Consider the following 103939-nt stretch of genomic DNA (forward strand, 5'->3'; position numbering starts at 1 on the left):
AGACAGTAAAATTAAACTTATTTTTCTCCTCAGTAACGTAATTTTATTCATAATCATAGTTTGCATAAGCAAATATAATGTTTGAAATCAAACTGATGTTTAGCAACCTGTCTAGAAAACTTGAACATGAATGTCCGATTGTAAAATGTCACTTATCAATGATAAGTTATCATTGAGGCTGAGATTCGAAGGTTAGCTCGGATATTTAGCCTATGTTTTTACGTGACTTGTCACCGGTGTTTAGTCAAATGCTAACCGTTTCGGGTCATCTGTATATTTTGTTATTGGTCGTGGGTAGCTAGCTAGCCAGATAACGTTAGCTGATAACCTTGCGCCCCTTGTTAATGGCTGCAAATGCCGTTTGACGGTTGAATTGCGATGGGCTAATTTCAATCACAAAGGTGGTTAACTTGGAAACTAACTGACGTTAACTGAGAAAAGAGTGAATAGTGTTAGTGGGCTAATTTTGAATGTTGATGAAAGGGAATTGATAATCTGTCGTAAAAGTGTGGTAACGTTAGCTAATTGTATAATGCTAGGCAACTTTGTTTTTCGGCAGCAAAAATGTTCCCCTGTCAAGTCTGTGGTCATAACTGTGCCAGAATATTGTATGTAATATGTAAGGCAAATGATAATTCACAAAAATACACCTAATTTAACTTTTAAGTGTGTTTTGCCAGATTGCGGTCGGCTTTTTCAAAACTTTTCAACTTTTAAGTGTCACTATTACAGACGTAAAGACAAATGTGTGGTTAAGGAAACCATGAAGAAACTATGCCTACTTCTTTTACTTCGAGGATACACAAACTATCTTACTATGTCTTTTTTGTTCCCTACAGGTGTCTGCTACTGCGGCTGATATTGAGACAACCCTCAATCTACCTGCAAGTCCTCGCCTGATACTGCCTGGTATGCATTTTATTGATAGAGCTTATATATCAGATCAACCATTGTTCTTTAGTTTACAGATGTTACGCAAGTGAGATGCATTCTGATATTGCTATTACTTGAAGTTTCAGGTGGAACAGGGCAAGTCATGACTGGAAGCAATAGGATTACCCTTGAGGGCATCACGCCAAACTTTTTGACAGGACTTGCTGCTGGGTTTGCGATGCACTATATATTCAACCTTCAGTAGCAAGAAGAGGCGGCCTCCACTCTGGAATTCATTCAGAGGAAAGACTCCATTTTCCTTGCGTTATTATAGATTTTTATTTTTGGACAATTGCAATTCTTGAAACCTGATAACCACAAATCATCACTTTTCAAAGATATATTTTTGATTTTTTTTAACATAAAGATGGTATTAGTTACTATATACAATACTTACTGGTATTGACACGGACATTAACTCAGGCAGGCAGTTTATGAGGGAAGAGCCTACCTCAACATACAAGCCTCAAAGCCTATAGTTGATTCCCAAATGTTTTGACATGGTAAATGCCATTAATGCATATTTTCAAAAGGTTCTTACTGGTGTATATTTTCAAAAGGTTCTTACTGGTGTATGTTCTTAAAATGGGCTTAATACACAGTTTCAAAATGTTCTTACTAGGGCTGGGACGATATGCTTTTGTCCGGATTCGATTGTCTCGGAAAAACGGTTGCCGATTGGATTTGTATTGCGATTTTCATTTATTGCGATTCTAGAAGTATTGTGATTCAATAGTATTGAGTATTGGAAACAGATGTGATGTAGTCGCCGTCGGTGGTACCGTAGAAAACAGAAAATATTTTGGTCAATCATTGGTAAAAAATGTTGCTAAGTTGTAGAGTCCACTGTGAGTTTGGTAAAATAAATGATATAATAATATAATAACAACTTGTGTATCAGTTTCTTTTCTCTCGTTTGGTCAGAGGCAGCCTGACATTTGGCTACTCAAAAGTCTCTTTTGGTTAGTTTCTCTGGGTCATCCAAGTTTTCAGTTGTTTTTTACAGAAGCAGTATTTATTTTTGACACTTCCCTTTTAAATAAAAGTGTTTGATTTATAGTCTTTCTAAGTTGTTTATTGCCTATGTTGTATAATTAATCACAATAATGCAGATTTCTGCAGCCTACAAAACACTAAGGTTCTAATCTTAATTGCATTAAAGACTGATATTGCTGACTGATACGACTGCTAAATTTGCTTATTTTATCATCAATTATGCCTGCCTACAGTGAAAAGTGGGAATTTAAAGTAATCTACTGGCAACCCCTAACCAGAATGTTACTGTAAATTCAAATAATCACACAAATATACTGGATTTTCATTATTTTTTATTAGCAAATCATATAGTATGTAGAAATACAGTGTATTGCAGGCGTCTCTGCTGCCAGTATTTTATTGTAAATTGTAAAAAGATACATAATTTGTTGTGTTTTATTTTTACACGAACAGGCTGTAAAGTAATTTAACAGTATGAATCTGTTTAATAACAGTAAAATGCTGGCATCTCCTGCCAGAACCTTACTGTTAATTTACATGAAAATTCTTTACAGGGCAGTAATTACAGTTGAAGTGTGCTCATTGTTCACTGAGCCGTGTATAGGACTAATACAGACATAACAAATCTTGCACTTACTACTTGTCTGGAGTTTGCACCTTCAAAGTTGAAAGCACTTAAAGGTGCAGTAGGTAAATCTTATAAAACTAACTTTCTGTCATATTTGCTGAAACCTATGTTCCAGTAGAACTACATGAAGCAGGTAATTAAAAAAGAAAATATTTGGCACCACCTACAGCCTGTAGAGCAATTTGCAAAAATCAACAGCTTCCTGTTCAGATGCACCAATCATGGCCGGGGGGAGGGGGGTGCAACTGTGTGTCAATCACTGCTCATGCACACGCATTAATTCTCCCTTGTTGGGGGAGGGGCTTAGGAGACCGTTTTGGTACTTTAGCAGAAAGGGGGAGGGACTGAGAAGTTGACGATGTTCAATTTTTTTGGCTAAGTCCTGGATCTTCCCAATCCTACCTACAGCACCTTTAATTGGAAGTCGCTTTGGATAAACGCGTCTGCTAAATAACATGTAACGTAATGTAAAAATCTTCCATCTAAACACATTAAAGGGGTGATAGAATGCAAAACCGATTTTACCCTGTCATAGTTGAATAACGACAGTTCGGTGGGTAAATAGGACATACATAGAAGCTCAAAATCCCATTGACACCCCTTTACTATGAAAATCTCATTTTTTGAAACTGCCGCTGAAAACGGGCGAATCTCAACAAAGCTGGAAGTTGACGTCAACCTCCCAAAAACCGGAACCTTTGTCAGCCAATGGGTGTATTAAGAGAACGGTCACGCCCCAACATTTACATAGGCTACACAACTGACCTGAGATCAGGTAGTCTTCTGAATCTAGCTAGGTCACGCAGATCTCTGCTATTCCATTACAAAATCTACTTCTGAAACTTTTTTATGCGAGAAATCAACCATATAAAGCTCAAATATGGGCCGCTTTACGAAAATGGATGGCTAATTGCAAATTTTCTCCGACTGTGTGTCGGAGTTTAGTGCCGGTGTTGGTGCTGCCTGGGTTGCTACATCGCCGCCCTGACCGCAGTGTCAGCGAGCTTGTTACGCCCGCAATCTTTTACCGCTGCCCGCAGGTTCCAGTAAATCTTATAATGGGTATGTGTGTTGACTTATTTAAACAAACAATCGGGGAAATAAACGCCTCTTGTCCGCGAGTCTCATTGATAGAGCCGCGGTGAGATGGAGTCCATCAATGAGAGCTAGCTAGCCTCCTCCTAACTCTGACATTCACAAAAATACATTCAATTGAAATATATATATATATATAGCAAGCAGCTGCTCGTCCTACAAAGATGCCTCGCGTTCATAAAAATGCCTTAAAATCAAATCGGACACAATGGTTAGCTTTATAAGACATTGGGGAATGATGCTATATAAGTGGCGTGACGAAATTCAAACTGTAAATATAATTTAGTTATGGCGACAGTGTAGCTAGCTAGCTGCGGTATTTCCCCATTGTAATGAATGGGACATATAGCAAGCAGCTGCTCGTCCTACAAAGACGCCTCGCGTTCATAAAAATGCCTTAAAATCAAATCGGACACAACGGTTAGCTTTATAAGACATTGGGGAATGATGTTATATAAGTGGCGTGACGAAATTCAAACCGTAAATATATTAGAGTTATGCCGGCAGCTGGCCGCGGAGCCCCGTGGTGCAGTAATCCACAAAGGGTGACTTTGCCCTGGGTATGGAGCCCAGCAGGCTGCCGCTTTCTCGTCAGACTGTGTGGAGCTCCTAAAGTCCGACACGTCTTACCAAATTTGCAATTAGCCATCAATTTTTTTAAAACGGCCCATATTTCAGCTTTATATAGTTGATTTCTCGCTTAAAAAAGTCTCAGAAGTGAATTTGGTAATGAAACATTGCAGTGTCTGGAATATGAGATTCTGTCGCTTCTCTAATGTATGTGTATTGGGGATTCGCTCAACCAATCAGCACACGTCTCTAATGTGTGCGTATGGCAAGTCGCTCAACCAATCAGCGCGCAGCTCATGTAAATATTCATGACCATACCATATTTGGATAAAAAGCTCTTGTTACAAATAGGGCCAAAACACAGGGATGCATAAGGGCCAGTAAAATATCAACCAGGCCATTTTCAGCCCAACCAATGTTACATACCCCATTAGGAGACCATAAGGAACAGTGTGAAATACCCTATATAATCATTCTATCACCCCTTTAACTATGCTCAGGACACATTAGGACCTGTTTGATGGTACTATCTGGCAATGCCTCTGTTTATTCTGACCTGTACTGTTATATTACTGTTTTATCCTAACTGGTCCACACAGGAGGAACAGGGAGAAAAAGCAACTCTTTATTCTCATTTACAGAGAAATCTATCTACACAGTAACAAACTGTATTCAGATCTTTTACTCAAGTAAAGTACCAATACCACACTGTACAAATACTCTGTTAGAAGTAAAAGTCCTGCATTGAAAATGTTACTTCAGTAGAAGTCTGTAAGTATCATCAGGAATATGTAGTTAAAGTATTAAAGGTAAAGAAAAATCCTCCCATTGTAGAAACTGGAAACGACCCAAACAGTTGTGTCTCTTTTTTCTTTTCTGTCTTTCTTTCCATCTCTTTCTTTACTTTCTGTCTCTCATTTCTTTCTTTCAGTCTCCTTTCTTTCCACCTTTCTTTGTTTCTCTATCTGTCTCCCCTCCCATTGTAGAAAGTGTAAAGGATCCAACCAGTTGTGTGTTTAATGGTCTAATCATTTCAGATGGATTTGTAGGCCGTTATATTGTCGGCTAGTTTACTTCATAATAAAACATCAGATTTTATAAACTACATGTGTTTTGTGTGCAGAAATCTTAATGTGTAAAGTAACTAGTAACTAAAGCTGTAACAGATGAATGTAGTGGAGTAAAAAGTACAATATTTCTCTCTGAAATGTAGCGGAGTAGAAGTAGAAAGTGGCATGAAAAGAAAAAAAGACTCAAGTACAAGTACCTCAACATTTGGACTGACGTACAGTAGTGGAGTAGATTTACTTAGTACAGCTGCCTGTGTTTATCGTTACTTTTGTACTTTTGTACTTTTGTTGGGTCAAAAGTCAAACCTGGTAATGAAATTGGACTAAATAGTGCTATAAAGAAACAAAGCCAGATTTGAAAAGCCTGCGTGGTGCATGGGACAATAATATCACATATGACATGTAATATCACATCTGTACTGTGAATACAATTGTGCTATATGTTTCATAACTCTCCTTGCAGAGAAATATCCAAACTTTGAAAAGGAGTGTACCTGTTTGACTACATTAAATACATTACATTACATACAGAGCTCCATGGGGTTAGACAAATAAAGATGTGATTTCATGTCTTCATAGATTTGGACTTCTGGCTTTAACAATGTCTCATTCTCTAACAGATTAGTTGTTGAGATGTAGCCTACGTGATTCCTAAAAAGAAACATGCCGAACAAGATAACGTGATGTTTTCACTATGCAGAAAGTTTGAAACAACACAGGAGAATAACAAGTTCCTTTTAGCCTACATAATAAAGATATTTGCAACATAAATAAAAAAATTTGTAAGACCATTATGAAAGAAATTTAAGACCTTTATCATAACCTTTATCACAAGTATCGCTAAACTTGCACTTCCCCATAGCTGACGAATTAAATCTGTTTTTATGTCTGTGGAACAATCTGAAAGAGACTCGTGCCAATAACAATAAAAGGTGATTGGCTGCAATATAAGTAGCATGATGGTCTCATTTGTAGTGGTAAGCGAAATGATATTAGGACTAGAGAAAGAACTACAACACCACAGAATAAAAAAGAAGAGCATTAGAGGTAGAGTTGCATGGACGTGGGAAAATAAAGACCTGTTTCAAGTTATTTAAGACCTAGAACACACCCCCCACCTACGCCCTTGTGTTGAATTGTATTGAACTAGTCTCTGATCTACAGCAGCAGTTAGGTGTAAAGTCTGTAGATAAGCTACTAAATGTCTACTGATTCCGGTTCTAGTTTATGGCCTGCAGTAAGTTTATGACTGACTAACAATAACTCATTCACTCCAGGTCTTTGGACATTTACGCCAGAAACAGCCCACCTGCATGACTCAGATTACAGGCAACAAGTCAAAACCTGTGCATAGAGCACCAGAAATCCCTTCTGAGTGGTAGTGTGGGCATGCCTCAGGTCTGCAGCGCGGGGTAAGTCACTCACCTCCGCCGTGCATTTGACACAGGTATGGAAACCGCCACACGTTCCCCAGTCCCACTGCATACGACACACACGCCAGGACGAACTGTAAGGGGTTGTCCCAGCTGGGTCTGGCTTCTTTCTCCATGTCAGCGTCCGGTCAACGTCTCCAGGCTCGCGCTCCGATCCGATCCGCAGCCGAGCCTCAAACAGAACAACAAGTGGATGAGCGCGCGGTGCGTTCAGCGCGCGCCCTCCGACGCTTTTTATAAGCTGTGTGTGCGGTCCCTCTGAGGAGGAGGGCTTTCTCACAGGACAATTCTCATTTTGTGTTATTATATAACTAGCGTTTGACTTCAGAGCGCTTGAATTAATATGTTATCCTTGAAAGATAAAACTAAAATCTGATAAAACATCACTTCTCTGCTTATGATGCTTATGATTTCTGTATTTTGTGTTGTCTTTGTAAAGCTGCGGAAGGGACAGAGTCCAAAACTAATTTCCGTTGGGGGGACAATAAACTTTATTGTCCCCGAAGATATACTTTATTGAATGAAGTATATCTTATCTTATCTTATCTAATTTTCGAGTCAGAAATAAAAGCTTTCCTATTTGTATTCAACATTTATTTGAATTAAGAGAATTAAGTTATAATTTAAGAGTATTTTTAAATATGTAAAGTTAGAACCAATGTTAAATACATATGTGTTTTAGTTTGGGGAGTTATATTATGGGATGGCCTCAGTGATGAGGTGAAATTGTGCAGCACTCTGAGGATTTGTTTCTTCTGTGGTATTGCTGATGTTCTGGGTTGTTTCATGGATTGTTTAGGACAGCCTTGGGCTTGTTCCTTTTCCGTGTGGGTTTTTTCTTGTGTGAGTTATATTGTGTGAAATGGACTGGTGTAAACATGTAGGCTATAATGTTTCTGCCAATTGCATATTCACACAAATGGTCATGCTGTGTTTATGATAATGTAATCCGAAATAAACTACCCTACTGATTCATAATGTCTCAGCCAGTTTACTTTTCTAAGTGGTATGTCCCGCATTGTGAGCAGCAGGCTGTCTACAGTCAAACTAACCCAGTTGAATGATTAGCCAAAATTCTGTATATTAACCCAACAGTCGTCAGGCAACTCTTGTTTATAGCGAACCTAAAACTGACCGAAAAAGACTATTTTCATGAACTCATAATAATTAGGAGCCTGGAGTGTGCCACTGGAATAATTATACACTTTTCTAGTATTCAATTAGAGTTAAGTCATTAATCAATACAAAAGCAATCATATATTGGTGGAATGAAGCTGTATTTAAATGTTTTATAAAGCTTAAAGTAAAATAAAACTAATAATTGTATGATTACATTTCCATAATTAACAAACCCCCCTGCGGCAGCAGCAGGAGCTCTGATTGCATGCTGGCAGAAGTGATGGCGGGCATCATTGGCACATTAGTCTATATTCAGTAGGTTTGTTGACATCCAGACTTTGATGTCATGCAGACAGTTGACCAGGGAGAGGGGGGGGGAGCTGAGAGGATGGTTTGGTGCTGATATAGAGCTGTGTATCATCGGCGTAGGAGTGGAAACTGAGACCATGTTGCCGGATAATCTGACCAAGGGGGGGGGCATGTAGATGGTAAAGAGCATGGCTCCAAGCACAGAGCCTTGAGGCACGCCTTGGTTGACCGGAGCTGGATGGGAGCGGGAGTTGCTAATAGTTACAAATTGCTTCCTGTGTGAGAGGTAAGACTGAAACCAGGAGAGAGCTGTGCCAGTGATACCAAAGTGATGGGATAGGCGGTTGAGGAGAATGGTATGGGAGATTGTGTCAAAGGCTGCGGAGAGGTTGAGGAGAATGAGTATGCTGATGTGTCCAGAGTCAGCAGTGGTGAGTAGATCATTTGTGATTTGATGAGGGCGGTCTCTTTACTATGACACGGTCTGAATCCTGACTGAAGGGGCTCATAGAGCTCATGGTAGGACATATGCTGATGGACTTGGGCGGCAACTTCTTTTTCCAGGATTTTACTTAGGAATGGAAGGTTGGAGATTGGCCGGTAGTTGTTTGCATTACACAGAACTATCTGAGAGGGCTTCATGGGAAACAGTTTGGGAAAGGGCCAGGCACTTTCTGTGGTAGAATTCCCATCTTTAGGATCTCATGCTGCGAAATTGAGATAAAAGGTCACATTCAGGTCATAGGTTAAAGTCCAACATGTCCAATTTGGCAACACTTCATCACAGCGTTTCTTGGGCTCAATTAATAGTTCACCTTTGTGTCTCCGGAGGTGAGGTAGCGAGAGCAGCTGCAAGATAACAGAAGGCTGGTGTTTGTGTCTCTCTCAGAATTAGATCACACAGCATCAGACACACTTTAACAGACAAACACACCTAAAGACAGGATGAACTCAACCGACATTGACATTGACATTGACATTGACAGACTGTGCAGAGGTATTTCAACAAAACAAGGTTTAGGTAAGCATATGTGTTTACAGCGCCAGTAATATCTATCAGCAGACATTAAAGGGTAGAATGCCTTTATTTGGTAAAGAGCTAAACTTAACACCTCCAGCATGAGTTCAATCCCTCCTACAACAGAATCCTCAGAGTTGGCACTGGGGCAATTCCAGGATTTTTAAAATGGGATGGCACAGGGGAGACCAATAGTCAGTCAGGATTAGGTTTATTGAGTTCAATATGTTTCTACTAAATTGGCCTCAAAATTTCAATACATTACAAAGTTGCCATAAAACAGGTGTTTTAAGTATATATCCATTTACTGAATGGAAAGGCAGCGATGTGACAGACTCTGATCCAATGGAAATCAAATCTGTCAGATTGACAGCACTTAATGGATTGGGGTCCGCACGGGGGGGGGGCAATCATATTTCCCCACCCCACGTCCCCCTCTAGACCTGCCCCTGAGTTGGCATGCAGTTTTGTAATGTAACGAAGTACAAATACTTCGTTACTGTACTTAAGTAGAATTTTTACGTATCTGTACTTTACTTCGTTATTTGTATTTCCGGAGACTTTTACTTTTACTCCACTACATTTCCTAAATAAAATGTATACTTTTACCCCATTACATTTCCCCTGAGCATCTTAGTTACTCGTTACTACAAAATAAAATCAGAAGAAATTTGTTGAAAAAAGGTTTGGTGAATCTTTGCTCCTAGATTGCAAGTTAATGCATGCTCCATTCTAGTTGGTGACCTTATGCCTGTTTGTTGCCAAGCAAAAATACAAAAAATAAAAACATCTGGCCAAAACTAAAGAAGAAGAGGAGGAAGCATAATAACTGATAGCGCCATGGAAGCACCTGGTGCAGGCTCTACCGCCAACGTAACAGACGATGACCACCCCAATGACAGTGGTGATGAAGATAACGTTACACACCTTTGGTGATAATCAAATGTTTCTTTTTACTTTTACTTCTAATACTTAAGTACGTTTAATATCAGAAAATTACTTTTGATACTTAAGTACAGTAAATATCAGATAATTCAAGTAATATTCTAGAAAGTGACTTTCTGGTAAGATACTACTCAGTTAGACTGATCTCATGGAATGTTAAATCAATGAATGGTCCAATCAAACGTTCTAGGCTCTTTACTCATCAAAAAAACTTGAAGGCAGATACTGTGTTTCTGCAGGAAACCCATTTAAAAAAGTCAGATCACATTAGGCTACACCAACCTTGGATCAGCCAGGTGTTTCATTCTAACTTTAATATAAAGACAAGAGGTGTGATACTGATGAATAAAAAACTCAACCATCACACCATCTTATGCTATTTCTGACCCAAATGGCAGGTATGTAATTGTTACAGGCACTTTATTCTAAACCCCAGTTCTCCTAGTCAACGTTTACGCTCCTAACTGGGACGATGTTGATTTCATGAACAGGATCTTATCCTTTTTACCAAACTTGAATACACATAATCTTATTTTTGGCGGAGATGTCAATTGTGTTGTAGACACAGTTTTAGACTGCTGTGCCCCGAGACCCTCACCTTTCTCCAAGACGTCCAGGTCTTTAACAAACTTTATGGAAGAAAACGGGTGTGTGGACCCATGGAGCTATAGGAACACCGTATTGAAATCATTCTCTTTCTTTTCACATGTACATCACTCTTTCTCCAGAATAGATTTTTTTTTATTGATAGAACCCTTTTAGACTCTGTCCAATCTGTTGACTATTTGGCCATTGTGATCTCGGCTCATGCGCCACTACAGATGGATATTTGCTTTACTTTGAACAGAAAGGACCTCCCTGTCTGGAAATTTGACACCTTGCTACTTTCCAACAAGAGTTTCTGTGACAAAATCTCAAATTCTATCGATACCTTCGTACTTACTAACAAATCAGATTCAATATCTCATTCTCTGCTCTGGGAGACTTTAAAGGTTGTTGTGCGTGGTGAAATTATCTCCCACTGTTTTGTTGATTGGAAAGGACTGTATATATTTTGGCTGATCTTTTAAAGGTTGTGGCCACCAGGGGGCATCGATCAGAATGCAGACAAGATGTTCCTTTTAGGTGTTTTATTGGAATAAATGTTCAAGTGTGTGTGGTTCTGAAACAGAGAAACAGGCATAAATCAGTAAAATGTAGACTCTATATAGATGTCAAATAAGGATTACATGCCTAGCAGGTATATAACAAAACAAACACAATCAAGAAGTTAAATTATAATTTTGTTAAATATGACTTAAATGCAGTGTCATAATAAATGCTTATTACTAAGCAAATACAAAACTTAAACATGCATTGGTACACTATATCTCTTCAAAGATTAATTTGCTGCACATTAACTGCAACGATACACCACATGCTAAATTAAGCTGTATATAATAATAATAATTATGAATTGCAGAATTCTTCCTTAACATAAACAACGTTACACATTGTGCAAGAACAACATACAATGTTTTCCAATTGAGACACGTAAGGCTTGCAAAGCAACACCTCCGTTAATATGCAGCGTTCTAAACAAACACACGTGCAGTGCGAGGCTCCGCCATTATACAATAACGAGCAGCAACTTGCCACAACATTATTGCAGCGCAATAAACACAGTGTAACATTATTATGAGATAAAAACGAATAACAAACATCAGTATTACTTACTGGTAGTTGCACGCACACAATGCTAGGAACTTAGAAATAAGTACAGCAACACTATCTTCTTTTATCTATATATAACTGCTCAGTCTTTCGACGCCAGCTCTCTTGTCCAAACTTTCCCGAAACTGAAACTTAAGCAGTCTTCTTCAGCGAACAGCAGAGCGCAGCGCCGCTCCTGATTGGCTGATTCTCAAGCAGCCAGTTTTACCTGCCTGAAGAGGCCGTCCTTCGTCACACTTACGTACAGCATGTGAACAGAATTCGGAAAAAAAACGGTTACAAGACCTTACAGATTCTATTCTTTAACTTGACACTGATTATGCTACAGACCCTTCTTCTGAGCTGTATAAAAGGAGACTAGATTTATAGTCCGAATTCAATCTATTATCCACAAAAGAAGCAGAAGGCTTATTGTTGCACTCCCATGGCCTGTTATATGAGTATGGGGACAAGAATAGTCGGCTACTTGCACACCAGTTTAAGCCGCAAGTAGCCTCTCGGCTAATTCCTCAGATAAGAGATGGCTCTAACAATATTGTCTCCAAGCTTCAGGACGTTAATAAGGTCTTTGAGTCTTTTTACTCGTATCTCTACAAGTCTGAGCTTCCTCCCGACAGAAGGTGTATGGAAGACTTTTTAATGGCTTGGAATTCCCATCTATTGACCCGGAAATTGGCTAATGATTTAGACAGGCCATTAGAGTTAACGAGATCACAGAGGCTATCAAATCTATGCAAAGTGGAAAGGCGCCAGGTCCACATGGTCATGGGGCAGCGTTTTATAAAAAAGTTTTGTGGTAAGCTTGCTCCACTTCTCGTGGAAATGTTTAATGAGTCCTTGGACACTCGCCCAAGCAACCATTTCTCTTTTACTTAAAAAAGACAAAGACCCCTTGGACTGTGGGTCATTTCGTCCGATCTCATTCATTAATTAATTAAAGCCAAAATTATTGCTGAAGTGATGGCCAGATTTCTTGAAAACATCCTGCCTCAGATTATTTCTGATGACCAAACTGGCTTCATTAAAGGGTGCCACTCTTCTGCCAATTTTAGAAGACTCTCAAATGTTATTCACACTTCGGGTCCCTCTCTCCCTCCTGAGGTCATTGTTTCTCTGGATGCGGAGAAAGCTTTTGACTGTATAGAGTTGGAATACTTGTTTACAGCTCTGCGAAAATTTGGGTTTGGTAACACATTTATCTCATGGGTCAGACTCCTCTACTCTGCCCCCGTTGCTTGTGTTACTACCAAATCAATGCAGTCTCCTTTCTTTCCATTAACTAGAGCAGGGGCGTCAAACTCAATTTCACTAAGGGCCACACTGGAAAATAAGAATCACGTCAAGGGCCAGACATGTATTTAGACATGCTTTTATTTAGGAGAAAAGTCAAATATATTTGACTGTATTATTGCAGTTTCTTAGCCATCATTACAAAAAAAATGCCGAAAAAGGTCGAAAAAAATAAAAATAACATCGAAAGAAGCGGCAAAAACGTCATAAAAAATGTGGCAAACACGTCAAAAATAACCAACGTGGGCAAAAGTGACAAAAAGCGGCAAAATTTTGAAAAAGCGATCCTATATTGATATGCGGGTCGGATCAAAGTCTTCGAGGGGCCGAATTTTGCCCGCGGGCCTTGATTTTGACACATGCGAACTAGAGGGACACGCCAGGGTTGTCCCCTGTCCCCATTGCTGTTTGCCATTGCGGTCGAACTTCTCACAATTGCACTGCAGTCCTCAACTAATTTTCACGGTATCACCCGCTATGGAGTGGAGCACAGGGTATCCCTTTAAGCTGACGATCATTTCGTGGGGATTGACTCCCTCTTGGATCAAGCCTCAAGTGGCATCTCAATGAACTGCAGCTTTTGGTAAGTTGTTATTGCTCATCACCGGAGGTTGCTGCTTTGTCATGATCCAGATGCCAGGGTTGGCCAAATCCTTCAATGTAAAGATCAACGCCAGAGTCGTGGTCTTTAAGCCAGGTTCCGTCCTAGTAGTGTTGGCCTCTCTCCAAAATTGCCGATGGAATAACAATTTCAGGCTCCAGTGCTGCTACATTACTGTTATAGTGTTTAGCCTATGATTGGGCTCACGCAGGGCTCACACAGCCACAAGAAATGTCAGAAACACCAGGAAACCATGCGCCACGTCTACGATCGACAGATGACAGTGAGATCAAACAGATCACCATTCATTGATTACCCAGCAGTCCAGTATCCACAATTAACAATACAACAAACTAGAGCTGGGCAATGTATCGATATTATATCGATATCGTGATATGAGACTTGATATCGTCTTAGATTTTGAAAATCGTAATATCGTGATATGGCATAAGTGTTGTCTTTTCCTGGTGTTAAAGGCTGCATTACAGTAAAGTGATGTCATTTTCTGAACTTACCAGACTGATGTAACTGTTCTATTATTTGCCTTTACCCACTTAGTCATTATATCCATATTACTGATGATTATTTATCAAAAATCTCATTGTGTAAATATTTAGTGAAAGCACCAATTGTCAACACTACAATATCGTTGCGGTATCGATATCGAGGTATTTGGTCAAAAATATCGTGATATTTGATTTTCTCCATATCACCCAGCTCTACAACAAACAACAAGAAGATTTGTGTGGTTGAATAACAGCTGGTTTGAAAAAAGCGAGAGAAGAATGTTTGACTGGAGAGAGCACACACAGATCAATAGAGCGAATGACATTTTTTAAACAGAGACGTAGGTCACATGCAGGTCACCATCACTCTCAGACGGTGATGCAGCTGCTTGTGCAATGGCCCATGTGTGGTTTCTTGCTGTGTCCCACTTAACTATTGTTGAGTCCACAGTGCCTGTGGGGGGGCCACTAGGCTCAGCAGTTAGGACTGTGGGCTGTATGGCATGACAGGATACCGGTTTCCTGTTTCTTGAAGTGTGGGAACAAACTGAATGAATAAGCATGTATGTGTTGTTGTTGTTGCTATACAGTGTTAAAACATACTTGAACACAACTTTAAATATGGGAGGGAATTCAGGGTTCAAGGCTGCACTGCAGCCCTGACTCTCCTCCGCTGAATAAGAATGAACGCAAGCTGCAGCTGCACAGAACAGTCTGTTTTGCCTTGTTCCCCACAGACAGGACAATATCTGTCCTAGATACATCCCTCTGTCTCAGATGATATGTTTATTTGGAATTACGTCACAGCTCTGCTTGGGTGGTTAAGAGGCCTTGAAAACAAAATGTGTGAAGTGAAGAGAGGGATGCTGTAGAGCAGCCTGGCTGGCAGAGGTGGGCTGAGTTTTACAAGGCCCAACTCTAAAGGAGGCCAATACTGTGTCCTGTTTCCAAAAATAAACAAAAGGATAGTGGCCTTTCAGACACTCAACTCCAAAGAGAGGGACAGCTGGGGCAGGCCAAACACCAAAATCATGTGGAACATCCTCTCTTTCCAGCAACAGGCTCTGACATCCTGTCACCTTCTTCACTGTCTGCAATGCTGCGGCAAACAGTGTGTCTGCCTGGCCTTCTTGGGTTATCTGATGGCTTTTTGACCTGACAAAGATCTGACTGGGACTGAAATGTTGTCCATTTAAACACATTTGTTACTCGCTACTCTTTTCCTAATCTGATGGTTTGCCTGAACCTTTTTAAGGCCAATCGAAAGTCTTCCCCCAAACTCTCCCACATAGAGGCTCCTCTGGCCACACAACTCACCGATATTAAATCGGAATATATTAGAGACGTCCACACTGTAGCACGTCTGCTTACTTTGCCATGGCCAATATACAGTATACTATCTGCGAAGAAGAGGCATGAAGGATTCTAGTAAAATAACCTAGTTCAACTTTAGGATCAAAAGTAAAAAGGGCTCACCAGCATGTAATTTGTGTGGCACATTAGGTGTAAGTGAACACACACATGCTAAAGATATATAGGTAAACATGGAGGTGAGTGGTGCTGAGTTTATTTTCTGTCCTGTGTTGCTTTGCTAGCGTCTTTGGTAAACCAAATCTAGCGTTAGGAACAGCAACATGTCATCGTCGGTAGAACTGACTGCTAGTTTGGGTGCTGTCAGTTTCTGTAGTCAGTGGTCCAACAGGTAAATTAGCTTTCCAAGCTAACGTTTGTCAAAGTGTTGAGATGTGAAGGCATCAAACATGCATTTTAGATAAAGACGAGATATACTGGATATATATACAGTACAGGCCAAAAGTTTGGACACACCTTCTCATTCAATGTGTTTCTTTATTTTCATGACTATTTACATTGTAGATTCTCACTGAAGGCATCAAAACTATGAATGAACACATATGGAATTATGTACTTAACAAAAAAGTGTGAAATAACTGAAAACATGTCTTATATTTTAGATTCTTCAAAGTAGCTACCCTTTGCTTTTTTTGATAACTCTGCAAACCCTTGGTGTTCTCTCAATGAGCTTCATGAGGTAGTCACCTGAAATGGTTTTACCTTCACAGGTGTGCCTTGTCAGGGTTAATTAGTGGAAGTTTTTCCCTTATTAATAAAAAGCAAAGGGTGGCTACTTTGAAGAATCTAAAATATCGAACATGTTTTCAGTTATTTCACACTTTTTGTTGTTGTACATAATTCCATATGTGTTCATTCATAGTTTTGATGCCTCCCGTCGAGAATCTACAATGTCAAATAATCATGAAAATAAAAAAAAACGCATGAATGAGAAGGTAGTGATCCAAACTTTTGGCCTATTACTATATATATATATATATATATATATATATATATATATATATATATATATATATAGTTGTTCCTCGTCCTGTTTGCTCTGAAACGTTAAATTGTATGTACGGGACGCAGGAGGTTTCTAACCGGAAGTTATTGTAAACAAACATTGTGATTGGGTCTATTAAGTTAGTCTTCCATTTAACGTTTGCATCCACTCTAGAGGTGATTGCCTGAAAGTAAGAATACACCAAACCAACAACGTCTGTCTCTCACCTGAGAGAGAAAACAATGTTATTGAACATTGAAAATGTCAAGGGTCATAAAGGAGGTTTTCAGGTAGCAGAGTCAAGCATTTCAACTATGAAATGTCAGAGAGCAGTTTGTGACGAGCTCCTAAATACACAGTGACTGCAGAGAGAATTCATTTCAGTTTCATTTTATTTAGTCAAGTGAAAGTAGCATCACAAATATTACATTTCATAGAGCATTAAAGGAATGTCTTGCATGTTTCCTTCACGTCAAATTAAAGCCACAGATTTAGAATGTAATTTCTTAAAGGAATGAAAATAATTCTGCAGTGACTTGCTCGCTATATTTAAGCCTGCTTTTATCGTAGGAAATTATGGCATTGTAGATTGGTACTGTGGAGCACAGTGACAAATCATTCTCATACTGTACCTGCAGTACCATGTATGATATGGTATGGGCCATACCATATCATGGCCATTTAAGGAATATTTTAGTTGCCCATTACTCAAAGTGGTGCTACAAGCAAGACATTAGCATATTAAAATACATTTTAATCATAAAAACATAAAGGCACGATAATGAAGCCCAAAAGAAACTCTGTTTTTAGTCAAAGAGTGCTCCTCAGGTCTGTAGAGCGTGTCTCTCCGGTGCTCTTCAGTTTGGGGATCCAAGTGTAAAAGGGTTGAAAGAAACTGAGCCACTCAAAAGGGTAAAGTTTAAATAGCCTTTAATATATTCTTGGCTAAATCTTGTTTTATTGTTCCTTATGGTAATATGTATACAGTAAATGTTCCTGGTGGATCTTCAACCTCTATACTGTCAAAATGTGGCCGGTATTTTCATGTGAACAGGCCGCTCAGGTCAGACAACAGACCCATCCATCAGTGGTTGACTCATGCACCAGCAAGGTTAGCCAGGTTAGCCATTCAGCAGTTAGCTAAGGTGCACTTGTTAAGAAGCTACAGTATTAGGGGTGCATCTTTTAAATAATGGTACAGTTGCTTATGTGCTAAATGACAAGTAGCATCACAAATATTACATTACATAGACCATTGAAGGAACATATAGTGTCACATCACACCTCGATACTGTCAAAATGTGACCATTATTTTCATCTGAACAGGCCTGTTCAGGTCAGACCTCAGACCCATCACTGCTGTGTTCTAAGTTAAAAGTCCCATGACATGGTGCTCTTTGGATGCTTTTATATAGACCTTAGTGGTCCCCTAATACTGTATCTGAAGTCTCTTTTATATAGACCTTAGTGGTCCCCTAATACTGTATCTGAAGTCTCTTTTATATAGGCCTTAGTGGTCCCCTAATACTGTATCTGAAGTCTCTTTTATATAGACCTTAGTGGTCCCCTAATACTGTATCTGAAGTCTCTTTTATATAGACCTTAGTGGTCCCCTAATACTGTATCTGAAGTCTCTTTCCCTTATTTCAGCCTTGGTGCAGAATTACAGTTACACAGTCCCACAATGAGCTTTCCTTAGTATGTGATCTCTCTTTCTCATGGGTGGGCCAAATTCTCTGGGCGGGCAAAGCAGAGAAAGGGGAGGTAACCTTTCAGCTTGTGACCTCATAAGGAGAAGATTCCAGATCGGCCCATCTGAGCTTTCATTTTCTCAAAGGCAGAGCAGGATACCCAGGGCTCGGTTTACACCTATCGCCATTTCTAGCCACTGGGGGGACCATAGGCAGGCTGGGGGAACTCATATTAATGTTAAAAAACCTCATAAAGTGACATTTTCATGCCATGGGACCTTTAAGGTTAAGCAGCCATTAAGCAGCTACCTAAGGTGCACTTGTTAAAGGTGCTCTAAGCGATGTTGGTGACATCACTTCTTGTTGACGTTTGAAGTATTTTCAATACTCCCTCCTCCTCATCCCGTCCCCTCTCCCTCCCTTCTGTGCTTACGCGCACTAACCCCCCACCCCCACCCCCAAATCCTTCTTGTCAGTTTGTTATGTTTGGTGGTGCAGGTTGTTACAGATTACTTTTGTTGCCATTTGTGGAGCCTGGGCTGTCTACAGAGACCGTGTTTTTTTTACAGTGTGTTCAGGGGACAGGCAGGTGGCGGATAGTGATGAGATGTTTGCTGTATGTGACAAAAAATGTTGTAGCCTAAAAAAACGCGTGACATCGCTTAGAGCACCTTTAAGAAGCTCCAGTATAAAGGGTGGCATACAGTGTTACGAGGACTTTCCTTTGGTAAAAAGTGGAGCTGGACTCTGCTGGATTATCAGGCATCGGAACAGTGGTTATCCCTCTCTTTGGCTCTCCTTCTGGCTCGCTCCAGTTCAGCCATCATGGGCAGAGGGCCCTCGTACATGTTGGTCTTGATGGCTCTCAGCCTCTCCTGGTAGTCCTTTGGCAAACCGTTCTGCTCCGCTCCCATTACAATCACCTGCAGTGAGCCATGAAGCTCAAAATGTTATATGGTCCCTGATTTACTCATGACCCACATCCCTGAAAGTTCTGAAAGATCGGAAGACAACGTATTATTTGAAAAAAGTAAAGGCCATCAGACTGAATGAATCATACATCACACAACTTACTTTGACGTGAGCACTGTATCAATAAACCACAGCACCTCGTTCTCCCCCCAAGGAGATTAGAGTCTTTCCACCTCTGTACTGCACTGTACTGTTCCGTTCTGCATTGTCCGTTACTGTACTGTACAGTACTGTACTGCACTTTACTGTACTGTACTGTTCTTTACTGTGGTGTACTGTACTGTACTGCACTGTATTGTACTGTACTTTACTGCACTGCACTGCACAGTAGGCTATTGTTCTGTACTGTACTGTTCTGTACTTCACTGTACTGTAATGTACTGTACTGTAGTGCACTGTACTGCACTGTACCATACTGTACTGTACTGCACTGCACTGCACTGCACTGTACTGAACTGTATCGTACTGTACTGTACTGTACTGTACACTATTGTTCTGTATGTAAGCTGTGTGGGCTACTCACAGTAATTATCCAAAGATCACAGTAAATGTATGTGCTCACACAGAGAGACGAGGTCCTGAACAACAGAGGGAACAGTACAGTGGACTCGTGCATACACACCATAGAGACAAAGCTGAGCCCACAAAGCCCTGCTGCCTTTCTCTCAGGCATGTTTGCAGCTCTCACATGTGCAAACGAACAGTCTGGTATTTCAGCTTACAAACTGTCGGAGCTGTGAAACGTGGCGAGTGTCCTCACTGTTTGGACGTGTTGATCACACAGTCAGGTGAGCAGACTCACTCCTGTTCCAGATGCTTTACACAGACACATGGGTTGGCCTGACACACACACACACACACACACACACACGCACGCAAACACACACACACACACACACACACAACACACACACACACACACACACACACACACACACACACACACACACACACACACACCGTCCTGCTGACACTACTCAGAGCACCACACGTGCATTCATCCGCCACTGAATACTAGATTTACTAATGAACTACTACTTACCTACTCATACAACTAACATTTTAAAGTACTTATTTGAGTATATCCATCTTATATTATTTTTAAAGTTGTACTCCACTACATTTCAGAGGGAAAAAAAAAATTCACCTCTAACTTCTCCAGTGGTTTTATTTTATTGTTTGAGGCCCAAAGAGTCCAAATGATGTGTCACTGCTGGAGTATGGTCTGGATAAACCGCTTATCTATTCTGGGATAGGGAGAAACACTCTTGTTTGTTTTGTATTTATTGTATTTCTTTAAAGAGCCCCTATTATGCTTTTGGGGATTCCCCCCCCCCCCATCTTTTAGTGTGTAATATAAGTTTTTGTGTACGTAATAGCTGCGCAAGGTACAAAAGAACACATTTCACTCAGCACTTTTTCTCAACTGTCTGAAACGTCTCACCCACATACCTGTTTAAAATTCCTCAATCAATGATGTCATTAGTTGAGAAAGCCAGCCCAGTTTTGCAGATGCCCTGCCCATAGGTGCTGCCTGAGCAAGCACAGCCCGCCCAGTGGCTTGTTTGAAGTTGGTTGACCAATCACAACCGAGTGGGCCAGTTGACCAATCAGAGCAGACTGGGCTTTTCAGGCAGAGGAGCAGCAGCAATGGGCAGTATGAGAAACTTAATATGTTTTTGAACATCAAACCATGTAAACCTATTCTAGTAGACCCCAAGAGTGCAAATATGACACTGAAAAGGAGTATAATAGGGGCTCTTTAAACCAATCACAATCATCCTGAGCGGCGCTAACCCGCGATGGTGCCCTTGCAAAGAAGAAGACAGAGTTAGTGGAAAGGCCGACTGGAAACTAGCTAGCTAACTGTATCTAAAGCTAAACTAGCTCCTCCTCAAGCAGCTCCAACAGTGGAACACTGATCAGTGTTAAAACTCTTATTATGTTAGATATGATAAAATATCAGTCACACATTGTGACTTTTACTATTAGGATTGTAAATACAGGACTTTTACTTTTATTAAATTATGTATGTCTTTTTTTTCATATATACTTTTAACTTAAGTAAAGGATCTGTGTTCTTCTTCCACCACTAAAATAATCCACAACAAATAGGCTACACTATTTCCTTCTAATTCAGTAATGTTGGCCAACAACTACAGTGACAAACTGTTTTTGGAAATGAGCCTTTTTAAAACATGAAACTATATATTTGTGAGCCATTTTTAAAAGATGCATCTTCAATAGATGGTTGAAGAACCTGCTTGGCATTCACAACTGGCTGTAAAGAATCCCTCCCCCAGCATGACCTGTAGCGTGGATGCAGCATTCTTACCTGCAGGTACTGGGGCGAGGGTGGGGCGTACACACAGCTGTTCATTATGTACGTACGACAGTTGAGCTCCTGGCCTTTTGTCTTCACTGAGAGCTCCACAGGACTGTACGCACCTAACGTCACATTCTCCTGACTGAGTGTGTCACCCATGCAAGCACATTGAAACACAAACAACATACACACACACACACGGTAGATGTCAGTTTCATGGGCAAAAATGAAAAGAAATCCAGCAGAGGCCATAAAAGACGTCACCTGTCCAGAGACTCCAGGTCAGACATGCTCATCCTCCACACCACGCCCCACACCTCGTCCCCTGGGCTGTGCTCGATGGTGGCCACACCTCCATGCCACCGGTCACTGGCCAGGCCTTTATAGTTCCCAAACACCAATCTATAGTCCTGAAAAAGAGAGAAAAAAGCCGTAAGTGTGTACGGCTTATGGGACGGCTCACTGACCCTCCTGATATTAGACTGTACCATGAGCCGGGCCACACAGTGCACCATGGCGGAGGGATTCTTCAGCTGCAGCCGCTCCTTCAGCAGGTTGCTGCCGTATGCAAAGTACAGGAAGGTGTGCCTATTCTCCATGCCGTCAGCAGCTTCTGCCAGGAGGAAGTTAGAGAACAAGAGGGGCTGAGAGGAAGGCAACAATGACGGAGGTGGAGAGTGGAGTGTTTGGAGGTGAGGGAGCATGAGCTGCAGTGACCGAATGAAGTCCTGGCCTTCCAGCACTCACACACCATTGTCATGCTAATCCGCCGAGCTCTATTCACACTCACAATACTGGTTTGCCTCATGTGTTAAGCCAACAGCTCTGAGCTCACACACACACAAACACACACACAAACACATGCAGGCACGCACGCACGCACACACACACAAACACACACACACTCACACACAAATACACACACACACACACACAAATCAATAAAGTTGCATCATGGTAACTCAGACAGAGAGCTGTTTGACAGCTGTCTGTGTGTGTGTTTGTGTGTGTGTGTGTGCGTGTGCGTGTGTGTTCAATCAATAGTGAGCACTGTCTTTTCCCATCTCTTGACTGACGAACATCATTATCTCATACGCTCCATCCGTCATCGTCCACCTGTAGGACCTCTGACAGCAACAACAGCGACAACAATTTATTTACGTCCACTTGAGGGGAGCAATTTACATTTTTTAGATATTATAGATGCAGTTAAATACATTTACAAAATCATGGGCCATCGGCATACAGCAGGTCGTTAAAATATTAAGCATATCCCTCCGTTCTCATGGGTAGAAGTAACAGCGTCTTCGCCATATATGGCGGCTGCCTATGATAGCAGACAGAGCACAGTACTTTGCTAGCCGTTATTTAGCCCTCTTTTTGGGCGATTGATATTGTACATTTTAAATTGCTTTATGTTTTTTATGTACTCAGGTATCTCTTGAAAATTAGATCACGATCTCATTAGGACACACACACACACACACACACAAAATAACACACATAATATATGCATAATAATGCGACTATAGCGTGGTATTTACAGAGGCTATACCCTGGTAAATATCTTGGTGGTGACAACATATAATTATTATATGTCATGGTAACATTAGGCTTTACAGGAAACCTGAGGGTAATAGGAAGAAGGGCAGAAAACCTCAGCAATGACTTGTTACAGTAACAACAGCATAACAGCCTCATGCCATTACCATAATGATTAGAGGATACAGAGGTTTTAATTTCCCAGCCTTGGTTCATGGTTATTACACAAAAACTACCATCTGTGTCTCCAGGTGAGGCGTCACAGCATGGGAAGGTATTACTTGGTTTTTAACCCCAGTATTATTGAGAAAATATTTCCCTAATATAACCTGGTTATCGTACACAATGTTTACAGTGCTATCACTGAGATGTCTTTACCCATCATAATCCACCTCTTTGTGCCTCATCTGTATCCGATTACAGGAATTAAACCCCAATATTATTAATCTGTCATTGACTAAGTGTAATGTGATGGCTGCTGTTTGACCCTTGAGTCACCTTTCAGGGCACTTCCTATGCTTTGTCATAAAAGTATGCAGAGGACAACAGACCTGTTATAGTAGCTGTGTCATGGCTTTATTTTTTCCATCACAATCAACTAGTACCACAGCAACAACAAGCATGCAGTACAAACATGACACATACCGTAAAGCCTACTTCCTCGTCGTATCTGCTGTGTGTAAAAGCAGAACTCTCTGGCAGCCGAGCTTATCAGGACCTTTATCTGTTTCTCTCTCCCTCTCTCTCCCTCTCTCTCACTCTGTGTGTGTGTGTGTGTGTGTGTGTGTGTGTGTGTGTCAGCGAGCAGGAGGCTTTACCTGCTTCCACACATAACTCATGTTTTAATATTCGTCTCCGCTTGTTGGCTCAGCTTCAGGAATTATGGGATTGGTTGAATTTCTTGTGGCTGACAGTAAAACAATTCATTGAATACCAGCTGAATATCTGGTGAGTCATTGTCACCTGATCTAATGTATTGATTTATTGACAGTCTGTTGATGTTCATCAACAGACCGTCAACTCATACCTTAACGCACAACCTAGTGTCCCCCCCTCATATTCAATGTATATGTACATAACACATTACACAATGACACATGACTATCATCAACACAGTACCCTGGACCAGGACATCCAATCAGGATTTTTTCTTTATGACATCCGGCGTCTTGACATATATACGTGACCTGGCATAGAGCTGGGCAATATATCGATATTATATCGATATCGTGATATGACAATAGATATCGTCTTAGATTTTGGATATCGGAATATCGTAATATGGCATAAGTGTTGTCTTTTCCTGGTTTTAAAGGCTGCGTTACAGTCGAATTATGTCATTTTCTGAACTTACCAGACTGTTTTAGCTGTTCTATTATTTGCCTTTACCCACATGATTATTTATCAAATATCTCATTGTGTAAATATTTTGTGAAAGCACCAATAGTCAACACTACAATATCGTTGCGGTATCGATATCGAGGTATTTGGTCAAAAATATCGTGATATTTGATTTTCTCCATGTCGCCCAGCCCTAACCTGGCATATCTGGGCCAAGCCTGGACGTTGGGTTTTCTGTTGGATTTTGTGAAATGTAGTTGGGTTTTCCTTTCTGTTCATTTTCTGAGATGTTTTGGGGTTTTGCACCGAGGACCAAGAGCCTCGGATCATTCTCATCCCTCTCCTCTGTTCGTATGGAGCTTGCATCTGTGCCTGCCGGCGTGTTGGGATGCTGAGGCTATCAGCCATCACAGCCAAGCTCTTCATCCACTTTTCATCAGCGCCTGAAGAGGAGTCTGCTGTCTGTGAGGACAACAACCATGTGGTTATGTCATTGTGTTTTTTGTCGTTTCTTTTGGGAATTACCTTCATCAGTGTTCCTTACCTGTCCCAGATGATTTGTAAATGAACTGATGACTTTGTTTTTAGTGTTATCGGCTTTCTCGCCAGTGGTGCTGTTTCATTTTGCTCAGCAGATGGCAGCAGACACACATCACTGAACTGCGGCTCATGTTGTGCCTCGCGTCCTTTTCTCTGCTCCAGGGGTGTTGTGCTTTGTGCCGTTATAAAGGTGAAGGTGTTCCACACGTGTTCAGCTGTACCGACACACATGTGCTGCGTTCACCATCTTTTACATACATACCTTTATACACCTCTTTAGATCACACCTTATATCTACATCTCATATCGACATTTACTCATGTCCAATCTGGAGGTACTTGTATGTTATACTTGTACTCCACTATATTTCTCCACGAGCTTTAGGTATGAGTTATGGCACTTCAGAGTTGACAGACAAAACATACTTCATACATACTTAATATGATGCATTGTCATAGATGATCCTACTGAACACTTTGTGTATAAAGTAGTAATAACATCACAGTAGTTCCACCTCAACCAGCTTGGTTTCTATGTATAAAAATAAATAAATACTAACACTATGAATGGGCTCATTCTGGACTTTGAGAACTTTGAATATATGCAATGATTATTACTATATTTTGCTGATAATACTTATGTAATGTTACTGGTAAACCAAGACAATAGAAGCACCTAGACTGGCACTGCCAGCCCGCTTCTCTATTCTGGGACAGGGGGGACGGGGGACACTCTGGCTTGTTTGCATTTCATTTAACCAATCACAACCGTTCTGAGCAGCGCTAAGCCCCGGTGCAGAGGCGGTGGCCCTGGCTAAATAGATAGTGGAGATGGCGGAGGGACATCCTGATGTCAGGCTCTAAGCCAACCGGCAGCGGCAGATATCCGCCCACCAAGAGCCTGGTTCTGTCCGAGGTTTCTGCCTGTTGAAAGAAAGTTGTTCCTCTCCAATATCGCACCGAAAGCTTGCTCCTGGGGGAAATTGTTAGGTCTCTGTAAATGATAGAGTGTGGTCCAAACCTACTCTATCTGTAAAGTGTCCTGACATAACTCTTGCTGTGATCTGACACGATGAATAAAACTGAATTGAATCCCAGCACTGTGCATGTGGTCAGACAGAATAAGAAGCAATCCAGGAGACAACCGATTTGATAAGAGATCTTTATTTAAAACAAATACAGAGCTGGTTCAGTCCCGTACCCGACCCCCCCACCCCCACCCCCACCCCCCTGAGACTACTGTCTACAGTCAAGTGTTGCATAGCTTTGTTGACTATATGGTCAGATGGAGGACAAGGTGTCCAGTGTGTTGAATATGACTTCCACAGATTGAGAATAGATTAAAATGGTTTTAGAGCCGAGATGCTGAAGATCAAAATACTACTGATTATTAATGTTATTTTAGCTACTTTACATACTTAGATGCACACAAAAATAAGTACGCGAATAATCCACTTTGGTGTGGTACTCAGGTCAGAACCCCCCTAATGTAATCCAGTGGACAGCTAGACTAGTTCACAGCACGCTGCTACAAACAGATCTACAAAGTGCACTATGGTGCTCATCAGTTCAAATGGCAGACACTCAACAGGTGGTCCCATACACTGTCAACCATTAGCTGTGCTGCAGCTGTAAAGAAATATTATTGGATGTCTGATCTTCGAGGCGATGGAGTTCGGTTTGACACGTCTTGTCAGAGGTAGAGCGGCTCATTAGTCGCAGGAGCCTGAGGATTGCCGGTTTGTCAAGTTAACAAACCGTCAAACTTGAAAAGCAAAGATTACCTTTTCATTTAAACATGAATGGAAATCAAGTCCTTGAATCCCTCATGTGCGGGCACAAGAGTTCAAAGTCAACAGGGAAACCTGACAGCTAAAGCTACAGCTAATGCAGCAGAGCTAACTTTGTAAGACAGCACTCCATTTTTTTTTTCATTTAGCAGTAACACTACAAGACCCCTTACATGGCCTAGCTTGTCTTCTATCTTTATTTGAACCATGTTTGAGTCAGCTCTCCCAAATCCAAATAATACATTTGAATAAAATAATGGGAGTGTCATGTCAGAAGCCTTTTTTCTATTCTATAAGCAGCACAAATTAAACTCAAGCAGCACAAATTAAACTCAATTCCCCTCTGTTGTATTTGTGTGGAGGCATATATATATATATATATATATATATATATATATATATAAAAAAAAAAAAAAAACTGGACAAAGAAAAACAAAACGACCTGCATGGGGAGAGCTAACACCAGAGGGATGTGAGTAACATGGGTGAACCGACCCATTAAAGCTAGATCCTTTTTTTTAACTTCAGGATCACACTGCGGCGTAGTCAATGTTCCAGTTTCCAGCCGCTGTCTACAGTAACGTAATGGTTGATTGGAGGGTTTTATATAAGATGTGAGAGCAGTGAAAGTAAACCTTAATCCGATCAGTGTATGTACAATACCCCTAATGAGTACGACTTCAGATAAAACAGCATCTCTCCCTCGTTTGAAGTTTACATGAGATCCATTACAGAGAAGATCAGAGCGCTGCAGCTTCAACTATACCCTGACTACATTCTGCCCTGCTCGCTCGCTCTGGAGTCCACACACACACACACACACACACACACACACACACACACACACACACACACACACACACACACACACACACACACACACACACACACACACACACACATTATGCTTTTACCCTATATTGTACATTGGTTTGTGCAAAACTGTTGTGATCAACACGGTTGTTTGGTACATTGTGCAGACAACTGAACGGTGAGAGGGGGCAGGACCTGTTTACAGGGGTTAGTTTGGATCTGTTGTCAGAAAAAAAAGTCCCATTCTGTCTGAATAATGTAATCTCTAAAGTGGCTGAAGCCGTGTTTGATCAGTCCCACCTCACTGCCGAACCAACGTGTTTCTGATTGGACAGGACTAGAAGTTTGTCCATCGTCCTCTGCTAGTCTTTGGTACCTCTTGTTCTGTTCTCTCTCCGTTCTCTCTCTCTCTCTCTCTCTCTCTCTCTCTCTCTCTCTCTCTCCTCATATCTTAGTCGGCCAGCCCTCCATCGCCCTACTTTTCGTCTGGGAGTGGACAGCTGCTTCCAAGCTTCCTGGTCAGTGAGCTTTCCACAGAGGGTTGTGGTACACCCAGCCTCCACCCTACACGCACACAAAAAAGCACGCACACACGCACGCACGCACACACGCACACACACACACACACACACACACACACACACACACACACACACACACACACACACACACACACCCCCACCCACGGTGGAAAATGGAAATGTAAGAAATATTCTCAAATGTATTTTTTCTTCTTCAAACAAATAAGAACAGAAAACATGGAAGGGGTTAGCAAGGAGACATTTTAGAAAAGCGTTGCTAACCAGTAGGCTACTTATTGTATATGTATGCGTACTTCGAATTGAATTGAATATGCTGGGTGGTTAGGTCAGCCGGAAAGTTACCCCCAGTACCACTTTCTACGTGTACTTTGTCAGGTTTATCAGGTTTATTTGGAAAGCTGACAGAGCTGACAAGTGCAAAGTTAGCACGACATGGGAAACATGCCAGGTTGAAATTAACTGGCGTCTTCCTTTTAGAGAGGGTGGTTGGCCTCGGTACTTAATTAAAACACTAGCTGTACATAATGCTGAATTCCTAAAAAGGCAAATTATGACATGAACCTGCCAACTTCTGGTGACAAAGAACCTGTTTGTGGTTACTTCCGGTGACACTCAGACAGTGGGTGTCACCGGTGTGTGCTCCTGCTCACCTCTTTAATAAAGTATTTGGGTTTCCAGGGTGTTTTGGTTGCTGCTCTCTGTTTGCCCTCGCTGCGCTGCCTCTCTTCCAGGCAGTGTTTGTGTTCTGTGGCCACGTCCATGTTTCCTGCCTTCAGCGACGCCGTTACATGCTGCCAAAGACGCCTGGACACGGGAAACACAGAACTAGTCAAGCGTGAAGAGAGAAACTGCTGAGAACAGCTTCGGTTTTCTCCGAGCTGCCCTCAGCAAACTGATAATGCACCAGGCAGGGCTGCAAGAGATGTCGGTTGGAAATGAAGTGGACTACAAGGAAAACAAGTATCATTGGAAACTAATTAACATGTAATTAGAAAATATAGTTGATCATATTAATTACATTACATTACATCCATGCAATGGAAGTACATTCAACCATGGAAGATACCATCCCAACATAATTTATATGTCACACAGTACATACAAAAAACAAAAGAAACCAAAAAAAGACAGGACGGTAGGCAAGTACCAGGGACTTAAATCGGACTGGAGCAGCCACCGGGTAATTAGCAAGCTACACTTGATGCAGTCAACTACTTATATTAGCTCTGCCTTTTTTTCGAGGCAGAGCTAATATGAACACAGCTGGCCCACAACAAACGTATTTCACAATATTAGCACGTCTGTAATAGGGCTGGTCCTCACATCAAAACAGCATCATCTACCCCACATTCAGTGCAAGAAAACAACTTCAGTAATAACTAATCAATGAGAACATATTTAAAAAAATGTGTGTCACTATGAACTTTTTTGTTAAGTACATAATTCCATATGTGTTCATTCATAGTTTTGATGCCTTCAGTGAGAATCTACAATGTAAATAGTCATGAAAATAAAGGAAATGCATTGAATGAGAAGGTGTGTCCAAACGTTTGGCCTGTACTGTATATATATATATATATATATATATATATATATATATATATATATATACACTTATATTCTCAGCCAATAACTCCCTGTGTTCCTAACATATATATGTTCAGCACCTTGGAGAGCGCCACAGCACTGTCCTGACGATTTGTATAGTGACATAAATAAAGACACTCATATATACTGTACCTTATATATTTATATATGTATACTGTTTAAATATATATATATGTATATGTATACTGTATCTGTATATATACCCTCTGTCAGTATGTACTTTTTGCCAGGGACGTGCACAGACCATTTTGGGGGGCAGGGGCTTGAGTGATATATATATATATATATACACAACTCTGACATCCTTACTAATTTATTTTAATTAACTCACTCTTACACATTTAGTGACCTAATCAAGGATATTATTTTGCATTCAACAATGAAATGTTATCAATATATTTTTATAACTTGTTATGACACAGAGACCATATTCACCGTATTCGCTAGGTTTCTCAGCAAAGGAATCTGTGCAACAGTGTTTTCTATGCTACTGGTTTACAGTATATATTTAGAATAAGTGCCTGCACCAAGGAGAGGGACATCGTTTAAGAATTAGATTTAGTTCATTTTACACATGGACATCAATAATTTTAATTGTTTTGGTGTTATTGGAATAAATATGATTCAAAATCAACAAATCTTCACAAACTTCATAAACTGAAAAAGGCTGTTAATTAGCTGTTAATAATGAGTTAATTTGGCGCTGATGTGTGCGCTCTGCTGCAGGGAGACAGAGGAAGAGAGAGAGAGAGAGAGAGAGAGAGAGCGAGTGACAGGGAGGGGGGGAGGGCATCAGAACTCTCATCTCCAACCTATATATTTAGATATATAGGTTATTTAATTTTTTTTATTCAAGACATATACTTGTTTGACAGGAATATATAGGTTCTTTTCATTCATAAAAAAAAAAAATCAGGCATCCAGAAAACGGGCACTTTCTCTGGAGGAAGAAAAGGGGCAGCCTTTGATATCTATGTGTGTGTGTGTGTGTGCACGTGTCTGCTGTTTGCTGAATCTCGGATCTATGTCAAGTTGCTTCATATCACTCTGAAGTGGATCAGTGTATTTCCTGGCAGAGCTACTGTGTTAATAAGAGGCTCAGTGAACTCATATCATTTGAATCTGTCCTATAAAACATCCAAACTTCTATATCTGCTATTTATTTACTATCTGAGGTTGGAAACTACATTTCCTGCCATCGTTTATATCTGGTCTCTTACTTTCACATAATGACTTTTATGACGTTAAAACATTTCCACTGTCTTAACATGTTGAGTCTTTGACTGAGAATATATTAAAGGAAATAAAGTGGAAGCACTGAAAGCAGTTGAGTTTATGATATGAGTTTAATGTAAGTGAGTCTCCTTTTTTTTCATTAAATTCTGTTTAGCTAAAAGACAATGTGAATAAACAGAAACGCCAAGCCTCACCGTGACTCGTACTGGCCCTGCTTCTCAAGAGGCTGGATCTTCTTCTTGATGATTGGCTGCTTGGCCGTATCGATCACCTTGCTTTCCCCGTTGCTGTAGGTGAACTCCAGCACGCCGTTCCACTCGCCCTGGGCCTTGCACACAATGTTTCCTGTTTGGTTGTTCTGCACCTCTGCTGTTACTCTGGAACAAATCACCAAACGCTTCTTCAGCAATGACAAACAAAGCCATCTAGGGTCACACAACATCCCATTATTATGGGCCACATTTGACATTTGCTTGAATGTGCTGCAACACACAATGATCACATACAGTACAGACATCTGCAACACGCTGGCAGGTGTTTTGTCATAGTGAGCTACCCTGTTGGAGGTTCGAAGCCATTTTAGAAAAGAAGATCAATCTTATTATGTCAGCAGAGGGAACCGTAAGCCCTGTACAGTAAGTGCAAAATCAGAAACTATGGTTTTCTGTGGCCGGGTTGGCTCAGTGGGTAGAGCAGGCGTACATATACTGAGAGGTTTATGCCTCGATGCAGAGGTCCAGGGTTTGAATCCGACCTGTGACGATTTCCTGCATGTCTTCCCTTTCTCACCTAGCTGTCCTGTCAAATTAAAGGTGGAAAAGCCCCCATAAAAAAAAGAAATTATAGTTTTCTTCAAACAAATTGCCCAAAAACAAACACTCTTCGCAAGTAAAATGAATGATCAGTTCACTACTTTTATTGATTTTTGGAAAAAAACAATCAATGGTTTCTAGACAGTATCCTTACTAAACGCTGACAGTCTGTGATTATCCACTCAATTGTAACTATTTGTCGAAATAATTCGTAATGTCAGCCTTTTTGTTTATTCAAAAATGAGTTATAATTTCATATAAATGAGGTTTATTGACCATGAATTTAAAAAAAATGTTAGACTAGTGGTAATAAGTTGATGTTAGTGGTGAATCCGGTGGTAGTGAAAAAAACGATCTAAATAAGGGTTAACCCGGGAGGATAACAAGTTACATGGTCGACAGGAAGACAACACAATGTTTTAAACAATAATCCACTCCTATAACATCATCAGACTCACAATCGACAGTTTTTGTTTTAAAAAGGATAAAAATCGATGCGGCAGAAACAGGGATCTCTATCCACCATTCCTCCTTTGAACACAGCGGAATCCCAGCGACTGCTCAGGTCAAAATCTCTGGTATTGTTAGTTACTGTCGACCAGGTCTGCTTTGTTGATGCTGATGCAAACATCTGCTTACCATTTAACATTAAACACGTCTGCACAGTCCCATTGACAGTTGGACCACATTCTGTCAACCTCTTTGTTGTCCAATAGGATGAGTCGGAACATTTCTATTTCACTGTTCTTCTTCCGTCCTTCCTAAAGTTCTCACACTCGGCACTTTCTCTTCTATCATGCTTAAAGGGGTGATAGAATGATTATATAGGGTATTTCACACTGTTCCTATGGTCTCCTAATGGGGTATGTAACATTGGTTGGGCTGAAAATGGCCTGGTTGATATTTTATTGGCCCTTATGCATCCCTGTGTTTTGGCCCTATTTGTAACAAGAGCTTTTCTTCCAAATATGGTATGGTCATGAATATTTAGATGAGCTGCGCGCTGATTGGTTGAGCGACTTGCCATACGCACACATTAGAGACTCGCGCTGATTGGTTGAGCGAATTGCCATACGCACACATTAGAGACGCGCGCTGATTGGTTGAGCGAATCCCCAATACACACACATTAGAGAAGCGACAGAATCTGATATTCCAGACACTGCAATGTTTCATTACCAAATTCACTTCTGAGACTTTTTTAAGCGAGAAATCAACTATATAAAGCTGAAATATGGCGCGTTTTACAAAAATTGATGGCTAATTGCAAATTTGGTAAGACGTGTCGGACTTTAGGAGCTCCACACAGTCTGACGAAAAAGCGGCGGCCTGCTGGGCTCCATACCCAGCGCAAAGTCACCCTTTGTGGATACTGCACTACGGGGCTCCGCGCCAGCTGCCGGCATAACTCTAATATATTTACCGGTTTGAATTTTGTCACCGCCACTTATATAACATCATTCCCCAATGTCTTATAAAGCTAACCGTTGTGTCCCGGATTTGATTTTAAGGCATTTTTAGCAAGTGGCGTCTTTGTAGGAACGAGCAGCTGCTTGCTATATGTCCCATTCATTACAATGGAGAAATACCGCAGCTAGCTAGCTACACTGTCGCCATAACTAAATTATATTTACAGTTTGAATTTCGTCACGCCACTTATATAACATCATTCCCCAATGTCTTATAAAGCTAACAGTTGTGTCCGATTTGATTTTAAGGCATTTTTATGAACGCGAGGCGTCTTTGTAGGACGAGCAGCTGCTAGCTATATGTCCCATTCATTACAATGGGGAAATATCGCAGCTCGCATAACTAAAGTATATTTACAGTTTGAATTTCGTCACGGCATGAATATTACAGGTTCCTCAAGGTCTTACAAAGCTTAGCTAACACTTGTCCGATTTCGGATTTCAATTGAATGTATTTTTGTGAATGTCAGAGTTAGGAGGAGGCTAGCTAGCTCTCATTGATGGACTCCATCTCACCGCGGCTCTATCAATGAGACTCGCGGACAAGAGGCGTTTATTTCCCGATTGTTTGTTTAAATAACTCAACACACATACCCATTATAAGATTAACTGGAACCTGCGGGCAGCGGTAAAAGATTGCGGGCGTAACAAGCTCGCTGACACTGCGGTCAGGGCGGCGATGTAGCAACCCAGGCAGCACCAACACCGGCACTAAACTCCGACACACAGTCGGAGAAAATTTGCAATTAGCCATCCATTTTCGTAAAGCGGCCCATATTTGAGCTTTATATTACGGTGGCCGGGAAGTGCAATGCAACATTACAAAGAATGAAACACTTTTACATTTTGGAAAACAAATTTACATTTTGGAAAACAAATTTACATTTTGGAAAACAAATTTACATTTTGGAAAACAAATTTACATTTTGGAAAACAAAATAACATTTTGGAAAACAAATTAACATTTTGGAAAACAAAATAACATTTTAGAAAACAAATTTACATTTTGGAAAACAAATTTACATTTTAGAAAACAAATTTACATTTTAGAAAACAAAATAACATTTTAGAAAACAAATTTACATTTTGGAAAACAAAATAACATTTTAGAAAACAAATTTACATTTTGGAAAACAAAATAACATTTTCGAAAACAAATTTACATTTTAGAAAACAAATTTACATTTTGGAAAACAAAATAACATTTTAGAAAACAAATTTACATTTTCGAAAACAAATTTACATTTTAGAAAACAAATTAACAAGATGCAAAACACTTTTACCAGTCCCGAAACAAATTTACAAATGACAGATTCTTCACGGAAAGGGAATGTACCACATACCGGAAGTGATGAGGTGTTGTTGGTGAGCGCAGTCAATTTGTGTTGTTGTGAGTGAGTATATGGCGTGAATGAAGTTTATGGTGACTTTGTCGGTGGTCGGTGTTTGGAGTTTTTATATGACGCGGACCTGACGGAAACACAGGGAACGTATCGACACGCGGCGGCCGGATCGAGCTACAGCAGGGGGCAGCTGAGTCCGTCTGCAGCTGCAGGACCTGGAGCTCACTGCCCATTCCTGGGAGCCAAAACCGACACCACGCAGCTGGAGACCCAGGCCGTATTGCTGGGCCCGCTGGAGGGAAGGGAAGCCGGGAGAATCAGATCCAGGACTGAACGGGAGCGGACTGTCACAGCCTGCTGAAGTTTAAATCACAGGTTTCCTAAAGGGAGTCTGGCGGGACTCGGACTGTGGACGAACGAAACACGACTTAAAGTCTCGTTAAATAAATAAATACATGCAGAAATAAATGAATCATTAGTGGGGGAGTGAGCCTGGACATTTCAGTCTGTTTAAACTTCACTTTGAAGCAGAACCTCTTAGTTCAGAAGGGTGAAGTTTCCGTTTGTACTCATATCTGTGAACTGATTATAATAAATATTCTTTGTATTAACACATTAATTAGTCTCTTTGTCTTTTTGTTTAAAAAACTAGAACATCGCATGAGATTTTGACGATTTATAGTGATTTTATTTCCGTTAGACCTTTGCCTACATTGACGCTGATGCATTAAGGACGGCCCATAGACAGTATATAAGGGAGTGCCTCCCCTGTTCCAAGATGGCGGCTCTATTGACGATTCGATCCATAACTGCCGTAGTCAAGGCGACATGTATACAAAACCTCATCACTTCCGGTATGTGGTACATTCCCTTTCCGTAAGAATCTGTCATTTGTAAATTTGTTTCGGGACTGGTAAAAGTGTTTTGCATCTTGTTAATTTGTTTTCGAAAATGTAAATTTGTTTTCTAAAAGGTGTTATTTTGTTTTCCAAAATGTAAATTTGTTTTCTAAAATGTAAATTTTGTTTTGGCAAATGTTATTTTGTTTTCGAAAATGTAAATTTGTTTTCTAAAATGTTATTTTGTTTTCCAAAATGTAAATTTGTTTTCTAAAATGTTATTTTGTTTTCCAAAATGTAAATTTGTTTTCCAAAATGTAAATTTGTTTTCCAAAATGTAAATTTGTTTTCTAAAATGTTATTTTGTTTTCCAAAATGTTATTTTGTTTTCCAAAATGTAAAAGTGTTTCATTCTTTGTAATGTTGCATTGCACTTCCCGGCCACCGTATTATATGGTTGATTTCTCGCATAAAAAAGTTTCAGAAGTGAATTTTGTAATGGAATAGCAGAGATCTGCGTGACCTAGCTAGATTCAGAAGACTACCTGATCTCAGGTCAGTTGTGTAGCCTATGTAAATGTTGGGGCGTGACCGTTCTCTTAATACACCCACGGCTGTGACAAAGGTTCCGGATTTTGAGATGCTTACGCAAGCAACTAGCTTTGTTGAGATTCGCCCGTTTTCAGCGGCAGTTTCAAAAAATTAGATTTTCAAAGTAAAGGGGTGTCAATGGGATTTTGAGCTTCTATGTATGTCCTATTTACCCACCGAACTGTCGTTATTCAACTATGACAGGGTAAATTCGGTTTTGCATTCTATCACCCCTTTAACCTCCAGCATAACAGCTGTCACAACTATGTTTACCATGACAAGATCAACTCTGCTACTGACAGGAAGCCTCTGCACTCCCCATCTCCTCCACCAGCCACCCCCCCTTCTCAGCTGATGACTGTGAATCATCTGTTACTGAATCTTTAATAAATAAAATCCAAGCAAATACAAATACATTCACCAATTTGACAACATAAAGACACTCACTGCAAATAAAATAACATTGCAATACAAAAACGATCATTCTGGAGTACTAATTACATCTGACTTTGTGCAGATATGATCAGACACATACAGAATCTGCAAAGACACACAGGCTCTAGTTTCCTGCAGACACAAAGCCAGCAGGTTTTTCGTTTTTATACAATTTCCAATCTATTTCTTTGTGCCTGCACATGTAATTTCCTGGCTCCAAACTAATATGTTTGAGCTGAGGTGGGAGGAGAGAGTGTGGGTTGGGTGCTCATTTTGGCACAACATTGTGTTTTTCAGTGCTGTTTTAGGAAAACAGAGCCAACACAGAGACACTGGCTCTCTCTGCTTACCTGTGCACTTTTCCTCCGTAGAAGGGTTTGGTGTGGAAAGTGACAGTGGCAGAGTACCCACTCTTGGCACAGTTGATGGTGACTTTTCCCCCAAGTTCCACCCATGGCACGGTTAGGATGGAGCGGGCGTAGGCACAGGGCAGTGTGAACACGTACTCCTCATCATGCTCCAACAAATACAGCACCCCTGGGAGAGACAGCACGCAGAACAACGTGAGGATGCTTATTGCAGGATTACTGTGGGGAGTAACATATATTTTTTTGGAAAAACAGACAAAGATGTAAACAAACAAAATATACATTCACAGACCATGTGACTCTCAAAGTATAGCTGTTAAATAACTGTAGTGGAGTAAAATGTACAATATTACACTGAAATGTGGTGAAGTAGAACTTTCCACCATGTTCGTGACCTTGAAATTCCTCTTCTGTGTGGCCCAGCCCAGCCCAGCCCAGCCCAGCCCAGCCCGCCAGCCCAGCCCAGCCCAGCCCAGCCCAACCCAGATCAGCCTGACTCAGCCCAGCCCAACCCAGCCCAGCCTGACCCAGCCCGACCAAGCCCTGCCCAGCCCAGCCTGACCCAGCCCGTCTCAGCCCGGTCCAGCCCGACCCAGCCTAGCATAGCCCAGCCGGGCCCAACCCGACCCAGTCTAGCCCAGCCCAGTGCAATTCATGCAGGGGTGGGAGGTTCATTGAAATGAGGCAAGGAAAGGCTAAAAAGTAACCCCACACACTTCTGCAAACATCTCAGTGGTCAGTTATAACTCACAAATCAGCCAGTTCAGAAGGGAGACACCAGATTACCAGGGCTCGCTGACATGACATCTATTTCTAGCCAAAGTAGCATTTCCTTTGATCCTTATCATTCATTTACCTCGGAATGCAGTAGGATGAATGCAGCATGCGGTATGCAGATTCTTTTGATCATTGTGTTGCAAATCAAAAGTGGCAGCATTAGAGGATACAGTGAACTTTCAATATCTCCACTAACATAAAGCCACCACCTGCCTCTGGCTGCAGATCTGTGCTGCTGTGTGTTTTGTGATGCCACCATCATCCACACAACAACCAGACTTCTTGGAGAAGCTTCTGGCATTTTTTGGATGGCGTTGTACATCACTTTGGCCCAGATTAAAATAACCCATGGATGGATGGCCATTCAGTTTGATACAGACATTCATGGTGAACCCCTCTGACTATGGCGACCCCCACTGTAAGCTGGATACGTTGCTGAGTTCCTGTTACCAACATTGCATTCTGAGAAAGCCAACATCAATGTAGCTGAAACTACATTCTAACATTGCAATGTAGGGTTTGATTTCAGCCTAGGGTCTGATTTAGTCTGCCTCCTGTCCCCCCCCATCCCCCTGCTTATATAACAGACAGCTGTCCTGTGCCCTGTCGGCTGCCATGGGCCCAGCTCTAACACATACCCACATCTGTTTGCCCAAGACACACACATATGGAAATTCACTACTCTGTTCCTGTGTGTGTTGTTCTGTTTTTTTTCACCATATGTGTTAGACTTGATTGTGTGCATGCATGCATGCGTGTGTGTATGTGTGTGTGTGTGTGTCAATATGTGTGAGTATGTGTGTGTGTGAGAGTATGTGAAACAAAGAGCCACATGCTCCTGCCACAGGGAGCTGACCCAGATGAATCCATGTGGATGTTTCATGAATAAAGTGTTTACATTAAAGAAACTGGGTAGCTTAGTTTTCACATCACAAAACATTCATGTTCATATCATAGCATTGCCTTTGTGCCACCCGGGCTTTTATTTAACACGTGGGGGTTCTCCGGGGGGCGGGGAAGCGGTAACAGTTGGGTGTGGCAGCCTAGAAGTGTGTTACAGTCTTTTTCAGCCACGGAGGGAAAGTGAGTAGTGGGACATGCATTTCAAAATCTCAGTAAAAAACTGTTTGGGCCAGTTTTGCTTGTCACAGTAGCTCAGGGAGCCCCCCCCACCTCCCCCTTAATCTTCTGGTCGCAGCAAGGTGTGCAGACAGAGCTCCTAGCATGATTGACAGAAACACTTAGCCAAGAAATCTAGATGCACCCTAGCGGCAGAAAATGTAATTTGTAGCCAGGGTCAGTCTAGCAACACTCAGTTGGTTTGCGTGCTGGAAAAACCAAATTCTAGTCAGGCCAATCACATCGTGTATAGAGTCGGTGGGCGGGCTTAACATAATGACGGCAGAGTTGCGACGGTTCCGCGCGAATTCCCTGCTACTTGAAAACAAGTGGAGTTAAGCTTTTCTTTGACAAAAGAACAAAGAATGGCACTGAAGTCATTCTTAAAAAAGGAAGAAGTTACCTTCTTCGTTGCTCTGCGTGGTTGTAGCGCTATCCTATTGCGTGCAGAGGGAATTTGAAAGACAACCGTTTATCCCACCGCTCAGATTGAGCCCTGCCAATGGTGAGTTCCCAGACCCAACATCTGGATGTGGGTCTGGCTTGTCAGGCTAAGAAACACTATCAATTTATTCGGATAGGTCGCTTTAAAAACAATCATACTCAACTGGACAATGACGTGAGACGTGCTGATTTGAATACTTCTTTGGTGCATGACAAGGGTCTCTCAAGTAAAACAGCTCAGGCAGCTGTATCTCATGTACATCACTGGTCTTGGATGAATGACAAACACGGGCAAAATGTTCAACTTCATGACAGATTGACAGGTTGCCTTGGCTGCAGGGCACTGAAGAAAATGAGCCAGATGTTTGTCAGAACGACCAGAGCATGTAGCTGTGGCGGGGAGGGCTTTCTTAAGTGAGTGTAAACTGCATTTCTTTTTAGATGCGTGTGGACAGGCCTGCACGGCTTGTCCTGGGACACTGCTATCTGCTGCCACTGTTTGGGTTGAACAACAGATTCTACTCATGTCAAATCTGGTTCAAACATTACATAATGCTGGGACTGCTCACATGTTAAATTAGCTGGCCATGGATCATTAATCAGTTTCATGGAAATCCCACTTTGTAACAAGGTCACGTAATGCTGCCACATACTGTCCAGTAGCATCATGGGGTTCCTCTGGTTGTTCTCTGGAGGCATGGACATGTTCACTCTGGCTCTAAAGCAGCAGAGGGGAAAGTATCAACCTGTATCTGACAATGAGATGATGGAGGATCCTTGTCCCTTGGCTCTGAGGAAATTCTCACAAAAACGCAAACAACACAGAGCGTTTTTTTTTCTCCTATCCCAGAATTCATCTGTGGTGTAGCCAGACCTTACTCCACAGCGCTGTGGAGATAGAGCTGGACATGTGAGACTACCAACAAGCCATCTCTGCCCTGCATAAAGATGATCATTTAGCTCTGTATACCAAATGATCTAACTTTAAAAAAAAGGACAAGCAGGAGTGATTGAAGAGTGGAGAGAGGAATGTTTGCTGTTGACCTAATTACAGCCTTCACTGGCCCACAGCTACCACAATGACCCGCTTTCTCTCTCTCTCTCTTACACACACACACACACACACACACACACACACACACACACACACACACACACACACACACACACACACACACACACACACACACACACACACACACACACACACACACACACAAACAGACGTTATGGGGCTCAAGCCAGCACATTAAAACACTATTTTTCAAAAAGAGGATTGGTGGAAACCATTGATTCATGCAATTCAGTGATGTATGGACGATTTGTCACTCTGAACTTTGGGCGTCCAGTACATCTTTAGGATGTCCCCATTTCCGACCCTGATGCTGTCCTACACATGAACAAAGATCAATGATAAGAGATGATATGAAACAGTTTATTTGTATTTTCTTTTGCTTACATTAGGTATTTGCGTGGCTAAAAGACATATTTACCATTAGGAAAATTTGTTTTGTTAGAGCGTTCACGAACGTTAGCTTATCTGTGTTGCCAGATCTCGCGAGAGTTTGTTCAAGAGACAGAAACGATTGGTCGCAAACAAAGTAAATGTTCTCTCTGTGAATTGCATTTCACTGTCAGAATGTTCTGGAGATATGTGGCTCGTGAAGAATGGCTCCAATATTTACTTTGGTGACCATGGGGCGAAAGAATCGCTCATAATCTGTGTTCACGTTTACTTCTCCCGTTGGAATTAATCCACTCAGGACCTGCTGCTAGTCTCCTAAAGAGGCTTGGATGTGGACAAACCCTCGGGACACAGAGACAGAAAGATACTCTGAGCTGGGACGGCTCAGTTTTCTAAACCGTCTCTGACATTAACACGAGAAGTCCGACGATGGATGTCCGTGTGGTTGTTTCACAGCAGCCTGGTGCATGTTGCGTACGATGTAATCGAGGTAACCACAGCATATGAACACGCACAATGGCACTCTGTTTTTGGCTAACATGTTTCCAATTAGAGGCTGCAGATGGAACACACATATGAGTGCTGCTGGGATTTAATCAGCTGAAGGAGAAGGCTCTCCTACGGTCTCCAAACAGCTGCGGATGTCAGATGGCCGTAACAATCACCCCATGATCCATCTAACTTAGAGGCTGCTCTGACATTTTTTGTATTCTTGTTATTGTTTTTAAAACCACATTATTTAAATAATGATCCAAATATGTCTACTGGTGTTTGGTACTGGCATTTATTTATTTCATCTAACTTTATTATGAATTTAGGATTTCTGTCAAACATTTCAAAAGAGCTGAAAACAGTCTCAAAACGTTTCAAATTTCACCAGAACACCATGACTTCACTTTGCCAGATGTGATTTATATTCGTCCCCATGTTGGCCTCTACTTACATGTTTGTGCCATGTGCACTGCGCAGGGCACGGCAATATCAACCAATGGGAAAACAGCTTTTTAAGGTCAGGAAAATATCACAGTGAAACCATGTTCCTTGTGCAAGTCTTTGCAGCAAGAGCAATGCTGTGGAAAGCAAGCACCCACTGATTTTAAAGTGCCCATATTTTGCTCATTTTCAGGTTCATAACTGTATTTTAAGGTTTTACCAGAATAGGTTTACATGGTTTAATTTTCAAAAAACACCATATTGTTGTTGTACTGCACAGCTCTCTCTCACTGCTGCAGATCCTCTTTTCACCTGGTTTCTGTTTTAGCTACAGAGTGAGACCTCTTTTCATCTTCTTCTTCTGTACTATCTTTGATTGCACTTTCGGCATGACGCGCAGTAGCTCAGATGTAGAGCATGTCAGCTAGCTAACTCTAGAGACAGTAAAAGAAAGCTGTTTCTTCAACTTTGGTCAGTTACAAGGCAGGATTAGCTGGGAGACTTCTAAATGAGGGCGCACATGTAAGTAGTTCTTTTGTAGATTATGGTGAACTTGTGTGTGTTGTAGCAGTGCTTTGCTATTGAGAACGATGTAGCATGCTAGCGTTAGCGTTAGCCGGCTAACGCTAACGCTACGAGCTAACGGTTGTGGTTAGCCAGCTCATTATAGCCGGCCTCGGACTGTGACGTCACAGTCCGAGGCCGATTTTGAACAGCTCACTAGGAGACTGAAAGCAGGACACATTCAGAAACCTGTATCTCACTCAAAACAGCATGGATGGATTTTTTTCAAAGTTTGTATGTGTGTGGAAGCACCAGAGACACAAAAGAACACCCCAAATCCCAGAAAAAGTGTTTTTTTCATAATATGGGCACTTTAAGAAGAGGCGACATGTTGTCTTACCTTCCCCAACCATGGACACTCCAACAGACATGCCCATGAACTTGCTCTTGGTCCAGACATGAGTGTTGACACACATCCTCTTCTCCTTGCACTCGCAGTAGAAGCCTGACACAGGGGGGTGGTGGGACACCTGCTCGGCCACAAACCGAACGCGATAGCAGTCGGAGTTTCTTCTGCTGCTACTATCCGTCCCCCTCTGTGGAGACCCGGGAGTGGCTGTGGGGGCTGAGTTGGGACCAGGGCAGTTGGTATTCCTGAGAGGTCGGACACGGTCCCGAGGCACGTACCAGGAACAGTGGAAGTGCTCCCCCAGGATTGGGTTGTAGGGCTTCTTGGCCACGGCACCCTTGCGGCCCTCATGGAAGGCTGTCAGGTAGTACTCCACAAAGCGAACAATGCGCTCCTCTGGCGTGCAGCCGGAGGTGATGGAGAGGAACATGTCGGGATGAGCCATGAAGTTGGCGTACATCTCCAGTAGGGAGCGCTTCTCCAGGATGAAGGTAGGGAGCACCACCTGACAGAGGGGTAGACAGAGATGACAACATAAAGGACGTATGCCTGTATAATCTCCTGTATAGTTATTGTGCAGACTGATCTTTTTTCCAACATGCTCGCACTGTTCTGCTGGATTCTCAAGCAATCACATCTCCTACAAATAACATTCATATGAAACTGTTTTCTCTTAGCTAAACCTTTTTTTTTCAAGGTCAAAATTAAACAGATTTTTCCGAATTCAGACCAGAGTGCCTATTGACTGTGTATGCTTTAGAAGGTCACGGAGGGCTGGAGCTGATCACCGCTGACATTGGGTGAAAGGTGGGGTTGTGAGGCTACCAATTATAAACTATAGATTGTAAATGAAATGTGAGGCCACCCCAGCAATGGTGTCAGTTCTGGAGATACAAACATGAGCCTGAGATATTGGTTTAGACAAAAAAAAAGACATGAAAATAGAGAAGGAGATGCACGCAGACACACAAGAGACAGTGCTTGCTATTGATTGAACACACTCACACACACAGACACACACACAGACACACACACACACACACACACACACACACACACACACACACACACACACACACACACACACACACACACACACATCCCAGCTAAAGCTTGAGGAATCAATAAAGTTGCATCATGGTAACTCAGACAGAGAGCTGTTTGACAGTTTTGTGTGTGTGTGTGTGTGTGTGTGTGTGTTCAATCAATAGCAAGCACTGTCTCTTCCCATCTCTTGCCTCACAAACATCATTATCTAATTCGACTCCATCCGTCATCGTCCATCCTGAGGCTCTGACACCTGTAGGACCTCTGACAGCTTCAGTGGTAACTGAGCTCTGGCTTCATGTGATGGAGTGAATTGTACTTTCTAATATGCAGAGACCCTCCATCAGCCTTCAGATTACCTAAATCCTGTTATACAACCTGACAACCTGTCCATTTGACGACACCTCGCAGTCAAATGTGCCGTTTGGTCCAGAGACACCAGATGGCCAAAGTCAAACCATCGATCCCTGTCCCAGTGCAGCACCACCAGTCAATACAGACATGGCAAGAGAGATTGGATGATGGATGAAGGGATGGATGGATAGATGAATGGATGGATGAGTGGTAGGATAGATGGTTGCCCCTGCCTCAATGAGCGGATGAATAATGTGGCTCTATCCACACAGTTGGATTACGAGGATGCCCCCGGCCCTTTCATGATCTGCCTTCACCCCCCTCTTCACATGAGTTTGTGGTCTCAGGTATTCCAGGTCAGATTCCCCTTCTGTTGCACATGGCCAGCGCATTACCCCTGTGATGTAGAGCACCGGTCCATCAGTAATCAGATGGAGCTCACTGGTCTTTAAGACTCACCACAATCACATGAGCAGAAGACATCTGTGTGTGTGTGTGTGTGTGTGTGTGTGTGTGTGTGTGTGTGTGTGTGCGCGTGTGTGTGAATATTCCACCTACTCTCCTCATTATATGGAGAGCTTCAAGACAAAGCGCACACCCAGTCCCGATCATATTCAACTTTATAAAAAGTATAATAAACTCACTGTTGGGTAGCTACAACAGAACGTGTCACTGTGTGATCATTAAAAAAAGATAAAGGTAGAGAAAGTCACAAGCTATAAATACAACCGATGACAGAGAAAACAGTTTAAAACACTAAAGTGATGTTAGAATTTACATAATGTTTGGTAAACTCACAGTAAAGTCACCAAACCGGTTCTAAATCCCTGTAGGAAGAGTTTAGACCCGACAAAATAAAACAAGTGATCATTTTATGGTTTGCCAGCCACTGAGTGATATAACATTTAAATGATGCTTTCCTATATTACACGAAGATGGACAGAAAAAGAGAAAGAGGTTCAAAAACCACGGACTAGTATCATTTATTTGTGAATTGTATTTGGGGCATTATCACTTCTCTAATTACTTTTTCCTTTTCCTGTCATTTTTAACGGCTTGTGCCATATGAATTTGCTTCTTGTGCAAGTTCCCTCTTCAATAGAAGAGCAGTGATTTTGGTCAGGGTCGCTGACCCGCTCACAGACACTAGACAATTAGTTCAGAGCGGGTGGCTGCTGTCAGAAAACGTTTACACCTGAAGCCGAATGATGCGTGAGGCAGAAGCGGAGTCTTACCCGTGTGAGGTCCATGCCCAGTTTGAGCTGGGACAGGAGGTGTAGCATGATGCTTCGCTGGTCATCCAGAACTCCCAGGTCCTCCTCCTCATGGTCCTCTGTGTCTGTGGTCTCTTCGCTGTCATCCAGGCTCTCTGGGCTGCTGGCTTGGCCCTGCTGCTGTCCCTGCTGCCGGAGACACAAAGAGCCATTAGTAATGCTAATAAAAGAAAATGTTATTCTCTTGTCTTGCCAGTGTGACATCTTTTTGTGTAGTCCTCCGGCCTGAAACAAGCAGAGGTGCAGCAGACATTAATGTCGAGTTTAACATGTTGGACTGCACATTTTACTGGAATATTATCTCCTTTGTGTTAGCGAGTACTCAGCGTACAGTCTCTAACTGGACATGGAGTAGCAGACCTACTGTGATACAGCGACATAAATAGAGGATGCACATACGGTATCAGCACGTTCCATTATCTATTTAGACTGCATGTGAAGTAAAACAATGTCCAGCTCAACAAACAGTTACATCTTGTATTTTTGAAGGTGTACACTCACTGTGTGATCAAAAGCTATGTGGACACCCCTTCCACATAGCTTTTGGCCTGTGGCTGTTTGTCATTATTTGTCATGGCTATGTTCAGGTTAGGGGAGCTTCAGTCTCTTGGTTACAATTTTAACAACATTTTACAAATTAGCTAGTAATAAATTGTTGTCATGCTTGAAAAGAACAACAGGAAACAAAGAGCGGTCTGTTTTGTTGGCCCATCCATCCAACCCAACATCACCTGACTTCTTCCTCTGCTCCGCTCATCATTTCTATGGCCCCTAAGTCTCTGTCTCTTGAACATAAACTGATACGGTTTTATGTATATTAACAGTCTCCAGACTCTTCTTCCAGTCAATCACTGTACTGGACTCACAGAGATGAGACTGACACTGCTCTCAGCTGACTTTGGGTAAGACAACGACAACACGTTTAGTCACAAAACGGTCAGACTGTCCCTTTAAGCCTGAGAATTTATAACAGGAGTTTATATTTCTAGTCAATAATTCAACAATCAAGTTTACTCTGAGGTTATGTAAGACAGTGCCACACACACACACACACACACACACACACACACACACACACACACACACACACACACACACACACACACACACACACACACACACACACACACACACACACACACACACACAGTAGGGACTTCACACTCACGTCGTTGGACTGGCATGCAACCACTGCTGACTTGTTGGGAGTCCTGCTGGATTTCATGTCCACCATCGAGAGAGAGAGGGAGACAGACAGACAGAGAGAGAGAGAGAGAGATAGAGAGAGAGAGAGAGAGAGAGAGAGAGAGAGAGGGAGGGAGACAAGAGAGCCTGACGGACGTCCCAGGACGATACTACCAAAGCAAGTTCCAGAGAGAGGCGAGGGGAGGGGGACAGAGCTTCGGGGAGGAGAGGCTGAGAGACATTAATGGTGAAGAGAAGAAGTGAGGTGAGATGAGAAGAAGAAGAAGAAGAAGAAGAAGAAGAAGGGCAAGAAGAAGAAGAAGAAGAAGAAGAGAAAGGAGGCAAGAGAGGAAGCAGGAGAGTAGAGCTCTGCCTGCTGTACTTCTGATAGGCAGATTAACAGTGATGCTGACAATCCTCTCCGTCCCCATCGGCTTCCCTCTTTATATAAGCCTTGCCCCCTGCACATACACACCGTGTTACATCACAACCCGTCCTACTCTATTCCTCCTCCTCCTCCTCTCACCATTTCCCTCTTAACTCACTCTGTTCCCTTTCCGATGTCCCCTCCCCTCCTCCTCCTGTACCCCTGGCTACACGATCCTGTGGTTCAGCCTGTGTAATTACCACTATGGAAGCCTCTGTGGACTGAGTTACAGCTGCTCTGTGTCCTTATTGTCAACTCTGCAGCGGTGCACATGACATGTTGGTTTAAAGGCCAGCTCAGTTAGGCAGCTCTTTGAAAAAAAAGGGATGGTTCCGGGGGTTCTATACAACTTGTGTAGTTTTGTAAACCTGACGCACCAGATGGTTTGTTACGCAGAACCATCTGAGAAGCCGTCATTGGAAACTGTTTGGAAAAGGGCAGGCACTTTCTAAGAATACGGTCTCTAAAAATCGGTCTATCAAGTCCGCCGTTGTCGTTTTCGTGGCCGTCACACACACCTAAACCACGCCTTAGCTTCCAGTAGCTCAGCGCTGGACGCTGATTGGTCCAACAGCTGGCAGTTCTGACACATAAGCATTACTTGAAGCCCGATAAGATGGACTTTCGGGATACGTGATCCTGGGATTCTCGCATAATCTCGAGACAATCCAGCTGTCATCCAAGGTATGTTATTACGATGGTGGTTTTGAACATGGTGACATCACTGATGCATCCGAAATGTGGAGCTGCAACTGTGCACATGGCAGGAAGATTAGGCCAGGGTGCCATGTCCTGTTGGACCTCTCTTTAGTCATGTCCTCGTGTTCCTGATTACATCCATTTACTTGTTTAATTCAATTCAATTCAATTTTATTTATAGTATCAAATCATAACAAGAGTTATCTCAAGACACTTTAGTTCTAGACCACACTCTATCATTTACAAAGACCCAGCAATTCCAGTAATTCCCCCAGTAATTGTTTACTAAGTTGTAATAAATAAGCTCTATCCTTAAAACAAAGTGGTTGTTAATGTTTTCATAAATGATGAATGCAATAAAAATGGTATTTTGTTCTGTCTGTCCTTTGGTTTTGTCGACAGCCGCTCATCCGATCAACTTCACACTTGGCCGGTGTAATGCTTCGGACCCGATCAAAGTGCAGTGTCAGTGCGAGCTCTTGAGATCTACGGCACATATTTATCAGCAGTGTGTTATGTTCACACTGTGTAGCGTATTTAGTTGGGGACCCTATTAACTGTTACACCACCGAACGGCATGCTGGGTAGGCTACAGTACGCTCTCCGTCGTTTGCTACAGTGCATTCAAGAACCGATGAAGAAAGAGCGATCGGAGACATCATGGCAAACTCAAACACCTCAAGCATCGGGCATTTTTCCTTTGGGAATGACCGCTTTTGTTCCTGGGAAATAGCCTGGTCCCGAATAGCTAGCTAATAAATAAACATATTTATACCTTGATTCTGTATTTGCATTTTCGCAGATGGCTCACGGATTGACTTTGATTATGGTATGGGCTAAAGGGAAGGGATTAGGTTTGTGGGAGCATTGTTAATGAGTGCGTGTATATGAATGTTGTTATATCTAAATGTTTGTTATTGTCTTGTGCTGTATTTACTTTAATTATGATTCGCCATCTTGATGTTGGTTTCTTTTGTATCTTAAAGGACCCCCTCGAAAATGAGATGGTGCATCTCAAGGGGTTATCCTTGAAAATAAATAAATAAATAGCTGACAGCAAACGAATGATACTCTAGCATTGCTAGGGGACACAACTATGGCATCATGGCAGGTGTGATGCTCAGGACCCGAGGCAGCGGCGTGTCCAGTGTGAAGCTGGGTGGACGAGCAGTTCTCGAGAAAGCTGCAAGCAGCGACACAGCACGTTTTCAAAGCGGCACTGTACTATTTCTTTCTTAAATAATTCTGCGACAATCAGAAAGAGTAGCACACCTATCTGTTTTATAAATGCTAATTAGCAAAGAACAGACAGACCAGTTCCACCACAGGCATACAGCTCTCTGCACACAAACAGATAATCAATGAGGAAAATAGTATTTGAAAGAAACGTGTGTGCAGAGGCAGCGAGCACAGCGGGAACCTCCTTTTCTTTCATTTGTCCTGCTTCACTGCAGACGGGTTTAACTAACAATGAGAGAGGGCCTTGCTCAACACTCAAACTGTGTGTACGCACTAAAGGCTGTTTTATGCTTCTGCGTCGAATCGACGGCGTACCCCCGTAGACCCCTCTGCGTCTACGCTGGACCTGACGCCGTAGCCTGATGCCGTAGCCTGATGCCGTAGCCTGATGCCGTAGCCTGATGCCGTAGCCTGATGCCGTAGCCTGACGTGCACCTCTCGAAAAATTTAACTACAGGTCGCGATCGGCCGTAGCTTGGTAGTGTTGCATTCCCCCCCCGACTCATTTCCTGCTTCTCCTTCTCCATAATCATGCATCAGCATGAAATCAAGGAGAGGGTTAACTTTTCCTGCTGCAGATTTCCCACCGTGGTCAGAAAGAACGGGGGAGACACTTTGTTTCCTCTCACTATCAATCTGAGATTCTATGAGTCGCTAATCTCTCACTTTCTCCCTCACTCTATCACCCACTCCCCACACACACACACACACACACACACACACATGCGGGCTCGACGCACACACCAACACACAAGTATAAACATCAGGCCACTTACGTAGGCTCCGGCGAAAAGCTCTGCGTGGAGCCTCCGCAGAACCATAAATCACACACCTCTACCCTTCACTTCACTCTATTAAACCATGCATACTCATGGGTCTGTTTTAGACTAGAAATGCCAATTATTATGGAATTGTAGGCTACGCACATTCACGATTTGCACGCCAACAGTTATATAAATAGTTTATAGCACCATATTGCACATGGACCTGCAAACCATCATCAACAGTAATATATATCAGCCATCATCATCAAACTTCAGAGAGTTAAACAAGTTCATTTTGTTTCTATCCTGTGTTTATTTAGTTAGTTCATGTTTTATATCGGACTGAATCAAGCTTCAACCAACGCATTTTCTTTTAGTATAGTTCTATGAATGTATGTGCATGTGCACAGTGTGTGTGTGCAATAGTCATTGAGTATGTGGGTATATGACACAAGTGTATATGTGAACATCTACCCCCCCTCCTAATCCTCCTCACATCCCATGACTGGTCTTTGTTCCCAGTGGGCTGATCAGCTGCAGACCAAACACATGACTGTTTCCCACAGTTTTTTTTCTAGATTTGTTTGGGGCATTTCAGCCTTTAATGAAAGGACAGCTAGATATGAAAGGGGAGAGAGAGGGGGAAGACATGCAGGAAATCATCCAGGTTGGACTCCAACCCTGGACCTTCCGCGTCGAGGCATACACCTCTACCTATGTGCACCTGCTCTACCAACTGAGCTAACCCTGCCACTGTTTCCCACGTTTTTTTTTTTTTTGTACCGGATGCTTGGACGTTTGGGGATCTGCGGGCTGCAGAGACAAAGAGCCATCAAGGACATCTTGGAGGCCGCTGGAAAGGCTTCCCAATGGCTCTGGATCAAGACGGGGTGACCAGTGGCAGAGCAAGCTACCTGGGCACCCGATCGTCCCCCGGCTGGGTCGCCAGCGTGAGGGTGTCTGATGATAAGACCCGAAACACTGTGACCCCCGGGTCCATTACTGACCATGTGTCCAGGTTGCACCGACTGTACCTTTATTGCACAGTGGAAACATGAGACTGGAGAAATTTGAAGGGAGACAGAAGATGTGACAGGGCATTCAAACACAGGTCATAAGGTTACATGATTTAGACCTCAGCGTACCTGTGTCCACTTTTCCCATGTCTGATGATGAGATATCCAGTATGTTGATGGTTTTGTGTTATGGTATTTATGTCAAACAGTATGAATGTTAGGAGAGTGGGATGATCGAAGAAACCAAAGAAAGATGAGAGACTTCAGTCAACTCCACTCTAATCTCTTGATAATTCCCCCTGCCCCCCTCATCAGATTTATTCAGGTTAAACTATTAATTCCATGTTCACTGTCATGGCAACCCGCAGCTTATGAGATCAACTGACTTTGTCTGCAGATCACCACCTTCAAGTTCTTTGTTTGTAGACACTTAAATATGTGTAAATTGTCTATGTGGGCTTGTGTGGATGAATGTAGAAGTATGTGTGTGTGTGTGTGTGTGTGTGTGTGTGTGTGTGTGCGTGTGTAGCTGCTTCATTGCCTTCTTGTTTCTTTCTGGTATATACAAATAATATTCTCCCCCACTTTGCCTCACTTCAATGGCCTGCAAATAAAAACTATGAGGATAATTGTGTGTGGGCTTGTTTAACTACTTTCGTGGGGTCCAAAAACCGGGAGTCCAGTATACTTGTGGGGTCCCGACAGCTTTGTGGGGCCAAAATGCTGGACCCCAAAACTTAAGTCAATATAATGTATACGCTAGCGTTAAAAAGTTACTGCTACAAATCAAAATACTGAGATTTCCGCCTCGGGGTGTGAGACCGCAGCATTCACAACAATGTTGCTAGACGCTTTTCTCACACAGACATTACCCACAGCACAGGGAGTAGCTAACGGTAGATGCTAGTCTCACATAGCCAGACATTACTTCACAGCACAGCGTAGTTATATGCTGGCTATATTGACAGTCATAAAAGCCGTGCTCCCGCAGCTCTGTAACCAACTGACAGACACACTTTTTCCTTAAAATTACAGTATGAACCGCTAAAAACACAACAAGCTCACTGTCCTCTCCCACTCAGTCAGGCACACTTTCGGCTTAAATTACAATCTGAAGCTAAAAATACCACTACCTTGCCGAGAACACACTCATTGGCTTAAATTACGGCAACAATCGCTAAACACACTGCAAACTCACAGTCCTCTCTTCCGATTTACAGCCACCCTCTCGTGGTTTAAAATAACTCACCGTTGCGCTCCACGCTGACGAGGGCTACGCTGTAAACAGCCATGGGCTGCATGCCTGGTCCTCCGGTACGTTAGCTAGCAGTTAGCAGGGTTAGCAAGGCGTTAGCCAGGACCAGTCGGGATCACTTTACTGGCTGTGTCTCAATTGTTTTCGCAGTAACCAACTCGGTACTCTAGCTATATAATTCAATATGAGTACACAAATGTTAAAATAACAAAAATGCCCATCCCTAGTAGCTGTGATAAATTAGCCTGAAGCTAATGCTTACCTGTTCAGGAGGAAATAAGCCAACTCGCTTTTGGGATCTAGCTGCTGTCTCCATCTTTCAAATACATCTCCAATATTTACCAGGGGGTTATTCGTCTCTGGTCGCAAACTGTTAGAAACATGCTGTTTTTTTTTTTTCACGTCAGGTAAAATCTATCTCCGTTGATCCTGTTTGTTTGTGTTGTTCTGGCTGTACTACGTTACAGCTGTGCTGCTGGGTTTACTTTTACAGGTATATCTGCAACCGGCCTGGCTGTCAAACTGGCTTATAACAACACACAGATCAAAACATAAACACAAATTCCGTCACGGAATGTAAATTTCAAAAAGAAAAAAATACTGACATTAGCATTGTTGTCAGAAAAGATAGTATTTCAGTTTAACATGTTTCCTTAATATCTGATGAGGCATTGGTGTCATTTTTGGATTTATTACAGTACAAATATTACATAGGCTATTGGACCTTTAAAGGGCTGTTTGAGGGTTAATACTTGGTTTTAGGATTAGGGATAGAATTAGGTGATGGTTTTTTTAAATATGATTTATTTATTGAGATTTCAACAAAAAGAACAGATACAGACCCTTATATACCTCTGAGTGAGTAAGGTACAACAGACCATCGAATGAGGTGAGGTAAGCACTAATAACAAAGTGGTGTTACTTAAAATAAGAGGATAAAGTTCGTCAATACCCACACAAAATCACAAACCTGGAAGCACATAATACCAATTGGAAAAAATAAAATAAAAAAATAAAAATAAAAAATAAAAAATAAAAGAAAAAAAAAAATATAAAATAAAAATAAAAAAACACTTAAAAGACGCGAGACACTTAATAGACACTCACAGACAAGACAAACTGTGTGCTGCTAGTACAGGGAGAGAACGTGAGCCAGCCAGGAGCCACAAGAAGGTGCAGATCAGGGTGCTGTTTAGCCAGTGGGGGGGAGCATCCAGCCGGAGGGACTGGACATGCTCTTGAAAGGGTTGCCAAATCTTAAAAAAAATTTCATTGGAGCCACGGAGGGAGTGTTTGATTTTCTCTAATTTCATAAAGGATAAGGCATCCCTTCTCAAATGGGTGTGGGAGGGGGGAGACGGGCTCTTCCAGTGCATCAGAATGACATGCCTTGCTAATAACGTGAGAAAAGCCACCAGTTCAGTGAAGTAGGATGGCAGAGGGTTGGTAGAGGGTAGGACACCGAACAGGCCTACTAAGGGTGATTGGAGGACTTTGCTAGATGTGATGGCCGAGAGTGAGACAAATACAGAATTCCAGAACCGAGAGAGAGCGGGACAGGTCCAAAACATGTGACTGAGGTTAGCTGGTCCTAAGTGACACTTATCGCAATTTGGATCGGTGCCCGGGTAAATGCAAGATACTTTGCTTTTAGACCAGTGGACTCTATGAATTACTTTGCACTGCAAAACCCCATGCCGGGCGCAAATAGATGAAGCATGGACCCATTTCAGAGAGCACTGCCAGACCTCAGGCTCTATCTCTATATTAAGGTCCTTGGACCAGATGGTGCGCAGTCTATCAGAGGACGAGGATTGGTGTGTAAGGAGAGTGCAGTAGAGCTCTGAGATGGAACCTTTGAGGTAGGGGTTAATATTTAAAATAGTGTCAATCAAAGTAGAAGGAGGAATAGCAGGGAAACCAGGGAAGCGATTGCGAGCAAAGTCTCTGACCTGCAAATACCTGAAGAAGTGGGATCTCTGTAATTTGAATACACCCACTAGTTGGTCAAAAGATGCAAATATTCCCTCAATGTAAAGATGTTTGACAGAAACAATCCCATGATCCTCCCAGGCTGCGAAAGCCCGATCATTGATAGAGGGAGTAAACAGGGGGTTAGAGTGCACAGGGGATAAAAGAGAGATTGACTGTAACCCCAAATGGCGTTTCAATTGAGTCCAGATCTTGAGACAGTTCTTCACTATAATATTACTGGAATAAGATAATGGTGATAATGTCAGGGGGAGGCACAAAAGGGACATTAGAGAGGAGGAGCCACAAGAGGCAGCCTCAATCTGCAGCCACGGTGGAGGCTGATTGTTAATGTGATACCAGTGCAGTATAGATCAAATGTTAGCAGCCCAGTAATAACATAAAAAGTTTGGTAGTGATAGCCCACCCAATTCTTTGGGTTTTTGTAGAGTGTCTTTTCGAATTCTGGGAGGTTTTTTGTTCCATATGAACTGAGAGATCAAGCTGTCGAGTGAGTGGAAAAAATGTCTTGGAATAAAGAGGGGTATAGATTGGAAGAGATAGAGGAATTTGGGAAGCACATTCATTTTGATACAGTTTATCCTGCCAGCCAGAGATAAAGGTATGAGAGACCAACGGTGGAAGTCTTGAGTCAGTCGAGCAAGCAGAGGGGAGAAATTACATTTGAACAAATCTGAGTAGTTTCTGGTTACACAAATGCCTAAATATTTAAAATTACTTAAAGACGTCTTAAATGGTAAGTCCGAGAGGGGGTAGGCTGCGGCTGCAGCATTAATGGGCATAAGCTCACTTTTCTGAAGATTTAGTTTGTAACCAGAAATTTGCCCAAATTCCTTCAGGGTGGCCAACACAAGGGGGACAGATCTATCTGGGTCAGAGATGAACAGTAAGAGGTCATCTGCGTACAACGAAAGTTTGTGCTCGAATTAGGTGATGGTTAAGGTTAGGGTAAGGGGCTAGGGAATGTATTATGTCAATGACGGGTCCCCACAAAGATAGTGCCACAAACCGGTGTGTGTGTGTGTGTGTGTGTGTGTGTGTGTGTGTGTCTCTGTGTGTTAATCTGCTAATGTGATGCTGTTTTGCTATGTTTTCACCTTCACAATGTGGGTAACAAACAGCATGTTATCAATGACAGATGTGTGTGTTCCATGTTAGAGAGGGTCCACAGAGCACAGTGTCCCTCCCGGCAGCATGAAGCAGGCATCTTTTAAAAGCTCTTTCCCACCTGAATAATTCATGAGTGGGCGGTCCTCAGAGAAGAGTGATGAGAGCACTTAAGAAGATGGAATATTCTATGTACTAACTGCAGGAGGACAAGAGAGCAGCCTATTCAACACAGAGGCTTCATGGTGGATGGCAGAGCATGTGAGTGGAGTCGAGCGCTGAGAATTTCCTATCCTTGCTCACAGAGCTGCCTGTTCCCTCCAGTCTGCTGCGCAAAGTCGCTCCAGGATCCATAGGGTCTTCCTACCATGAACATTTCATTTTAGTCAGGCTGAGTATAGCAGGAAGGGTGTGCTCCTCAGAAGTTTCCTGAATTTCCTTGAGCGAGGCATTTCATTTTCAGGCCAGGCTGGAGTAGAATGGGTCTGACATCTCTCCATTAATGAGAGATTTAATTATTGTGTAATTAATGTGTATAGGTCCTGTTTGGCATGCATGTGTGTAACCCGCAATATCCACCAACTGCGGAACGACGGCGGAGTCAATAGGTTTCCAAGTCAACGTGTGTATTTCCACTGACTGCAGAACGGCTGCGTTCCGACTCCGGAGCAGAAACGCAGAGCTTCTATTTTTTGCCGGACGCCGGAGAGCTCCGCAGCAATTCAGCACAGGGCAGATAGTGCGCACAGGAAGTCAAGCACAGAAACAAAATAAAACAACCGGTTCATTTTCAAAATAAAATACACCGTGCTCACGGCGGATCATATTTCCCTTGAAAACGTCAGAATGGGCGGAGGCAGGCCTGAAGCCAAGTTTGTGGTTCTGTTTATAGAAACTACATCCTGTTATATCGCGCGATCATACGTGAATTCGCGAGATCTCGTGGGTCCTCGTGACTTCAGCTGTCAGTCATGGCCGCAGCCGTTCTGGAACACATCCGGAGCTGGTGGGTATTGAAGGACGGCGGAGCACGGAGCCGGCACGCAGCGGAGCCGATCCGCAGCCGTTCCGCAGTTGTTGGAAATTGCGGGTAATGTAACAACAGAGGGAAACCAATGAATTTCCCCTCGTGGATCGATAAAGTACATAATAATGTCTTTTTAGTCTTATTAAGGTTAGTTGCTTGAAAAAAAATGTACTTACATTCCAGACGTTACAGGATATACAGGCAGCTGTCGCAACCCCGTTCTGATCGAAGGTTTCCGGTGTATTACCCCTGACTACAACATCACACAGTACACCAAACTGCACATACAGCAAGTACAACAGTACTTATAAGAATACAAAGGAAATCTACAGACTTTTTTGTTTTTGTACACTACTTGCACACTTCACTGTGCTCATACATGCTGATGCAGTGTGCGTGCAGTGCATCCAAACCTTGGAGGGGTTCGGACCATACCCAAAAGCTTCATTAAGTAAACTATACATGTTGTTGTTGTCACCGAGCACTGCGGAACAAGGCTCCTCTGACTGTCACACTCCACTGCCTCCTGACACACACACACGTCTGCTGCTGCACCACACCTACATGTCATTTAAGAAGGTGTTTCCTGCTTTGATTTCCCTGCTGAGAGACAGACAGCATCGCTCCCGATGTTCTGCTCTCCTCTGACAATACCCTGTCTGCAGGCTGCTGTGCAGGAGCGGCTCCTCTGCCCAACATAATGGCAGACTGAGTCGTTCTCATGTGTGGCAAAGCACACAGCAACATCATCCCGGTGATGTGCCTTGTTCAAAAGCTGCTCAACTCACCTGCGCTGCAATGGGCTTACTATACTGAATAAATGGACTTTATGTGTGTCTACTTATTAGTTGCAAAACATTTTAAATTTTTTGTTATCTATGAGTCATTTGTCATCCTCGTCCATTCATTGAGGGGATCTCGCTTTGAAATGAAGCTACAGCATAAGTTCAGTCAGGAAGGCTAATCTTTTGCGAGCACGGGCCTGTAATTTGATTTCTCAGGCACCCTGTCATTCCCTCCACTCTCACATGCTCACTCATCATTTCCTTGCTGTACTGCTGTCAATTATCTTATCAGCTCTCCTCGGCTGCTCATGTCAGCTGATCCCATCTATCCGATAGCTCAGCGACACAGCTACATTGTTAGCCTGTCGTCCGTTTAAATAGGATTGTCTCTGCATTAAGTACCATCGTGCTGCTGTTGCGCTATTTCAATCTGTTGTCCGCTGTCATTTGTAACATTTTCCTTCTGAAATGTTACGTCCCACAAAACACTGTATAAGTATTAAATGTAATAAATTACCTGTGTTTAAAAACTGGTTATATATATTTTAATATCTTAAATTAATTCATGAAACCAAACTAAATGATGGACAAGCATACGGAGCTGCCACGATCATGCACAGACTTGTGCTAGGTGACCCCCTGGTGTTATAAAGAAATACTGTATTAGAGATGAAAGGAGGATAAAAGAGAGAGATGGAGGCAAGAAGTCACTTTGAGCTGCTCGCACACACACACACACACACACACACACACACACACACACACACACACACACACACACACACACACACACACACACACACACACACACCTCTCTCATTATGTGAGGGTCTACTATCTAGGTGTTATGAAGTACTGTCCTGGTCCCTCTAAGTGATATTTACGGCTCAGATAATGGTGCTGGCAGAGCTCTGTTCTATACTGCTCTGGTCCTCCACAGAAGGAAATCACAGAGATGGAGAGATGCAACAGCACTGAGGGCCAGCAGTCCTCTCTGTTTCACCAGGAGCTGCATGAGTGGAGTGGCTGGTTTAGGATTTTTAGATATAGGTCAGGTTTAACTTATATCTGTAGGGTATATATTGGCTGTCGAAGACGATGGCGCCGGGGACGGCTGATGTCTCTATTACTATAGCAACATGCATACCGCCAAAGAGAGTCATACAATATGAAAGAGAACAATTCACAAAAAGGAATAAGAATTATGACCAAGATACTCATGTAACATAAAATCATGCCCAGGCACTCAAGGTTGGTTACAAAAAGTGATAAAAGGCCTTTAATAAATAGGACGAGGAAGAGATTAAAAATACACTAATGCATGTCGGCTTGAGCCTTGAGCACGGGTGGTAAAAAAAGATGCCGGAGTAAGATCAAGAGAGCATCTTTGAACAGAGACTGAGGAGTTACCATCTGCCCCCCATGACAGATGTCCCATACTTGATACACATGATGACACCTGAGCCAACTTGAGCTCCAGAAAAAGACAGTATCCTTGCGATAAGATTACAAATTTTGTGTGACTGTGTTTCAGTTTGATGGCAAGGAATCTAAGTTGATCAGAAAGGTAATTATTGAGCCAGAAGAAGGTCTTGATGCATGAAATGAATGAATAATATGTGGTGTCAATCAGAGATGGTGAGAGGGGTCAACAGAAATAACCCAGCTGTCACTCTGCTGACACAGTGGCAACACACAAATGACCATGGGAAATTTACAGGACGGAAACTGTGACACAAACTGTGACACTTTGTGTTAGTGTTAATTTTGTCACCTATTTTTAATTTAGTCTTAGTGCCAAATATCCTTGTTAGTTTTAGTCATATTTAGTCATTCACAAATCTTTTTTTGTTAGTCAAGTTTTAGTCGACTAAAAGTCTTGTCATTTTAGTCTAGTTTTAGTCAAAAGAGAACTCAAGGTATCTTAGTCAAGTTTTAGTCAAAACATTTTAGTCTTTTTTTAAATAACAAATTATTTCTGAGATTATTTCTGATAACCATTTCAGTCAAATAGTTATATAATATAATATATAAATATCGAGCCCGTTTAGCTGTCAGCATTTTAACCGTGTTTAATCCAGCTGCTAGTTTACGGTGGCCTAACGTTACCTGCTGCCAAGTGTAGTGTTAACTAGCGTCACATGCTTTAACGTCCGTTTAGGAGCATCAGAGAGAAGCGCAGGCATTTAAGTGGCACCGAAATCCACGTTGCTATTCGGTCCGGTAGATAACGGTCGTTAAGGCACTGGTCAGTGCCGTATTAGCACCGGGTCTCGGTACCCAACCCTAGTAACAGCTGAATATTCTATCTCATGATGAAAAAGTAGAGACGATTGTAGACGAAAATGAAGAGAGATTTTATCTTAGTTTTTATTTTATGCAATTACATACATACATACATTTTAGTCTCGTCTGGACATTGGCACAGTCTCGTCATCGTCTGGTCTCATGGAAAAAAGGTTGTTGACGAACATATTTAAGGTTGTCTCGTCTCACGAAATTAACACTACTTTGTGTCTTGCTAGTTGTGATGCCATGGACAATTTGTACCAGTACAATATTATTTGTCTCAGTGGTCTTGCTGTATCTTTGCTAGCCATATTTACAGTTCTTCAGGTGTCCTTACCACAAGCTGAAAAACTACAAGAAATAACACGCAATAAAACTTTTAGAAAGCAGTACTATGTGACATTGTTTCCTTTAGAGATACAGACCTTACACAGATTTCATAGAGATACATAATAGTCAATATTTGTTGCTTACAGTCACAAAAGGTTCGTAAGTAGCTCTTTAATTCAACACTGTCGTCCTGCCTCGGCACCCAATAGCAAAGCCCGTTAGAGGGCTAGGTACATATTCATAGAACTAGAGTTACATCCAGTAACTAGGGCTGTATCCAACAATTCTTTCAACCAAGGTCCCCCAACCTTTTATGCACCGCGGACCGATTTAAAATTGACAATATTCTTGTGGACCAGGGGGGGTTTAAATCACGAAATACATATTGCATATTTTCCTTGCATCAACATATAAAAATGTTGCAACTCACCAATGGTTGCTTGCTTCCCTGCAACAAGACGTTCCCACTGAGGGTTGATGGGAGACAGCAACACCTGAAGCCTGTTCCTTACGTCTGCATTTTCATTTTTGTTGCATTCGTTACAGAAAAGTTAACTCCGCATATGATGTCAGAAATGGAAGCAACTTTTTCAGGGCTTTTGTGGCTATTTAAGGGCATTCAGCCTTGACTTTGATCCAGAATGCTGGCAGAAACGCAACTCTGCTGCAACACGCACTCGCAGGTCAGCGGGTAATGACCCCGCGTGCGTGTGTGTGTGTGACAGGGGATGGGAAAAGTGCAGCACAGACGGACTGAGGCCAGTTCAATGTTATGACCTTATATATTTTAGCCTATAACGCTATGTTAATTAAGTTTTATTTATTTGTTTACTCATTTATTTCCAAATCATATGGTTTCCTCGTGGCTTGGCAGCAGGTACATTAACAAAAGCAACTTACAATGAGTCAAAATAAGTCAACACTGACTTTTTCTTTCACATGGGATACAAACAGCTGAAAGTCCTGTGTTTGTTTGACCCATCCCTCCTCCCTACACAGATTTTGTCGCTCTTTAAACTACGTGGCCTGACTTCCTAACCCTTAGCAGCAGCCCTGCACATCCTGGCTCACGATCACGTTATATGAGAATTATACTGAATTACTTCTCTTCGGTATAAGACGAACAGTGAATGAGAACAGCATGACAATTTTGATATGATTGATGAAGACATTTCCATTTTGCATTTGGCTTCTTTTACCTTGACATTCTAATTTCAACACAAACTTTCACAGGGCAGAACTGCCCTGCGATTCCATGTTACTACTCTTCCGGTTTGCTCTTGCCTTTCATACTTATACATACTGTATAAATACAAACCCTGGGGCGCCTTCTAGCTCAACCCAGAAAGAGCGTTCGCCCCATGTAAGCTGAGTCCTTTGCAGCGGCGCAGGTTCGAATCCGACCTGCTGCCCTTTGCTGCGTGTCATCCCCCATCTCTCTCCCCCTTTCCTGTATATCCATTGTCACTGTCTAATAATAAAGGGAATAGCCCCAAACAAATAAAAATAAACTAACCCAACTGGAACCACATTGACAGCATGCACACTGGCATTATTGTGCAGAGACATAAAAGAAACATGGATACCCAAAATACGACCATTTTGCAGTTTTTGTAAAAAATCATATTGAGCATCTTGAATTGCATTAATACAGACAGCGTTAGGAAACAGATGGATACAGAAGGACCTATTGAGAAAGAAGAGCAAAAAGAGAGGCAGAGAGGATAACAGACATCAATACTTCACTAAGGCCATCTCTGGTCCAGGACTAGGATTGACATTACAGAAGGGAGGGAGAGGAAAGAGAAGAAGAAAGAGAGAATATAATTCCGGAGTGAGAGGAGCTGAAGGGTCGTAGAGAGCCAAAATTACAGGACTTCCAGCTGTACAAATTGGGATGAGGATCAGTGTTCGAAGTGAACCAGTACTCGCTGGCATACAGTACCAGCACTTCTACATTTCACTTATGTGCATACAGTGAGCTTTTACCGTTACCTTTGACAAGCTGCCAGTACTCTTTTCTGCCTTCTCCCAACCTGATTCTCTGGGCGATCCATGATAACCCTAATTAAACTACAAAACCCTGAGTGCACTACGTGATGCAACTTTACACTTTTGTCTGCCTTCTTTTTTGTGTCTGCAAGCGACAGGAACATCCACAGTCTGTTACAAAAGTGTTAGCCTGGCTCAAAAAAGAGCAACACAAAGAGAACAAGAGTCAGACAATGAACAGAGCCTTGTGAGTCAAATCCTACCCATCAACCACTGAATGGAGACAGGGAGACGCTTTTGCACACAAACGCAGTGCTAGCATAGTTGATGTATCATAAAAAAGCATCTAGGGCTACCGTTACTGCAGTCAGCTATGACGTGAATAATCAGTCAAGATGAACTACTGGCTCATTGTCAAAGAATAAAAAGGCTTGGGGACAAAGTCGGTTGTAAACTGCTCAGAAATACTGAGGCTGAGTGGAGTGGGTGCTTCATCTCTGCTTGTGGTACTGACAAGGCTAGACAACAACATTGATTGTATAAGAAATCAAATCAGGAAACACCGAGATGTCACGTAAAAAAGCGGCAGAGACTGAAAAGAAGGCATCACGCAATTAAATTAACAGGATCATTTAAATAATGCACAGGGATGAACATACAAACGGCTTAGTATTACGAACTGCCACAAAATCAGTAAGCACGGCCATCCAGATGTGCCAACTGATGTGAGCATGGGCCAACGGGTCAAGCAACAACAGAAGCATGTAGAGTTGTGAGAAAAACAAGTGAGAATTGCACAGTGAGTTGAGAATGATGGGTACCACTGTACGGTAAGTTGTGTGATGCAAAATAAGCATAATGAACAAGGAGGTGTATAATAAAGAAATGTGGTTTGGATTACCTCCAAAGGATCCTTGTGCGTTTGAGTGGAAGAAGGCCAGGAAGAGGAGGAGAGAGGTGTTTGTGCACCATTTTTCACCTGCTTCTCAGAAAGAGATCTGGACCATCCAGTGGAACTATCTGGAGGGAAAGGAAAAAAATCAAAAGCATCACCATCAACACTATCATTTATACTTTAAATTATAACAATGTATGACCTCCGGTGGGGCTGGATAAAAGCTCAATGTTCAGGTGCAAAACGTTCACATTTTGGAGAGCAGGGATGTACACAGTACATTTCACAGCTGCTGCCTTTTGTGTTTAGATATTTCTTGTGCACAGCAAGGTTTGCCTGATACTGGTGTTAGAGGAAAAGTCTGGGATCAGCAAACCGTCTTCTGGGGACCATAAAATAACGTGGCAAATTTGATGGAAGTACTTACTACTGGTTTTAGGCCCTGTTTACACGAATACGATCGTGGGTGAAAACGACAAAATATTTTATCAGGTGTGCCTTTCGTTTAGACGGCGACAGCATTTTTGGGGCTTAAAAACACAAAAAAGTGAAAAACGCTGCACGTGTGTGTGTGTGTGTGTGTGTGTGTGTGTGTGTGTGTGTGTGTGTGTGATTGTGTGCATTGTTTGGAGCAATAACCACCTCCTTGTCTGTCCAGACAAAATTGTCAACTTTTGTTGTTCGCTTCGCGCTACTAGGGAGAGGAGAGAGAGAGAAGAGGAGGAGAGGGAGACAAGTAGAAGGAAGGTTCTACGCAGGCGCGCGGACTTGGTGGATCGCATTTCACACACTTTTGTGTCACCATACGCACTCAGATTTCCCCCCCATAACGCTCGTCTAAACGCGGAATAAAAAGTGACAACGCAACGCCACTTTTGCGTTTTTTCTCTTCAGATCGTTTGCGCCTAAACATAGCCTTAGACCAAAGGATTGGTCAAGAACACATTTCAACTTGAGGCCCTACTTAAAAAGATCGAGGAGTACAAAAATCAAAAAGAATCATCCTTTGGGGACCATAAACAGTAGTAGTCTGGCGCAACAGAAGTACGAGAAAAGCCTAACAGTCATGAAAACAATATGCCTCTTGTTCATTTTACAAACTTGCTCGCATGCTGTGTTACGTTACACAAATAGAGCAAAAAAAGATTTTCTGCTGTTTGGTAAATGTGCTCTCCTGGAGAGCTCATGAAGGGACATATCACACCAGCAGCCAGAGGATATTTTAAGACACTTCCACACTTCCCACTCCACAGTCTCCCATGTGTGAGCTCTAAGCTTGATGACAGACAAATAGAAAGCAAACATCCAGCTGATGGAGAAACTCAAGGAGCCATTGGGGTCTATGACTTCACTTCTGGGACCTAGTAATTTCAGTGTTTCCTCTATGTTGATTTGACCGTGGCGGCCCCCCACGGCAACATTTCTGCCCCCCACGGTATCAGAAATAGGGCTGCATTGTTAGAGTGTATGTCGGAGAACGTTTGTATTTTAGGTGCATTATTTACATGCTGAAGTAGTTACACTGCATTAAGATAATGTCATTAATAGTGGGTTTATTGTTATTTGCTACAGAATGCTTGGCTTATATGTCAAGATCAAAGTTGGCCTATATAGTAACTCAAAAAATACAGTTCAATCCCAACTGAAAATATGCCTCATTGTGTATGAATAGAGGTGAACAAATATATTAGTTTATGTTGCAGCAAAGTGTCAGTTCCGTTTCATGGCCTTCCCCACTGCTAAAAAAAATCCTAAAGGAAACACTGAATTTTATGTTTTCCTGGTTTGTTTTTCAGCTTGATTTTTGTGCCAGATTTCTGACACAACTCCACCCACTTCCAAGGGGCATGTTAAAGGGGAGCGTCTGCGTTCCAGTTTCTGTCCTTCATCTGGGTCATCCTTGTTTTTCAGCTTAGAAATACTCTAAAATGGCAGATTCCAAGCAAGCAAGATAGATTTTTTTTCTACCTTTCTCTGTTATTTTCTCTTATTTCGAGGCTATACGATGGTGGGAGTGGGAGATGGTTGGGGAACGTTGCTAAAACAGGGTGGAGTTGGGAAACCGGGACACGCAATGTACTCAGCCCGTCCACCCCCCAAAAAAACGACCGGATAGGTCGATAGTGCAAGCAGCTCAATCTGTGTGTAATATCTTACCAGTCTGGCAGGTAAAAAAAAAAAAAGCAATGAAGGGAAATGACCTGGTGCCACGTTGGAGGATTCATGTCATTGATAATGTTAAATAGTGCACTGTACCTCTCTCACACTTGAGTCTGCAGATGAAGTCCACGTATCATACCCAGAAAACGACCGTATAGGTTGATTATGCAAGCAGCTCATAACGGCTGACATAAACGTTTTTTGTTAGGCGGCAAATTCTCATGGCTGTAGTAATTATCGGGAGAGCAAACGAGGAAGTGAGGTGATGAAATGTAAGAGGGCCAAATTCCACGTAAGGTTGGGGTGGTGGATGGTTCAAATAAACACCGGACCTTCACCCAGGATACCAGGGTCCATTTCCTGTGTGAAGTCAACTGTCACTTTTTTTTTTTATTAACCGAGTTTTAAGAAGAAGACATACTTGATCCTGTGAGGAGAAATTCTATTTTTTTCTCATTCTGTTACAGTTATTACACACAGGCCCAAATTACAAATCCGATGGACAGGCACCCCGAGCAGTTGGGGGGTTCGGTGACTTGCTCAGCACCTCTCCAGCTACCAATCCACACTCCGTACTTAGTCTGTAATGGGACTTGAAGCAGCGATCCTCCGGTTCCCACGCCAAGTCCCTACGGACTGAGCTATTGCCACCCCAAAGCCAGAAGTTACATTTTTTAGCCCATCCCTGATGATTTATTTACCGTAACTACGTCTTTTTGTCTCGCAGCGCTTACTACGTGTTTAAAAATGTGCCTGTATAGAACAATCATATGATTTAACCGCTACGTGCAGCAATAAATAGAACCTCGTATGTCATATAGTTTCGTGAGTCTTCGGAAATCGACCTATAATGTTGTTTAGGTATGAGCACGTGTTGAATGCACTGTATATGTAGGTGTACTGTAGGTAGGTGGCTGTACTATGTTGTCTTGCTATACCCACAGTGTTTAAATGATCTAATCCCCTACAATATACCTCTCTAAAATCATCATTCCATAAATGCCAGAACTGTTAGAGTGATGACAGCTGGTCCACATCTGATCATGGGCCTTTCTTTTTTTATTAATTAAGCAGACTGAGCTGATTCGTTAACAAAGGGTGAAGGGATGTGATGTGAGATACGGAGGTACCACTATGATATGCGAGGTGAGTCACGTGGCAGATGGAGACAGCCATTCGGTACTTTCCAATCGTCTTGCTTACGAGGATGACCTTACTCTAAGAAGACTATGAGAGCCAGTGGAGAAGCGCGTTAGCACCAGTGCTAGCTCAGCCATGGCCATCACACACGTGAACCTCGTCTTGCATTGCCGAGCGATCCCTCTCCTGCTAAATGGCCGCTGCATAATGTTCCCGTGTAAAGAGGCGACTGCGGTAGCTCTCGTGGTGCACGTCATTACACTAAACTGAGATACGACACTGCGAGCCAGACCACCTCCACAAGTGGTTCCAGACGATCTGCTTGCATTCGCACAGCGTTCTGCATTTACATCTTCTTGATTCAGATAGTGTATCCAGAAAGAGATCACATGTCAAAGAGCCAAAAAAAAAAAAAAAACTATCCTTTCCTCCACTGATTATTCAAATTTGATTTCATCACTCAACTCACCTGCATGTTCGCGGCCTTGACTCTGACTGTGGATGTGGTTGTGGCCACTTCCTGGTCGTCCACTGTAGCTGCTGTCTTTGGGACTCTGGCTCTCACTGAAGCTGTGAGTCGGGCTCTGGCTGCTGGACCGGAGGCCCCCAGGCTCCATCTGGTTCACACTGGAGCTGCAGCGCTGGCTCCACGGCCGGACTCTGTCTGTGGGAGCTGCCTGATTCAGACCAGCTGAGCTGTGGGGGAGGCTGGGACTAGGGGTGTGGTTCTGGTTCTGGTTTTGGTTGAGAGCCTGGACAACATTGTGCTGCAGCATACTGAGACACTCCCCCAGGCAGCTCAAAGTGGCTGCAGACGTGGCCTTTAAAAGGAGAAGGTCCTTGGTCAATAGGAAAAGGAAAGAAAGAAATAAATAAAAGAAGGTTAGCAGAAGAAGATGCTTCCAGTTTGACACACAGTAAAAAAGGTGAGATTTCCACCTCTTTTTTATTATAAAGTAGGTTGAGGTGAATATAAATACTATGAAAGTATCAAAACGCTCAATCCACAGAGAACTGCACACAGCCCGTATTCAGATACTGTGCCTTTTAAAGAGCCGTCAGGGCTTCCGTATGTTGTGATATCACAACTATACTTTATATAGGTAGAACATGCCGCTACAGTGACATACAGATTTAGAGACTCCAAGAGCGCAGATGCAGAAGACCCTGAAACAATGACCAATCAGAGCAGACTGGGCTTTTTCAGGAGGGGGTCTTAAAGAGACAGGTGCTAAAACGGAGCGTTTCAGACAGAGGTATATTCAGGTGTATTCAGACTGACAGTATGAAAAATTAATAATGTGTTTTTTGAACATTAAAGCATGTAAACATGTTTGAGTAGAATCCCAAAATTCTAGTATGAACCTGAAAATAAGCAGAATATGGGACCTTTAAAAAGCTAAGACTGTTGTGTGCCTAGGTGGCTGAAGACAAAAAGTTCTTCTTAAACACCACACATCACTTAGTGCTCATAAGATCCTGGCTTGGCTAGGTGTAGCATTGAACTATTGGTGGATTTAATGGCACTGTCACCTGTGCACTAATAACTTCAAGTGGTTTGTCATGACGCCTGGACAGAGCAGAGAGATTTACATACTCATGGTAAAACCCCCACTGCCAGGTGAAAAACAGCAGCTAGGGAATCCTTAGAGATTATTCTACCCAAAAGTTAGAAAGAAGAGTGAGCAGGCAAATGATTGTGCCTGAAATAGTGTTAACGCTGATCCCCCAGGGCATTCATGCAGCATAGCACATCAACTAGTGCACTCTCGCACTCTTATCTCCTTGGAAATTGCTCGTTTTGGCTTAAGCCAGGTGCTGGTTCAAAGAGGAGCCGTTAAAGAACTGTGTTACATTATGAGATGGGTTTTATTTTCAGAGCTGTATATTCATAGCTATATTGTTTCTGATAATACTCCTCAGAGTTATAGCTGACATCTCGGAACACGGCGACTCAAACAAAAAGGGCTAAGGAACATTCAGACAGTCAGACATATTGTTAACAGATCCAAAGGTTAGCCAAACGAGGCCAACGTTTAACTTACAACCCAAACTGTCTTTTAGCACTCATCACTGTTTAGACACTGACCTCCAGGTTTAACTTCAGGTTCTACATGCACTTAGTTTACCTGTACAATGAGCAGTGATACAGGTGTGCTCATCTGGTTCCACGGTTGACTTTTTTAATGCCTCACTGATCACTGTCTGACTTCATACAATCCATCTCTACACTAAAGTCAGCTAAAGCATTGACTGGTGCTAATTCCATGACGCAAACAGAGAGAGATGTAGTTAGACAGAGCAGACAATAGATCAAATAGTAACCTGTTGAATAAAATGCCACTAAAGTAAGCAGTTGTATATGCTGTACTGTCGTAAGAGTTACAAAAGGCAAACAGAACGTCCAGTAGCACAGTTTGGATCAACCAGCTGTGAACACAACCGAATCTTAGTTTGATAAATATGGATTATCGCAGTGTGCTTGGCATTCATTGACTTATCTGCGCTGTATACACACTACTTGACATGTTACCTCATCCAGAGAAGAGAGGGGTCCACCTCGGGGGGACAGGGACTCAACAGAGTTGACCAGGTTCTTCTGCTGCCCTTCAGCCTGGATCATCACCTACACACAGACAGACATTAATTATTGCTAATGAAGGTGACCGCAGCATCCAGACCTTCCTCCGCAGTGCTACGGAGGAAGGTCTGGCTAGTCCACACGGCATTCCTGGATGGGAGAAAAATGTGGTCTGGTTTATTGGCATTTCTTTAAACCAATCACAATCGTATTGGGCAGCGCTAAGCGCCGGACGGAGCCACGGTGCCTTTGCTAAATAGTCTCAGGAAGGAACTTGTTTTGGTGGAAAATGTGTATGTTCAAAGGTTGTTTTAGTCGTGCGAGAGAAAACTCAGATTGGAGAGATAGTCTAGCTAGCTGTCTGGATTTACCCTGCAGAGATCTGAGGAGCAGTTAACCATAGTCCTCAGAAATCCACCGGAGTTTAGAACGCCAACACAAAGACAGAGGAAGGTGACATCCGGGTGAAATGAGGGACATCCGGTGGAATTTCTGGCGGCACCTGAACAATCCCGGCAATGAAACGTCGATAAAGACTACGTTTTCTCTTACTGCTGCTGAAGTTTGACCACGTTTAGCAATTGCCACAACATATATGCTGCATGATTCTGGCGAGGTATCAGCATACAGCTGTATTGTCACGTTTCGGCTTTAAGGAGCTTTAGACTACCAGCCCTGGTTGGGAGGAGATAGAGATTAAAGTACGTAGGCAGGGCGAATTTGAATGGAGGGAGAAAGGTAGTTGAAGGGTGATAAAAGAGGGAAGAGAGGAAGATCAGAGTAAAACTGTGAAAAAGAGGACAGTGTGAGAATGTTTGACTTTTCTTCTGGATGACGAAGAAAGGGAGATCAAAGGAAGAAAGGCACAGAGGGAAAGGGCTAGTCTGTGAAAGAGAGATGATGAGCTTTTCTCTGTGACCCCAGGAGGTAATTACTCCTGACACTGTTCCCACAGAGCAGAGCCACGGGCACATCTCCGCCCGTGCACATCTCAGCGTGGTTAATGAGTGTGTGAGACGAGCTGTGATCAATGTCTGCCACATACGCACCACATATCCAGCAGGGACTACAACTATTTCCTCTGTCTTTATCCCTTTCCTAGAATATGAATACCTCTGATCTGCAGTCAGACTGTGAGAGCAATGAGAGGGAACCAGAACAATAAAGTTGCGGGTCGCACAGATAAACAATAACCTAAAGGTCCAAACGCTCTGTAAAGCCGAGGGGAGCTGCAGAATCAGCTGATTATATTCTGTAGGTTAGTTTGTGGAGTGATAAGCCAAGCAGCAACATTTCCCTTTTATTTGGAGGAGTCAGGGTTCCAATCTTTGAATCCCTTTAAGAACAAGGGTTCCCTATAAGCCACGGATCAATAAGTCCTAATACCAAAATAAAAGAGGTTTGGCAGCTCTGTAACAATGTAACATTATTAACGGTCATGTTATTCACACAAGGTTATCAGGAAAAGTAATATAAGGTCATGTGGTCAAGTGTTTTAACATCTCTTGCAAGCAAGTATACATAAAGATATATAAAGAGGTCTCAGTGTGTCTTCCAATGCATTCCCTATCCCTCACTCAGACGCTCTCACACATGCTGACAGATCGTGCTTCACGCACACGTGTGTAGCTCTCTCAGGGGACGGTGAGTCAGCAGCACTTTCTGATGAAATAGCGAGAGAAGAGCTATTACAAGACACAACGCTATCACACTTCAAATCATGCAAACACAACCAGCCTCAGATGCAATATACTTCAACTCCTGCTGTCATTATTAAAGTTCCCATGACATGCTGCTATTTGGATGCTGGTCTCTATTATAAAAACTACTTATATCCCTATACTTATCTGAATCTTTTATATACCTTAGTGTCCCCTAATACTGTATCTGAATCTCTTTTATACTTGTGCATCTATCTGAAGTCTCTTTATATCCTAGTTCCTATACTATCTGAGTTTATTTATCCCTAATACTTATCTGAACTCTATACCTCAGTGTCTATACTATCTAATCTCTTTATTACTATTATACTTATCTGTTTAATACCTAATACGTATCTGAAGTCTCTTTATATAGGCCTCAGTGGTCCCTATACTGTATCTGAAGTCTCTTTTATATAGGCCTCAGTCCTAAATTATCTGAGTCTCTTTTACATAGCCTCATGTCCTATACTGTATCTGAAGTCTCTTTTATATAGCCTAGTGGTCCCCTAATACTGTATCTGAAGTCTCTTTTATATAGGCCTAGTGGTCCCCTAATACTGTATCTGAAGTCTCTTTTATATGCCTCAGTGGTCCCCTATACTGTATCTGAAGTCTCTTTTATATAGGCCTCAGTGGTTCCCTAATACTGTATCTGAAGTCTTATATAGGCCTCAGTGGTCCCCTAATACTGTATCTGAAGTCTATAAGGCCTTAGTGGTCCCTATATTATCTGAAGTTCTTTTATATAATTAGTGGTCCTAATATGTAGGATTCTTTTATATAGGCCTCAGGTTCCCTAAACTGTATTGAAGTTCTTTATATAGGCCTCAGTGGTCCCTAATACTGTATCTGAAGTCTCTTTATATAGACCTTAGTGGTCCCCTAATACTGTATCTGAAGTCTCTTTTATATAGGCCTCAGTGGTCCCCTAATACTGTATATGAAGTCTCTTTTATATAGGCCTCAGTGGTCCCCTAATACTGTATCTGAAGTCTCTTTTATATAGACCTTACTGGTCCCCTAATACAGTATCTGAAGTCTCTTTTAGGCCTTAGTGGTCCCCTAATACTGTATCTGAAGTCTCTTTTATATAGGCCTTAGTGGTCCCCTAATACTGTATCTGAAGTCTCTTTTATATAGGCCTTAGTGGTCCCCTAATACTGTATCTGAAGTCTCTTTTATATAGGCCTTAGTGGTCCCCTAATACTGTATCTGAAGTCTCTTTTATATACCGTAGGTCTTAGCGGTCCACTAATACTGTATCTGAAGTCTCTTTCCCGAAATTCAGCCTCTAGAGCCAGTCCCACAATGAGCTTTCCTTAGGATGTGCCATTTCTGTGTCTGTAGCTTTCCCCACTGGGGGACCATAGGCAGGCTGGGGGAACTCATATTAATGTTAAAAAACCTCATAAAGTGAAATGTTCATGCCATGGGACCTTTAAGATAAGATTAGATAAGATAAACTTTATCGTCCACTTTGTTTTAAGGTTATGTGTGCAGCAGAATTTGCCATGGATCTAGCCAGGCTCTGGCAATTAGGCTCAACATACCTCGCTATGCCACCAATCTCGCTTCGTAGTACAGCCCTCAGGTTCAGCTGCTGTTCAGCTGAACCTGTGCTCGCTTTGACAATGCAATCGGGTCCAGCTGGGTTTCAAACCCCTGTAAGTTCCAGTTTAGCTGTATCCGTTCTGAACTGAAGCTAAGCAGTCCGATGTTAAGTTAAAGGCCCTGTCATTTCCAAACATACCAATCTGTCAAATGTATGACAGCAACAGGAAAATGTTGTACATTGGAAAATTCATATTTCTGAAGGTAAAGAATTAATAGACATGACAAATTCAGATGCAAGCCCATGCTGGAGCATTTTAAACTGACCATGTGCAGAAGGTATTAGGCTCTTGGATTTGCTGTGTTTGAAAAGGACTGAATAGATGCTGCTGTTTGGAGGCTTTTAGCAGTGATATGGAGTCAGGGGGGGAAATGGGTGGTTTGGTTTAGTCAGAAAACAAACTAACAGCATCAACGTGCACGGCTTGTGTTTCTGTAGTTTGTCCATTTCGAAGAGACAAAATGCTCTAATCTTTTAATGTCACAGCACACATCATAACCCAGAGGTATTACCTTTAATGTACCTCAAAGTTCAACATGGTGGCAGGGAGCACAAGCCATTAGTGACATCACCCGCTGTGTGAGAACAGAGGAGGGAAGCAGCACTGAAATGCTGAATAAGATTACCTTTGCGGTAATGAGCAGCTGGACTGGAACATATAGTGAGTGGAAATATAGTTGGGCTCCATTATGTCCAGAAACCAGACCTGTCTAACTGGCCAAATGTACACTTCTCTGTACATTTGGAATAGCTGTAATCCAATAAGGAGGCAGAGAAGAGAGCCGGATCGATAGGGAAAGATTGATGTATACGGTCAAACAGTCACAAGGTGCTCACCTTTACTCTGCATTTTGGAGTCTCTCTTTGGGGGCATATACACACATCATATGTCACAGTTAGTTAGTTAGTTAGTTAGTTAGTTAGTGTGTGTGTGTGTGTGTGTGTTCTTGTTTAACTATATTCGTGGGGTCCAAAAACCGGGAGTCCAGTATACTTGTGGGGTCCAGACAGCTTTGTGGGGCCAAAATAATGGACCCCACAAGTTTAAATGGGTGTTTGATGGTTAAGACTTGGTTTTAGGATTAGGGATAGAATTAGGTTATGGTTAGTGTGAGGGTAAGGGTTAAGGTTAGGCATTTAGTTGTGATGGTTAAGGTTAGGGTAAGGGTCAAGATTAGACATTTTATTGTGAGGGTAAGGGGCTAGGGAATGCATTATGTCAATGACGGGTCCCCACAAAGAGATTGAAACCCACTATGTGTGTGTGTGTGTGTGTGTGTGTGTGTGTGTGTGTGGGTGTGTGTGTACCTTGGCGCTGCTGTCAGAGTGGCGTCGGGAACACAGCTGGAGCTGAGTCATCCATAGCTCTTGCTCCTGGGCGTCCAGTGCTAACAGGAACAGAACACGGGGACACGGCATCAGTGTGAGTGCTTCCTGCCGTCTGTCCCTGAGCCAGGGCATAAAAACCCACATCCAAGGCTATGGCAGTTATTATCAGTGCATTTATTTCCAATTGTCTTCAAATTTCATTAAAAACACCGAAAACAGCAATGAATTGATCCTACTAACAAGTATTGTGTGTGTACCCAATATTCCGGCTTCTTGAATAAAGCACTTTCTGTAATTTCCGGTAGAATGCAACATTCATGGAGCCATCCATCTTCGGGCTTTTGTCAGGGCTGCTTCTGGACTGACTAACATGGACTGAGCTTATTCCTTGCCAAGTCACTTTGCTACTTGTACCCTTTTTTTTTAACTCTGTCCAGTTACATTTAACTCAGATAATGAGATATTTTTCTGCCTCCACAACAACTCCGTACCGCTTGTATAAAGGCCAAAGCTGCCTCTCTGATGGAACATATGGTCACGATGTGTTTGAGGGGAAATTAAAGATCGAAATTGTTATAAAGTTACACGTGCGGAAGAGGGGGTGGGGGATAGCAATGTTTTTTCTAACCTGTATCGTATATGGAGTTGAGTTGTAAAGTAACGATGTTGCAATAAAAAATCAATGATACGGACGGGTTTTATCTTTGTTTTGCAGCTGACGAGTAAGAGATGAAAGCTTTGTGAAGCTACACAGAGAAGGAATGCTAAAAATATCTCATCTAAATTTAACACAGCTCCGTCAAAAAGCCATCAGTGGGACAAAGAACGTGAGGGAGCGAGATGGACGTGCGAGAGGGAAAGGAAATCACAGCTGTCACATATGGAGAATAGCAATTCACACAACTGTGACCCCTGGGCTCAGCCAATAACTTCAGACACACACACACACACACACACACACACACACACACACACAAACACACACAAAAAAACACACACACACACACACTACACAACACACACACACACACACACACACACACAACAAAAACAAAAAAACTGTAAAATCAGTGGTCTGTATTGGTCTTGTTTTTTTTACTGACCCTTCTCAACTGCCTGATTATTGCCTAGAACTGTATTTTAGGTCAAACACCATGATAGCCACCAACGTTTTTTTGTGCAAAAGAAAGTCAGGGAATTAAAAGTGTTAATGGGAAATAAGTGAATCATTGAATGTGTTTTTTATTTCATTGAAGGCATTCGCCTTATTTTGAAGTTAAAGACTCCCTGAAACCAATCAGTGATATCAGCAGTGTTCAGATATGATATGTAAGCTGAGAATGACTCTCCTTTTAGACCCTGATGTAGAGCTGGGCAATATGAAATAAATCAGATATCACAATATTCTTGACCAAATCCATCGATATCGATATTGCGGTGATATTGTAGGGTTGACTACTGGTGTTTTCACAAAATATTCACACAATGAGATTTTAGATAAATGATCATCAGTAATGTGACTATAATGACTTAAGTGGGTAAAGGCAGATAATAGAACAGTTACAACAGTCTGGTAAGTTCAGAAAATGATATAACTTTACTGTAATGCAGCCTTTAAAACCAGGAAAAGACAACACGTGTCATATCGCGATATTACGATGTCCAAAATGTAAGACGATATCTAGTCCCATATATCGAAATCGATATAATATCGATATATTGCCCAGCCCTACTCCTGACGGCAAAAAGCTTCTTTCAAAGGTGCAAGACGCATGCTAGAGGAGAACTCACATATCACATTTAACTGAAGATGGAACTTTAACAACTTAACTGGAACCAAAATATGACCTTCCTTCCTCATTTATTTAGATATTTTCAAATAAGGTACCTGATTAACTAAAGGTCTCCCTTTCCAAACGTGATTTATATTCTTAAAGGGTCAGCCTGGTATTATTCTATATTTGTTTTTGTAAAAAGTATCCCATCAAAAAACACCAAAATCAACAATGTGTAAGTACTTTACATTATTTCTGACTTCCTTACTTGCTTATGGAGTTGGTACAGAGCTCCATTGGTTCCTACTGGAGATGGTAACGAAAAACACCTCAAAAATATATAGTTTCAATTTTAAAAGAGGCTCTTCCCCTAGTGCTTCCCATTCATCTCTATGTGAGCAGCCGTGCAATGCATTCTGGTAGTGTTGCAGTGACTATGGAGAAGCAGGGTGCTGAGTTGCCCGCTCCTCGTTCCCATAAAGTTGAATCTAGGCTACTTTATGCAAATAAGGAGCGTCCAGCTCAACTCGCCTCCTGTCAAAAACTCCCAAAACTCTTTCAAACTTACTGTGGTCGATGTAAAATGAAGACAGATTCAGCAACAACATGGGCTATTTCTCATATAAAATGTTTTGAGAAACCCATTTCGGTGAACTGTTTTTGTACAATGAGAGAAAGTTTTCCGAACGAGCCACCATGTTGGTCTGTTTAGAAATCAGAAAGCCCAAGGTAAAGCGTTCGCCCAATCAGGTGCAGCCATCGGGGTTGTAGGAGCCTGTTTTCTTTGCTTGTCAGTGGTCATTAAAGGCCGGGACACACCAGGCCGATAATCAGCTGTTGGACAGTCTGGCGAGGTTGGTGACTCGAGTCTGTTCGGTGTGTCTCGTGCCGTCATCCGTCTGAGGGGCTGTCGGCGTTCATTTTGGCCGACCTGACATGTTCAGTCGGAGGCAGGGCAGTCGGGACTCACCCGGAAATGGCGAGCGGAATGAGCGTGACTAGAGTCTCTCAAAAATCTGACGAAAATCTTTTAAACTGACCTTTGTTGAGCTGAAATGAAGACAGATTCAGCAACTGCACGGCCTATTTCTCGCTTAAAATGTTTTCAGAAACATATTTCAGTGAACTATTTTAGTACAATATGAGATCGTCTTCTGAACGAGCCGCCATGACAGTCTGGCTTTGAATTTCCAGAGAAAACAAACCCATGTGACGCGTTTGTCCAATCAGCTGTCGGTTTTCATTTCTTGGGCAACAATACAGAGTAGCGCCGCCTGCTGCTATGGAGATCTATTACGTTTCTCATGTCGGTGTCACCTCAGTGTGTCCCGAGGCAGTTTTTTGGACCTCGGGGACCCGACTGATCATCTCGACTTGCTTTTCAGTCGACGGTCGGCCGTCTGGTGTGTGTGTCTCGGCTATAAGAGAAACTGCTAGTGGAGATACCCCTAGCGTGCAATGCTGGGAAGCGTGGCGATCCCTTTGGTGAAGTAAACGCCTTTACGGACACGTACCATTACAGATAGGGTTGGGAGCAGGGCGAGGAACCCAGAGTAGAACAGCTGCTCCTTCACGTTAAAAGTGGTTAGGCATCTGATGGAGGTCCCCACCTCATCCTTGCAGAGGAAAACAAGTCCAGGCAAATCCAATTTAGAGGAGTCCCTGGGGCCCACCCAGAACAAGCTGGAGGGATTAGGCTACAGGATACATCCCATCTGGTTGACGAATGCCTAAGTAGCTGAAGAAAAGAATGTCTGGGCTGTATGCTAGTCTAGCTGCCGCTTTGACCCAGACACGCTAAGCAGCCAAACTGGGTGGGTGGATGGAACTGATGAGATTTGGTTGATGGATGCAGATGCAGAGAAAGGTCTGGAGCTGTTCTCAGATGCTTTCTCTGAAATATGGACGCCGTAAGTGGTTTGTATACAGGGCAGTGAGGTAATTTGTATTCAACAGTGTGGAGGTCCCCCTGGTTCTCCAGTTTCTGGAGTATAATGGAGTTTGAAGAGGTGCACTCCAGACAGGAAAAGTTTCAGAACAAATGCAAAAAACAACACTGATTATATTACACCAAAAGGTGTTTCTACTTCCAAAACTTTGGGGGATTGATATCCGTTCCAATAGTCCATGTCAGTCTCGGAGGTGTCAATGATGAGAAGAGGAAGGTCTGTGAAGATGCTCACGTCTCGTCAACCTTCTAAAGGTAGTATGTATAACTTTTCACCACTAAAATGTCTAAAAACCACCCATCGATGACATCATATCCCCTTTGTGCAAGCATTGTAGTTGTCTGCCAGAAGCTGTCATAAATTGACATTTTATACAGTTTTAAACCACATTTTTTACGATAAACCTTTTAGCTCTTGTTGAGTTTTAACGCTCTATTTTATCCGGATGAAGGGTTTTAGTCATCGGATAAAAACCTCCGGAATGATAAACACTGAAGGAATCCTTATCGGGAGAAGCTGACTGCAATGACGGCATTGCACCATCTTTTGTTATTATTTTGACTGAGAGACCTCTAGTGGCAGAAAATTACAAACATACATTGAGCAAAATCAGACGGGCCTGATCTTATGAGTATGTCAGCATGTATATAGTGAACTGTATTGTATTGTAGTTTTATTCCTTTAATTTTTATGCATGTACTGTACCGCCCTGTAAGATTTCGTCTCCCTGTCCACTGTGTGCAGAGATTTGCTGACAACAACATTCACACTCAATTCCTCTCTGTGCTGTTGACACCAAAGACAAATGACAGGCATAGGGGACACTGTAGCGCTGTGTCAGATATCACTCCAGTGCACCCTTAAAGTACAGTGCTGACCTGAAGGCTCCCTCACGCTAACAAAGAGTTTTTGAGAGCATTGTGTGCTGCTGTCTTTGCTTTCCCTTCCATTCGAGAGAAAGCTGAAAGTTGAACGTCAAAGAGTTATGTGTTGTGAGGTATGGTGAATGGGTCTGAAAGGGATATAACCAACAACAGGTGTTGTTTTGGGCCAAACCGTTCTGGGGACTCCCTGACAGGAACTGCCCACTGGTTAGCTCCTCCGAGAACTACATACCTTCAAGGCACCTTCTTTTCTGTTTGCATTCACACCGAAAATAGAAACGCTAAAATGATGTAAGCAGGCCGGTCGGGCTGCCTCACTCCCTGCCGCTGGCAGACTACGGTTATCTAGCTGTCCTCCCGGCTAAGTAGTCTCCTGCAGCGGGGAGGGAGGTAGTAGCTGCCGGTGTCCATAAACACCTATAGTTGAAAGGATGAATTTTTTTTTTTAAACTCTTTGAAAGCCTACTCCACTACCACGGCCCCTGAAAGGAGCGTCATCTGGCGGTGCCTGTACCTGGCTCACAATCACCTATTGGCGGCTAAACAACTGCTGCTGGTAGCCGGCGTCCCGGAGCTCTGTAGCGGCTAAATACAACCAGCAACTGCTGCTCAGATTTTATTGTTCTATGGCATTGTGTTCACGTTACAGCGCGTTACGTAGTTTCTATTTTAGGTATGTAATATCTATTGGTGAAGTAGCATTGATCACTTTGAGGGGGGGTACATTTTGTCCCCACTGGGGATACAAATAATTCAGCAGAGGCAGGGATATGTAGACCAGAAAGGGGGAAATCCCACGCATCCGCTAATCGCACCCAGGCCCTGGATTTAAAGTATTTGATGAATAGCAACCTCGACTATACAAGAAAATCCCAAATTGACATTAAGCTTCTCACAGTGTACATAACTGTAAAGTACCTGCCCTCTGGATGTCACCGAGCAAGAGTTTTTATAAAAGTTGCCATATGACAGTGACATACAGTACCCATGACAAAAACATATTCACTATATGTCTCTCATTGCCCAAGACAAAAAGACACATTCTCTTACCTCTGAGTTTGTAGGAATCCCCAGTAGTGGATTGAATAGTAAACATGTAGGGAAAGTCGGCGCTGGAGACCACCATTGCTCCAAGGAGAGGCAGAGACCCTCTGGGAGGTCGCTGGCTTTTACTGAGTTCATTCAGATAATATTGAAGCTGACCAACCTCTGGGTCCAGTACAAAATATCTGCAGAAGGGAGAAGCGAGAGAGACATAAGGAAGAAACATGAGGTGGAGAGAGGTTAGGACAGAGAAGGTCTACAAGAGTGTGACTAATATTAATGGGGCTAATTAGGCTACATACAGCTTTAGTTTTGGGCTGTGGTTCGCATATATAACTTTTATTGGCTTTGTACTCTGTTTTATTGGCTCAGTCTACTCTAAGGGTGCACTTAGAACTCGGGTAAATCGTATCTGGCTAAACCGCCCCGGTGATGTTCTCTCCTCCGTGGCCTCTTGGCTTGGCTGCCCTCTTTGTGTGTGTTGGAGCAGGAGCTCAGCCCTGTCCTCGGGCAAAAACAGACCGACGACAGAAAGAATGCATGTGCAGCCATACAAACTACACTATGACCCTTTTCCCATAAAGTAACGATGACCCTATGACCCTGGGTACATCGCAAATGTATCATCAAGACAAACGGGAAAAGAAGGGGGGATTAGGCAGGTAAGGCAAGGTGTAGAAAGGTCAGAAAATATGCAACAATATGTGCCGTCGTCAGGTAAATGGTCCGGAGTCCTGGAGTATTTACTGGTAGCGGTAGTGTTACTTCTCTACTGCTACCACTGCAGTCAGGAAGAAACTAGTCTCGCTTTGCCAGGTCTGGCTAGTCCACACAACATTTATTTAAACCAATCACAATCGTCTTGGGCGGTGCTAAGCGCTGGACGGAGCCACAGTGCTGCTGCAAAATAGCTTCGGGAAGGAACTAGTTTTGGTGGAACATGTGTACGTTCAAAAGTAGTTTTAATCGTGCGAGAGAGAACTCAGATTGGACAGATAGTCTAGCTAACTGTCTGGATTTACCCTGCAGAGATCTGAGGAGCAGTTAACCATAGTCCTCAGAAATCCACCGGAGGTTAGAACGCCAACACAAAGTATAAGGAAGGTGACGGATATCCGGCCGAAAACGAGGAACGTTTTCCGGAATTTCTGCTGGCGCCTGAACAATCCCAGAAATGAAAGGTCATCGTTTTAGACTAGGAAGAAACTGTTCTTGTGGTGTGACGTTTGATCCTGCTGGAACGCAGCCTCCTGTCATAGGGGATGGGTTAAAAAAGCTCCAGGGTGCCAGAGATGTACAGGTCAGATTGCAGCCAATCACCTGCTCAGTAGAGCAGATGTAAAAGTCTACTCAGACCACTACTCTCCTGCCTTAGGAGAGCAGTGGCAAGCAAGACAGGCACTTTAACCACTAAGCCCCAGCACCACTGGTAAAGGGGAAGGGGTTGCATAAGCCCTGTCATATATGTCAGACATTCCCATCTGGGGTTGAGTAGTTTTGATTTGGAATCTGCAGCATGACAAGAATAGTACTGTATGTTAACTATATTTATTGCATTACTAATATGGGCATTATACATAATGATCAGTAATGTCCCTATTCACTCATATCCCCTGATTGGATCGGAGCAAAATGTCATACAGCCATTCCTTTCCACAGACCTATCCTCCAGGGGCACCATGGGATTACCATCTGTGGGCCCTAATAACTTTGGTCAGTGGGTGTGGTCAGAGATATAACCCTAACCCAGCAGTGATGTCACAGTGTCGTGGAGCACACCTGTACAGGTGGACAGTGAAACCACTGGAGGGCAGCTACAACAATGTGACACACACTATCACAAAACATGATGGTATCACATCATACAATTCTTTTAAAATGGAGAAACAGCATCGGAAACAATGGCTGTGTGTTTCTTTGCGTTGAAGGTGTTTTTGTGTTTTTAGAAAAACAAAAAAAGACTAAACTCAGACACTTTCACACCTCCACTCAAGTTTCTGTCTCGTTCTCTGACTAGAGAAAGATTTCTACACATAAAAACAAAACTAAACAATTCTCCTATTACTATTAAATTATTAAATTCGGAGACGGTGAGGGAGTGAGACAGGAGCAAACAACTCTCTGCAGCGTGGTCGGCTTCAAACATCATCAGAGTGCATCCATTCAGAGTCATTGTTGGGCTCCGGTTATGATGTTTTATCTCTACCCTTTCTCTCACACACACACACACACACACACACACACACACACACACACACACACACACACACACACACACACACACACACACACACACACACACACACACACACACACACACACACAACACACACACACACACACACACACACACACACACACACACACACACACACACACAATCCCAGCCACTGTTGGTGAAGTATTGCTCTGTCAGCATTCTCCACTCGTGATGAGAGTGAGGACAAATCTTATTTCATCTATCACTGGAGCTCATATGCAGCTATGAGGGCAGAGTTGTTCAACCCTGGAGTCTGCAATCTGGTGATGAAGCAGCGTCTCCGAGCCCTGATGAGGAGAACCACTGATGGAGGGGCGCGACAGAAGCAGGGATGGATAAAGAGAGCGAAAGGGTGCTACAAAAAAGCAAAAAGTTTACCAGAGGACAAGGAAACCCAGCAACGAGAAGAAAGAGACCACGATGAATAATTTAAATTGGTTTTCTCACAGCAATCTGTTTCTTCTCCACTGCTGCGTGGCAGGCAGGCAGGCAGTGGGACCGATCCATATCCGACCGCTTCTCTTTTTCAAACGTAAACCATCAGCGACACAAGCAAAGTGAATCAATAACCTTCTGCCGTATTAGCTGGGTCTCCTGTCACCAGACGCAGCAGAGAACGCGGCAGAGCGTGGTAACACGTTACATGTAACATCGCGGAAGCATTTTCTGATCGGACCCCCTGTGTCGTCTGTCTGGGCCTTCCAAAACATTATAACAAATCACTGACAGATCAATGTGTCCTCATGATGTGACAACACTATGCTTAAAGTTTGCCAAGGGTTTACGGAATGATCGTGGTGTTACATCACTGGACACAGAACAGGTAGGAACCCACAAACACAAGCCAGAGACACACAGTTAAAAGTCTAAATCCAAACGGTTTATTTATGAAACAGGCAGGGGTCAAAAGCCGCAAGGCAAATTACCCCAGGGAGGAAGTATAAGTCAGATAAATGAGGTCATCAGGATCAAGATCAGCTCACAGGTTATAATGCTGGAATGCCTAGTGAGCGCCAAAAAACAATTTGGCATAGAGCAGGTGAAGGTGGCGGCTATTTAAAGTGTCAGGGTAATCAGAGAGGAGCAGGTCAGGTGGGAGAACTGGTGGGAAAGGGCTTAGTGATCAGGAAAGACTGGTGACACATGGACCCTTTAGTGGAGCGGACACTTTATGCTTCGTGTACACCACGATCCATTTGCTAAGTCTGTTTTAATTGCACTTTTGCACTTTGTCCTTTTGTTTTTATCACTATCTCACTGGCTCCACTCTGTCAACACCAGCCAGAAAAAAAGCAGAGACGCAATCGTGGAACATGCACCCAGAGATTCTGTCCATGGACATCACAAGAGAGAGAAAATAGAGAAAATAGACTGATTTGAATAGAGAGCCTTAATCAGTTGAGATCGGAGGACTCTGTTGTAAAAAGGGAGGTAAAATGATAAATGTAGCTAGGTGGCAGCTCTCCTCTGCACTAGTGCAGATCGGAGTAAAGTCAGGAGCATCAGCCTATGTTCCTATTCTCTGCGGATGACATGGTCTTTTCTGCAGAATATTTTTGAGGAGGGCCAGAGTACTTCCATTTTACAATCAGAAGCCGTTCCTACTGTGGGTCAGAAGCAGCCAACGCCTGCGGACAAGCCTGAGACAAGGAAGCCCACCAAGAAAGTTGTTAGCTAGTGCTAGGCCCCGGGCAGCACGAACATAGCAAATGTCAGAGCCTACTACCAACCATCATGTATCATAGTAAGGGATGTAGGCCACAGCTGCTTTGGTGTGGGCAGTGAGTCCCAGTTCCTATTAAAGAATAGAAGTACAAAGAGTCGATGCTATGAAGATGATAATGTATGAAATCTGGTATTACTGTAAAAAACATGTGGTACTATATTACAATATAAACTGTGTGACTTTACATAACAAGCTATATAACTCTTAAAGTTTATGACAAAGTGGGTTTTTGTATAGTGGAAGATGTATCTCACTGTATATATGTGTGTGTTTGTGTGTGTGTGAGCTTGAGGTCTAACAAACATGTTGAATGCATTTCCTTCCTCATCATTACTATTATTCAGGCTATCTTTATACTTTTTGTTTTTGCATGCCTTATCATTTCCATGTTTTTGGGAGGACCCCCTTAAAAACAAGATGGTGCATCTCAAAGAGTTTATCATAAAAAAATACATATTTTCTTTTGTTTTTCTATTGGGTCAGTTTTTGCTATTTTGCAAGTGTATGTAGTATGTTTTGTGTGTCATCGTTGTCCTGTTATTTGTCTCTGTATATTGTACACACTGTCTGTTTTTTTCATATCTTATTTAATGTTTTGTTGATTTACAATTAAAACAAATTATTTGATAAAGCACATGAAGCTGCTCTGCAGGTCTAACAGTCAAACTAAAAAAAGACTTCCAAAGACTACATTATTAATCTAGACGGTGTGTTTTGGCAGCCTTACTGAAGGCAGCCAGAACTCTCCAGTGAATATTCTCTGTCAACCGCCTTTTCACGACAAATAACAGGAACTAAATCCCCTCTGACGGACCGAGAACAACAATAAAGCAACAATCAGTGTGATGATACAGACATCTTACTGTCTGTCTGTCTCAGGCTCAGCTCTGACACCATGCAAAATGAGCGCACGGATCGGGCTATATAAAGAATGAATCATATCATATTCAAACACACGCATACACAACCTGCTGACGCACACACACACACACGCACGCACACACAAGCACACTCAAACTCTAGTTTCTCATGTGTTTTTGAGTCAAAAGTCATACAGCGCCGTGGGAGTGAGTGAGTGAGTGAGAGAGAGAGAGAGAGTGTGTGTGTGTGTGTGTGCAAAAGGTGATCATGGAGCTTGTTAGATGCTGGATGCTTTCCCTGGATTGGAGAGAGAGAAAAAGAGAGCAGTTAGAGAGAGAGAGAGAGAGAGAGAGAGAGAGAGTGTGTGTGTCTCTGTGTGTGTGTGTGTGTGTGTGTGTGTGTGTGTGTGTGTGTGTGTGTGTGTGTGTGTGTGTGTGTGTGTGTGTGTGTGTGCAAAAGGTGATCATGGAGCTTGTTACATGTTTGGATGCTTTCCCTGGATCCGAGAGAGGGAGAGAGAGAGAGAGAGAGAGAGAGAGAGAGAGAGAGAGAGAGAGAGAGAGAGAGAGAGAGAGAGAGAGCGGAGACGCAGAGAGGAGTGCAGGGCTTTCCTGCTCCTGGATGACTCATTCAGTGTTTGTGGGACTCCCACCCCCACATCTCCTGTCACCGAGCCTCACCACAGCTCCACGCTCCATCACCGAGAGGACGCACAGGCAGATGACCTGATGGTACATCCACCTGCTCCACTCCACATGTGTTGTGGGATGTTTCCCCGAGTTGGTTATGATGATGACTTTGGTCAAATATATAGGCTTGTAGGCTATACATAAATTAAATATTGTCCAAAACTGACATTGCAGTTACATTTAGAAAGATCCCTGCGTATGTGTTGTTTTATATGATTCCTGTAACGCACAGAGAAATTGATTGAGGGGTGGGGATTAATTCAATATATTTTTTAAATTAATTAGGCTACATTTAAAGAAAATGAAATAACAATTATGGGGTATGGAATAAATAAATTGGCGCTGGTCTGGGATCCTCTGGGAAGTCATAATATTTCCAGTAAGATCGAAGACTTGTATCCATCTGTGAAACACATGTAGCCTGGATAACTGCAGATTGACCTGCTCAGACCCGGAGGGAATATCATAAGAATAAGATAAAAACAGCATACAGGGTCAACATATATTGATCTCTAAATCCTCATACAGGGATAAAACAGTGCCAAACAGGTTGATCAGGTCAGTCATTGTATCAGTCAGTGAGCTACCTGCTCTGCCAGCCCTGCAGCGGGTTGGTGTACTTCTTCAGGACCCCCTCCAGGTGCCGCTTGCTGCGGGCCGACCCTGCGCCGCTGTCCCTGGTCCCGGAGCCGACTCGGTGCTCCTCCACTGCAGCCCGGCTGTGCGGCTGCTCCTGCCTCCTGCCGGGGCACCGAGCGGCGGGGCTCTCCGGACGCGCTGCCCGGCTCATGCTGCCGCTGCTCCCGGTCCCTCTCCACTCGGAAGTCACAAGCTTTTCCGCGGGAAACAAAGAGGCAGAGGAGAGAGAGAGATGTGCACTCAGAGACTGACTGCAGGCTTTAGTCAAAGGGATGCAGTGATGAGAGAGACTTTCTTTACTACAGCTGCTGACACTCTGGAGAGGGATATTCCGAGTAGCCTATTGCACTGCGGAGCTCACTCTCTCTCTCTCTCTCTCTCTCTCTCTCTCTCTCTCTCTCTCTCTCTCCCTCTCTCCCTCTCTCTCTCTCTCTGACGTTATTGCGTTATTTATTTTGGAAATCCCATGTTGGTCACTCCCCTCAGCCCGGGATACTCCACCTCCAGCCGGCCACCGGGAATCAATAATGCAGTAAAAGCTCAGAGAGCATCAGAGGCTGAGCGTCCACACTATATGTCATTTCACTATTATTATAGAAACAGCATGGCGACATATAGCTTACAAATATCAGGTTTGGAAATGTGGACGTATAGTGTTCCCTATAATTATCAGCCGTAACGTTATAGATGATGATGTCATAGATATAGATTATCTCCCTTTTTATCTCCTTTTTGCACATGTAGGCTGTCTAGCCTATTTAATAATATATTGTAAGATGCGAGAACAAATCCACAGAGTCAGGAGCTGTGCACTTTGGCAAAAACATTTGAAAAAAAACATTTGAAAATTTCTTATTTTTAACTTGTAATGCATGCAATTACGCATCAGACGTGGACAGTGTTGTGTCTGGAGCAGCCTGAATATATCTTCTCCTATCCAATATATAGCTACCATATATTATAATAACAGTTGCTCACTACTAATCATGTTATCCGTAGGTAATGCATCAGTCAGCCTGTTATGTAATCTGGAGCCGGGCTGCCGTTTGACGTCAACCCACAGTAAAACTACAACTTCCGACAGGCGTGTCGGCGGCGCGTTCTGTGACGTCATCAGAAGAAGACGCGCACTGTGCAGCCAGCAGCAGCCAGCCAGCCAGCCAGCTCGCGAGGCCGTGGGCAGCTCGTGTATGGGTCTGGATTCTGTGGCCCGGTCGTCGGGAAGCATCAGCATGGCTGCTCCGCTCAGAGTGTGCATAGTGGGCTCTGGAAACTGGTGAGCTGTCAGTGGTGGGGGGGGGTGTGATGATGATGATGATGATGGGGACGATACAGGACAGGATGCGCTGCTGCAACCTGTTCATGTATAGTGGGTGTGATGTACCTGTAATGTATCTGTAGGTAAGGGGACAGGGGACAGGCAATAGCATCTCAGTGGAGGGTGGTTTTGAACCCGCGACGTGTCCGGGATCCCTGCCACCGGGCTGTGGAGCCACGTGCGTCCCTGTTTAGAGCTTTGTGGAGCTGTTGAGTTGTATTGCACTGTGCAGAGAGGTGTCTCTCTTATTTAATTTAAGATAAGATAGGAAAATCTAAATTGTCTTTCACGAGTGACAGAAATTTGTCTTTGACATACTACAACAGGGCAGGCTCAAATGACATACAATAGGCCTACATATTTAAGAACATAAAGAAACAGTGGAATAGCATTGACCGTACAAACATGTGCAAAATGCAAAAAACAAGCAGGAAGAAGCCTGAATGGAGCTGCTTGATGCGGTCTATGTATGGCTGTTCAAGGATTTTTTGATAAATGCTTTTCCTTGCAAATGGGATTCTGTAGTGTCGACCTGATGGCAGTAACTAAAACGATTGGTGAAGGGGGGGGATCCTATGTGATTATAGTGGCTTTCTTGAGTACTGACCGGGGGTGAAGTTCTGTTAGGGGGGTTTGGGGGGAACTAATTATTTTGCTGGCTTGATTTATTATTTGTGAAAGTTTAGTTTTGTGTTTGGTGGTGAGGGCATTGTACCAGGCTGAGATATTGAAAGTGAGTAGCCTATGGATTCAACGAGTGACCGATATATACCACAGTTAAAATGTCCTTGCTGACACTAAAAGCTCTACGTTTCTTCAACAGGTGTAGGCTCTGCTGGGCTTTCTTATACACAGTGTCTGCATGCTTTGAGTCTCTTAGCCTGGCTGACACCAGCCCCTTCTCAGTTGTAACTGGTTCATTCACAGCCCATTTCCAAAGGGGCGTCCCCAACGGTGGCCGCTCAAATGCCTCTGGCCGCAATTGGATAGTCCTTCAACCAATCAGACCAAAGATCTGGGTGACGTGGCATTGTGTAAAGCTCAACGATTGTGATTGGTGCCTCGATTTGGAAAAATTGGAAATGGGCTTGAATGGGCCAGACTGACTTGCAGAGCAAATCTCAAATTTGACGGAAGTTCGTCAGGGTTTTCCCAGGCTAAGAGTCTCTCTCCTCATTGATACAAATGGCGTGGACAAAATAATAAAAACAGCTGCCAGTGTAATGCAAACAAACTGAGACAGTTGAAACGAGCAGCAGTTAAATCAGCACGTCTCTATAACGGTTTCATAAAGTGGAACAAGCAGAATGTATTCATAGTTATCAGACGGCATTAGTTTGAGCTGAGTGGACCTAATAAACTGGATGTTGACTGTATCATTGAAATTATATTAAATATCTATGGCATCAAATTTAATTCTTGGCCTTGGGAATAAGAGTTTGACAGATAAGCTTAACTTAAAGTCTATTAAATTGCTTTTTCTGGAGCTTTCAACCACATCTCTTAACCGCACCCCTAGTCACTACATGTTACATTAAAGGTGCAATATGTAATATTGTGTGTAATACTGGCAGCTAGCGGTTAAAATAGTTACTGCAGTACAAATTCAAAATACTGGAGAGTCGTTTCCCCCGCCCCCTCCTGCTCAGACTCGAAGTTCACGGAGGTTGCCAGGCTGAGATTGCAGCATTCACAACAATGTTGCTAGACGCTTTTCTCACATAGCCAGACATTACTCCACAGCACAGCGGAGTAGCTAACGGTAGATGCTAGTCTCACATAGCCAGACATTACTTCACAGCACAGCAGAGTAGCTAACGTTGGTTATATGCTGGCTATATTGACAGTCATAAAAGCCCGTGCTCACGCGGAGCTCTGTAACCAACTGACAGACACACTTTTTCGCCTTAAAATTACAGTATGAACCGCTAAAAACACAACAAGCTCACTGTCCTCTCCACACGCCAGTCAGGCACACTTTCTCGGCTTAGAATTACAATACGAACCGCTAAAAATACCACTAGCTACCTTGCCGACGGAACACACTTCATTGGCTTAGAATTACGGCAACAATCGCTAAACACACTGCAAACTCATAGTCCTCTCTTCCCGATTTACAGCCCCCCTCTCGTGGTTTAAAATAACTCACCGTTGTCGGCTCCAGCTGCTGACGAGGCTACACGCTGTAAACAGCCATGGGCTGCATGCCTGGTCCTCCAGTAACGTTAGCTAGCAGTTAGCAGGGTTAGCAAGGCGCCGTTAGCCAGGACCAGTCGGGATCACGTTACTGGCTATGTCTCAATTGTTTTTGCGAGTAACCAACTCGGGTACTCTAGCTATATAATTCAATATGAGTACACAAATGTTAAAATAACAAAAAATGCCCATCCCTAGTAGCTGTGATAAATTAGCCTGAAGCTATGCTTACCTGTTCAGGAGAAAATAAGCCAACTCTGCGTCCTTTTGGGATCTAAGCTGTCTCCATCTTTCAAATACATCTCCAATATTTACCAGGGGGTTGTTACGTCTCTGGTCACGCAACTGTTAGAAACATGCTGTTTTCTTTTTTTTAGGTCGGGTAGAGTCTATCTCCATTGATCCTGTTTGTTTGTGTTCTGCTTTCATGGCTGTACTACCGTTACAGCTGTAGCGTGCTGGGTTTACGTTTTTACAGGTATATCTGGCAACCCAGCCTGGCTGTCAAACTGGGCCGTTGATAACAACACACAGATCAAAACATAAACATAAATTCCGTCACGGAATGTAAATTTCAAAAAGAAAAAATACTGACATTAGCATTGTTGTCAGAAAAGATAGTATTTCAGTTTAACATGTTTCCTTAATATCTGATGAGGCATTGGTGTCATTTTTGGATTTATTACAGTACAAATATTACATATTGGACCTTTAACCAACATCCTGGACTACAGTATGAACATTACACAAACTATATATCCTGAATTTTTGCATATTCATCAACATTTCTGCACATCCTGCACTAAAGTAATCATACAACTAGGGCTGGGCGATAGGGAGAAAATCAGATATCACGATATTCTTGACCAAATTTTTAACAAATTTAACAAAATATCTTCACACTTAGATTTTAGATGAATAATCATCAGTAATGTGGACATAATGTCTAACTGGGGAAAAGGCAAATAATAGAACAGCTAGAACAGTCTGGTAAGTTCAGAAAATGACATCACTTTACTGTAATGCAGCCTTTAACACCAGGAAAAGACAACACTTATGTCATATCACGATATTACGATATCCAAAATCTAAGACGATATCTAGTCTCATATCACGATATCGATATAATATTGATATATTGCCCAGCCCTACATACAACCTTCTTTCCTTCTTATTGTTAAAACTGTTATGTTGTACATATTTGTTAATTTCCGTTACCATTGATGTTACATTTATTGTTTATTTCCTTTTAATATAGCCTATATATGTGTATGTGTGCACCATTCAACAAGGCAACTCCTCGTGGGTGTTACTTACTCAGCAATAAGTTCCTTTCGGATTCTGATCTCACTGTCTTCATCAGCAGATAATAACAGATACCTAACACACTACCAACTCCATGAGAAGTGACAAAACTCTTTAATTTAAATGTATTTAAATTCCCCCTTTCATGGCTCGTGTTGTAATTAATGTATCTCCAGTTTTGCTGTTTTTTTTTTTTTACATTACTTATAATCTCTTTTAAGTCTCGTGTTAGTCTCGTGAACCTTTTTTTCAAACCAATCCAATAATCCTCATCACCGAGCTTTGACTCCCCTTCCTCCCCTTCCTCCCCTGCTTCTCCTGTGTGGGCTGTTGAGGCTTGGAGCCAGCGTGCGTTGGATAACCTCAGGGCTGACACACAGTCCTATTCTCATTCACACTTACAAGCAATTCAGAGTCTCCAGTTCATCTGCTGTCTTTGAACGTGGAGAGAACTTCTCACAGTTATGGATGGATGATGGATAGATGGGTGGATGGGTGGATAGATGGATAGATGGATGGATGGATGGATAGATGGATATATAGATAGATGGATGGATGGATAGATGAATAAATGGGTGGAGATTTGATAGATAGATAGATGGATAGATGGATGGATGGATGGATGGATGGATAGTTGAATAAATGGGTGGGTGGATAGATGGATGAATGGATAGATGGATGGATGGATGGATGGATGGATGGATGGATGAACTTTATTAATCCTAATTTGGAAATTATAATTAATAAAGTCTATACACAGAAAAAACAAAAAGTATACTAGGAATAATAAGATAAAAAATAAGATAATAAATTAAAATAAGATAGCAAAGATTAAAATGCCAGAACAACTACTGAAAAAAAAGAATGTACATGTATATACAAGTGTAGAATAAAAATGTACAACCTACATACGTAGTATATATAACAAAATGAAATATGTATACTATTAAATATGAAGTAACCAGTGTGAAGGTAGCATTATATGCAATATTGTAATGTGTGAGGTAATGAGTTCTCTCACACACTGCTGTGAAGTGTACAGTGTACAGTTGTATGGAATGTGGCAGCAATGATTGAGCTGTCCGTGTAGCTGAGTTGGTGAGTGCATGCAGGCTGACCTCTGACCTCTGCTTTGGTCGCAGGGGCTCGGCCATCGCCAGGATCATTGGAAATAACGCCACGTCGCTGCGCTTTGCCACCACCGTGAAGATGTGGGTGTACGAGGAGAACATCGATGGCAGGAAGCTCACTGACATCATCAACACGGAGCATGAGAACGTCAAGTACCTGCCGGGATACAAACTGCCAGAGAACGTGGTAAGAGACGGGAGGGATCGGCTGGGGGAGCTAACACTGTGTGAACAGGAAACGGGTTGTAACTTCATTTAATGTAGTTATTGAAATATAGTCATTGAAAGGTTGTTGGAACAACAGTTGGATGCGACTAGTATTACCTGGGGACCTGTAGGAATAATTACGGAGGTCGTCTGTGATCTTAATCCCGCGTGGATCTAAGTAAAAATTCCACCGCAAATGACCTTCTAGATTTCACCAAACACAGAGATCATGTGGTACTATCTGTCCTGTGTGAATCTCCATCTCTGATTCGGGGTCGTTTTTGGCTGCGTTGGTGATTATAAATGAGTTTTGGCAGAGCCTTGACGTCCTACTGTATGTGGGGGATAATGTCAGCAAATTTGAGAAAAATACAGACTTCACTTCCTGTGTGAATGCGCCACACGAAACACACACGAGGTCCCATGTCCTGGGTCAACGGTGCTTAAAGGTGCCGTAGGTAGGATTGTAAAGATCCAGGACTTTGAACATCGACAACTTTTCAGTACCTCCGTCCTTTCTGCCAAAGCCCAAAACTGTCTCCTAAGACCCTCCCCCCACAAGGGAGAATGAATGCGTGTGCATGAGCAGTGATTGACACACAGTTAGACACCCCCCCCCTGGCCCTGATTGGTGCATCTGAACAAGGAGCGGTGGATTTTTGCAAATCGCACTACAGGCTGTAGGTCAGCGGTGTCAAACTCAGTTTCACTACGGGCCACACTAGAAAATAAGAATCCCATCAAGGGCCAGACATGCTTAGTTTATTGACATGTTCTTATTTAATCGAAAAAGTCAAACATCTTTGACTGTATTATTGCATGTCTCATATACCCTTCTCTCTTACGGCTTGGTTGACATAAAGCCCCAAAAAAGAAACTTAGCCATCAAAGAAAAAAGGTTGAAAAAAGCGAGGGGAAAAAAAGTTGGAAAATGCGCCAAAAACTTCGGAAAAAGTTGCAAAAACGTTGAAAAAAAAAAAGTGCCAAAAGCAAAAGTGACAAAAAACTTCAGAAAAAGCAACAAAAACTAGGTGGGCCAAAATGTATTATGAACCGAAATTGTTATGAGGGCCGGATCTAAATCTGCCAGGGGCCAGATTTGGCCCGCGGGCCTTGAGTTTGACACATGTGCTGTAGGTGGAGCCAGAGGAGCCAGATTATTTTTTTTAATGACCTGCTTCATGTAGTTCTACTGGAACATAGGGTCAGTTTCGGCAAATATGACATAATTTAGTTTTAGAAGTCTTACCTACAGCACCTTTTAACATCCAAATCAGCGCTTACTGAGAACCCTCAGCTGGTGATTAGTTTAGATCTGTATATGTGTCCTTTGTTTTCTCTACAGGTGGCTGTCCCCAAGCTGCGGGACGCCGCAGAGGGAGCGGACCTGCTGGTGTTCGTGGTCCCTCACCAGTTCATCCGGAATCTCTGTGACGAGATGGTGGGCTGTGTCTCCACCAAGGCTCGGGGAATCACACTCATAAAGGTAATCCTGCTTCCTCTCAAAGCCTCTCATACAGCTCGCTGCCCTTCCCACTCACTGCATTACACGCTGCCACCAAGTTAGGTCCATATATGTCTGGACACTGACAACAATCTTTTTGATTTATTGTAGTTCACCTAAACGTTCAAGTTCCAGTTATATAATGAGTAAAGTGCAGAATCTCAGCTCTTAATTTGAGGGTATTCACATCCAAGTTGGAGGACGTTTGGGAATTACAGCCCCTTCGTATGTCGCCTCCTCTTTTTCGAGAGACCAAGAAGACAATTGACTCGAAAGCTGTTCCATGGACAGGTGTGGACAATGCTTCGTTGTTACTTCATCAATTAAGCAGGTAAAAGGGTCTGGAGTTGATTCCATGTGTGGCATTAGGATTTGGAAGCTGTTGCTGTGAACCCACAACATGCGTGATGATCATTTTTACAAGTCACACACACACACACACACACACACACACACACACACACACACACACACACACACACACACACACACACACACACACACACACACACACACAGAGGACTGTATTTACCTCAGTAACTGACTTCCCCTTGGAGCAGGAAGTCGGGAGCAAACTAGCCCACAGCTGTTGCCTAGCTGACAGTTTTGAATGAAACTGACCTTTCAGAATAAAAGCCTCATCTCAACGAACATGAAGGTACAAAAAAAACCTTAAATTTGGCACAAAATCGTAAATTTATTAAAAAAAAAAACCCCTCTGTCTTCACACTAGCACATTGCCTGTCCAACTTTAGACAGAAATGTAAATAAACTATGTAAATAAATATGTGGTTTTTCGTGCATGTTAACGTGCTCTTTCTCTTTCAACCATCCGCCCTGTTAGACACATTTAGTCTGTATGTGCAGCCGAGGACAGGGTCAGGGGGAGGTGAAAGTGTGAAGGATGAGACGTTCTGTTCTCCCCCCCCTCATCAGGTTCTACTGTAAATCCCCCCCCCCGTGTCTCTGTGTTGTCAGGGTATAGACGAGGGCCCCGGGGGCCTAAAGCTCATCTCCGACATCATCCGAGAGAAGATGGGGATTGACGTCAGCGTCCTCATGGGAGCAAACATCGCCAATGAGGTGGCAGCGGAGAAGTTCTGCGAGACCACCATCGGTAACATGTGGCTGCAGCTCGTATGAAATGATATATAAAATAGCCCATTACATGAATTGAAGCCTAAATACTAATATCTATATTTGATTATATTAACCATTGTAATGTATCAGTCCGGCTCTAAAGTACTGTACATAAAAACAGAAAATAAGTATATAATAAGTAAAAACTCTAAACTAGTGTCATAAAAAGCATCAAAATATAAAAACTAAAAGAAATGGGTGTCTTTTAAAAATGGTGGGAAGTAACATCACATTTAAGTACAAAAAATACCACAAAGTATACTCCTATATTTGACTTCCCTTCCTCTCAGAGGGAAGTATGGCCGTTTTTATTCCACTACATTGATTTGTTGGTAGTTTCTTTACAGATACATATTTTACTCTCACAACATTATGATCAACTAATTGAATATGACACATTGTTATATATTAACCTCACCAACATTATATTGAGTAGTTCAAATTATCTCCATGACCTTAAAATGCTGCTTACATGTTAATGCATCAGTAATAATAATTCAGTAATAAGATTTGTGTGAAAGAAAGTTTTAATTCTGCTTAATGACTACTTGTACTTTAGATATTTTAATAATATTTTGATGATAATATTAACATACTTTTATATCAGAATCATTTTAAATGCATCACAGTTTCTTAAAGGGGCAGTACTTGAAATACTGAAAAATACACCGGTTCCCCAATGCATGAAATACCTCATGACCACATGACCATCGTGCACCATCATGCGCCAACATGCGCCATCATGCGCCAACATGCGCCATCATGCACCGTCATGCGCCAACATGCACCAACATGCACCAACATGCACCAACATGCACCATCATGCACCAACATGCACCAACATGCGCCAACATGCACCATCATGCACCAACATGCACCAACATGCACCAACATGCACCAACATGCACCAACATGCACCAACATGCACCAACATGCGCCAACATGCACCAACATGCGCCATCATGCACCAACATGCGCCAACATGCGCCAACATGCACCGTCATGCACCAACATGCACCAACATGCACCAACATGCACCAACATGCACCAACATGCACCAACATGCGCCATCATGCACCGTCATGCGCCAACATGCGCCAACATGCACCGTCATGCACCATCATGCACCAACATGCACCAACATGCGCCATCATGCACCGTCATGCGCCAACATGCACCGTCATGCACCAACATGCACCAACATGCACCAACATGAGCCATCATGCACCAACATGCGCCATCATGCACCGTCATGCACCAACATGCACCGACATGCGCCAACATGCACCAACATGCACCGTCATGCACCAACATGCACCAACATGCACCAACATGCGCCATCATGCACCAACATGCACCAACATGCGCCATCATGCACCAACATGCACCAACATGCACCAACATGCACCAACATGCACCGTCATGCACCGTCATGCACCAACATGCACCAACATGCCATCATGCACCAACATGCACTACTCGCGCGCCATCATGACCAACATGCACCGTCTATGCTTCAACATGCACCGTCATGCACCAACATGCACCGTCATGCACCAACATGCACCAACATGCACCAACATGTCCAACATGCACCAACATGCACCAACATGCACCGCCATGCAACACACAAAAGCACCAACATGCACCGTCATGCACCGGCTATGACCAACATGCACCAACATGCGCCAACATGCAGTAACATGCACCGTCATGCGTACCAACATGCGCCAACATGCACCGCTATGCACCAACATGCACCAACATGCACCAACATGGCATCATGCGTAACATGCACCAACGCATGCGTATCATGCACCAACATGCACCAACATCACGCTAACATGCACCAACATGCACCGTCATGCACCAACATGCGCCATCATGCACCAACATGCACCGTCATGCACCAACATGCACCATCATGCACCAACATGCGCCGTACATGCGCAACATGCGCCATCATGCACCAACATGCACCAACATGCGCCATCATGCACCAACATGCGCCATCATGCACCAACATGCGCCATCATGCACCAACATGCACCAACATGCACCGTCATGCACCAACATGCGCCATCATGCACCAACATGCACCGTCATGCACCAACATGCGCCATCATGCACCAACATGCGCCATCATGCACCAACATGCGCCATCATGCACCAACATGCGCCATCATGCACCAACATGCACCAACATGAGCCATCATGCACCAACATGCACCAACATGAGCCATCATGCACCAACATGCACCGTCCTGCACCAACATGCGCCATCATGCACCAACATGCGCCATCATGCGCCATCATGCACCATCATGCACCAACATGCACCATCATGCGCCAACATGCGCCAACATGCGCCAACATAAGCGCACTTGCAGCCAGACCAGCTAATGAAAGAACAGAGACTGTCAGATTACAACACACACACACACACACACACACACACACACACACACACACACACACACACACACACACACACTCTCTCACACTCACACACACTCTCTCACACTCACACTCACACACACACACACATACAGAGTGACTGCATCCATCACTCCACTTTATCTTTACATTTTGTTTGTTTAAGTAAAGGCTGTTAATACCTCTTTCAGCACAGGATGTTGAAGAGCTTAAGTGTTGACATGCTCTGAGAGGCGATGTGCTAAATAATGGTTCTAATGGGCTGCAAAAGGCCAACTTTCTATTTCAGGAAGAGGGATTACAGAAAAACAGGAGGGTGTGTAATATTTTGTCTCTGTTGTCTATTTTAAAGTGCGCAGAAGCAGGGTTTCAGATTATTTCTTTGTTCGTCAATATATCTGTGTGCGTGCGTGCGTGCGTGCGTGCGTGTGTGCGTGCGTGCGTGTGTGTGTGTGTGTGTGTTCAGGCAGTAGGATTCTGGAGAACGGCCTGCTGTTCAAAGAGCTGCTGCAGACTCCAAACTTCCGAATCACAGTGGTAGATGATGCCGACACAGTGGAGCTGTGTGGAGCTCTGAAGGTGACCCACCATGACACAAGCACATTCACACACTGTACGAGCATGAGGCTGAGGAAAGCGGCGATATATCTGTAGTTATTGTGTGCAGACAGCGTTGGGCCCTGCTGGTTTTGCTCTGAAACCTCAAGTACAGGTACAAAAAAATCAACAAGGACAGTAGTTTGGGAAGAGAACTATAAAACCAACCCATGTCAAGCATAAGCAAACTGCACTCTGTTTGTGCATAGAGATGAAATATTCGTATCAGTCTTTGGAACTTGATGTCAATAGCCCATGACAGACTGTTAGATAAACAACCAATCAGAGCCGAGGAGTCTCTAACACAGTGTAAGTGACTCTGGTCAAACTGTCAAACTTCAGCGCCAAACTTCAGCGCTGATCATGCGAACGAATGAATCAAGATTATGTTGCTGCATTGCCTATTTCTCTCCTCAGATATTTCAGACGCATGTGTTACTGTTTAGCTGTGAAATGAGAAAGTTTGTGACCGAGTCGAGTCAAACCCCAACACGGCCTGGGTTTCCGCGGGTTCTTAAAAAGTCCCAAATTTCAAAATCAACATTTTAGGCCTTGAAAAGTCTTACATTTGCTCAAGTATTGTGTTCTAGGTCTTAAATAACTTGAAACAGGTCTTAATTTCCCCCCGTGCAACTCTACCTCGAATACTCTTTTTATTATTTAATTTTTTTATTATTCTGTGGTGTTATGTTTTCCGAGTAGTTCTTTCTCTCGCTAGTCCTAATAGAATTTCGCTGTGTTAAGACTACAAATGAAACCATCATGCTACTTATATTGCAGCCAATCAGCTTTCTTGTTATTGGCGCGAGTCTTATTCAGGATTGTACCACAGACCTTCAGCTATGGGGAAGTGCAAGTTTAGCGATACTTGGCTTTCAAAAAGTGAATTTAGGGCTTAGTTGATGTCATGATAAAGGTCTTAAATTTCGTTCATAATGGTCTTAAAAAGGTCTTAAATTTGACTTGGTGAGGCCTGCAGAAACACTGTGACAGACAGCATCTCAGAGCTGTTTCTGAAGAAGTTAGTGAGCTTTTCTGCCCCCTAGTGATCAAAGAAATTACTTCACGTGCTACAAGTCCTGGTTCACAGTTGATGCATTCAGGTGCGCGTGTATATTGTCCGTGTGTTGGGAGCAGAACATCGTGGCGGTGGGCGCAGGCTTCTGCGACGGCCTGCAGTGCGGCGACAACACCAAGGCAGCGGTGATCCGTCTGGGGCTGATGGAGATGATAGCCTTCGCTAAGCTCTTCTCCAAGAACGGCTCCGTTTCCACGGCGACCTTTCTGGAGAGCTGCGGCGTGGCCGACCTCATCACCACGTGCTACGGCGGTCGCAATCGACGAGTGGCAGAGGCCTTCTGCAAGACGGGGAAGGTGGGTCACACTGACCGGGTCCCCCTGGTGCATCTGATGATATCTTCTGTTGCAAACTTTACAGGCGTCATTTTCAAGTTTTAAAGGTACACTGTGTAGTGTTTTGAGTATTTTATTAGCTAAAATCAGTGTCTTCGTTCATAAATATGTCCTCATCGGTGTAAAATGACCTCTGCCAATGATCTGAAGGTCCTAAGTCCAAGGATGCTTCAATGTCGTCATTTTGAAAACCACTAATCGCTGAGAAGGGCCATAAAGCACTAGCCTACCTGTCTAGTTAATCCGCGACACGTTTTCGTTCAGAGCCAGCGTCACGTGACTGAAACCAGCCGAAACGGGGAGAAGGAGATCAGCAAGAGCCGCTTGTCACCGCCCCGGCAAATTTGAAAGCCTGCGCTGCACTTTAGTTCATAATGGAGGATCACAATTATGCCGAGCCACAGGAGAAGGAATCCTCGTCGCCAAAAAAGAGACTACCGTACGGATAAAAAAAGCGAGGCGCTAGAGAGCGCTATTTCGTTTGAATGCAAAATACAATTTCGCCGCTAGATGGGAGAAATTCCTACACAGTGTACCTTTTAAAGGAATACGCCACCGTTTGTTGAAATAGGGCTTATATACACACACACACACACAAATATCTATCTATATATATATATGTATATATGTATATGTGTGTGTGTATATATATGTGTGTGTGTGTGTGTGTGTGTGTGTGTGTGTGTGTGTGTGTGTGTGTGTGTGTGTGTGTGTGTGTGTGTGTGTGTGTGTGTGTGGGCCAACGCATTTTTTTGTCTCAGTGCAAGTAATGAGGTTGTTTTTTTTGTCTTTTGTTGGCTCACTTTTACTCACAACATGCTAACCGGCAACACAGGATTCCATTCACTACGCTAAGCTAACTAGCGGCGGCGCTGACGGTGTTGCACCGGACTAAAACGATGCATGCACAAAAAATGCGTTGGCCCACCTATCTGCAGCTAGGGGGGACCGCGATAAGCCCTATTTCAACAAACGGTGGCGTATCCCTTTAAATGAATACACCTGCTTCCCTATAAACAGCTTTTTCTTTGCACTCCCATGAACGTGTGCTCCTGTCTGTCAGAGCATCGTGGAGCTGGAGAAGGAGATGCTGAACGGTCAGAAGCTGCAGGGTCCTGCCACCTCAGCCGAGGTCTACCACATCCTCCAGCAGAAGGGCCTGCTGGACAAGTGCGTATGCAACACTCTCTGTCTTTACCTCTCTAGTGATACAGAGTAGACTGCGCCTGCTTTTAAAGGGAATATGAGATAACGCTCTGATTGGTTTATTGCACGTTACGCCCAAACCACACCTATGAGTAATGTCGCTACTTCAGACCAACCCGTTTTAGATGTACGTCGGGCGCAAGAGTCATTCATCCCGCCGGTATAACAGCTACAGCGCCCGAGATCCGCCCACAAAGCTGCTTGCGTTTGGCGTTTGATACTTTGCGTTTCAGATCGTTAAAATGGGGCCCCTAGTCTCTCATGTCAGACTGGCTAGTCCACACAGCATTCCTGGGATGGGAGAAAAACGTGCTCCGGTTTATTGGCATTTCTTTAAACCAATCACAATCGTATTGGGCGGAGCTAAGCGCCGGACGGAGCCATGGCGCCTCTGCAAAATAGTCTCAGGAAGGAACTAGTTTTGGTGGAACGTGTGTACGTTCAAAAGTAGTTTTAGTCGTGCAAGAGAAAACTCAGATTGGACAGATAGTCTAGCTAGCTGTGTGGATTTACCCTGCAGAGATCTGAGGAGCAGTTAACCATAGTCCTCACAAATCCACCGGAGGTTAGAACGCCAACACACAGAAAGAGGAAGGGGACGGACCTCCGGTAGAATTTCCGGCGGCACCGGAGCAATCCCGGAAGTGGAACGTCGTCGATATAGACTACTGTACACCCGATACTCTGCCTACGATTAGGATGTCACCTCTGAGAAAATATGTTGAGCAACTTTTTTTTTGTTGAAATTTGAAACAACAATTTGATAACTCAAAAACAAAATCACCAAATGAATCTATAATAAAAAATAATAGTGTAGCTCTAGTGTGGATGCATTATAGTAATTATTATATGATAACTGGTCATACTTTTTTTTTCAAGATAATTTTTTTGGGGGCTTTTCCCTTTTATTATAGTGACAGTGGATAGAGATGAAAGGGGGAGAGAGATGGGGGATGAGGGCAGCAGGTCGGACTCGAACCCTGCGCCGCTACAGGACTCAGCCAATATGGGGCGAACGCTCTTACTGGGTGAGCTAGAGGCCGCCCCATAACTGGTCATACTTCATTATAATAGTATGAGCAGCATCATTCTCTTCATTTTCTGTTAAGAGAAGTCGACAACCATCCAGATGTGCTCTGACCCAGCAATGCTGAACAATGAACAGGAACCGGCCCGACACTGCGTGAGGCCAGGTGCAAGGACAGGTGTGGGGCCGTGTGCAGATACTCTGCCTCACGCCACCACACACCGGCTGCACTGAAATCAACGTGATTAATAAACTTAAACAAAGTCAAGACATCGGTGAATCCCAGAAATCAATTTCAATCAGGAGAGACTTCATTTAACCCTCCTGTTGTCCTCGGGTCAAATTTGACCCATTTTCAAAAAGTTTCTATATCAGATATTTTGGTTTTCTTTCAAACAAATTGTCCAAAAGAATAACGTGGATGGTTCACTACAATGCTCTTAACAAGTTAAATAAACAATCAGTTCACTACCTTCATTGAATTTGGGTGTTTTAGTAAATTTTATAGCATTTGAAGAAAAAACAATTGATAAAAGAGTGAAAAAAAAAAAAAAAAAAAAAAAAAAAAAAAAAAAAAAAAAAAAAAAAAAAAAAAAAAAAAAAAAACAAAAAAAAAAAAAAAAGACGTTGAAAAAATGATTTGTGATGATTAGTGATTCCATCACAGTGTTCATTTATAAGGGGTATAGAGGCCGTGGATATATAGGAATAACCCCCCCCCCCCCCCCAGATGGAGTCTAGACACTGGTGGGGGGTGATGAAGGGATAAAGGAAGCCTGAAGATCAGGATGGATGTTTTAAGTGATGGATAAGTTAAGTGAACTGACAGCAGCTGACAGCAGCAAAGAGTAGAACAGATTAAAAGTTTGAATGCAACGACGCCATAGCTCACAGCGATTTTGGCAAAATCTGGTTGGTTTAACTGAAAGAGTAAACGCCCACGTTCAGCCGATGACGATGCAGCTGATTAGGTTGGGAAAGAGAGAGACGTGTGGAGCGTGGAAGTCTTCCTGAATGAACAGATATACTGGGCTTCCTCCATGAGGCCCGGTGATGTAATCTTCCTGATGCATGTCCATCGGCGAGGCTTTGACACGGAACATTTGGGGCCCTATCCTGCACCCGGCGCAGCGCAGAGCCCGACGCAGGTGTCTTTGCTAGTTTAAGACCGACGCAGTTGTCAATTTCCAGCGCCCGCGTCGTTTAAATAGCAAATGCACCTGCGCCCATCTGTGCGCCCATGGGCGTGCTGGTCTTACAGGGAGGTGTGTTCAGGTGCATTCTGGATGTATTGCTATCTTGAGGCAGCGGGAAATGATCGTGCCATTGACCAACAAAAACCTGGTCTGAAGTCAATAGCGCAGCATTGCATTGTTATTTTAACAGCGAATTAGTAAAATGCGCCTGGCAAAAGTGGATTTGGACAGGCCCTAAACGCACCTGCGCCATGCGCTGCACGCCGTGCGCTGAGATCGTTAAAATAGGGCCCCTTGGTCCACCAGCGCTCTGCGTGCTTGATGGTGCTTTCACGTCCTTCCCTCCAGGGTCCTGTCTGAGTCTGTCTCTTCTCTTCTCTGCAGGTTCCCTCTGTTCACAGCCGTCTATCACATTTGTTTCGAGGGGAAGCCGGTCCAGCAGATGATCTCGTGCCTGCAGAGCCACCCGGAGCACCGGTGATTGGCCCGCTGGAGGGAGCCGCACTGCTGGACGCGTTCACACCAACAACATCACCAGCATCAGCTACTAATGCTATCAATCAATCAAACAAACAAACAAGCCCAACCGCTTGATTTCTGGACTGACCCCCTGTGAGCTAAAATTCTCCAGTGGCTTTTGGAATATCAACATAATATCTATAACGTAAGAGACAGTGTCCTTTATCAACTCAAGTTAAACTAATGTGGTACAATAGAGGGAAACTGATCTAAAAAAAAGTCCTTGATGTTCTAAGATGGTGTTCTACATACATGTTGGGACTGCTGCACTCTGTAATTACAGGTTTTAACTTGCTTGTTTTTGAACTTTTGCATATTTGCAGGTTTGTGACCAAATGTTTGAAATGTAACCTGTGTTGGTATTGTGACAGTGCAGTGGTTTTTGTCAATGACTTGTAACCAGCAGCCGTCAGCAGCCTGGGTACCTGCATCTGCATCAGACTGGCGGTCAATGGATCTCCTCCTCAGCCTCATCTCTTACACTTATTAACATATCTGTTTCAGTATTTGTAGAACCTCACAGGGTTTGGATTCATATGTTTGCCCTGACATAAAAAAAAAAATTTAGCAGTGGAAATGCCTTTGGATAAACCAGCAGCGGCTCAGTGTTAAATATCTCAGGCATATTTCTGGGAGCTTTTCTCTTGAAACTGCCAAACTTTTTGCGTAGTAGTAGTAAGTCATAAAGATCACACGGAGCTGTTTTATCTGTACCTGTTTGGTTGAGTAGACTCCTGTCGCTAATCTGTATCTGTATTTTTTTTTTTTTTTTTCATTGTTATTTTATATCTGTTTTTGCTAGTTGGTTCTACTGTTATTGGGTCTTATTTTCAACAAATTTGTCTCTTGGGAAGCACTTTGTGACTTGGTAAAAGGTGCTACTGTATATTAAAGGTCCCATGACATGCTGCTCTTTGGATGCTTTTATATAGACCTTAGTGGTCCCCTAATACTGTATCTGAAGTCTCTTTTATTATAGGCCTTAGTGGTCCCCTAATACTGTATCTGAAGTCTCTTTTATTATAGGCCTTAGTGGTCCCCTAATACTGTATCTGAAGTCTCTTTTATATAGACCTTAGTGGTCCCCTAATACTGTATCTGAAGTCTCTTTATATAGGCCTTAGTGGTCCCCTAATACTGTATCTGAAGTCTCTTTATATAGACCTTAGTGGTCCCCTAATACTGTATCTGAAGTCTCTTTTATATAGACCTTAGTGGTCCCCTAATACTGTATCTGAAGTCTCTTTTATATAGGCCTTAGTGGTCCCCTAATACTGTATCTGAAGTCTCTTTCCCAAAATTCAACCTTGGGGCAGAATTACATTTTTTCAAAGGCAGAGCAGGATACCCAGGGCTCGGTTTACACCTATCACCATTTCTAGCCACTGGGGGACCATAGGCAGGCTGGGGGGACTCATATTAATGTTAAAAAAAACCTCATAAAGTGAAATTTTCATGTCATGGGACCTTTAAATAAACTTATATTATTATTTTCTTGTAGGTCACAATCCGTCCTTACAGTAGTCCTGTCATGTTTCAACTCCACTTAAAGCTCCTACTGTATGTGGAGGGTTGTTACAGGTGGTTTTCCTGTTCTTGCGTGTATATGAAGGAATGATATTTACACATTAGGATAAAAATGTTAACCATGTCAGAGAGACGTCCACGCAAACTACAATGTGGACTAAGTACTGTAAGTATGACATGTATATGAATATTTAACCAGTTTTGGCAGATTCATCCAAAGCTATGATGTGACTGAAGGAGAATGAAAAAGATGCTTTGGAAGCAAGCCGAAACCTTTTTGAAATATGCTGAGTACATGTTGATTGTTTCTACATTGTTCTCTTCTTATAAAATAATTAAAAAAAATAAACATTTCTTGTCGATGATCTGAAGTGACATTACTGTACAGGTTCAGTTCAATTTCTTCAACTTCAGGAAGACAGCCGTGGTCATCTAGAAGATCCTTTTCCATTTCCCCAATTTTCTTTATTGTTGTTGTTCCAAGAGGTGAAGCCAATAGTACAATATACTTTTAACAGATCAATACAGAATATCAAAATCACATCTTTACAGAGTCCTCAAAAGTTCTCCAACTTCCCCGACAGGCCTGTGACATCACCTGGGCCCACTGGTGCAGGATGGCATGACTGCCACTGACTGACATTAAAACAGTTAACACACACACACACACACACACACACACACACACACACACACACA

The 103939-nt window shown here is 42.8% G+C and overlaps 4 protein-coding genes across 4 annotated transcripts in view; 1 reads left to right on the plus strand and 3 right to left on the minus strand.

Moving 5' to 3' along the window:
* Nucleotides 1–6941, minus strand: part of LOC120563056 (sodium- and chloride-dependent transporter XTRP3-like) — a 26758-nt gene extending 19817 nt beyond the window's left edge. The window contains exon 1 of the mRNA XM_039807063.1: nucleotides 6718–6941. Within this exon, the coding sequence (XP_039662997.1) occupies nucleotides 6718–6841 (124 nt within the window). The 5' untranslated portion in view covers nucleotides 6842–6941. The remainder of the gene's footprint in view (nucleotides 1–6717) is intronic.
* An 11958-nt stretch (nucleotides 6942–18899) lies between these two features.
* Nucleotides 18900–22336, minus strand: ggctb (gamma-glutamylcyclotransferase b). The gene is made up of 4 exons (XM_039806543.1): nucleotides 22060–22336; nucleotides 21836–21981; nucleotides 21581–21713; nucleotides 18900–19196 (listed from the first exon to the last, which is right to left on the minus strand). The coding sequence occupies exons 1-4, from the start codon at nucleotides 22273–22275 to the stop codon at nucleotides 19032–19034; spliced, it is 660 nt and encodes a 219-aa protein (XP_039662477.1). The 5' UTR covers nucleotides 22276–22336; the 3' UTR covers nucleotides 18900–19031.
* Nucleotides 22337–27182: 4846 nt separating this feature from the next.
* Nucleotides 27183–84852, minus strand: LOC120562929 (oxysterol-binding protein-related protein 10-like). The gene is made up of 12 exons (XM_039806877.1): nucleotides 84468–84852; nucleotides 78351–78529; nucleotides 72672–72751; nucleotides 68001–68093; nucleotides 65937–66306; nucleotides 62174–62292; nucleotides 45127–45294; nucleotides 42482–42995; nucleotides 36822–37008; nucleotides 31177–31359; nucleotides 28789–28942; nucleotides 27183–28160 (listed from the first exon to the last, which is right to left on the minus strand). Exons 1-12 carry the CDS (start codon nucleotides 84668–84670, stop codon nucleotides 28116–28118), a joined length of 2295 nt encoding a protein of 764 aa, XP_039662811.1. The 5' UTR covers nucleotides 84671–84852; the 3' UTR covers nucleotides 27183–28115.
* A 774-nt stretch (nucleotides 84853–85626) lies between these two features.
* Nucleotides 85627–102623, plus strand: gpd1l (glycerol-3-phosphate dehydrogenase 1 like). The gene is made up of 8 exons (XM_039806873.1): nucleotides 85627–85795; nucleotides 90481–90655; nucleotides 92021–92161; nucleotides 93158–93296; nucleotides 96222–96334; nucleotides 97490–97726; nucleotides 98829–98935; nucleotides 101579–102623. The coding sequence occupies exons 1-8, from the start codon at nucleotides 85710–85712 to the stop codon at nucleotides 101673–101675; spliced, it is 1095 nt and encodes a 364-aa protein (XP_039662807.1). The 5' UTR covers nucleotides 85627–85709; the 3' UTR covers nucleotides 101676–102623.
* The last annotated feature ends 1316 nt before the right edge of the window (nucleotides 102624–103939 follow it).

This window comes from Perca fluviatilis, chromosome 7 (genome assembly GCF_010015445.1).
Source record: "Perca fluviatilis chromosome 7, GENO_Pfluv_1.0, whole genome shotgun sequence".
NCBI classification, from domain to species: Eukaryota; Metazoa; Chordata; class Actinopteri; order Perciformes; family Percidae; genus Perca; species Perca fluviatilis.

Bases quoted from the DNA above. Each gene is read 5' to 3' on its own strand.
- gpd1l (XM_039806873.1), top strand. From the start codon at position 85,710: ATGGGTCTGGATTCTGTGGCCCGGTCGTCGGGAAGCATCAGCATGGCT. The intron at 96,335-97,489 runs GTGACCCACCAT...TGTTGGGAGCAG, and splicing joins AGCTGTGTGGAGCTCTGAAG to AACATCGTGGCGGTGGGCGC. The intron at 97,727-98,828 runs GTGGGTCACACT...CCTGTCTGTCAG, and splicing joins CCTTCTGCAAGACGGGGAAG to AGCATCGTGGAGCTGGAGAA.
- LOC120562929 (XM_039806877.1), bottom strand. From the start codon at position 84,670: ATGAGCCGGGCAGCGCGTCCGGAGAGCCCCGCCGCTCGGTGCCCCGGC. The intron at 68,094-72,671 runs GTACACACACAC...GTCTGTGTGTAG, and splicing joins ACTCTGACAGCAGCGCCAAG to GTGATGATCCAGGCTGAAGG. The intron at 28,943-31,176 runs GTGAGGCTTGGC...TCCCGTGTCCAG, and splicing joins CAGGGCCAGTACGAGTCACG to GCGTCTTTGGCAGCATGTAA.
- ggctb (XM_039806543.1), bottom strand. From the start codon at position 22,275: ATGCTCCCTCACCTCCAAACACTCCACTCTCCACCTCCGTCATTGTTG. The intron at 21,982-22,059 runs GTACAGTCTAAT...TCTCTTTTTCAG, and splicing joins ACTGTGTGGCCCGGCTCATG to GACTATAGATTGGTGTTTGG. The intron at 21,714-21,835 runs GTGACGTCTTTT...TGACACACTCAG, and splicing joins GACCTGGAGTCTCTGGACAG to TCAGGAGAATGTGACGTTAG.